This window comes from Limanda limanda, chromosome 1 (genome assembly GCF_963576545.1).
Source record: "Limanda limanda chromosome 1, fLimLim1.1, whole genome shotgun sequence".
Classification (NCBI taxonomy): Eukaryota; Metazoa; Chordata; class Actinopteri; order Pleuronectiformes; family Pleuronectidae; genus Limanda; species Limanda limanda.
Window position 1 is genome coordinate 2,424,709 of NC_083636.1, and position 141,174 is coordinate 2,565,882.

The 141,174-nt window shown below is 43.4% G+C and overlaps 5 protein-coding genes across 6 annotated transcripts in view; 3 read left to right on the forward strand and 2 right to left on the reverse strand.

Moving 5' to 3' along the window:
• The window catches only part of LOC133010154 (uncharacterized), a 7,225-nt gene extending 3,213 nt beyond the window's left edge, over positions 1–4,012 (forward strand). Inside the window, exons 4-6 of the mRNA XM_061077618.1 lie at positions 1,334–1,743; positions 1,913–2,100; positions 2,256–4,012. Coding sequence (XP_060933601.1) covers positions 1,334–1,743; positions 1,913–2,100; positions 2,256–2,715 — 1,058 coding nt within the window. The 3' untranslated portion in view covers positions 2,716–4,012. The remainder of the gene's footprint in view (positions 1–1,333; positions 1,744–1,912; positions 2,101–2,255) is intronic.
• A 13,044-nt stretch (positions 4,013–17,056) lies between these two features.
• On the reverse strand, positions 17,057–27,311 carry ccni (cyclin I). Its single transcript, XM_061068947.1, has 10 exons — positions 27,111–27,311; positions 25,383–25,542; positions 21,692–21,826; positions 21,109–21,183; positions 20,725–20,865; positions 20,498–20,626; positions 20,288–20,389; positions 20,029–20,179; positions 18,880–19,097; positions 17,057–18,760 (listed from the first exon to the last, which is right to left on the reverse strand). The coding sequence occupies exons 2-10, from the start codon at positions 25,494–25,496 to the stop codon at positions 18,560–18,562; spliced, it is 1,266 nt and encodes a 421-aa protein (XP_060924930.1). The 5' UTR covers positions 25,497–25,542; positions 27,111–27,311; the 3' UTR covers positions 17,057–18,559.
• A 2,469-nt stretch (positions 27,312–29,780) lies between these two features.
• ccng2 (cyclin G2) lies at positions 29,781–36,525 on the forward strand. The gene is made up of 8 exons (XM_061069674.1): positions 29,781–29,944; positions 31,240–31,394; positions 31,499–31,636; positions 32,016–32,266; positions 33,281–33,359; positions 33,484–33,582; positions 34,880–35,079; positions 36,372–36,525. Exons 2-8 carry the CDS (start codon positions 31,290–31,292, stop codon positions 36,502–36,504), a joined length of 1,005 nt encoding a protein of 334 aa, XP_060925657.1. The 5' UTR covers positions 29,781–29,944; positions 31,240–31,289; the 3' UTR covers positions 36,505–36,525.
• Positions 36,526–37,464: 939 nt separating this feature from the next.
• On the reverse strand, positions 37,465–45,938 carry taf1c (TATA-box binding protein associated factor, RNA polymerase I subunit C). 2 transcript variants are annotated; one of them, XM_061069662.1, is made up of 14 exons: positions 45,510–45,938; positions 44,475–44,586; positions 44,266–44,315; positions 44,037–44,132; positions 43,792–43,856; positions 42,648–42,895; positions 42,414–42,545; positions 42,196–42,313; positions 42,046–42,117; positions 41,820–41,955; positions 41,562–41,690; positions 40,189–40,387; positions 39,938–40,075; positions 37,465–39,838 (listed from the first exon to the last, which is right to left on the reverse strand). In XM_061069662.1, exons 1-14 carry the CDS (start codon positions 45,624–45,626, stop codon positions 38,316–38,318), a joined length of 3,135 nt encoding a protein of 1,044 aa, XP_060925645.1. In that variant the 5' UTR covers positions 45,627–45,938; the 3' UTR covers positions 37,465–38,315. The 2 variants fall into 2 exon arrangements, with proteins under 2 accessions (XP_060925645.1, XP_060925637.1); XM_061069654.1 differs by lacking the exons at positions 44,266–44,315; positions 44,475–44,586; positions 45,510–45,938 and having other exon boundaries at positions 43,792–43,881; positions 44,037–44,103.
• A 1,192-nt stretch (positions 45,939–47,130) lies between these two features.
• LOC133011191 (WD repeat-containing protein 7) lies at positions 47,131–121,550 on the forward strand. Its single transcript, XM_061078898.1, has 30 exons — positions 47,131–47,285; positions 48,788–48,959; positions 49,054–49,160; positions 49,338–49,416; positions 49,787–49,961; positions 50,068–50,144; positions 50,656–50,775; positions 50,889–51,034; positions 51,897–51,999; positions 56,240–56,387; positions 56,916–57,031; positions 57,150–57,282; positions 58,232–58,452; positions 59,983–60,178; positions 62,206–62,420; positions 68,563–68,796; positions 69,611–69,904; positions 70,012–70,208; positions 74,366–74,463; positions 80,724–80,842; positions 81,068–81,191; positions 86,240–86,353; positions 99,009–99,236; positions 105,852–106,038; positions 112,343–112,460; positions 112,541–112,690; positions 112,862–112,944; positions 113,417–113,516; positions 117,761–117,865; positions 119,064–121,550. The coding sequence occupies exons 2-30, from the start codon at positions 48,801–48,803 to the stop codon at positions 119,265–119,267; spliced, it is 4,350 nt and encodes a 1,449-aa protein (XP_060934881.1). The 5' UTR covers positions 47,131–47,285; positions 48,788–48,800; the 3' UTR covers positions 119,268–121,550.
• Positions 121,551–141,174: the final 19,624 nt, after the last annotated feature.

Below are 141,174 nucleotides of genomic sequence, written 5' to 3' on the forward strand. Positions count from 1 at the left end.
ATAGATACATAGATAGATAGATAGATAGATAGATAGATAGATAGATTACTTTATTCATCCCCGAAGGGAAATTAAGTTGTCATAGCAGCCGGTATATTTGAATACAATAAAATACAATACAATAGAATAAAATAAAAAATATTGAGATAGAAAGAATAAAAACAGAAGCACAAGATAAATAGGTAGATAATGTGCAGTGGCAAGATGATGGTAATAGTACTGATGATATGATGGTAATGTTATTGTTAGACAGTATATAAAAATAGTACAGTATATATAGTATATAATATAACATAATATATATTTATATATGATAGTAATTATACCAATATAATAGCAGTATATAGTAATAATGGCAGCAACAGCATATATAATAATAGTAATAGTAATATAATAATAATAATAATAACATGTACACGTGTATAAATATGTGTATATAGACTTATATATACAAAGAATAAACAGAGAGTATGATATAATATATTATATAGTAGAGGTATAAATATAAGTATTTGACTATACAATAGATAATATAATATACTATGAGTGTAAGAATATGTAGACAGAGTGTGCAAAAGACAATATTATTGTATAAAATGATATATAATATCAATATGGTTTATATTAACACATATGATGTGAAGTGAGTGTATATGGAGCGGAGTGTTGTACAGGTCCACAGTGCAGGAGACAGGTTGAGTGCAGTTCTGTGATGGAGGCTCTGACAGAGGGGGAGGAGTTGTACAGTCTTATTGCGCTTATCTGAAAAAGACTTGATGCTTTTCTCTGTTTTATATCATTGTAAATTATTATTATTAATACGTGGGTTTTAGAACTGAGAGGAATTCATCACAGTTAGTCAGACTCATCCATGAGAAACAGACACAGATGAATAGAGAGATGGACCCAGTGAGGCTCGGGACTCCATGAGGATTTGACGTTGAGCCTGTGATTCTTCTGTTGATGACCCTGAGGTGTGATGGGTGTGTTGGAATGTTCGTTATAACAGGTACATTATAAACTAAAGAAGCTTTGTGTTGTGAACCTGTTGCAACATGTGTGGTTCGTGTCCCGACAGATTGTGTGACATCACTGTAAGAACAGCACACAAGTGCAGCTGCTGAGAATCAGAGGAAAGTGAGAGTAGAGAGATTGAACTTTTATTTTGAAGTTCTCTTTAACATCCTTCACACACGGCCTCTGTTTGTCTGTGAGACCATGACGTCCTTTGAAGAGACGTTTCTGCTGTTTTTTGATTTTACGTAACAATCACACGTTCCTGTGAGAAACGTTCTGATGCTCGATGTCCGTAACCCGGCCCCTCCTCCCTCAGGTGATCTCTATGACGACCAGGAGAACGCGGAGTCCAGCGATGGCTCCTCCTTCTCCTCGCCGGTCCGTCAGCGCCCGGCGGTCACCAGGCGGCTCAGCCGTCAGGTGAGGAGCAGGATGTGCTGCAGCCTCGGGGCCGACCTGGACCAGCTCCTCCAGGAGGAGGTGACGGGAGGAGGAGGAGGAGGAAGTGAGGCGGCCCGACTGAACCGCCTCCACCTGATCTCCTCCTCGCTCAGTCTACGTCACAACCTGTCCTCCTCCTCCCTGTCCTCCTGCTCCACGCCGCCGAGGAGCAGCAGCATGGCTGACCTGGTCGAGGGGGAGGAGCGGAGAGGAGGAAGGAGGAGCCTCCCTTCTTCTACCGCTGCCCCCCCCTCCACCGCTCAGCATGAAGGCTCCAGTAAACAGGTGAGAGCACCACCTCAAAACTACTGCACTGTTTTTAGTGGTAATCTGCTCTGGTTGTAAATGTATTGATTCTGTTCATCTCCGTCCTGCTGCTTGTTCCTTGATTTACTCTCCATTTGATAATTGACTGAACCGGTTAACGGAGCCGTTGTTCGATCCCTGTTTTCAGTCGTTGGTTCCTCTGGAGCCCAAAGAGCACGACTGGCTGGTGAAGGGCGCGGCGGGCGCCTGGACCGACATCTACTCGCTGTTCAGAGACGAACCGTCCCTGCTCAACAAGAGAGACTTCATCTCGGGCTTCACGGTGCTGCACTGGATCTCCAAACACGGAGACCACCGCGTCCTCAACACCTTATGGTACGAAGCCAACTGTTGATGATGAGTCTGAGGAAGGTCGGGTTCATGTGGGATTCTGTCAAAGCTTTGTGGTCTGTAATAACTCTGAGCTGCTGATATGGATTAATCCTCTCTGTGACCCGGCTCTGACCTTCTCTCTCCGGCTGTGGTTTCAGGTACGGAGTCCAAAAGGTCGGTTCGATGTTTGACGTCAACGCCAGGTCAACGTGTGGCCACACGCCTCTCCATGTCGCCGCCATCCACGGCAACAAGAACATAATGCGGTTGCTGGTCAGCAAGTTCGATGCAGACGTGAAACTCCGGGACACGGCGGGGAAGAAGCCCTGGCAGTACCTGAGCTGCAACGCACCGCTGGACATCTTCCAGCTGCTGGGCGCGCCGGCTCGAGTCGCCCTGGGCGGAGACGGACCCGGCAGGAAAGCAGACGCCAGCTGGGATCAGCAGCAGCAGCAGCACCGCCGCCGCCGCCATCATCTCTCCACAGCCTCCTCGGGCGAGAGGCCGCTGACCATCGCCGGCACGATCCGGGTGAAGAGGTCGTCTTCCATCGCTGCGTTACTCAAACACAAATCCATGCGACGCTTTCACGGACCCAAATCTAACTTCTTTTTTTAAAGAAAACTTCAACTGGTGGATTATGTTGGGTTTTGTTTGGATAATTCTACAACCTGGTTGATGGACCCACCAGGGAACTGGAGGTTAACGGTTCAGCTGGTCTCACAAATATCAACGGTTTAAACTGTCGGATAGTTTCTGGTTACAGAACTGATTCTAATGTGTCCCCTCGATTCACTTGTGGTTCAGCTCAGTCCAGAGAACTAGATCAAAGGAAGCACCAGAGTCTGGGACTAAACTTTCAGTTCCTCTGATGTGACACAGACGTGTGAAACTCACAGGAAGAAGTGATTTCCCTCCACACAGCGGATCAGTGTTCAGCAGGACGTTTCTAACCAGAGCTCCGGTTTCACTCAGACACTTTGTTCAACAACAAAGACCAAACTCCAGCTCAACGTTTGTTAACTTTATATTCTTCACATTGTTTACAAATTACCCACTGAGGCTTTTTACTTTGAGTTTCTTCCTTTGGTTTGAATCACTTTCTATAAAAATAATATCACAAACACCTTCTCAACAAGATAAAAGTCACACTGCTGTATGTTGTGTTGTGTTGTGTTGTGTTGCGTTGTGTTGTGTTGTGTTGGGGGTTTACAGGTGCTGAGGTGAACTAAAGGGTGATGCTGGTTTTAATTTTTGTACTTTTGTCCTTTCTTTGATAAAGTTGTCATGTAACAAGTCCGACTTGTAAAGATCAGACAAACAGGATATAATGTTGATTTGTTGCCTTTGATCAGAACTAGGCTAACTTTTTCCCCCTGTTTCTACTCTTTGTGCTAAGCTAAGCTAACTCCAGTATTTCCTGGCTGTAGCTTCTGTCACATTTGATCCTCTCATCTCACGTTCTGTAAGAAAAATACATTCCCCCCAATATTTTCTTTCAAAGTGAATGAGTATTTTTTATTGGCTCTTATTGGAGAAAGAGCGAAAAGACGCAGCCTGAGATTAATTTAGTTGTCGGTGTTATTTTGTTTACCTTCTTTACACACAGTCACGTTGTTGTATTATTATTCGCTGTGACTTTTACAGATCACTTTGATAATCAGGATCAAACTTGTTTATGTTTGTTAATGATATTGAAGTTGACCCATGAGGAGGTGAACAGTATTTTCCTCACAGTATTAAATTCACAGATGGTGATTAAATATTCAGTATATATTAAAATTATGTGAATCACATCAAATCTTTTTTATCTGACTATTTTCTATGTTTTGTTGATTTTCATCTGTGGAGGAAGAACTCAAATACTTCATGTAAAAGCACCAATGAATGGACAAATACTGTATGTACTAAAGTAAAATACACTGTTACTTTTCTACTCAAGTAAAATAAAGTAATTACTTGCTTTTGAATATCCTTTAAGTTAAAAAAATTAAATAACGCAACAGTCTATAAAATCTTAAATATTCTGTTTAATTTAAAAAAAGTATTCAGAGTCATAAATCTCTCTTAAAAAGACATGAGGTTTATCTGAGGGTTTCCTCTAAATTTATTTCACGTGTTTAATCACACGCACTTCGCTCTTGCGGAAGGAGGCGGAGTCTAATGTGACCTGCTCACTCTGATTGGATGAATGGACCAATTCCAGTGAAAATATTCATTACTTTATAAAAATATATGAACATTAATGTAAACATTTACCATGTGTACCTGAAAGTACCTGAAAATAATTCTACTTGATCAAGTACTGAAACATAAAAAAAGTACTGAAATACAAAAAGTAATTAATGTACTAAGTTATCAAACAAACACATGAACTCTTCCTCAGCGATGTTTTCTTTGGATCGTTCATCAGACGCTCGGTGACTCCACCTCCAACACGGAAATCAAACCTGTAACAACATGTTCGTCTGAGGAGAAACTCTGCAGCTGCTCGACGTGTTTGTTCAGGACTGTTTGTGTTTGTCCGTAAACTCGTAACCACGACAACCTGTTTGTTGACCCGGAGGCCGAGAGCGTTTGGTTCATTCTTCAGCATTTCAATTTCGAGTGTCAGGGTTCAGAGGAGAATCGACTTTGAAATATTATTACATATATATTATATATAATCAATAAAAAGCATAACTCAAATAAAAATAAAAATTGGAGAATTAGACATCAGGTTCCGAAAAAAAGTTTTTATTACTTCAAAAAATATTTACAACATTTAATTTGTAGTCATATAGGATTTATTGTTAATATCTGTATCATTGCTTACTTATCACTGAACATAAATATAACCAGGCTCTCCATCACCACGCTCAGCATGTCAGGGCCATAGTCTTGCTACAGTAGCTTGGCAGCAGTCAACAGTCTCACAGTAATCATAAAATTACAATAATTAAAATGGGTAAACTGAAACAGTAAGAAATGTGGAAAAATGTCTTACACAATATTTAACTTCTTGTTTGGTGAACATTGTATTAAGAAAAGGAGGTTCCGCTGGTTCTGAGTAAATGATGTTTCCAGGGTGACCTGGTTTTGAAGCGATGGTTCAGTGTGTGTGTGACAGTTAGAAAGAGAGAGCACCTGAGAGGACCAGATGTTTGCCCGCCAAAATAAAATGAGGAGTCTATATGAGCAACCAACAACAAATTGTGAATGATAGTTTCTACTATGAAACAGTGTGACAATACACGTGTCATTCACTAACAGACAAAGCTTCACAAACATCTGAAAGAACCATTAACGTTGGTAAATAACTACATGTACTGTTAATGCACTTTTTGAATGAACACTGGTTAGAAAAGAGTGTCAGGTGCTGATAGTCAAAAGTATGAAATACATCCTTGAGTTTACTAGTAATTCATCATGCACGTGTGCCAGGAACACTGTTGGATAAACAGCTGCGACCTGTCATGCATAGATTCTTCTGCCAATGATGAACGTCATGGGAAGACATCGGATAGAAAGCAGATTGTCGTAGCTGCCAGCAGTTACATCGCAGAAAACATCAGTCATCATCTACAAAAGAGAGAAAGCAAAGAATCACATTGAGACAGATAATTCATTAAAGAGGTTCATTGGTTGGAGTAGTTTAAATAAAGAGAGAATCAATGAGGCAACCAAATATTTAATGGAACAACGAGCATCAGAAATGACTTAAAACCCAGAGCTGTGACCTCAGAAACATTGGGGGGATGGATAATGTGATTATAACCGACAGACTATTTAAAACAACTGCAGTGAATGGGTTTGTTCTCTGATAGCTGCCTCAGTTACATTTCAAAATATGGCAAGTGTTACTGCAGTATGGATCCAAAAGGTACATCTTTACAGATCATGAGATAAATCCTCCGAGCAGATACTTGACATTTGCATCAACAATCTATTCTTCCTCTGACAGGACTAAAAATAGAAAACCAAAAAATTGTCAAACAGAGAAGTTCAGAGAGAAAATGTATCAGGAGATTTCTGAGGGGAAACATGTCAAACTTTAAGTTTTACATCCATCTTGACACAGAGCAAGACCAAGCAGACAGATAGTGTTAAAGGTGCATTTCACATTTATTTAGCCGCTTTACAACCCGAAAGTGACACAGAAACTCAGGAGGACAGTGTGCAGTGGAAAATGGAAATTATTTGAAAAAACATGACAAAAAACATGTTATGATGCGATTGAAATTAAATAGAAAAAGCAGTTTTTCAGCGACACAATGGAAATGATAGAAAAGACTTAAGTTTATAAAATAAGCTAATGCTCACCTTCTTGGTATGCGCCATCTGCCATCACTAGTTGCAGGATTTGGGGATACAGATGCTGGTGCTCAGTTCCCAAAATGCTTAAGACCAAACTGGAGCCCATGTCAATGTTCTCGTCTTCATCTTCAAGGATAGCCTTGAGCACCAAAACAACAAGACATCCATTCAATCAAGTCAGTCTTCTAAAACTCAACTTTGAAGTTGTTTCTCGCTCTGTGGTAAACCTGGGGAGAGGAAGGGAGGGGAGCAAATTGAATTGGATGATTAATCATGCTGAATAACAAATCATCGTAAATTCTCTAAACAATCATCTCACTTGAAGATTCTGTGGGTTTCTCCACACTCCTCTCACCCTCCTTGGTGCCTGTTGGTCTTTTACTGCCCTCTGATGGCCTACAAGTGAAATACACAAACATGTATGAAATTGTTAACAGAGACATGTTACCTTTTATAAGCTGAAACACAATAATCTTGTTCACTTAAATACATTGGGATATTGAGCTTGACTCATATTGGGGTCAGAGAACAATCAATATGTTTTCATTTTGTCGTGAAACAGCAAAGTTCTCAATATGATAAAGATGAAAAGTCACATTTGCTGCTGGGCGTCCTGTTCCCATGCCTGCTGCACACCAGCTGGACGACGTAAGGCCTGTTTCCGTGAGTCCTCGAGAACCACTGAGTCCACGTCTGCTAGATCTGAAAGAATTTTCAGGCCAGTTAGGATTGCATTGTACTAAAATATATATACTTTGAAATGAGGAAGATAGGCTAAATATAAAGTTGAGTAATAACCGTGAGCCTCAGTGAGGTTTGGCGGCAGTGTCACTGTTTCGATTGTACGGGCCACAGACGTTTCCTGATGTGACGACTCTGTTGGAGCAGAACTCTCCTTTTCAAATGCAGGGATCAGAAGCACAGCGGACGGTGTTGGGTCAGAGGTCAACACTTCTTTAGGTGTCATCTCCATCTCAGGTACTGCAGCCTGGTCAGACTTATCTGTGAAGAATAATCAACAGTGAGTGATTTATATCATGACTTTCAAGGAGTCTGAAACAGCCCATGAAAAGTACCACATCCTGATGTAAATAATTTTAAACTGCTGTGTGTCCTCAAGAATTCATGTTGAATGGAACAGTCAAATGAAGAGAAGGGTGATGAAATTATGACAAAACAAAAATATTGACAGATCTAATCATAAAGGGAGAGAACAAATAAACAATAATTTGATTAAAGATTTGAGGTTTACAAGCTTGTTTCTTTTGCACATCTTCCTCTGAGCTTTTCCTCCTTAAGCAAATCCATCTTTATAACTTCACCCGCTGTTTGCTCTGACAGGAATAAAAAGGCCTCACTTTTTTTCTGTGCCGACTGTTCATTTTCAGAGAGATGTTCATGTCACTCAGGAGAAGCCAGCTCACCAATGGTTGTGATGTAGGTCTTCTCTAGAGTTTTTTGGGCTACAGAGAAGACAAGTGGAAGTCCTGCCTCCCACTTCCTCCTTCTACCAGAGGATGGCCTTTCGTCTAGAGACACTGAGGTGTCTGGGAAGAGAAAGGTTGAAAAACTGAGCAAAACCTTTTGCGAATGCATTTTGCATTTGGCAGTTTGACTTCCATGATATAAGTTTCACTGTGGCCAGATAATTTCCACAGCACAAGTATTAACATGTAGGATTACTTGTGCTATAAAGCAGAGCTAAACAAAATTTGAGGCTGTTTCAAATTAATATTTACCTATAAAATTACTTAAAGTTCAGTTCAACCGAAATTTTACTTTATCACAAAATAAAACAAACTCAAATCCGTGCAGTTTCAGTATAAATAATTTTTTCACTGTGACCCTGAAGCCAGTTAATCTTTCCGTACAAGGCCAAAAACATGTTTTGTGAGGCAATCCTGACCTTTGACCACCCAAATCTAATCAGTGTCTAAGCGAACATTTGTGCCAAATTTTAAAAGATTCTCTTGCGGCATTGTAAAGATATCATGTTCATTGTAACAGTTGCCACTATATTACTTTATGTTGTAAAGGTTTTCCAATGTATATTTTGTATTTGTATATAGCCTTATTGTGTCAATAGAGATAAGACTTTTATTTTGACGCCTCCGCTGAGCTGCTTGTTAGAGGCGGAGCTGCTTGTGAGAGTGAGAGACACAGAGAAGCAAGCAGAGGTAGTTACACACATGTCTAAGAGTTCGTAGAAGATCAGAAGATTCCTTTTCATAGCATGCAGCCAACGAGGTATTTTGTCTGTTATTTAATTTAACCTTGATTGTAATTATTGATACTGTGTTTGCTAACTAGCTAACGTTGTATGTTATGTCTTTGTTACCGTGTATAACCTAGTTTTCACGGTTTGATGTGGAGAACAAGACTTCATTTAAAACCTGTAGAGGAAACCATTTGCTGTCTGACTGTGCTTGGGAGGGAGTCACAGTGAAAACTCGGACTGTTCGTCGACGCAAGTGGACGAAGTAGCAAGAAGTCTCAAGCTAGGCGAGCTAATCACAATGTGGTGGCTACGGTGTGTTTCAGGTGGAAATCAAAGGCAGGAGTCGTCGTTCTCAAGTTGAAATTAAGCAAGTTTATTCAGAGGTCACATGTCAGGAAAACGCGGTGTCCAGCAATTGAACATGCATGGGCCTCTAATTCTACGCAGCAGACTGCACAGGAAAAAAGGCACTTAAACAGAGTGCGCACATGGGTTATACGTCGATGTACTGGGCGTGACAGAGGTTCTTCTTGGATTGGTCGAGACTAGATGGAGGCTGCTGTATCTACAAGGGGCAGTGCCTCGTTGGTGGAGCGCAAGGCAGTCCTGCCCTCTTGGCTCGTTGTGTCTCAGCATATCGTGGCCAGATGTTTCCTGTTGTTCATGTGAAGTGGCAGTTAGTGTGTGCGTCAGTTGGTTAACTGACCACACGTTAAAGTGTGTGTGTTACAAAGTGTTGACTGTGCTACAGAGTGTAGTTAATGCTCAAAGGACATGATGTGTATCTGACCACACGTTAAAGTGTGTGTATGTCAATAAATCCCCCTTTCCACACCTGATAGGTGTGGACAACACGGGGAAGGCAAAGGGCAGAAAAGGGCAAGGCAGAAAAACAAACCCAACTAAATCCATGCCCAAAAAACACAACACCACAAATAATAAAATCAAAAAGAAAGCTATACTCAGTAAAACACAAAAAAATAAAAACATCAAAACATAGCTGTGATTAAAAGAATCACAGGCAGCAAAACAAAAAATCTCAAAACAAACCTGATTGTAAACATTCAAAACAAACAAACAAACAATGTCCTACTGACTTTGCCCCAGAAGAGACAGCTCCTGGAACTCTGTTTGATGTCTAATGCAGCTAAGGAAATTATGCTTTAATAAAGAACGAGAAATGAGAACAAGTGACAGATTCATTATTAACACTAAGCAGCAACAGTTATTAAAATCATTTGTATGAAGCATAATATCTAGCTAAAACTGTTCCTATCTTTATTGTTAAGAGTTCAGTCAGACACAGACTATAGTTAAAAGTTTGAAATCCCAACAGGTGCTTGAAACGATCGTGCAGATGAGTCGAAATCACGCACTTTCACACAGTTGAAGACGCACAAACACACTGATTGAGCAATTGTTTGAAAGCAAATCCATAAGAACTTGGGCACTAATAAGAGTGGGCTAAGAAGAGGGCTTTGCTAAAGTTTGCTTAAAGGTTTCTGTGTTTGCTAAAATTTAAGTACTGTTGTGTGAGTGATGAATGCAACTTATTTGCTTATTATACAAGTATAACTGAATCTTGCCATTTACTGTACAGCCAGTTTTAAGAAGCTAAAGGCTTAAAGTTGTAGGCTACATACCTTTTCGTTTTGAATTTTAATATATCAATTTAAAGTGTGTTTTGTTGTTATACTAATTGAAGGCCATTTGGCATTTGATGTTTAAGTTCTCAATAAGTGTTCCAAGGGAACCGAGATTTAATTTATACATCTTCTAAGTGCATTTACTGCTATTGATAATCATAGCTTATAATAATATTTTCAGTTTAAATATTAAAACACTGCAGATACACACATTTAATACAGATTTGAGTAAGCTTTAGTAATTCACCCAGACATTTATTATACTCCAGAGTTCTTTTATCTACAATTTACAAGTAAGCTAGGATAAGCTATTCAAGACCCTTTGATAATGGCAGAGCCTAGTCAGTCTTTAACCCAGGTAAGGGATAATGTTAGGGATAGTAAAAATGAGCTGGCATAAGATCAAGTTAGAGACACTGAAGAGAGGAAGTGCCTCAGCCAAGACGCGGTGAACGGATCCGTAATCTAACAGAGAAAGGCAAAGAAATGCAAGACGAGAAAATTAAACCACTGCAACAAAGATTTAACTACATTTACCAAAAATGGAGAACACACGTTAAATCCGCTATGCAGCCATTATCACAATCATCAGAGCCATTAGCAGAGAGTCTGCTTCATGATATCATTGGCGACACCAGAGGCCTTTGTGCAGACGTTCAGCGTGTTTATGAAGAGCTGCGCGGAGTCACAACACCAGACCATGACATGTGTCGAAGAGTGGATCGGTGTGTAGAGATTTCCAACTACATCGTGTCCAAAGCCTCAAGTCGTCTGAGTGGGAAGACGCCAGAGGGAGGAGAACAAGATTGGCCAGATGCAAGCTCTCTTTGGAACTCAAGCACGAGTGAATCAAGAAGCTGCTCCTCTATTTCAAAGGGCGCCTCAGAGCATTCAAACAGGTCTTCTGTGAAACATCAAGAAGCTGCCGCCGACGCTGCTGCAAGCCAAGCTGTTCTGGAAGTGTTGCAAGAACAAGAAAGAGAACAATTGGAAATACAGCGCCTGGAAGCAGAGGTTAAAAAGAAGAGTTCTGCTCAAGAGGCCGCCGCTCTAAAGCGTTGATTAGAGCAAGAAGCAGAAGAGGTGAAGCGAAGAATAAAGAGAGAAGACGAGGACGCTAAAATGAAAGCTGAACTGGAAGAAGAGCACACAGCTATGCAAAGAACTCTTGAGGAAAGACGGAGAAGAATACAGCATTTGGAGGCCATGAAGGAGCTCAGTGCAGCACGAGCGAGAATGCAGGTGTACAACCAAGAACCAAAAGACATCCCAGGCCATGGGTCGGTTGCAGATAACCAGCTGTGGAGCCCCACAAGACACCTGCCCCTGCCTGTGTTTCCTGCCCCTCAAGCCGTCACAACCTCCACAAGTGAAAGCACAACAGAGCTTGTCAAGGTCCTGGCAGATGCTTTAAGTGCCAACAGAATCCCAGTTCCTGAACCTTCAGTATTCAGTGGCAATCCATTGAAATACAGTGACTGGAAGCTTTCTTTCCAAACTCTGATAGACCAGAAGAATATTCAAGAGAAGGAGAAGATATACTACCTCCGTAGATATGTAAGTGGACAAGCCAAGAGTGCACTGGATGGCTATTTCCTACTTGGGACTGAATCTGCCTATGTGTCTGCATGGGAGATGTTGGAGGAAAGATATGGAAACCCATTTGCAGTTGCAAAGGCATACAGAGACAAAGTCCAAGCTTGGCCCAGGATCGGCACTAAGGAGAGCTTTGAGCTCAGAGAGTTTGTTGATTTTCTCAGAAGTTGCGAGGCCGCAATGGTCCACATCAAAGCATTGGAGATTCTAAACTACTGCAATGAAAACAGAAAAATACTGTTAATGTTACCTGACTGGCTAACTGCAAGATGGAATCGGAAAGTCATAGAAGCTGAAGAGACAAGCAGCAAGTTCCCCTCCTTTAGTCAGTTTGTCAAATTTCTGATTAGAGAGAGAAAATTGCTTGTAAACCAGTTACATCATTGCAGTCACTGAAACAAGGTGAAATTGAAAGGCCAAAACAACAAAGATATCAAAATGTAACACAAAGACACTGACTACAAGCTCCAATGAAGACAGTGTGAAAACCTGCACTTTCTATAAGAAAACTAGGCACACTTTGCTCAAATGCAGGAAGTTTGTGGAAAAGGCCGTCTCAGATAGAGTCAAGTCTGTCCAAGCTGAAAGGCTGTGCTTAGGTTGCCTTAGGCCCGGTCCCCTCTCAGAGAGTTGCAACAAAAGGAGCGTTTGCGACACATGCAACAGGCGCCATCCTACTTGTCTGCATGAAGAGAGACTTTTTTTTTGACTTTTAAGTTAGCTTTTATTTAAATCATTTCATGAAATAAACGTAATAAATAACAATTCGATCATAACATATTTTACACAAGAAAACTACATGTCACACACCCACACAGAATTGAAAAATTAAGAATCAGTGAACCGTCCTCCTCTATTGAACATAAACCTGTCTGATCCCCCACTGAGATGTAAAAGCTTCCAGGTTCCTGGTCAGGCTGTAGAAAGCGTGTTCTATTTTCACGTGAGTTGCTACCAAGCCTTTAAAACACTTCACAACATTTGTCCAGCCTACACCCAACATCAGCTCTGTGTCTGTTTGTAGCTAAAGCTCCGTGTATAATCCTCCACTGGAGGTCACCCACCCGTTTTTCAACAGGATGTTCATACAGGACCCTCCACCTGCCTTCAGGAGTGCAGCCTGCAGCAAATTCCTCAGTCCACCTCGTCTCCTTGACTCCAGCCAGAGAGCGAAGATTCAGCACCTTCACACAGCTGACATAAAGCTGCTTCTTCCCAGAGGAGCTGAAACTACCCAGCACCGGTGTTCTGAAGGAAAGAAGCAGTCCACTCTCCTCTAGCCACCCGTCAGCAGCAGGGCTGACGATCAGAGAGGGAAACAGATACTCACAGTCATCATCCCATTGGTCAGCTTGAGTACGGTTTTCAGCAAACGCTCTCAGTGGCACAGACAGGGACTGCAACACTTCCTCCACAATCCTCTGCAGCACTCTGGAGGACCTGATGTTGGTGACGTCACAGAGTGTTTCCCAGGACGCCTTTGTGAGGTGGCCCAGTTTGATGATGCCCGCCTCAATAAACGTATTCCTTAATGTTGCAGAGGAAGAGGTGTCAGTCCTCAGGAAATTGTTGTAAAAAAGTGGCTCCTCGAACAACCATATCCCTGGTCTGGGGTCCGGAGTCCGCTTGACCTCCAGCGTCTGCCAGGCGTTCACCACTGAGCTGTAAAACGGCGTCAGTCCGGTCAGGTCAGCTTCAGGTGTTGATAGCAGAAATAACTGTTTGTCCAGCCCTAGTCGGCCTGCTTGTCTGAGCAGCAGACGAGCGGGAGCCAACTAGCAGAGACCACAGCAATACAGTATCCTCTGCATCGTCTGCAGACTGAAGGCCGCAGTTTTGGACACAATGTCAATGAGACCTTGACCTTCCTCAGCCAGTGTTGTCCGGACCAGAAGAAAGTCACCAGGCGCCGCTGCACATCCTGAACCAGACCTGGAGGTGGCACCAACACAATAAGTCTGTGCCAAAAAGACGAGGCGACCAAGTTATTCACTATCAGAACTCTCCCCCTGTAGGACAGATAAGGTAGCAACCATTTCCATTTAGACAACTTTGCTTCCACCTTGTCCAGCACCCCCTCCCAGTTCTGCTTCTGGAGTTGTTATTTTCTCTACACTGGTTTCCAGGTAGTTGTAGCATTGATATACCGCTCACTAACTAATAACTACATCTTTGATCTTGTAATCACCAGTAAAACAACAGAGCAAACAAATCACAGGCTGAGATAGTCATGAAACGGGGACCGCTTATGCCAGGTTCAGAGTACAGGACTGTTGTCGCATCACTATGCAGATCACAAAACATTACTTGCTATCTTGTGTTCAGGACTCCTGCAGTCGTTGTGAGTTCATACTATTCCACTGCAGTAAAATCTAAAAAGAAAAGACTCACACAAGAAGTCGTGTGCAATGTTTAGTTACCCAGACTTTTAAATTCCACTTTTGCTCGGTCACTACTTAGTCGGTGTCAGACAGGAGAATGTTGCATCGAGCAGACACTTTCCCTTTATAACTGCAGCATCACCAGACTACGTATTGATAACTAGTGACGTGGGCCAACCACTCAAAAAAGAACCAAACAAGTTTTATGTGGCCGCTGGGTAAGTTATAGAATCAGTATGTGCCTGATCAGGGTGTAACACCAGTGTAACACCAGTGTAACACCAGTGTAACACCAGTGTAACACCAGTGGAACACCAGTGGAACACCAGTGGAACACCAGTGGAACACCAGTGGAACACCAGTGGAACACCAGGCTACAGCGGCCACCCTATTTGAGCATGCAGTATATTCTACAACTAGGCGGCAGAAAAGCTCTGAAACAAACTGTTCACATCTAATTGATAAGATTGAGGTCTTTAACTTCTTATACAGTCTGTTTTAAGGCATTGCCATTATGTACACCAGGCACACAAATTACCATAGACTTAGATGATATAAAAGTGTTTCATTCTCACTGCAATTCACACAGCATTGCGTTGTTTGTGTTAATACTGGAATTAATACTTATTGGAGCTCTTGAATTCTACAGCAGGCCTCAATAGCCCTGCTGTAGAGTGAAGGATGCTGGGAGTTATCTGTGCATGTGATGGAAGAATGCACAGGTGAGGCATTCCATACATCTTTAAAATAGAGTTTTAAATGATGTTTTTATTGCTCAGCGTTTAATTTTGCCTAGTTTTTTTTTTTTTTCCAAATTCCCAAAATTCCCGAGCTAAACTTCCCATTTCTGTCCTTCCCAGGACAGAAATTTACCGGAAACTTTCCGCCCCTTTGCAACCCTAATTGGACGTGAGAGAGCTGTTTTACTGTTGTGTCGAGAAACCACAACACTTGTCTCATATGACACTGCATACTATGTTATTTTCGAAAAAAATTAATAATTTCTGCAGTGTCATAACTACATCTCTGACTTTTATAACAAACCAGACCGTTTCAAAATCGGTTGAAAACCAAGTTATGGTTATTTACCACTACCAACACAATGTTATGGGTGAGCGAGCAACCTCTGGCAAGATGGCCGCCATGTTGTGTATGTCAGTTAAGTGTTTAACTGACGTACACAGGAAAACTAGTCTGGTATCTCACCTGAAGGAAATTACAATTTGCGCCATTCTCCCAGTATTATGATATAATAAAATAACTCTGTGTAAATGTACGTGTGTAAACTTTGAACATGGACGAAACGAACTGAGCTGTGGTAGTGCTCACTCCTTGTGTCGCGTCACCACAACACTTGTGTGCGCAGCGGTGGTGTGGCGTAGCGACGTCACTCTGAAGTCTGTACAAGTTGAAGCGGCGACAACTGAGTTATGGTTAGCAACGCTAGCAGCTAGCTACTAGCTTCAGCTGTCGTACTGGGTCGTGTAACAACGTTAACCGAGGAAGGTGTTGCCCAATGCTCGATGGACAACCGCTGTCTGCGTGACGCAGCGGATTTGTGGCTAGCGCCTAGCATCTGTGACCGGAGAGCATTGATGCCCATTGAAGCTACACTCGCTTTCTTCCTACAGACCAAACAGTCGCCTCCCGGTCACTCCCAGCGACGTCCAGCCAGACCCCGCAAATTTACACTTACCAATTGCAGCAATATAATGTATATAGCCGTCCTCTCCTACAGCCTGCAGCCGTTGAATCTTCCAGGTAGAGTGAAGAGGAGAGTATAGTGGGAGATTCAACGGCTCGCGCTCTTCGCGCCGGCCCCGCCCCCGCTTGCACGCCAGGTATTTTTTTGTTGCGTTGTCGTGAGGACTAGAATAAGTGAATTCACATAAACTTTTAACAACTTTTGACAAATATGCTATTCACATCGAGAAAACAACACATCTGTAAGCTATTTTATTAAGTTGCTTTATTGTGGAAGGTTGATGTGTAGTTCCTGTTATAAGCAAGGTGTTGGTTGGGACTCTTGTTTTGAAGGGGGGTCCTAACGGAAGGAGCGAAGGAAAATAAACGGGTGAGATCTCCCGATTCAATAACCATCTCTCCTGTCATTTTTCGGCTCAGGCCTGACAGTATAAGAGCAAAAAAACATCGGCTACACAGAGTCTTGAATTCAAAAAAGAGGGCGGCTGTGGCCGAGGGGGTAGAGTGGTCGTCCTCCAACTTGAAGGTCGGCGGTTCGATACCCAGTCTGAACCATCTGCATGCCGAAGTGTCCCCCATAGAATAACAAAGTGCTGCAAGTAGATGCACTGTATGAATGTGAATGTGAAACTGTACTGGAAAGCGCTTTGAGTGGTCTTCATCAGACTAGAAAAGCGCTTTATAAATACAAATCCATTTACCATTCAAGACTTTTTAATACTTTTCAAGGGTCTTGATTTTCCCTAAATTTATATATCACCTTTTAATACTTTTCAAGACCCCGCGGATACCCTGATTATAAGAATGAAGTCATCGAGGTTTGTCACAAGTGTCAAAGTACAAGTTTGTGTGTTTTGTTTGAACAAGCTCAGTGTGTGTGTGTTGTTACAGTCAGTAAATCATGAAAAACGTCTTTTGCTTGAAATGCATGAATTATTTTACTAAAAGAAACAAACATCGTTTCTGCTGCTGCTTCATCAGTTATGTAAGTCTGTTATGCCCTTTGACCTCTTCCTCTTTGGTCTTAACCCCCTTGTTTCATCGTGCTGTGTAACTCCGTGACACCACGTTGTGCACGTGAGTGTTTGTGTAGAGACATGAAGACAAAGAGCTCAGAGTTAGTTTACTTGTATGTTTATTGTGTGGTGCGCCGCGGTGCGTTCAGGGACCCGGAGCCGCCTCCGGCCGCCGCTGCAGCAGGAGCAACAGAGCTTTTTACAGGAATACAAATATTAAACAGAACTTCGAGATTAAAACAGAGCAGTTTTTTTTTTTTTTTAAACATCAAAGTGAAGATTGTCACTCGAGTTTGTTTTGTGAATCAGCTCAGACACTAAAACCACATTTCTGTCAGATTAATATTTAAAACACTTTCAATAACTCAAGGCTGTTTCATCACATGAGAATATATTATCTGCAACTTTTCATTTCCTCCGGTTGTTTTAATAAAGAACCCACAGACTTTGACCAGGACCCGGTTCTGTGTACCAGGACGGGGTTTTAACTGGAGCTGTTGTCATAGCAACAAGTATCCATGACGAGGACAACTTGAGAGGATGTTAAAGTGAAATGTTCCAGATCTCTTTGCGTCTGTGTTGAACAGAACAAGGCCCTGACTGCACAACTGTAACGTTTGTTTTTCACTCCCACAAGTGCCAGACGGGTGGAGTTTACAGCAGTATGTCAACAGAAGCTGGGCTGCAAGAGGAAACTCACACAACCTGAGAAACTTTCAGTCAAACTTCACAACAAGCTGAAACCCAACAGACGTGTGCACATCTGCGTCGGAGCAACAATCAAATCGCACTTCATAAAAACAAACCTCTTTCTATCAGGTAGAGAAACAGCAGGTGATCGTCTCAGTAACATTCATACGTTTGAATCAGACTCTATGGAGAAGTTATAAATAGACATGGAAACATGCAGAGTGAGGAAGGGAGACGACTATAAAGACATAAATATGTGAAATAAAGAAGTTTAAAAGTGAACAACAAATAAAAGTTGACGAACATTTCTTCCACAGCAGGACAGAACGGAACGAGAAGTCATTCTAGGTTATTATCTTTTTTTTGGAAGGCAACTTTTTCTATTTATTATTTTTTTAAAACCTTTTGTTTATTCTATTTGTGATCAACAAATATCTGTATTCAGATAAGTAGCAGCAGAAGGTTTTTTTAGTTTTTGGATGTTTAACTTTTTTTGTGCTCTGTTTTCCTGCCGCAGGGGACGAGGACGGCGTCCTCCGGGCGGCTGAACGCCTCGGGGACACGCTGGGGACAGTTACACCAGAACCACCTCCACGGCCGACAGCCACTGTTCCAAAGCTTTAAATAGAACGTTAATATTAGTTTGATGAGAAGCGGTGACTTTAAGTTTCCTCTGGCGGACGGACGTCTCCCTCTGAGGAGGAGCTGCCTCTCCAATGCTTTTTAATGCAAATCAATGAATTGAAAAACATTTTCTCTTTCTTTGAATTGGTCGCCTGTTACTGAGGGAGGAGCTCATCACCGCCGCCACGAGAACAGCCTAAAGGTCACCGCCTTGATACTTTGATCAGAACTTTATTCTGAAAGGGACGTCGGCGTAGAGGTGGTTAGGGTGAGCGGCTTCCTGTTTGGTCTTCAGGAGGCACTGACTGGCTGCAGAGGCGGGCAGGGGGAAGAGCTGCCTTCCTGTCGGGTGGACAGGACACTGCATACGTTCAGACCTCCTCCTCCACCTGTTGGTGTCGCCCCCTCCTGGACGGTGATGGTGGACGTGACGTCTTCGTTGTAGAGACGCTTGATCCCATCGTAGAAGTCGTCCACCTCCATCTCCTCCACCTGAAACACAGGCAGACTCAAACTGTGACGAGGGTCTCAGGCGGCAGCGACTGGTTCTTTTGATTCTGAATTCTTGTAATGATGAATGAGTTGATAACATTGAAAGGTTGGTGCGTCACCTTGCGTTTGGCGGAGGCCTTGCTGCGCAGCATGACCTTCTGCAGGTGGAGGTTTCTGGGTGGGGAGAGCAGAGCCAGGAGGCTGCTGTGGGTGGAGGAGGAGACGCAGCTCAAGGGCGGCGGCCTCCCCCCCTCCCCTCCAGCGGGTGGCTGGGCGGCGGAGGCAGAGACCAGGGCGTGGTCCCTGGAAGACTCAGTGGTGGAGGTGGTGATGGTCCCTGGAGAGGATAAGAGAAATACTTTAAAAACTATTTGTGCCGATTTCTAAACTTTCCAAAAATATATCCTCTGTCCTTGTGGAAACCTGAAGCCTCCATTACCCAGAATCCAACAGGAGTGTGACATAAGGTCCCTTCTTCCAACTCCACACCCCAATGTTCTTCTAACTTGTTTTCTTGTAGGAAGTGCAGTTTCTTAAATATCACACAGCTCCCTCTAGAGGCAAAGACGGCTAACTACAACACTTTGACTTCCCCAACACCCTGACAGACTCTGATGTGTAAAAACTGTGTGAAGCATAGACATATATAAACACTAGATGTCTCGTCTGCGTTGCCGGCCAACGGAGCCGGACGTCACCACATGGCGGCCATCTTGCTAGGGAGCAGCTCGCTCACCCATAACATTGTGTTGGTAGTGGTAATTAACCATAACTTGCTCAATTTTCAACCGATTTTTAAACGGTCTGGTTTGTTATAAACGTCAGAGATGTAGATATGACACTGCATACTTATGAATAATTATGTTATTTTCTAAAAAAAAAAAAAAATGTATGCAGTGTCATAACTACATCTCTGACGTTTATAACAAACCAGACCGTTTCAAAATCGGTTGAAAATTGAGCAAGTTATGGTTATTTACCACTACCAACACAATGTTATGGGTGAGCGAGCTGCTCCCTAGCAAGATGGCCGCCATGTGTGGACGTCCGGCCCCGTCGAACGAGACATCTAGTCTTTATATATGATATCTATGGACTCCACACCCCAATGTTCTTCTAACTTGTTTTCTTGTAGGAAGTGCAGAACATTAGATGTCACACAGCTCCCTCTAGAGGCAAAGGCGGCTAACTACAACACTTTGACTTTCCCCAACACCCTGACAGACTCTGATGTGTAAAAACTGAGTGAAGTTCCTCTTTTAATGTACCCAGAGTGCAGCAGGGGAGGTTAGGCTCCGGGGGGGGTGGGCTCTGCAGGGGCTGGTAGATGTAGACAGTGTTCGGAGGCAGGGAAACTCTCAGTGTGGACAGACTACGTGCCACCAGCTCGCGACTCCTGATCAACTCAGAGCTGGTGATCTGAGAGAGACAGAAACAAGAAAGACATTTATATTTCCATGTACGTGAGTCTTTGCAGTCGTACAGGTGACAACAGGAAGTAGGGGGAGGGGGAGGGGGGGGTGGTACCTGTGCCCTTCTCAGCAGGTCGATGGTTAGCGCCAGCCAATCAGGGCAGCAGGTCTCCAGCTCCAGGGTGATGAGGGCCAAGGCCAGCATGGATCCTCTGATCTACAGGGACATTGAGGGACAGACCTGGTCATTGAGCCGGCAGGTGAAAAGCCCACAGAGGAGCTGAGGGTTCTGAGTGTGTGTGTGTGTGTGTGTGTGTGTGTGTACCTGGACGAGTGTGTGGTTGGCCAGACAGTGGTAGAGTCGCTGTGTGAGCAGGGCGAGGTGCTGAGAGCGGTTCAGTCCCAACACCGAGTCCAAGAACCCAGAGCGACACGACAACACCATCGCGTGGAACTATTGGGGAGGGAGAAAAGAAGACAACATCATGCCAGACTCAGGGACAGAGAGGGTGTGTGTGTGTCTGTGTGTGTGTGTGTGTGTGTCAGACATACTATGTGCAGGAAGTCCAGAGCTGTGGCGGTGTGCAGGTCCCAGTTCAGTTTGTCCAGAACGATCCGCTCCATCCTCAGGATCTCTGCTGGAGAACAGCCACAGCCGCTGGAGGTGACCAGCTCCTTCAGAATGGGCACACACTGACAAACAGACACACACAGACACACACAGACACACACAGTTACCTCACTGGTTATAATGCATCAGAAAAGGTTGATCAGTAACACTCTAAAAGATATCTGATACATTTTCACTGTAGTTTGCTGTATCTCAGTGTGACTGCTTGTTTGCTCAAGTCGTGTGTCATGTGTGTTCGTGTTGTTTGCTCAAGTCGTGTGTCATGTGTGTTTGTGTTGTTTGCTCATGTTGTGTGTCATGTTCACCTCGTCCTCTTCACACGTCTTGGCAGCCAGGAAGAAACAGGCCATGGAGATGCAGCGCAGGTACTTTGGACGAGCCTGAAGAGAAACAATCGATCAATCCACTTGTCGTTGTGTCTTTAACACACAAAGTTCATCCTCACAGGTGTTGTCTCTCCTCTGAATTGTGTCACTGTGAACACACTGGACTCTATTGACCTGTATTAGTGTGTCTGTGTCAATGCCTCAGTTGTTCCATTGACAAACAGGGGGCAGTAATGCTCTGATAAAAGCAGGAGGAGTAAACACTGCAGGTTTCTTTTGAGATGTGTTTACAAATTAAATGGAACGAAACTAAAAAATCAATTGATGGAAAATCTTTGACACGTTTCACAATTCACACGATTGATTCAAGTCATTTAACAAGTGTTCATTAGTCCTTCTGCCTCTGATGAAGCAAAGTAACAAATATACACAAACACTGTGTGTTTTTTGGGGCGTGAAGAGCAGAGTAAATACTTGATGAGTAATAAAAGCAGTTCACACCCTACTGCTCCTGCTCAGTGTAGCAGCTGCAGCCCTGTAGCACCTGGGGGGGTTTGTTTACCTTGATGGGAGCTAGGAAGCGGTCCAGGATGCTAACGGCTAACACCAGGGTCTCTGGGTACAGCCGCAGCCTGCAGTGCAGCTCCGTCAGCCAGCGCACGGCCTCGTCTCGCTGGGCCGGGGACACGTCTGTCTCCTGCAGCCGAGAACACACGGTCAGCATCGTTTCACACAGAGTAATGAGGCGGGAGAAGGTCTATGAATACAAACTATTTAATAAAAGATCATCATCAACAATCTGTTTTCTTTAGACTGGTTTCCACAGGTACTGAGCCGGTCCCGGGGCAAATATTTACCTTCTCAATTAGAGCTAAATCTATTTACAACGTTCCCGACCTCAGGCTCGATCTATAGGAACCCAGCCTCCAGGCGTCTGAACAAGGGAAACTGTTTGTGGACGAAGATGGAACCACAAACAGAGCGGGTTGTGAGTTCTCCCTTTGCACTTTGTCGTGTATTCACTAGAGTAAATGATTTTAGCATGTGTTTAAATATAATGACAGGCCGATATTTATGATGCTTATTTCCAGAGAATCCTCCAGATGTTTGTTCAAGTAGGTCTGTCCTTCTTTGGAAAGACCTTTGACTTTGAGAATGACCTCTGATCAGCAAATGGATGGGGGTAAAGGGAAGGTCCATGACCATTGCATTTTCATCTTTATGTGCAAAACACCTCCTTACTTGGGGTGATGGCCCTGTTGTGTGATGTCATGTTATCTCTAGTTTTGGGGTCCCACCTCCCACCCATAAAACGTCTTGCCCGGCAGGGACAAGTCAGACTTTCACTATTGGCTTGTGATGTCTCCGGGTGTACCATGGTGCCCGTCTGACCTGTGACACTTCTGTGTAATAATTCTGTTTTACTGCAAGTTCTGGGTCTGCGTCTCCTCTCTTCAAACACCGACTTCAACAACACTGCTGCTTGAAAGACACGGCAACTTTAAGACAGCAAAGTTATTTCAAGTCTTGTATCATGTTGTTCTGGATCTTTAGTCAGGATCCTGCTGAGGCTTTCGTGACTGACACAGAAAAGACGAACAGGAAGTCAAACCAGCTCGACTGCTGTGAGACCGAATCACAAAGTATCTCCACCGAAACAATAGCAGGAATTCATTTAGTTCCTCTCAGTTGAAACTATTCACCCGACGACCTTCCAACCCTTCTCAGAGGATTCTTCTACTCAATGAAAAACATCATACAGAATTCACAGGGGAGTTTAGTAATATGTTAGTTACTATAATAATAAGATTATCTTTCTATCTGAGCATCGGTCTGGTCAACATTAGTTATCTGACCTGGGTTCATGTTGAGAGTAAACACAGCTGAGAGCAGCTTTAAATGATCAGTTAACTCAGATCTAGAGCTCATTCCTCCGCTGAGCTCCGCCTCCAACGCACCCTGAGATTAATCCAGCTGCTCCAAACTGCAAACACTCAAATATATTAATTCTGTAATTGTGTTCCACGTTTCATCAAGATCCACAGAAGAAATTAACCTGAGGTAGAAAAACTTAAACCACTAATAAAATGACTGTATAGGGTCCATCCATCTGGCTACAGAGCAGAAACATCTTCAAACACAACTAAAGGTTATAAAATATAAAATAATGAAAATATAAATTATGTAATTCTGTAATTTTTTAATGTGTGGTCATTGGAAATCTAAACTATTTGACATTTCCTGAGAATTTGCCTCTGAGCTGAAGTCAGTGAGTGGAATGTGTAACGCTGGACCACCAGCAGGGGTCAAAGGTCAGAGCACTGCAACATGACACTGTTACGCATCACAGCTCTTAGCATCCAGCTTGTTTCTGCTGCTGGACCAAAAAGACTAAATCCTAAAAGGATGTCCTCCCTCTCCTGTGTCTCGTGTCTTCGTCCACAAACTCCGGCTCCTTTGCAGCGATTGGTCAAGTTCAGACGATGGAAGAAACCGCTGAGTCAACGATTATTACCGTCTCTCTCATGTCTCACCAGCAGGGGAGTGTTCACCCTGTGGCAGTGAAACTGTTTATATGTTCTGAGACCTTCTTGACCTCACACACCAGTTTACACATCTGCCTTCCAACCCGTCCTCAGTGTCTCAGTGACGTCATTTACAGCCTTTTATTGGTCTGTTTATCATCGATGCAGAGTGAGAGACGAGCAGGTTCAAGGACCAGATTGAGGCGAGTTTACTTTTCTTCATATTAAGTCAATTTCAGTTTGATGTCTGAGTTTTCAAACCATGAAATTAACAGAATGTGAAACTCCAGCAGGAGGCGAAGAGAACTGACGTGACCTGTCCGAGGAGAAATGCTTTTCTGAACCTGGTCACCGAGCAAACAGGTTCAGTGAAAAGTAGGTTGATGATACGTTTAACCATTATTCAATTCAGCAATGTGATTAATAACTCACGGCGTATGACAGTGTGGAATTCACAGGTATCTGACACAATGTGAGATGAGCTAATAAAGTGGGTGAGCCCAGCTGAGGGCGTGTGATGACATAAGATCAGTGTCATCACAGACGGACGTGTTGTGCGTCTGTTGTTGTGAGGAAACTCAATGTCTCAGCAGAGTCTGACTCACTGACTCAGTGCGTCTTCGTTCATTTGTAGACAAATAAATCAATTTAAACATCATTTAACAAGACAGATTAACAAGAAACATTAAATATGAATCACTCGACTGCTACCGATGACAGGAAAAATTATAAAAGCAGCAGCTCTCACCCGATTCTAAGGATGTATTATTTATCTGTGAACTTATTATATCATGCTCACAGAATCAGACAAACAGACGATTGTTTCCATGCGACAAAATGTTGCCGTAGTAACAAAACATGTGGAAATTGATAACTGAATGAATAACTGAAGTAGGGGTGCAACGATTAGTCGACGTCGTTGGCAAAAATCAATGACAAAATAGTCGCAGACGAATTTACTCGTCGATGAATCGTTGATGACATCATAGCGCGTGTTTCTCAAAGCGAAAAGTTATCCTATTGCCTGACAAACGTCTTTTTTTAATCACAATTATTTAGTCAGAAGAAGACTGTAGTTTCGTTTGTTGATGTTTTTATTAATGTTATTTTCCCTGTCCTTTTTGTTAACTGGAAAAATGGATACTTGATTTTTTATTTATTTTTAGTATCAGCACTTGGCCTGTTCTTGGTTCACAGTAAAAACGGAAACTTGAATTTAAATTATTTTTTTTAATTAGCACTTTACTTTGCCTGTCCTTGCTTTTAAATGGACAAAAACTTGATTTGTCTCTGCTTTTGTTTCAACAGTACCCTTATATGCAGCAAAGTTTATTAAAAGACATTTTTTTTGAATGAAGTATCGATATTTATTGTCTTTATTTTCAGTCATCACATGCCTCGAACAACCTCAAGCTAACTTTAAAAGCAATTGAGAATTTGTGTCATTCATAATCCGATTAATCATTTCAATAATCGTTGACTAATCGACTATCAGAATAGTTGTTAGTTGCAGCCCTGAACTGAAGGGACTTGAGGTAAACTCATCATGATAAGGTCGTCTCGGACCTTCAACTCCACTGGGAGCTTCCCTGCTGTTAGACTGGTCTTTACAATGTGGACGAGAGGAACCAGGAACAGTGATGGTGGGTTTGTTGTTAAACATGATTTGTTGAGTGGGTCCATGTGCTGCTGGACTAACTGGAGGTGTGTTCAGAGACGGATCCTCACCTGTGAGGCCGGCGTCTTCCACACGTAGTCCTTCCACATCTCGGCTTCCCGAGAGGCCGCCTCTTCCAGGAGAAAAGACAGCCTCACGCGACCCCAGGGCTCAGTGGACCTCATCCTCCCCCCCCCTGGTTGAGCCGACCTCCTCACTGGGAACAGCTACCTGCAAACCACACAGACAGAGAGGGTTCAACAAACAGGGACCGAGCTGGTTTACGTGTAAAAGTTAAAGGATTCTCTTAAATCTTGATGTTTTGTATTTGTATTTGTAGTTTTGGTTCCTTCCCATCAGAGAAATGTTTATATGGTTTGCATTTATATAGCACTTTTCTAGTCTTGATGACCACTCAAAGCGCTTTACAGTACAGTTTTAAATTCACACATTCATACAGTGCATCTATTCGCAGCACATTGTAATTTATGAATAAATAAGAAGTATATAGTGAGTAAATATATACTGGTTTCCTATTTTTTATTGCTCTCCTATGTATGTTGTATTTATTGCGTTTTTATGTTTCTATGTTCATTGTTTGCACCATTAACCAGAGCAAATTCCTTGTATGTGTAAACGTACTTGGCAATAAAATACTTCTGATTCTGATTGTATGGGGGGCAATTCAGGGTTCAGCATCTTGCCCAAGGACACTTTGGCATGCAGATGGGGAAGACTGGGGATCGAACTGCCGACCTTTAGGTTGGAGGACAACTACTCTACCCCTCAGCCACAGCCGCCCCATATATGCTCAGGGCAAAGTAGGAGTTTGCGATATGAGGTTTTAAACTGAGCGTTAACATAATAGACTTGATATTAAGATGGATGATGACAGCTCCTAAGTGAAGTCCACTGTGTGTCTGTGGTGTGGGTCAGAAATCCTGTCTCCTCCAGGTCAGTGGAAGGGACAAGTCAAAACGAACCAGGACCACATGTATTCCTCACAGATGGTTTCTCACAGTTCTTATCACTGTGATGAATGTTCATGTTTATGTTTATCAGTCTGATGATATGGAACTGGGTCAAACTGTCCTGTTCTTCTAACCTGTTAATAATGAATGAAGTTATGAAACCTAAGTCATGTGAGGACAAAGAGTCTGAAGATACTGGAAGTGGAATTAGTCCAGAATGAAACTGTGTTAGACTTTTATCTCAAAGAAGCTAAAACAATAAACTGTTTAGTTGACTGAATTAGATCATGAGCCTTTTAACCTGGTGTGTAGCTTCTATAGCTTCTAATGTAACTGCAACGCAAACTGTCCCCGAGCAGAAACCACCAGGAGATCCTCCTCCGGGGGTTTCTCCTCCTCGGGGGGTTTCTCCTCCTCGGGGGGCTTCTCCTCCTTGGGGGGCTTCTCCTCCTCCAGGGGCTTCTCCTCCTCCAGGGGGCTTCTCCTCCTCCAGGGGCTTCTCCTCCTCCGGGAGCTTCCACCATGTTGAGGAAAGCACCCGGCCTCCCGGAGCAGGTGCATTACCAAGCGTCCCCTTCCTTTATTTCCCCGGGTCAGACTATAACCTGGAGCGGAGCTAGCTCGACAGCCAGCTGCTAACGTAGCGTCGCTAACAACTCGCTAACTCTTGTCTATTTAAAACAAATACACGTTTCGAAGCTCCGTGTCCACCACCGGCGGGTGTCATTGAAACGACCCGGGTTCGTGTCCCCGCGGCCGGCTGAGCTAGCTTCACACCGAGGCCGTTTAAATGCCAGAGTGCGATCCAGGAGTTAGACGGAGCCTCACCTCCCCTGCGAAGCGGAGCAGGCCACTGTTGGATTTCATCTGGTCCTCTCGGGCCAACGGGACGGAGCTTCCCTCGCTTCAGACCTCCATCTTCTCTTCCCTGGTGGAGAAGGTTCCTGTAGAAAAAGATATAAAAATAAAATAACGGAACATAGACAGAGTCTACTTCCGAGGAGGGGACTGAGGGGGAAGAGAGGGGACTGACTCCGCCCAGCTCGGGGCCGAACGGGAGGAGAAAACAAACACACCCTCTGTGGAATATTCCCTTTGGAATCATGAGTTTATCCATCAACTATTTGTTTACAGTGTCAAATATCTATTTATTTGTAGTTTATATTTTATTTAAAATATGTTGTTTCTCTGAGACAAATGTATTTTGTGTTTTACTGGTCTGATGTTTGTATTTAAATATCATTGGCATTTATTTCTATGCTGAAATTGACCTATGAGTGTGTAATAAACACTAAATGATAAAAAATACAGCAGACAAAATAAAGCAGAAGCTCTGTTTGGATTAAATGACACAAACATTTATTGTTTTGCTGTGTTTCTGCCAAATGGGATCCTGTAATACTGAATACCTCAGCAACATGTCTTTATGATGTATGCTATATCATGTATGGTGGGGTGTGCAGGTATGCAATGAAGGTATGAGTGGATATCATTATGTACTCACTTTGTTTTGTAATAGCTGCCTATTTTTGAGACAAATATGTGCAAAGTCTGTTATTAGAGTCAATTCTCCACCATATACTACTTGTTCCTGTATAAAGAAACACGTCTAATTTGCCATGTACCATGCCTAAGAAAAGTTTAATAAAAACTTAAGTTCAAAAAAAAAAATGACACAAACAACAATATCTTAACGAATACAAGTTTTCAGTTGGTTATTTAACATCTGTTGTGTGGACTCAAGAGAGACTGTGCATTGAGTTTGTTCCAGAAAATATCCTAAAACATCCTTCTGACATTATGCACCTTTCATATCTGTTCTCTGTTACTCTGGCTGGGTTTTAAACCAGGCTTTATAATGTGCACGTTGAGGGATGTAAATCTGCATAAAAGTGAAGTCCAAAGCAAACGTTGACGTTATTGTTATTACCACTTACAGCAGTTACTGCCTGGACAGATCATGTTATTACAACAACAGCTGCTAGTGACACTGATATATCATATATTCCTGTTATTACTAATGTTTATTGGGGAAAATAATAATGTGTGTCCCCTGGTTGAGCCGACCTCCTCACTGGGAACAGCTACCTGCACAAGGACAGGGGTTACACTTCAACAAACAGGGAGCGAGCTGGTCTACGTGTAAAAGTTTCTGTAATCAGACAAACGTTTATATGCTCACAGCGAAGTAGGAGTTGGCGATATGAGGATTTAAACTGTGCATTAACATAATAGACTTGATATTAAGATGGATGATGACAGCTCCTAAGTGAAGCCCACTGTGTGTCTGTGGTGTGGGTCACAGATCCCGTCTCCTCCAGGTCAGTGGAAGGGACAAAGGAATAAGTCAAAACAATCCAAGAACACATGTATTCCTCAAAGATGGATTCTGACAGTTCAAACAGTTCTTATCACTGTGATGAATGTTCATGTTTATCAGTCTGATGATATGAAACTTGGTCAAACTGTCCTGTTCTTCTAACCTGTTAATAATGAATGAAGTTATGAAACCTAAGTCATCTGAGGACAAAGAGTCTGAAGATACTGAAAGTGGAATTAGTGGTATATGGTTGATAGATAGACAGACAGATAGATAGATGGATACTTTATTGATCCAGTAGAACAAAAAACAGACAAACACAAGAGCATAGGAATAATAAAAGGTCAAAATAGGTCAAGAACAAATTCACTGCAGTGAGATGAAAGTCTCTCCACCAGAACCAAAACAAAAGCTGTGATCGTAAAGAAGTATTGTGCTAATGGAGATATTGACAATACAAATATAAATATAAGGTGATTGAAAGACACAAGTAACCAAGACAGAGTATTGAAGCCAAATATAAATACAGATTTAAAGATTAATAACTGAAGCTGTACAAAGCTCTGCATTAAACATAACCTGTGAAAATGATGATGCAGCAGATGTAAGTGTATTCGAAACAAATTGCAAATTCAAGAAATATAAAAATAAATATTATAGTTATATTCATAGATTATATGTATTTATTTGACTCTATATGTTTCACAGAGTCCGTGAGAAGTTTGTACAACATTCACATTCTGTTATTTTGACATTTACAAAAGAGTTTTTTGTATTTATTACTAAAAGACTGAAGGCACTACGTAATGCCAATATTGCGTCAGGGCTCTGCGCAGCGATAGGCCAATCAGAGCCTCCCATTTTGGGCGGAATATTTGAACGTAGTAAAGAGCGGCTCGCTGATTGGCTGACGCAGCGGTCAGTCAGTAGGGGGGCGTGTCTCACAGAAGATCGATTCTAACTCAGCTCCTGAGGAATCTGTGGATTTACTGATGATTAACTATCGATAATAACGAAGAATATGTTTCGGAACTTTGCTCAAACTCAAGTGAAACGTTAGAAACAAACGTTTAATGGAAGCGTCACACTCGGGAGGAGGGGACTGCTATTCTGGAAAGCTCGCCTCTGATTGGCTGCGGCCGCGTGACGCAAGGGCTGTGGGCGTGAGCGTTGAGGACATCAACAAAGGAGAGAAAGAGACAGAACAGAGACAGAGAAGGAAGAAGCAAAGGAAGGAAGGAAGGAAAGAAGGAGTCCACAGAAACAAGAGAAACTGAAAGAAGAGAAGCAACAGAACCAGAAGCAGCAGAAACAAGAAATGAGGATTTAAGCTCCGAAGCAGGTAAACACATTTTAATTTAACATTTCACTTCCACTCAGATTCACTGAGAGAATCCGAGACTTTGACAGAAGAGACATGAATGTGATCCATCGACAAAAGGACGTTTATTCATCTTTAATCTTCACTAACAGAAGATTATTATAAAACATATGAACACCAGTTCTCTGGATTTCTTCTGTCAACTCGTCTGGATCGAACCTGAACTGTTTCCTGGTCTCTGTCTCATTAAGAGAAGAATCCTCTCAGCGACCTGAACCTCCCTTTGTGTTATTGTTATTTTCCTGATATTTAAAATGTAAAATCATCTGTTTTATATCGGTTAAAATCAGAAATGTCTCAAACAGACAGTTGTTGTTCTGCCTCGGATCCTCTCGACCCTTTTTAAAAACCCTCGGTTCTGTTTACGACGAGAAACAGAAACCACAACAACAACAACCTCCTTTTATTCGGTTATTCACGTCCATAAACATCCATCATAAACATAACGTGACGGTTTGACATCATAAATGTTGTCGAGCGGTTTATATTCATAAAGCTGTTGAGGAAGCAGAGCCCCTCCCCCCGCGGATCTGATGTTAGCTCGCAGCGGCTAACGCTAGCTTCTCCGTTAGCTCCTCCGTTAGCTTCTTTCCGTTAGCATCCGGGCTAGAAGGCTAAAGATGGAGGTTTCCGGTCGAGCGGAGGTTGTTGTGTTCGGTTCCGGTTGTTTATCAACCGACGGAACCGTGGACAAGCGGGTGTTTGTCTCGGTTCGAGGGCAGAAGGCGTCGACCGACCGGAGGGAATCTGACACCGGAGCCCAGCTGGGGGGGGGGGGGGGCTGGGCTCCGAGCCCTGGAAGAGAAATACAAGAATAACACAAATCACACTGTAACACAACACAGAGAAATGAGCCGTTTAAAAAACACACAACATAACATCAACACGTCAAAAGAAGGTTTAATTTAACCAGAAGAGAGAATCTAAATCCTCTTGAGTCAAATGTTTTTCGTATATGTAAATAAATAATGAATTACAAGTGTGTAAATGAATAAATAACGATTAGTCATTGAAGATCATTTAAGATAAAGCAGGTATAGAAAGTGAATATATTCATATTGAGGTGTAGCAAAGAATTAATGCGAACGTCTACTTTGGTGGAAGAAATTAATTCGGTTAAATATTCAAATTGTTGCATTTTATTAATTTGTTATTTCTTATTTGACCTTTCTACTGATTGATATTGTGTGTTTCACTCCTGAACACTTGCTTTTGTCTTGAGACTGAATCTGTTCTTTCCCTGTTTCCTGCTGTAGTGTGATTACTGTGTGAAAGTCGACTTCACCTCCTGAGCCACAACGGAGACATGGACGCCTACAAGCTGATGAAGGAGCTGCGGGTGAATTACGAGCAGGAGGTTTTTTATCTGCCCAAAGAAACGGGACTGGTCCTCATCGAGTCCTCCACCCGGGTGAGCACGCTGGACTCGCTCCTGATCCACAGCATCATCACTGAAGTCATGAGTGTTGTCCCAGACGAAGCAGGTTTAACATCAACACGTCTTTGTTTCCTCAGGACGACAGTCGGATCTCGGCGAAGTGCAGAGATGTCCAAGTGGAGGACCTGTGGAGTCTCACCAGCTTCTTCGGTTACAGCACGCAGACCTTCGTCCTGGCGGTGAACCTGCTGGACAGATTCCTGGCCTTGATGAGGGTGAGAGATTCGAACACATGATAGCAGCAGACACGGGACACCGCAGCACGCCACGCATTCCGTCCGCCTGTGCAGTTTGTGAATACCTGAAGCCTCAGTTATCATCTGTAGATGCAGATGAATAAGTGTGTCTACTTTGTTTCGGTAATAAAAATATTCAGCTTGAAATTAAACCAGCACTCAAGAGTCCAGGACTTAAACCAGACGTTCCTCACTGGTGCAGCCAGTTCCCCGGGTTCTGAACGGGTTTCCATCTTCCTCCATCACGTTACTGAGTCACAGCTCTTTTGCTTTTGTTGCCAACCTCGTAAAGTGTTCTTTAATAAACTTGGATCAAACCGTGACTAACTCCCCCCCCCCCCCCCCTTCGCCCCCTCAGATCCAGCCGAAGCACCTGTCCTGCGTCAGCCTCAGCTGCCTCCACATGGCGGCCAAGGTGACGGAGGAGGAGTGCGACGTGACGTCCAGCGACGAGCTCATCCGCATCGGGCAGTGCAGGTTCTCCGTGTCCGACCTCTGCCGCATGGAGAAGATCGTCTCCGAGAAGCTCGACTTCAAGTCCAAAGCCATCACTGCCTTAACCTTCCTGCAGCTGTACCATCAGATCGCCCTCTCGCACTCCACGGACAGGTGAGGTCACAGCCAACAGGAAGTGACACGGAAGCCGATGATGGTTTTCAGCATAGATATCATATATAAAGACTAGATTTCTCGTCTGCGTTGCCGGCAAACGGAGACCAACGTCCGCACATGGCGGCCATCTTGCTAGGGGGCATCTCGCTCACCCATAACATTGTGTTGGTAAATAACCATAACTTGCTCAATTTTCAACCGATTTTTAAACGGTTTGGTTTGTTATAAACGCCAGAGATGTAGATATGACACTGCATACTTATGAATAATTATGTTATTTTCTAAAAAAAAAATGAATAATTTATGCAGTGTCATAACTACATCTCTGACGTTTATAACAAACCAGATCGTTTAAAATCGGTTGGAAATTCAGCAAGTTATGGTTATTTACCACTACAACACAATGTTATGGGTGAGCGAGCTGCCCCCTAGCAAGATGGCCGCCATGTGCGGACGTCCGGCTCCGTCGAACGAGACATCTAGTCTTTATATATAAATCTATGGTTTTCAGAACCAACTTCAGGCTTTAAATAAACTCATTTCTATTAAAAACTTCCTGCTGAGACGCTTCATCGATCAAAGTCAACGTTTAGTCCATTAGATTTATTCTTTCACATCAGCTTCAAACCATATTTCTTCGTGAATAAGTCAAGTTTTGAGACATTTCACCGTCCACACAAGTTACCAGAGGTCATGTTTTCCTCTGATCTGATTGGCAGAGCCTCCCCGCCCCCCCCGTTTCTCAGTGGTTCGACCCGGTGTGGCACAGTTTACTTTCAGCTGACTCCATGTCTGACTGAAGTGCACTGATAAGATTTGTTGTCACCTGCTGCCGGCTCTAGAATCTCACACTTACATAACCTCTCGTGTTGTTTTTAATACGCACGACCACGTCAATATTCACTTTTAACTGCTCTTTATCTCAAAACGTGTTGTTTACGAGACGGTGGGAGTTGATTGTGTTTGTGTGACGGACCTGGAGCATGTCTGAACCTGACTCTGTGTGAACAGGAAGGAGACCCTGAGCCTGGAGAAGCTGGAGGCTCAGCTCAAAGCCTGTCTGTGCCGAATCGCCTTCTCCAAAGCAAAGGTAGGAATCCGGAGCTCCGCCTGGATTACAGCGGCTCAGTCGTCTAATGAGTTTCTCGAAAAACGTCGCTGCTTGTTTGATATTTATTATCGTTTTTCTTTCTGTCCATTTTTCTCCCACGCAGCCGTCCGTCTTGGCCCTGTCGCTCCTGAGGCAGCAGATCGCAGCCGTGCAGTCGGAGGACATGTTGGAGATCGCCTCTCACATCCAGAGACACTTGAAGGTGAATGACACACTGAGCTCTATTGAGATTGACCACCTCGTCGATAGCTCTGCAGACTCATTACGATTAACATTAGACTCAATAGCTCCTCTAAAAAAGAAACATGTCAAACAAAGTAAATTAGCTCCGTGGTATAATTCCAAGACAAATGAGTTGAAACAAATATCAAGAAAACTAGAAAGGAAGTGGCGCTCCAGCAACTGTTGAAAATCTCCTTGACTGGAAGAGTAGTGTTTAAGAATATAAAAACATCTGTGTCACTTGTGTCGTCCTGGGAGACGGATCCTCACATGTGTCTCTCTGAGGTTTCTACGTAGTTTTACCTGTTGAAAGGGTTTTTAGTAGTTTGTCCTGACTCTTGCTGAGGGTGAAGGACAGAGGATGTCTCACCATGTTAAAGCCCTGTGAGACAAACTGTGATTTGTGAATATTGGCTATACAAATAACATTTGATTTGACTCCTCTAATCAAATGTGGGGGGGGGGGTGTCTCACCTGTGGACTCACACACCGTCATGGAAAACAAAAACACACCCAGCAGCTCGGAGAAAACTCCCTATAGAGGAAGTGAGAGCCCAGAGGTTGAATTCCCTGGAATGTGACCGGTTTCATTTAAGTCCGATTCAAGCTTCCTCAGATCAGCTGTGAACAGGAAGTCAGAAACTCCACAAACAGGCTGAAGACTTTTACTATTTAACATGAGATTTGTAGCAGTGTGTGTGTGTGTGTGGGGGGGGGGTGTTATTGGCTACTCTGGTTATATAATCTTGTGTCTTGTGACTCAACTCAATTTTTTTCCCCATAAAATCGTCAGTTTACACACTGATCACGTTCCTGCTCTCACCTTCCACATTTTTATAACTTGTTTTTCACCTTTTTTTTTACCTTTGTTTTAGAAAACAAATGAACAGTGTTTTCATTCTGGACTATTTTTGAGATTATTAATATTTTTAGGTCTTTGCTTGTAGCTGCCAAATTGACAATCAGGTCACCAGGATGTTTCTTTTCAAACCCGACGCTTATTTTTTTTAATTGTTCCATTTCGACAAAAACTCCCCTAAAGGCCTGAAATGATTTGGAAGCATGTTTTCTAATCTTCGAGCAGAATCAGTGTTTCCTTATTTATATTTTAACACCACATGAAAACCAATGAGCATATAACATTTAACTGGTTCCTCTTCACTTCCCGACCTGGAAGCAGAACCCAGCTCTCTGTTTACCTGTTCAGTAATCAGGTGATTTAAACGCTCCTGATGTCAGTTCACGATCGGGTCTAAACGGGTTTTGTCTGGTTTCAGATTGCCGACGGCGAGCTGCGGCTGTGGAGCGAGCGCGTGGCTCAGTGTCTGTCGGACTACGCCTCGCCCGAGTGCAGCAAGCCCAACCACAGGAAGCTGCAGTGGATCGTGTCGCGGCGGACCGCCCAGAACCTGCACGCCACCCGCAGCGCGCCCGAGCTGCCCACCATCCCCGAGGGGGGGTGGGACGAGAGCGAGAGGTGAGCGCTTCAAACGCACCAGAGAGAGATGTCTGACATTAGATGATCTGCTACTTTAAGCCTCAATAATCATAAATGGGCTCAAATATCACATTTGGTCTCATGTACGTTCAGGACTTCATCACGTCAACTTTCAATGATACTTCCGTTTCCATTTAAAATTAGTTTTAAAACATGAAACAAGACGATCGACCATGATCCTAAACATCTGAACAAATTGAACTTGTTGAAACCTTGATAATTAGGAAAGTAGCTCAATCTTTCACATCAGATTCAGTGAGTTGCAGAGAAATTGATCCTCGAGTTATAGAATCGTTCAGTTTAAATACTCAAAATCACATTGAACCTGGTTCTGTGTTTCAAACTTGAACAGTCACTGGTTGCATCATGTGACGCCTCAGACCAGGAAGCACTGACCACAACTCTGACATCAGAGGGTTCGAATTCAAAAGAAAACTGACACACACACACACACTGACTGTTTCTATAGCAACACAACACTGATGAACACAGTTTAAAAACTCTTCTCAGTTTTCCAGTTAAACAGAAACTGAGAGAAACTGGTTCAGATCAAAATGTGTCATTTACTTCAATACATTTTTAATACTTTTCTTCGAAAGACTCAAGTCACAGACAGATCAAATTAGTTTTCCAGGTGTGTGTGTTTGTGTAGCAACACTCCCCTGAAGCAACCAGTTGTGCAGCAACACACAAGCTTCTGTTGTGTTGTAACAGCTGTGACACACACACCCAGGTTTCTGTTGTGTTGTAACAGCTGTGACACACACACCCGCTCCCAGCTGTGTGTTATGAGATGTGCGAGTCGCTCTGACACAGACGTTTCCATGACGTCCAGATTCCTACGTAACTCTGAGCTTCAGGAGAATTCTCTCTGGAGTCAGTCAAAGCAAACATGGAGACTCCTCCCAGTGGAGGCTCCTCCCAGTGGAGGCTCCTCCCAGTGGAGACTCCTCCCAGTGGAACCAGTGAGAACTCTTTGTTCAAACCAGACGCTCCTCAGACCTGGAGTCTGATGACGTCACGCACCACACCTGAGACGATCTGTCCACAGTCGCTCGTCACCCGAGTCCCGCCCCTCATGAGTCACAACCTGAGATCAGCTGGGGAGCGTCTGACTTTACACCCGCCCCCCCCCCGGCTCCTCTCCTGTAGGGTGTCCGTGCTCTGAGGCTCATGATGAACCATCTCTGAGGTCATCGAGTGTTCAGCTGAATGTGAGTCTGTGTTGTAACAGCGTCTCTTTGTCTCTTTGTGTCTTTGTGTCTCTGCAGCGAGGACTCGTGTGAGGACGTGATGAGTTCAGGTGAGGAGTCTCTCAGCAGCTCGCTGGGCAGCGACGCCGAGGGGCCGTACTTCCCTCTGCACTACCGCCAGCAGAAAGACCGGGACCACCGCCTCGCCTGAAGCCGCCCGTGCCGAACCCCCCCCCCCGCCCCGTCAGACCTCCTTTAATTTATTGCTGATTAAGCTGCGTTGCTGGAGGAGACGAGTGGAGCCGAGTGCTCTGGATCCTTCTGGTAGATTTGGTAGATTTGAGTTAGTGAGTAAGTGTTGGTGCATGTTGAGACGTCACATTCCAGGACGAACGGGTGAAGTTTGGCGGATGAACGCCGGCGGCTCGATACCCGGTGCTGAGCTCGGTCACCGGGTCACAGACACACGTCTCCTCGTTGGGAAAAATGATTTGCCAAAACATGTGTTGTTTATTTCCTAGAATGTTTCTGACTGTTAATTAATCGAAGACTGTTTTTATTAAGGGTAAAGAGAAGTTTCGTTCAGAGCAGTCGCGCGGTTTCGTTTCATCCTCGTTAGCGTCACGTTCTCGTCTGTCGGAACGAAACTGGAGCGTTTGTTATTCCTCTGATCGTTTGTCACAAGTTTAATTTGCACAGTTTTTCTTTTTAAATCTCATTTCAAGTGTTAAATGGTAAAACTGGAGTTTGCGCTTGAGGAGAAACTGAAGCGTGAGCGACGTTCAGCTTCAGACTCGGAGCCTTGCGGTCCCCACAGGGTGTTCAGACTGTGTGTGTGTGTGTGTGTGTTGACGTGTGTGTATGTGTGATATTTAAAGTTGCCAATTTTAGGATGTAGCTAAAAAAAAAAGGTGTTTGATTCTTTTCTGAAAGAATGTTGAATGAAAAGATGTAACGCTGACCACGTGTCCAAAAATTCTAAAAAATGTAAAAAAATGTTAATACAAAAAGATGTAAAACTGTAAATGATGTACAAAAAAAATGTTAATAGTTGTGTAGATATTGAGTTATTTATTCTTTTTGTCACCTGTACTGAAAAACAAAAATCTTATAAAAATGTTATTTTTAATCTTTTTTGTCACGTCCATTTTCTTCCATCAAAAACTCTCAGATTAGAAATAAAGCATCAAAATTATGGATTTAATGTTACAGAAGCTGGTTTTTACAGTTTTCACATGATCCTGTCGACGTCCAATGAGAACCAGAGTCCACCAGATAATTGTCTTTGTTTTTATTGAGAAATTCAGTTCTTGTTTGTATAGAAAAGATAAAGTAAAGATGTTTTATAAAAATAATTTGGCCACTAGATGACCTTTCATTTACCAAAATTAAAAAACCCTCAAGATTTCAGTCCAACAGCTTCGACTAAACAAACACTCAGAGTGAAACTAACACGATGGAGGATGTAGAAATTCCTAAACTACAAACAACAGATTCTCTTTAGCTCGAAGACGCCAAACTGGTCTGACACCGACCAGCAGCTCTGACCTCCGTTCAACCAGCAGATCAGTCACATGATCGTTTCAAGATAAACAAGCAGATAATGTTGTGTAGAGTTTTTCAAATAATTTAAAATACAAACAGTTTAATGAGTATTTCAATGTAATAACAGAAATAGAGCTGAAGCTGGAATGAAGAAGCAAAATACCAGAGCACAAGCAGGAGCTGTTTTTAGGGTTTTGAGTCAGAGAATAAAGAAATGATGTGAAATCAATAAGTTCTGCTGCGGAATCGAGGAAAAAAAATACTAATTATATCTCACACACACAATCACCTAAGCAAACAAAAGCCATGAGCAGAAATCAAATAAATTCCACTCACTCCTCAAGCTCCGCCTCCTTCAGCCTCAGGTCTTCTTCAGGGATCCAGAGTTAATCCAGAGTAAAAACCAGTGTAGATCCAAAACAAAATCAAACCCCCAGAAACCGTCTTTTTCATTTCAAAAGGAAAAATCCAAATCCATCAGAATCCCATTCGTGACTTCTTCTTCTTCTTCTGAGACGCCTGCGACGCCTGGGACGGCCCCGGTCGAGCCTGGGAGCCCTGGGACAGCGACTGGGAGAAACCCGACCAGACAAAGTCCTCGGCCCGCGGCGTCCTCCGAGGGGACGGCACGCCGCTCTCCTCCTTCAGGACGCTCCTCACCGTGGGAGTGAAGTAAAGATCGTCCTCTGCTGGACGGCTGCTCCTCTTCAGACTGGCCGCTGTGACCTCGGGTTTCTGCGACAGCGAGCGGAGGGAGGAGCTGCTGGGGGTCCGCTGGTCACCTGCTTTCTGTTTGGCAGGTGTGGTGGTCGGCGTGGGAACTGGGGTTGAGGTGGGCGTGGCTCCCGGCTGCTCAGGCTGGCCGAGTGGCATCATCCAGAGCTCGGACTTGGACAGTGGCGTCATCCCTTCGCTGTCTGACCACGCCCCCTGGCTCGCCGCAGAGGACCACCCACACGAGTCGGAGAAGCCTCCCAGGTCCTGGTAGCTGACGGAGGAGCAGAAGCTCCCCGACAGCTCCAGGCGTTGGCCGGACGCTCGCTTCGCCGCCTTCTCCCTCCTCCTCTTCCTCCTCAGAGCCTTCACCTTCTCCTCCTTGTTCAGCCCCAGCTTGTCCTCCCACCACGCCCGCCACGCCTCCTCCCCCTCCCACGACAGCGTGAGGCGCTGGCTGAGCTCGTCTCCCCAGGCGTCCGTGTCCACCACGTCGGGCAGCGGCACCGGGTCCGGAGCGGCGAGGGAGGCGGACACGGTGGAGTGAAGCAGCAGCGAGCGCGTGGACATGCACGCTCTCAGATCTCGCCTCAGGCTCTGCACAAGCTCCTCCTCCGAAGGATCTCCCGCCTCGCCGTCCACGGGCGGGTGGAGGAGACGCTCGGTGCTGTTTGTGAAAAGTAGCGAATGGGGGTGTGGCCTCTTTCCACAACTCTTCTTCATCAGTTTCTGGAGCCAGCGTTTCCATGTGACCAGGACTTCCTGGCTGAGCTTCACGTCCGGCGTCTTCTCAGGCGGAATCGAGCCGGCGAGCGCTTCAGCCGCGTGTGTCTCTGCTCCGCCCACCTCGCCCACGGAATGCGGATCAGGATCAGGATCTGGATCAGGATCAGGATCTGGATCAGGATCAGGATCATCGTTAACAATCACGTTGAGCCGCAGCTGCTTCGCCCATCGCCTGCTCCCTCCCCTCGGTGAATCCTCCGAGTCAGACAGCTGCTCCCTCTCTGGTGTTTCAGCCACGAACCTCGGCGCCGCCTGGGTCGGTCCGATCATCTCGCCATCGCTCGACGTGTCCGTCACGACCAGCTGTGAGTCCTGGGACAGATGTTCTGCTGGTTTCCTCTCCGGTGGAGTTGGTGTCTCTTCCTCTCGAGGTCGCGGTGGAGACGAGTCAGCGTCGGGACGATCCGGCTCCAGGATCTGGTAGAAGACGTCTCCGGCCTCGGTGAGCTGAACCACACAGATACACTCCTCTCCTGCTTTCTTCTGGACACAAGTCAGACCTGACGACACACAAAACAACACACAAAACAACGTGATTCCCATCGTACGTTCAGGACTTTAACTGAATGCCCCCGGCGTGTCTCCTGGTCCTCACGCACCTGCAGCGGGCGAGGACAGCCTGTTGGAGGCGGTCTCCAGGCGGTGAGGGATCTGGATGGGGAGGAGCTTCAGACTCTCTCTGGGTCTGTGCAGAGCCTGAGGAGGACCGCGACTGCAACACGCCTCGACTCGACCGCCTGAGCAAACCGCCACGAGCAGAACGTTAGAACCAGAAGTTTAATACAGAACTGGAACGTTCAGGAGACTTCAGTTTGTATGGTGCTCGTAACGCCGCCCCCTGTGGACCGACCTGAGTACTGCAGCATGGTGATTTCCTGGGAGCTGTAGGAGCCCAACACGACCTTGGTGGTTCTATCCCCGCCCACTACTGAACCGGAGGAGGCGGAGCCAGGGAGGACGTGACAGAACAAGGGCGCGGACTCCATCATGTGATCCCACTTGAGCATGGGCACGCCGGGGAAGCGCTCGTCCACGACGTAGGCCGAGTACTGACGGGCGGAGAGGAAACAGAACAGGAGTTTCAATGATGGACAAAATGATACGAGAGGCCAGACGCCTTATTTTGTTTAAATGGAAACAAGTTACTCCACCTTCACACAATAGCTGGCTTAGGGAGGTCGACACACATATCAAACTTGAGAAGGTTAGATTCTCTCTGGCGGGTTCTGATACCGCTTTTAACAAAACCTGGCAGCCTTTCTTAGAGTACTTAAACAGAACTACTATTCACCCAGAAAGTGACTAGATGCCCCCCGCCCCCCTCAACTTCGTACTATTTACTACTCTCTATTATCTCAACAACAAATTTTTTTTTTTTTGTTTAATTCTTTTATAATGTAAAGTATGTAATGGTTTAATTATGCAGTATGTGAACGAAAAAACTAATAAAAAGATGTGTAAAAAAAAAAAAATGAGTGTTAAACCTTTTTTTCGAAGCCTTAATTTTCCTATCATCGTCATTACACACATTGGCCACTAGATGTCACACTTTTACCACCACTTTCACAAGGACACAGGGGTCAACTTATCAAACGCCTCCTGGAGGCTGACGCTGGACGACACCTGCAGCTCTGCAGTGAGAAGAAGAAACGATCAAACCAGGGACAAGTGAGACTTTCATCAAATAAAAAGTAAGTAAGAGGCCTCGAGCAAATGTGAAGAATAAATGAGTGTGTTATTTTACTTTTTTCTTGTCAGTGGGTGGGAAGGGTCAAGGGTCAATTGTGGTTCATAGAAGCCGTTCTGGCTCAGTTTAAGCACATTGTTGTTATCATCATACATCGTGTAGGACATCCTACCGCTATTTTCTACCTCTAAGAATTTTTGTATACACTGTATGTGTGAATTATTGCTGTATGTGAACGAAAAAACTAATAAAAAGATGTGTAAAAAGAAAAAAATGATACGAGATCAGGTGTCGGTGGCGTTTGTCGTCATCTGACAAGAAATGAGACTTGTCGAGCTAAAGTAGACACTCACTCAACTGAAGACTGATTATTATTCATGCTCAACTGAAATCGAGTTCATCTTAGTAGATACGTTTCCTCAGGCTCATCCTCACAGATCTAGACCCTTTAGGATCCATTAGAACTTAAATAAAGCTCTGTGTCATATCTATGAGTTTGTATAATGTGTAAATAGTTTACTTGAGCCTTCGTGTACCTGAGTGGTGATGAGGTGGTGGAAGCAGTGGGCGTCTCCCAGATACCTGGACAGGATGAGTCTCTCTCCGCTCCGACACTCCGAGGTGTTGCTGATGCGAAACAGGGTGTGGCTTCTGGCGGGACTCGACTGGAAGGAGGGAAGAGGAGAGGGACAAAGGTCAGGAAGGGAAGAGGGAGTGAGAACAAGGAGGGAGGAGGAGATGGAAGGAACCAGGAGGAAATAAAGCAGCCTCCGTGTTTTACCACATCCTCTCACCCTGATGTCTGTGAGCTCCACCCCCGTCCTGTCTGCGTACAGCATCACCCTGGGATGGGCGGAGAACTCGCACCATCGCCACGACGACTTGGCGTTGAAGAAGAGGTTGGTTTCCTCCTCCCGAACCTTCAGCATCCTGGTGGGACGGAGCATCATGTTAATGTCTGTTTGACTTTGAGCAGATTAAACCTCAAACGGTCGGAAGCATCTGTTGAACCTCTCTCACCCTTTGCCCACCGCCCACAGGTTCACCGCTCCGCTCTCACTCGCCACCAGGACTTCCCCTAGAACATGAGGACTGACGCCACACAGCGAGGACAAGGTTATTCTAGCGCCCGTGCCTCAAATGAAACGCTCCTCTCTGGCGATCACTGACCTGGCGTTGACGCAGGTCGCGACCTCTGCGGTGTTGACGACCTGAAGAAGACGAGGATCGGTTCCTTCGCTGAACCTCCAGACGCCGCACAGGTGGTCCGACCGCACGGCAACACAACCTGCAACACACACACGGGATGAGACCTCTGCAGCTCGGAGGGAAACTGTGACGACAAAATGAATTCTTCTTAATGTCTCAAATAATTGATTCTTTCTCACAGTTGTTGAAGAGCGATGCGGAGCTGATCTGCCGGATCGGAGCCTTCAGATGGAACCGGAACGGGTCGCCTACGCTGGGCGTCAGAACAGAGGAGCCTCCTCGGTGGTGCTGCAGCTCCACATTGTGGAAGTCTGAGGTACTGCGTTAAGAACCAGACCCACTTTGCTCCACGACATAAGAACATCAGAAGACTCACATCGTCAAGAACCTGCTTCGGTCTGATTTCAGGATACTGAGCTGGTTCTGGCCCTGGTCTCCTGGGTAGAGGAGGCAGCCGCGCCGGGAGCTGCTCTCCTCAGAGAAGGGGACGAAGGCCAGAGCGCCCCCTGTTGCCCCTTCGGAGAAGAACATGCGTTCTCTCTGCTCCGTCAGCTCCTCGTACAGCAGAGAACCGAGAAGCTCCGGAGGAACCGAATGCACCGCGTCCGACAGCAGCGCCCCGAGCCCGCTCAGCGGCCGGGAGCGGTACGTCCGGTGACATCTGAGGAACAGATGCAACATGACAGAAAAAATATAGATAAAAAAAAACAACATGAGCTTTATATCTGATTTAGGGTTGCAAAGGGGCGGAAAGTTTCCGGAAAGTTTCCATGGGAAGTTAAGCTCGGGAATTTTGAAAAAAAAGAAGAAACTACGCAAATTAAACGCTGAGCAATAAAAACATCATTCAAAACTCTATTTTAAAGATGTATGGAACGTTGAGTTTCAACCCTCCACTGTGCATTCTTCCATCACATGCACAGATAACTCCCAGCATGCTTCACTCTACAGCAGGGCTACTGAGGCCTGCTGTAGAGTGCAGGACTAGTCAGGTAAGTTTCCATGATATTACTGGGAAAATATATTAGCATGCTGATTGAGGATTGTTCATCTGTTCATCTAGACTATTTCCATTCATTAATCCATCAATTGTAAAATATGTTTACAGACGATTCCAATAGTTTGGCTAACTATTTATATCTCTGGCATTGCATTAGTGTTTTTTTACAAACTTTTTTCTCATCTTATTCTACAGAACAATGCCACGTGCACTCTCTCATGTGTGGAGACATTTCACCTCATCCAATGTAGAAGGAAAGGCTGTGTACATTTGCAAATACTGTGCAAAGACCTATGTTAAGAATGACACAACGATGCAGAAGCATATAGTCAAGTGCCCAAAGTTTCCTCAGGGCTCAAATCAGCCTATGACACAACAAAATGTTTATATTTATGTCTGTATATGACAAGGTAAATACAGTTAGTATAAATTACCCACAACATTTCCAGTTTATTCCCGTTAATTCCCATGGAAAGTTTCCAACTTTGAATATTCCCGGAATTTTGCAACCCTACTCTGATTCCAAAACCACTTTCACACTGATCAGGTTCACTCACATTTTAACGTTCAGCGAACTGAGAACATTCTTCACCATCCACATGTTCACAGAGTTCTGATCGCTCTGCAAAACAACCACCGCTCAGATTCTGACAACATGAAATATCAAATCAGTGTCTCCAGCTCAGGTTCATTCAAAACCTTTGTTTATTAATATCAGTTTAATATATTAGTTTAATCTATCAGCTTTACATTAATAACTGCTTGTTCAATAACGGCTATAAAACGCTAACCTGAGACTCACCTTTGTCTTTCTGTTTTGAAAGTTGAAGTTTTCGCTCAGGATTTCTCCCATGCACCCGAAGGCGTCCTGAGAGTGATCCATGAAGAAGTTCTGCATCTAAATACAAAACATAATCAAACTTTAACACACAACACATAAGAAGAAAGTATAAAGAAAAGATTTGAGGCTGCAGCTGAATTCAGAACGAGTCTAATGTCTTATCACACGGAGGATGAACCGTTGAACTCACATGTTCTCTAAAGTCCTGTGGATCCGGAGGCTTTGAATGCGACTCGAACGCTGGAGAAATGAAATACTGTTAATATAATCAATTCAAACAAACAATAAAGACAGATTTAAAGATGTATTCACAGGATTAATGCTGCTTCACTGCTCTTGATCTCAAGTGGACCGGGAACAGTTTGAAGCCTGAGGAATAAGTCTGTGTTAGAGACTCACTTCTTTTAGGAGACAGGAGGGGAACCGGTACCGGCTCGGTGTGACGCCACGCTTCCCCTCGGACCCGGTGTCCCGGTGTGAAGGTCCAGTTGGAGACGGGACCGGATCCGCCCTGGAAGACAACAACACAACGAGAGAGTGTGTGAATTCAGACAAGGAACAAGTGACATGTTGAAACAGCAAAAATCATCTCAGAGCAAGACCAACGTGGGTTAGTCACATGACTTCTGGTGATGAACGTGTGAGAGTGTGTGTATAAATTGTAACATAATAACAGAATCGTCTTATAATAATAAATAATAAAGATACTGAACAAATTCAAACCATCAGACAGAATAAACCCGTGGTGAGTAATCTAGTGTCAGGGTTCATACACATTTTGACCAATGGATTTCCATGACTTTTCCATGACTTTAAATCAAATTTCCATGACAGAACATTTTGTTAAAATCTCGGTGTATCCGCGAAAAAGTGACAAAATGTAGTTTTCAAACTAACAATGAGAATTCCAAGGCATACAGTAAACCTTAAATGACACAAACCCAAGTAAGCCTGCCTATATTTTGAGTGTATTTCTTTGAAAGCATATGAATTATTTAAAACTCAGCGTAAATGAACTAGGGATGGGCATTCGATTAAATTGTCTTAATCGATCGTCTATTAATTATGCCCATCCCTAAAATGAACGACAAGAAAATATGAATATATCAAATTGCCAGGACTTTTCCAAAACTTTTGGGAGATTCTTTTTTTTTCCATGACTTTTCCAGGCCTGGAAAAACACATTTTAAAATTCCATGACTTTTCCAGGTTTTCCATGACCGTACGAACCCTGTAGTGTATTCATCTCCACGTGGTTGCTGTGGATACTGACACAGGATAAATCCACTGGTTTATTTACTGAGCAGCTTTGAGACGTTTGATCGGATGAATTCAAACTGGTTTCTCTATCTGACACTTGATCCGGATCCTGGATCGGTCCCCCTGGTTGACCCTGTCTCTCCCCCGGCAGTGGGAGCCTCTCAGCGGACTCACCTCGGCTCTCACCCGGTCGTAGCAGCCCCAGGTCCCGGCGCAGTGCTCCGGGAGACTGTCCGGAGGTCCGCTGTTATAGAAGGAGGGGAACAGCTGCTGGGGGAACCGCTGGTCCATGCTGCTGGTTAGTGAAACTAGTGAAACTAGTTAAACCAACCAGCAGGTTAACTAGTGGTCCACGTGTCGCTGTCAGTGTCTGGAAACGCGTCTGCACATGTTGTTCTCCGGCTAGGCTAACACGTTAGCTCCGCTGTTAGCTAGCACTCGATAAACCGGCGGTTCTTCCTCCGATCATCGTGACACGGACCCGGAAGCTGCGACTACACACGGAACACAGCCACCGACACACGGCGACTCTCAACAACACACAAGTGACGAGAAAACAACACAACTCCTCAACGCATCCAGGAACACGTGTAGCGACGCCATCAGGAAGCCGGAGTCAAGCGGGAGAGCAAGCACATCCGGCAACAACAAACTCAACTTCCGGTCAGATTTACATTTTTAGTTATTTTGATTTGAGCAATTTGAGAGATTACATCACAAGTAAAGTAACAACTGATGTAATTAAAAAATAGAATATGATAGAATCGCTGGGTTTGTACCTGTTTGCATTTGGAAAACATAATTTTAACTTTAATAATTTTCTAATTTTCAACACTCCGCTCCATATACACTTACTTCACATCATACATGATATGTGTTAATATAAACCATACTGATATTATATATCATTTTATACATTAATATTGTCTTTTGCACACTCTGTCTACATATTCTTACACTCATAGTATATTATATTATCTATTGTATAGTCAAATACTTATATTTATACCTCTACTATATATCATATATTATATCATACTCTCTGTATATTCTTTGTATATATAAGTCTATATACACATATTTATACATGTGTACATGTTATAATTATTATTATTATATTACTATTATTATTATATATACTGTTGCTGCCATTATTACTATATACTGCTATTATATTGGTATAATTACTATCATATATAAATATATATTATGTTATATTATATACTATATATACTGTACTATTTTTATATACTGTCTAACAATAACATTACCATCATATCATCAGTACTATTACCATCATCTTGCCACTGCACCTTATCTACCTATTTATCTTGTGTTTCTGTTTTTTATTCTTTCTACCTCAATTTTTTTTATTTTATTCTATTGTATTGTATTTTATTGTATTCAAATATACCGGCTGCTATGACGACTTAATTTCCTTCGGGGATGAATAAAGTAATTTATCTATCTATCTATCTATCTATCTATCTATCTATCTATCTATCTATCTATCTATCTATCTATCTATCTATCTATCTATCTATCTATCTATCTATCTATCTATCTATCTATCTATCTATCTATTTTAACTTTAATAATTTTCTACTGTTGTTGGTCTTTCTACTTTCTTGTCTCTCACTGTATAAACACTGATGTCCTCTTTGATACGAGATATATGTCTTAAGGTTTGTATTTCTAACAAGTGTTTTCAATAAGTAAATAAAATAAATAAATGACTTCCCTATTTTATTGTGAAGGCGTCCGAGCGGATGCAGAGGTCGCTTGTCACGTGATCGGACTGTGATCGGCTTGTTTTCGGATCAGCTGCTGAAAACCAGCTGAAAACCAGAAGAACCGGAGGAAAACACGCGTTTCACTTCATCTCTGGAGGAACAGTTCTTCATCAGCGGCTCCCACAGAGGGACATGTTCCAGTAGGACCTTTATTCTGGTGAGTTTCCTCCCGTTTCATCCCGTTAGCCGCCATGCTAACCCCGGAAGTCGCGACATTGCAGCTGCAGAGGAACGTCAAACATGTCCTGTCACATCTGATTCATCTTTATTATTAAATATCGTGAGTCAGGATTGTTGCTGGGGTTTGATCAGGTTGTGGGTTTTGCTCATGTGTGTGTGTTTCCGGTTGTGGTTGATGTTAGCATCTCCATCTTCAAGGTGAATCAGTGAACTGTGGCAGAGGATGTGTTGGTGTGATGATGAGTGACTGGGATCTGATCTGTGAGAGGTTCGATGCTGCGGTGGTTGTGTGTTTGTTGGTCCGCAGCAGCGACACAACACAACACATGTGTGTTTGTTTATCTGAAGAGATCCGCAGCGAAATGACTGTAAACGAGCCAGATTCAGCTCAACAGGCTCATCTCCCTCTGTGGCCCCTGGACAGTTTATTAAATGATTTATCTACAGTTTAAATAGTTCCCCAGTGTAATCAGATGACACTATATTGTAATATATAAACCACAATATCATGATTTGTTTTATTTTCATCCTTCCTTCCATTATCTGTCCTTTATGAGTCATGGGGGCGATGAAGCTGAAACAAACATACATTTATAGAATTGTTGAGTTTCATTGTTAAGATAGATAGATAGATAGATAGATAGATAGATAGATAGATAGATAGATAGATAGATGGATGGATAGATAGATAGATAGATAGATAGATAGATAGATAGATAGATAGATAGATAGATAGATAGATAGATAGATAGATAGATAGATAGATAGATAGATAGATTACTTTATTCATCCCCGAAGGGAAATTAAGTGGTCATAGCAGCCGGTATATTTGAATACAATAAAATACAATACAATAGAATAAAATAAAAAAATATTGAGGTATAAAGAATAAAAACAGAAACACAAGATAAATAGGTAGATAAGGTGCAGTGGCAAGATGATGGTAATAGTACTGATGATATGATGGTAATGTTATTGTTACACAGTATATAAAAATAGTACAGTATATATAGTATATAATATAACATAATATATATTTATATATGATAGTAATTATACCAATATAATAGCAGTATATAGTAATAATGGCAGCAACAGTATATATAATAATAGTAAATATAATAATAATAATAACAATAACATGTACACATGTATAAATATGTGTATATACAAGAATATACAGAGTATGATATGATATATAGTAGAGGTATAAATATAAGTATTTGACTATACAATAGATAATATAATATACTATGAGTGTAAGAATATGTAGACAGAGTGTGCAAAAGACAATATTATTGTATAAAATGATATATAATATCAATATGGTTTATATTAACACATATGATGTGAAGTGAGTGAATATGGAGCGAAGTGTTGTACAGGTTCACAGTGCAAGGAGACAGGTAACCACTGACCACTTTCCTTTAACTCTCTCTCTCTCTCTCTCTCTCTCTCTCTCTCTCTCTCTTTATCCAGACGCATCACAATCATGTCGGGGAACAGCCTGGTTCTACCCATCGTGCTCTGGGGCCGCACGGCGCCCACCCACTGCATCAGCAGCCTGCTGGTGATGGACGACTTCAGCACCATCATCACCGGCTGCCATGACGGACAGATCTGCCTGTGGGACATGACTCCTGAGCTGGAGGTGAAGTGTGATGAACATGAAGCTGTTTGTGTGTTTGTCATCAATTTGAGACGGTATCTCATCTTCTTATTAAACATCATTTTGTCCTCCACAGATTTGTCCCCGAGCCATGTTGTTTGGACACACGGCTTCCATCACCTGTCTCGCTAAAGCCAGCACGTGCAGTGACAAGCAGTATATTGTCAGTGCATCAGAGAATGGGTGAGTACATGTTACACACACACACACACACACACACACACACACACACACACACACACACACACACACACACACACACACACACACACAAACTTACAAACACGTTGAATGTTACAAGTTCAACTTTCGACCATTCTTTGCTTAATTATATCTAAAGTCACTTTACTCATGTTTCAGGGAGATGTGTTTATGGGATGTGAACGATGGACGCTGCATTGAGTTCACTAAGCTGGCCTGCGCTCACACTGGTATACAAGTAAGACTCACACACTCACACACACACACACACACACACACACACACACACACACATCCTGTAAGTTCTAAAATGAGTTACGAATCAGAAACAGAAAATAGTAGGGATGGAGAACTGCACTGAATTCCACTGTTTCTTTTCTTTTTAATTTCTTTATCTAATGACTTCTACTTTACATGATGAAGCTTCAGTCAGTGATGATAAACACATCAAGCAGATTTTTAAAATTAAAAATATAACAGGAAATGACAGTGACGGCTAGAAGATTCAAATATGTTTTAGTTGATCACAATATTGTCTCTTTTCTGGTCTTGTTGTCGTCCCTCCTCACCTGGTTGTGTGTCCCTCTTTGTCCTCCGTGCTTCTTCAGTTCTATCAGTTCACCATCAACACTCAAAGGGAGGGACGTCTGCTCTGCAACGGCCATTACCCAGAAATCCTTGTGGTGGACGCCACCAGCCTGGAGGTCCTGTACTCGCTGGTGTCTAAGATCTCCCCCGACTGGATCAGCTCCATGAGCATCATCCGATCTCACCGCACACAAGGTGAGAGACCCGGGCGGGGGGGTGGAGCTGTTACCTGTTGCCGGGCAGACGTGTGTTTGATCGGTGATACGAGTCTGAGGTTAATCTGCTGTCTCTGTCTCTGTAGAGGACACCGTGGTGGCCGTGTCCGTCACTGGGATCCTGAAGGTCTGGATCATCACAGCTGAGGTCAGCAGGATGCAGGTACAGAGTCGGACGTCTGTGGAAACAGGAAAAACTCTGTGTTCACATGAAGTATTAAAATCTTATTGAGCAGATAACGATCGGGTGGAGTTGAAATATACAGAAATATATGTATATCTAGGAGATGTTCACCAGTAAACACAGGAAGCAGTCGTCTCCTCAGTCCTCACGTTGTTCAACACATCTGTGGATGAAGAAGAGAACAATCAAACACAATTAAACACCTTCACTAGATTCCTCCTAATCCTCCTCCAGCATCTTCCTCTTCTTCTTCATCAGCTTTGATCTGTCTTTCTATCTTTCTTTTGGACCTTTGCAAAGGAGAGGAGAATGTTTTCTATTACATTACACAAAAGTCAATAGACCTGTGTAAATGGACAAATTCATAAAATCCCCAAAACAAAACCTCTATCAGCGGATCTCTCAGTACTCAGTTGTTTCCCCCACAGTCTCAGCTTTCGATGTGTGTATCAGCTCAGACTCTATAGCTCGTGTGTGTGTGTGTGTTCAGGACCTGGACCCGGTGTTTGAAGAAGAATCGAAACCCATCTACTGTCAGGGCTGTCAGAGCATTTCCTTCTGCACCTTCACGCAGAGCAGCCTGCTGGTCGTCTGCTCCAAGTACTGGAGGGTAAGAGATCAGAGCCACGACCGGACCCGACCCCGGCCTGACCCGACCTGACCTGACCCGACCTGACCTGAGCTGAGCTGATGGTTTCATCCATAACTCCGTGTTTGTCTCAGGTGTTCGATGCCGTTGACTACTCGCTGCTCTGCTCGGTGCCCAGTGACACGGACCAGGCCTGGACCGGAGGAGAATTCATCGCTGCAGACAAAGTCATCATCTGGACGGAAGACGGCTGCAGCTTCATTTACAAGCTTCCTGCCAGGTGAACCTCACGCCTCGGAACCGTCTCCTCTGGGTCTCGTGTCCCTGCTCGGTATCTCCTGACGTCTTCCACTAGGGATGGGGGAAAAAATCGATTCAGTTACTAATCGCGATTCTTGTGAATGACGATTTTAAATCGCCATGCTGCCTCCAAAATCGATTTTTTTAAACAAATTCATTGGTTTATACGGGGGGGGGGGGATATATGAGGGGAGCAACATCACCTCAGAGCATGTTGACCAGCTCTTGTTTTTGCACAAGAATCTAAACATACCCAAGCACTAGCATTGCATCGCCTACATGCAAACAACAATAGCCTACTTTTTGTTTATTTCAAAGTTTATATTTTAAGTTAACTTTTATTCATTCTATTTAATTTACCTTTTATTTATAGTTTAAAAGTAGCCTAAGTGGCTTACATTTCTTAATCTGTCAGTTTGTGTGCAGTTGACAGGGGCTTTACAATAATAGGGCACATTTTTATTTATTTTCTCTACTAGCTGCCCGGCAGTCGTTAAGTTAATGTTAATATTTGAAATAAAACTTGTAAAGCTCTAAGTGAATTTGACTGTGTTGTACTTGAAGATATGATTCAACATTTTTCCATGGTCCAGTATTTAAAAAGAAAAATAACCAAAAGAAATCCCAGAAAATCGTAATATCGAATCGCAATACATATCGTATCACCACCTAAGTATCGTGATCGTATCGTATCGGGAGGTCCCTGCCGATTCCCGTCCCTGTTTTCTACAGAGGACGTCCACAGATCCACCGTCATGTTCATGTCACAAGAGCTTTACAGGCAGAGATTGAAGCCTTTCATGGGTTTGTGCGCTGAGTTTGTGTGTTTGTGTGTTTCCCAGTTGTCTGCCTGCGAGCGAACACTTCCGCAGTGATGTTGGTAAAACTAAAGAAGGCTCCATCCCTCCTCTGGTCTACAGCATCGCCAGCCGCTCAGACAAACAGGTCAGTGGTTCCCCCCCCGACGCTTTACAGCACAGATAAGAGACGGGAAACTGAAACTGTCATCGCAGGGTTAGCTGATACTGAAACTGGAAAAAGGAACTGGTGGTGAACGGGTTTTTACCACATTGCAATGACCAGCAGAAATGTTATAAACAAAGGTTTTGTAATTTTTGTGTCGGAGAATTTCAAATGCAACAGTAACAGTCTCTTAGTAAAGCGGATTAAAGACTTGAACACTCACAGCAACAACACACATATATATTCATTTATTATCGGTGCACGTTTTCAGTTTTATCTGCTCTTTTTCTAAATAATCTATTTCCAGGTAAACACACAGAAGCAAAGTCTGGAGAAGTCAAGTAGTTCTGACATCTTTGAAAACATGGATCAGCTCAGAGTCGCACACTCGTAGCTGTTGTGTGAACCTGGGACTAAACAATACTTTACTGTTTACTTTCTGTTTTAATTTACAGGCAGATAGAAAAACACACAAAACGCGAAAACATGTAATTTTACACACAAAGAAAAAGTCGACCACAACTAGTTGGTTCATAACAGCAGAAAAATGCAGGAAAGTCCCGGAGCTGATCCGAATGAACCCGTCAGGATTCTAGCTGAGATTCTCTGCAGTGAACATTGTGTTCAGGGAGATGTGTGTAGTTGTGTAGTTCTGTGTCGGCTTTGTATTTGTGTTTCGTCTGCGCTGATCCGTTATGATCAGGACTCGCTTCAGACACATGGATTCAAACCTGGTGACGATTTAAAGCTCACGTGTCGGAGAAGTTGTCGGTCGACATCAGAGCTGGTTTCACTTTGGATGTGTGAACAAAGATCTGCTTTTCAAAATGGTGACAGGAGCTTTCACACCTCGGCCACTTCTCTGTTATTCTTCTGAAGCCCAGCTTTCCAGGGAGAGAAGCTCTTATTCAAACACTACTCGCTTCATTCATTTCTGTCTGTCTCTTTATTTCTTCACCTGTGAAACCTCCTGTCTCTGTCTGTTGGGATTAAACACATCTCTCCTTTGAGGCCCTTATTTCAATATCAGGTTTGATTTAATTCTAAAAATAAAGCCTCCAACCTTCAGATCTTTACGGCTCCTATTGACTAAAACTAATCTGTAGCTTCTTATTCTCGAAGGTTTGGGTTTAATCCATGTGTGTGAACCTGACCCCTGATGTTTTGTGTCTATTTATAATTTCGGTCCCTCAGTATCTTGTCCTGTGTGTATTTTTAATTTATTGTCTTGTAGGTATTACTTTGTCATCTGTGCCCTTTTCTTTATTTTTGTTCCTTTTGTATTATCCTCCCTCGACCTCCTCGCTCCTCTCAGAAGGAAGGAGGAGAAGGAGGTGAGGAGGAGGAGGAGGTGGTGGAGGTGATGTGCCTCCCGGCCAGCGGGTGCAACCTGGAGCTCTACACCCCAGAGCCGCTATACCGTCACCGGCCTATAGAGGCGCCAGTAAGCCCCAGAAAATGCATTCTGAAAAACAACGAGTGGAAGAAAAAGGTTTTCACGTTCGCGGCTGAGCTGCTGATCACAGTTATTACAACTTTACTGTCACATGCTTAGAATATGATCTTTAAAAAATCAGGTTTATTAATTCCAGACTGAAGCCAATTTGTGTCTGAAAGAAATAACAAAACCAAACCAAGTGAAATGGTTTCAGATTGATTTACTGGAGCATTTATACCACAACACTGGTTTAACATGTTTAACCAGTTAAATACAAAATGTTTATTGTTTATAAAATTGATGATCCAGCATTTGAATGTGTCTTATACTGACGTGATATTTATAAAATCTAAACGCATATCATAGATAATGAGAATTTAATTAGTCAATTAATTAAATCAGTTTAATCTGAACTGTGACTTTGCAGCTCAGCCAGAAAGTGACGAGTAGACGAGAGGAGCAAACTGTGAGAACAGAAGTGAAAACCCTGACGTCCGCTCAGTGGCTCATCCTCACTCTGCACCTGGAGCATTGAACACAAATGAATGAGTCCGAACGGCTGGAAGCAGAAGAACTCAAGCTGAGAATCAGTGTTTACACATGAAATCATAAACCAGATTTATTAGCCGATGTCTGGATGTTTTACATTTGAAAATGAAATTAAGTCTTATCTATGAATTGGAGGAATTGGACCTCCTGCTTTTTACTTCTATATATTTCTAGTCAACAATAAACAAATGTCCAATGATAAAATCAGTTATCAGCAGGTTAGTTAACATCTTAAACTAACTACTTTTTACTAGTAAAAATGTGAACCTTGTTTCTGTTTGTCTCGACTTTTATCTGCTGGTGAACGTCCAGAATCGTTTAAATTAGAACGATTATTTAAAAACGACTGAACTGATTAATGTTTTTTTGTGAAGGAGGGGACAGGACCTAAGGAAGAACCCTTTGAATTTTGGAGCGGATCAGCGTTAACAATCGGATCCAGAATCTTTTTTCTTAGTTTTCTTTAATATGACGAGAGGTAGCGTTGGATCTACTGTCTCTAAACGACTCTGTGACCAATAGATCAAAAGGAAAAGCCCCACGACTCTCTACAGATTCTTAATGCAGGAGAGTTGATTAGAGGTAATAACCTAATATCCTGTTCAGGTGTGTGAGGAGGAGTCTGAGGGAAAGTGTTGGAATGGAAGCGTGAGCCGCTGAGGTGACGACAGTGAAGAGTCTGCTTGGTTTGCTCCGCTCCGTGTTTTCCTTCCTTCCTGCCTGACTGATGGACTGAACTCATTCTGGTTCACCTGGACTCATTCTCTCCTCCCACTAAAACAAAGCTCCTCCTCCAAAAGCACCATCACCCTCCTCATCTGCCTTCATACTGATGAAGATGCATGAAAGTCCCCGAGCTGCGTCTCAACCACAACAACGACCCGCTGAGATATTTTAGATTATCTTCACATTTTCATATTAATTGTTCACTACTTATAACACTGACACATTCTGAAGTGTTTGAACTGTAGCACTGGATTCTGATAGGAGAAGAGGACGTGGTGTTTCTGTGTGTGAGGTTTTCTTTGTGTTTGCTTCATCCTTGTTTGTATTCCAGGCGGGTGGGGTTAGTCTTTCTGAACCATCAGCAGTTAGTCAGCGCTCACATCTCCTGACGTGTGACATTCCCATGAACAGTTTATAGAACTCAGAAATAACCAGTTCTTTATTTGAGAAGTGTAAATAAGAGAAAAGCTGATTTTTATCATATTTAAATAAGATATGTTTGTAACTTTATGATCAGTTTTAACTTATTTTTTCGTGGCCGACAAAGCAAATACACATTTAGGTTTCCTCTTGTTATGAGCATCTCTCCCAGTGACTGGGAACCGCCCACAGTTTGACTGGTCTCTGCTTCTCTCCTCCCATCTCCTCCATCGACCTCTGATCATGTTTGACTTTCTTTAAATGTTGAAATGTAAATCATACGTTTATGAACCCAGCATGTTCGACTCGTAAGTATCAAGACAAAATAAAATCAGCCCAGGTTTTGGTGATTGTTGACAAAACTGTCCTCATATTTCACAGTACCCCCCCGCCCCTGCCCCCCCGGTGAGTTTCCCGTCAGGCTCTCATTGATCCAGAGTCATAGATCTGACGGAACCGTCTATGGCTCTTGATTCCGTCCATGATTTCCTTCAGTGGACGGACGTTTCACCTCAGCTCAGGGAAACTCACCTGTTAGTGTAGACGTCACCTGATCTGAAGGGACACGTGGTGAGAGTCATGTGACTGATGATGTCATGAAGGAAGCCACTGAAGCTTTAAGGATTCACAGATTCAAGTGAAGCATTAAAATAAAGATAATAAATGTGTTATTCTCTGTGTTAGTCACTGGTGGTTCAGCTTCAGTCCCACGACTCTCATCCCGTCTGTTCCTCTTGACGTCAGTAGACCTGATGTTTGACCTCCACTTGTCTCAGAGGAGCCGGAGGTCCAGAGGAGTCTGAGATGTTTGGTCCTGTTTCCTACAGTTTGCTGTGTGTTGTTGTTTGTGATTTTTTGTTAAGACGCCCAGAGAACAGAACCAAACACTTCAGCTCCTCATGGACCTCAGACGTAAAATAACTACCTGGCAGCAAAAACGTCCAAAATATCCACTAGTTGTTTCCTTCCCATCTACTTAGTTAAATACGTGTTTTGAGGATTTAAACCGTTCTAGTTCCTAAAGAGAGAGAGAGAGAGAGAGAGAACTCTGGTGTTCAGTTGTTGACGTCCGTATTTGTCGTCCTGCAGCTTTTAATCTGTCCTCCCGTGACCCGGTTCTTCTTCGGCCGGCGGGAGCCGTTCCACAAGCTGCTGATCCAGGGCGACTCGGCCGGGAGACTTTCCATGTGGAGCATCCCGGAGACCTCGCCGCTGCAGCCGCTGTCCACCGCTGCTGGTGAGGACGCCGTGACATCACAGAGCTGAACAAAACACTCTGCTGAACAATAACGTTTATGAGTTTTTGTTGGAAGTAGGATGAGAAACTAAGGCCGTAAGAATAGGTGGTAAAAGTGTGACATCTAGTGGCCAATGTGTGTAATGACGATGATAGGAAAATTAAGGCTTCGAAAAAAAGGTTTAACACTCATTTTTTTTTTTTTACACATCTTTTTATTAGTTTTTTCGTTCACATACAGCAATAATTCACACATACAGTGTATACAAAAATTCTTAGAGGTAGAAAATAGTGGTAGGATGTCCTACAGCTACACAATGTATGATGATAACAACAATGTGCTTAAACTGAGCCAGAACGGCTTCTATGAACCACAATTAACCCTTGACCCTTCCCACCCACTGACAAGAAAAAAGTAAAATAACACACTCATTCATACTTCACATTTGCTCGACTGCTCTTACTTACTTTTTATTTGATGAAAGTCTCACTTGTCCCTGGTTTGATCGTTTCTTCTTCTCACTGCAGAGCTGCAGGTGTCGTCCAGCGTCAGCCTCCAGGAGGCGTTTGATAAGTTGACCCCTGTGTCTGCCGGGATCATCGACCAGCTCAGTGTCCTGCCCGGCAAAGAGGAACCCATCAAGGTTAATTCATGATTTCATCGATTCAGTACTAGAAAAACCTTAACCCATTTTATGACAGTTGGTACTTTAAACCTTTTTGTGTAATTGTTGCTCTCTTGCTCTGTGTTTGTGTCCCCAGGTGACGGCGAGCGTCTACATCCCGTCCCAGGGCCGGATGGTCTGCGGCAGAGAAGACGGCAGCATCGTCCTGGTTCCGGCCACTCAGACGGCCATCGTCCAGCTGCTGCAGGGGGAGCACATGCTCCGCAGAGGTGAGGAGAGGGAGGGACGTCCTGGGAGAATAAGCTGTATTATCAACCGCTAGATTTTAGTTGTCACAAGTAGGGTTGCAAAATTCCTGGAATATTCAAAGTTGGAATCTTTCCATGGCAATATACAGGAATTAACGGGAATAAACGGGAATTAACGGGAATAAACTGGAAATGTTGTGGGTAATTTATACTAACTGTATTTACCTTGTCATATACAGACATAAATATAAACATCTTGTTTTGTCATAGGCTGATTTGAGCCCTGAGGAAACTTTGGGCACTTGACTATATGCTTCTGCATCGTTGTGTCATTCTTAACATAGGTCTTTGCACAGTATTTGCAAATGTACACAGCCTTTCCTTCTACATTGGATGAGGTGAAATGTCTCCACACATGAGAGAGTGCACGTGGCATTGTTCTGTAGAATAAGATGAGAAAAAAGTTTGTAAAAAAAACACTAATGCAATGCCAGAGATATAAATAGTTAGCCAAACAATTGGAATCGTCTGTAAACATATTTTACAATTGATGGATAAATGAATGGAAATAGTCTAGATGAACAGATGAACAATCCTCAATAAGCATGCTGATATATTTTCCCCAGTAATATCATGGAAACTTACCTGACTAGTCCTGCACTCTACAGCAGGCCTCAATAGCCCTGCTGTAGAGTGAAGCATGCTGGGAGTTATCTGTGCATGTGATGGAAGAATGCTCAGTGGAGGGTTGAAATTCAACGTTCCATACATCTTTAAAATAGAGTTTTGAATGATGTTTTTATTGCTCAGTGTTTAATTTGCGTATTTTTTATTTTTTTCAAAATTCCCAGCTAAACTTCCCATGAAAAGTTTCCGGAAATTTACCGGAAACTTTCCTCCCCTTTGCAACCCTAGTCACAAAACATGTTGTTTCAGTGTCTCGTGTCCACTCTGTCCATCCGTCCCTCAGGCTGGCCCCCCCATCGCACCCTGCGAGGTCACCGGAACAAGGTGACGTGCGTCCTGTATCCGTACCAGATCTCCCCCCGCTACGACCAGCGCTCCCTGGTGTCCGGAGGCGTGGACTTCTCCGTCATCGTGTGGGACATCTTCACCGGGGAGATGAAACACATCTTCTGTGTCCACGGGGGGGAAATCACGCAGCTCATCATCCCTCCTGAAAACTGCAGCGTAAGAACGTCTGACACACGTCCCTGTTCGTCTCTGAGACATGTTTCCTGTTCCAACTGTCTCTCAGCACGAGGGACACGAGGGACATGTCCTCATTCTGTCTTTATACTGAGTCTCCTCCTCGGGTTCGTCTGTGGAATCTACTGAAAAAACTGGGTTTAGTTGCTGACATTAGATCGAAATGTGGCTAGAAATACCTTTAAAATGGTGTTGAGGTCAAATGTGGAGCACACACACACACACACACACACACACACAGACAGAAACACACACAGACAAAAACACACACACACTCACACAGTGTCTTACATATTGTTGGAGTAGGACTACGTCATAGACTGTGGTGATTGACAGCTGAGACTGACTCCTGACGCCGTTTCCTCCTTGTTTCCTCTCTCCTCGTTTCCTCTCTCCTTGTTTCCTCTCTCCTTGTTTCCTCTCTGCTCGTTTCCTCTCTGCTCGTTTCCTTTCTGCTCGTTTCCTCTCTGCTCGTTTCCTCTCTGCTCGTTTCCTCTCTGCTCGTTTCCTCTCTGCTCGTTTCCTCTCTCCTCGTTTCCTCTCTGCTCGTTTCCTCTCTGCTCGTTTCCTCTCTGCTCGTTTCCTCGCTGCTTGTTTCCTCTCTGCTCGTTTCCTCTCTCCTTGTTTCCTCTCTGCTCGTTTCCTTTCTGCTCGTTTCCTCTCTGCTCGTTTCCTCTCTGCTCGTTTCCTCTCTGCTCGTTTCCTCTCTGCTCGTTTCCTCTCTCCTCGTTTCCTCTCTGCTCGTTTCCTCTCTGCTCGTTTCCTCTCTGCTCGTTTCCTCGCTGCTTGTTTCCTCTCTGCTCGTTTCCTCTCTCCTTGTTTCCTCTCTGCTTGTTTCCTCTCTGCTCGTTTCCTCTCTGCTCGTTTCCTCTCTGCTCGTTTCCTCTTGTTTCCTCTCTGCTCGTTTCCTCTCTCATTGTTTCCTCTCTGCTCGTTTCCTCTTGTTTCCTCTCTGCTCGTTTCCTCTCTGCTCGTTTCCTCTTGTTTCCTCTCTGCTCGTTTCCTCTCTGCTCGTTTCCTCTCTCCTCATTTCCTCTCTGCTCGTTTCCTTTCTGCTCGTTTCCTCTTGTTTCCTCACTGCTCGTTTCCTCTCTCCTCGTTTCCTCTCTGATCGTTTCCTCTCTCCTTGTTTCCTCTCTGCTTGTTTCCTTTCTGCTTGTTTCCTCTCTGCTCGTTTCCTGAGTGCTCGTTTCCTTTCTGCTCGTTTCCTCTCTCCTTGTTTCGTCTCTGCTCGTTTCCTTTCTCCTCGTTTCCTCTCTGCTTGTTTCCTCTCTCCTTGTTTCCTCTCTGCTCGTTTCCTCTTGTGTCCTCTCTGCTCGTTTCCTCTCTGCTTGTTTCCTTTCTGCTCGCTTCCTTTCTGCTCGTTTCCTCTTGTTTCCTCTCTGCTTGTTTCCTCTCTTCTTGTTTCCTCTCTGCTCGTTTCCTCTCTGCTCGTTTCCTCTCTCCTCATTTCCTCTCTCCTCGTTTCCTTGACGATCGTGACGCTCTGTTTGCTCTGTGTTTCCTCCGCAGACCCGCGTGCAGCACTGCGTCTGCTCGGTGGCGAGCGACCACTCGGTGGGGCTGCTGAGCCTCCGGGAGAGGAAGTGCATCATGCTGGCGTCGCGGCACCTCTTCCCCATCCAGGTCATCAAGTGGCGCCCGGCGGACGACTACCTGGTGGTGGGCTGCTCCGACGGCTCCGTGTACGTCTGGCAGATGGACACAGGTGAGGACCGGCTGCTGCACCTGTCACTGCTGACAGACATGAGCAGGACCTCCACTAGAGGGCAGTGCAGAGCCAAGAGTGTTGGTGACTGGAGGTCGAGGTTTTAATAACCTTTGTTTCTTTAACGTGTTCTATCGGTTGAGTTGAAGCTGACACTCTAATCTAAAGTCTCTCTTTAACAACTTCTGGCATTGTTCACATTTCATCCTCGTTATGTTTTGTTTCACCTGAACTATTAGCTCCTCCCCCCTCACGTGGTACTGCACTGTTCGGTTTGAGCTACCAGAACAAAGGCTCCGCCCATTTCCTTACACGTACCTAACGTTGAACATAAATAAGCCTTTAGAGGGTTTTTTTATTTTAACACAGATACAAGATTCATATCGATGGTCTCATCTCGCTCTTTCGCCCCCCACCCCCACCCCTACCCCCCCGATCAGTTTAAATCAAGACACAGTAATCAGCCGGCAACATGTATGTGGCGCAGCATCAAGGTAACATTAAGTTGAATGATGACTAGCCACTGGAAAGAAGACTGTGTGTGTGTGTGCTTGTCTGTGTGTGTGTGTCTGTGTGTGTGTGTGTGTGTGTGTGCGTGTGCGTCTGTGTGTGTTTGTGTGTGTGCGTGTGTGCACGACCTGAATGAGTGCTGGGAGATTGCAGGGTGACTAAGTGTGAAATTAAGGAAGGTGTGTGTGAAGTCAGGCGTTAGACATGTAATAGGCTCAGAGTCCCTCACACACACACACACAGACACACACACACACACAGACACACACACAGTAACACAGACACACAGGTATAATGGTGCCACTTCTCCTCTCACTCAATACCAGAGCCAATACTGATGTCAGCTCTGTCTGCAGCTAATGATGTCTCTCTAAACCTTTCTGTGGCTTTTCTCTGAAGAATTGTTGCAGCGCCGAGACTCTGTCTGTGACCTGAATCATATTCCAGAGATAATAGATGATGAGACAAAGTGTGGAGGGAGATGGTCTGAGAGGGAGAGAGAGAGAGAGAGAGGGAGCGATTGCCAGATTGATATAAATAGAAGGAGAGAGCAGGGATGAGAAAGATTGATAGACACAGGAATGGAGAGGGAGTGAGACGAGAGGCACAGAGAGATGGAGGCGGAGATAACGTGTGTCTGCTTCTCTTCCGACGACACACGGACACATTCCACATTCCACAGAAACCAGAGGAGGACGAGTCCAGCTGCTCCTGACCTGGAAGCAGAGAAACCATGTTACCAGAAGGATAATGGAAACACTGGTTTATTAAAAACAATCATTGTTGCATTCACATCAAATATATTATTTATTTGTTGCACATTTCATTGTGTTTATATTGTTTCTTTATTTTTTTACCTTTTCCTGATATTTCTATCAGATCGTTGTATTATTTTTTTGTAGAAATTCACCAAAAGTGTAAAAGAAAATGTTAAAAAACGTGAAAAAGAAATTCTGCTCGTTTAAATGAATCTTCTTCCCCTGCTCGACCTTTCTGGAAGTTTCCAGACAATGGGTTGTGTAGTTTTTGTGCGATGCTGCTAATGGACAGAAAAACGTACACAGCGGAGGAAATGAGTTGAGACATCGTGTGTCAAGCTTATTTTTACTTTTTCCTGATATTTCTATCAGATCTTTGTATTATTTTTTTGAGAAATTCACCAAAAGTGTAAAAGAAAAAAAGTTCTGCTCGTTTAAATGACTCCAATCTGATCTGGATTGGATCTGAATCTGCTCCAAAAAAGTCAACGAGTTCCATGTCTGCTCGACCTTTGTTTCCAGACAATGGGTTGTGTAGTTTTTGTGTAATGCTGCTAATGGACAGAAAAACGTACACAAAGGAAGGAATGAGATGAGACATCGTGTGTCAAGCTAATTTGAGCCTGAAGGTGGCGCTAGGAAAGATCGTGAAGTAACGTGAATATCTGAGGCTCATTTATCTTAACAAAAGGATCCTCTGCGTGCAGTTGTTGTTGTTGTGTCTCGCCCTTTGTGTGACGCTGGTCTTTGTGTCTCCAGGAGCCCTGGACCGGTGTGTGATGGGCATCACGGCGGTGGAGATCCTGAACGCCTGTGACGAGCTGGCGCCGGCCACCGTGGACGCTCTGAGCCACTCGGCGGTGAACCTGAAGCAGGCCATGACTCGCCGCAGCCTGGCAGCGCTGAAGAACATGGCCACGCACAAGCTGCAGACGCTCGCCACCAACCTGCTGGCGGCCGACAACGCCGACAAGGTACACAAACACACACACACACACACGGTCCTGAGAGAACCACAAACACACACAGTTGGTCAGAGAGCTGGCCGGAGTCACAGTCCAATTAAAACGCTGCTGGAGACAAACCAAAGGTCAACAATACTGTGAGCGTGTGTGTCTGTGTTTGTGTGTGTGTGTGTCAGAATGTTTGTGTGTGTGTGTGTGTGTGTGTGTGTGGGAGATAAACAGACCGCTGGTGTCTCCCAGGGATGCATGAACTATCTTAAATGTCAGAAACAGTGCAGTGTGTCTCTCCTCCGAGCTCGACTTTCCCAGCTCAGATTTAAAGAGATGATGGAAGTGCTGCAGAACGTGATGACATCATTCACACCTGGTGTCGAAGCTCCGAGAGCGGCAGGTGTGAACGCACCTCAGAACACCTGTTCCCTCAAAGTCGACTCGTAGAAGCAGAAACTTGAAGCTTTAACGCTGTTCAACCCAAATTTCTCTTCCTCAGAAAAGTAGCTGTAGTTTTGCCTATTTTTTTTTTTTTTTTTAACAATATTTTTTATTGAAGTTTCAAGTGCATATCAAACTTTATGACGAATTTACAAACATTTTCATTTATATCCCCTCGAACAGCCCCTCATTCACACAGACAAAGAAAAAGAAATAAATAAAATGGACAATGACAACAGACATCAAACTAATGGAGTAAAAAAAAGAAAAGCAGGATCATTTCACAACCTGTTATTCAGTCAGTTTTATCCGTTTCATTGGTCAAAAATTACATAAATAATTCCCAAATACAAGCAAACTCCTCCTGTTTACCTTTAACAATGTATATCAATCTCTCCAGTCCAAGACAAGTCATCGACTCCTTCTTCCATATTGCCAGTGATGGTGGTTCCACATTTTTCCAATATAGTGCAATCACTCTCCTTGCATGGAGAAGTCCAAAGCCAACCATCTTCGATTGCTTCGTTAGTCTTGTCATATTTTATAAATCCTGAAGAAATTCAGATTTCACATGTTTGTGCGAATCTAACGACGGATTAATCGACTCTCTGTCCTGTAAGGAGTTGTTTTCATTAATTCTGCAGCCGTTTGAAGCTATTTAGCCTTTTCACAGCTTCACTCTGAGATTATAAAATCTATTCGTCATCACAGAAAGATCTGGAATCTCCTCGTCTTTCAAATCAGAATTAGGTTTTTTTGGCCAAGTAAGTTTACACAAACAAGGAATTTGACATCGTGAAGTGGCTCTCAATGTGCTTGCACAGAATACACAACACAAAACAAAACAATACAAACACAAACAGTACGATGGTCTAGGAAAAAGAAAGGATAGTTGACATTTGTTTATTTGTTTATTCAGAAGGATCCCCATTAGCTCCGCCCTAAGACAGAGCTACTTTTAGTGGGGTCCACATTTAAAACATACGTTACAGATATCAAACATTTAAAACACACGTTACATTACAAATATCAAAAGTTAAAATACATAAAAATAATGATCATACAATTTTACATTACAGATATCAAAAATTAATTTAGTGGTTATGCAATTTTACCTTTGTCATGATAATCATCATCATCAAAAAAAAACACTGATATATCCAATTCCATAGAAGCGAAAACTGCAAACTATGTAAGAGAATACTACACATTTATGTACAGTACATCACCATCTAGTGTCACAAGTCTGCTGTACCCAAGTGTTTCATTATTTGCTTTTTCAAATCAAAATCTGTTTATTGAAGGATTTTCAATATATATAAGTGCAGTGCTGAATGGACGTTACAGAGACAGGAGGTAAACATGAGTACAACAATCAACACCAATGTGTCCAGACTAGGGTTGCAAAATTCCGGGAATTTTCAAAGTTGGAAACTTTCCAAGGGAATTAACGGGAATATACGGGAATTAACGGGAATTAACGGGAATAAACTGGAAATGTTGTGGGTAATTTATACTAACTGTATTTACCTTGTCATATACAGACATAAATATAAACATTTTTTTTGTCATAGGCTGATTTGAGCCCTGAGGAAACTTTGGGCACTTGACTATATGCTTCTGCATCGTTGTGTCATTCTTAACATAGGTCTTTGCACAGTATTTGCAAATGTACACAGCCTTTCCTTCTACATTGGATGAGGTGAAATGTCTCCACACATGAGAGAGTGCACGTGGCATTGTTCTGTAGAATAAGATGAGAAAAAAGTTTGTAAAAAAACACTAATGCAATGCCAGAGATATAAATAGTTAGCCAAACAATTGGAATCGTCTGTAAACATATTTTACAATTGATGGATAAATGAATGGAAATAGTCTAGATGGTCAGATGAACAATCCTCAATCAGCATGCTAATATATTTTCCCAGTAATATCATGGAAACTTACCTGACTAGTCCTGCACTCTACAGCAGGCCTCAATAGCCCTGCTGTAGAGTGAAGCATGCTGGGAGTTATCTGTGCATGTGATGGAAGAATGCATGTTTTGAATGATGTTTTTATTGGTCAGCGTTTATTTTGCATAGTTTTGTTTTTTTCAAAATTCCCGAGCTTAATATTCCCGTGGAAAGTTTCCGGAAAGTTTCCGGAAATTTACCGGAAACTTTCCGCCCCTTTACAACCCTAGTCCAGACAGACATGGATTGGGCAATATAACTTCAGGAACAAACAAAAAAAACACACAAGGTAACAACAGAAAAAGAAAAACAGAAAAAACAAAACAAATGCAACGTTATACAGAAAAGAAAGAAAATATATCAAATAAAATCTTCATTATTTGCTTTTTGAACAAACATTTACGTGTCACGTTTATAATTTCTGTCTCCTACGTGTCCGTCTCCTCTTCTTCACCCGGAGACATTTGTGTTCTTCCAGTTTCACGTCCGTCACGTGTTAGAAACCTCATCAACATGACTTTTCCTGCTGTTTTCTAACATTGACTCTATCTTAGATTTGCGTATCTCACAGTCCGAAGCTCCAGAACAAGTAGAAGTTTAAACTCCAGATATATATTTCCTATGAGGCGTCTTGTCTCCGACGGGATGATGTGATGCGTAGTGACGGAGTAAACCCCGCCCACCTGCTTCCTCCCTGCACGGAAAACAAACACCATGAATAATTTAGGTTGTGAGCAGTGTTCAGTTCAGCTGGTACAGTTTGACTTTTACGGTTTCGCACTGAGTCGTTTTTCCTCTTCTTCTTCTCGTCTTTTCCTGGTTCTGTCGTTTTTCTCCTTCCTTCCTCCAGAATAACCTTTGTGTTGTTTCTCTGCTGCCTCTGTGTTTTAGATTTACTGTAGGTGTCCCCCAGGCTTTTCCATAACTGCCCATAATCACAGTTCTTTTCTGAAAAGGCCAACACACACACACACACACACACACACACACACACACACACACACCTGCAATCTGTCCCCCCCCCGCTCCATCAGAAATACATCACGGCTGTTCCTGTTTCACCAGCTCGGAGTCGCTTCTCCTCATATCTCCTCAAATTATGGGTCAAAACCACCACTTTCCCCTGTGTGGGGGTGTGTCTGTGTGTGTGTATGTCTGTGTGTGTCTGTGTGTGTGTATGTCTGTGTGTGTGCACGCTCCCCCACTGGGAGTAATGACAGATAATGACCATGAAATGTCAAACTATCAACCTGAGCATTACACCCAGCCAGCTGTAAGTCATTGTGTGTGTGTGTGTGTGTGTGTGTGTGTTAACAGCTGATGTTTGTGTATGTTTGTGAGGATGTTGTCGTGTGATTTCGAGTTTGTCTAGTTCCAGTTTTGCTGAAGAAGCTGATGTGTGAATGTTTTGCCGTGAAGATTTTCATCTGAAACTATTGGTTGATGAATAAAAAAATTACTTTACTGTAACTCTGATAATTAATTGATTAGTTTTCAGCAATTTATTCATCTAAAACATTTTTTCGGACAGTTTCTCAGAAACAGATATTTTAAGATTACATTTTTTTAACTGAAAAATAAGGATAAACCAATAATATTGGTTTGCTCACTTAAAAGTTATATAGTTCCCGATTTAGAAGAAAGTCTGTGTCATTTTAAAGATGTAAATTTGTTCTTGTTGTTAATAAATCAGATCCTTCAGCTTCTGGACAGATAATTACAGTTTGATCATTTTCCCAAATAGTAATTGCTTCTTTCTTTTGAATGATTTCAGTCTCAAAAACTGGATGAAGATGTTGACGTAGCGACATTTTTCTACATGTATGTGTTTATTTGTGTGTGTGTGTGTGTCTCCGTGTGTGTGTGTCTCCGTGTGTGTGTGCAGGTGCAAGTGTTGGTTTACAGCGTTGTATGCCAGAAGCGCCCTGCAGGACAATGACCTTTAGACCTACTGCCCAGGAGCTATAGGACACTGTGTGTGTCTGTGTGTGTATGTGTGTGTGTGTGTCTCTCTATGTGTGTGTGTGTGAGATAAGAAATGGACCTGTCAGTTCTTTAGAAATATAACACACATAAAACAAGACTATGACTTTGCCTGAATTTTACTCCTTTTCGCTTTTTCGTTCACTAAAGAAATTTAAATATTAGTTGATCAAAACCATCTGATGTGGGTCTGTGTGTGTGTGTGTGTGTGTGTCTGTCTGTGTGTGTGTGTCCGTGCGTGTGTTCACTCAGCCTCAGAGAACATTTAATATCCACTCAGTCACGAGCCATTAAAGCTTCAGTGTGTGTTTATCACTTTCAGTGTGTGGATGTAATGTGCCTGTTTCCCTTTAGATGGCAGTGTTGATCCACCTTAACTACACACACCTACACACACACACACACACACACACACACACACACACACACCCACACACACACACACACACACACCTCACACGGATGAGGCACAAATGTATTTTACTCAGTTAAAAGATTTCTGACACATTCCAACTATTATTGTTATATAGATGAAGTATTATTATGTAATTTAATAATGATAATAATAATGATATAGTGCAGACACTAATAATCATGGTAAAATATTTATCATAAAATATCACATGTACATAATGAATAAACATTAATAACTGCATATTAACACTGCGGAGGGTGTGTGAGTTTATTTACACACATTTACAAATGTGCACACACACACACACACACACACACATACACACACAAACACACAGTACTGAAAAAGAAGATCAGCAGCACAGCTTTGACAGGAAAGTATTCCCTGAAGACTCGTGTGTGTGTGTGTGTGTGTGTGTGTGTGTGTGTGTGTGTGTGTGTGTGTGTGTGTGTGTGTGTGTGTGTGTGTGTGTGTGTGTGTGTGTGTGTGTGTGTGTGTGTGTGTGTGTGTGTGTGTGTGTGTGTGTGTGTGTGTGTGTGTGTGTGTGTGTGTGTGTGTGTGTGTGTGTTCCAGCTGCAGGTGTATTGTGTCTCTCTGTCCCTCACGAGTCTCTGTGGCTAATTATTGTTCAATATCTGTCACAGTCACATCCAGTTCAATTCAGAAAGCTTTATTGACACGAAAGGATAAAACCTGTCTTTTATGAAACCAGAAATATTAACAGAAACATGACAAGTGTGTCTCGAGTTAGAATTCACGACAGAACGTCTTCAGTGAAGTGGGACTAAAATAAGTTAATATAAATATGATCATATGTAAAGTAGAAGCTGATTTAACATTGAGAAAATAGAGCGAATGGAAACAGAACAAACAAACGTTCTGTGTTTCTCCTGCAGAAGAAAAGAGACGTGACACGGATTTCCTCTCGTCTTTTCCTCCTTTATTTCCTCACTTCATTCTTAATCATCACCTCCTCCTCCTCCTCCTCCTCCTCCTCCTCCTCCATCAGGGTCGGACTCTAACAGCATCACACTCGTCTGATTACATTCATCAGGTCATTAACATGTAAACAAACAGCTCCGCACACACGTCTCCGCTGATTCAATTAAAATTGAGCGGTGTGGTAGTATTGGTGGTAAATACAGCTGTGTGTGTTAGTGTGTGTGTGTGTGTGTGTGTAAGTTGTGTATCTCATTCATTTATAAGGAGTTCTGATGCTGGATTCCTCTTTTTGTTAGTGGATTAAAAATCTGCCGATATGAGTCTGGATTTGTGTCTGACTTCATGAATCTTGTTGTTTCTCCTTCTTCTTCTGGTCTCACATATTAAACATTCATCCCTGTTTCTCTCTCTCTCTCTCGTTCAGGGCAACCTGCCCAAGTACTCCCACAATGCCCTGGTGGTGCAGGCGATGAAGACCAACCTGACGGACCCGGACATGCACGTGCTGTTCTTCGACGTGGAGGCAGTGATCATCCAGCTGCTGACGGAGGAAGCCCAGCGCCCGAGCCCCATGCTGGTGTCTCCGGAGACGCTGCAGAAGAGCCAGGCCGGCGCCGACAAGGGGGGGTCGTTCCTCGCCAACAAGATCTTCAAACAGGTCGGAGAACACACCCACTGGTTTCACACTGGATGAGGACGATTACTTTATTCTCCATTATCTCATCCTCTTGGTCTTTTCATATTTAATGTCAGTATTTTTTTTTTTTAAATTTATTTAATTTAATTTAATTTATTTTATTTTTCCAAATATTTTCAGAACATTAGAACATGCAGAGCATACAGAAAACTCTACATTAAACATTACTGAGATTTACATAACAAAATAAAAAAATTAAAAAAATTTAATTAATAAAAAAATAAAAAAATAAAAAAATAAATTAAATAATTCCCCCCACCCCAAGAGAAAACAAACAAACAAAAAAAAAGTTGGTGCATAGGACGACACATCACAGAGAAATTCCGCAATGACACAATTAATAATGTAGTTCAGAGCTCCAAATAGTTACAGTCCTCTGGTACCGTTGGTGGTGTATCCATGTACTCCAAATAAGGCTGCCAGATTTTCAAAAATAACTTGTATTTCTTTCTGAGATTATATGTAATCTTTTCAAGAGGAATACAACTGTTCATTTCCACAGATCATCTTTCTATGAGAGTCGGGGAATTAGTCTTCCAAGTCATTGCTATACATTTCCTGGCCACACATAAAGCAATTTCTGGAAGTTTAATTTGGAGCTTCGTTAAAGACCCGTTGAAAGTTGTGAAGTTTCCCAGTAAACATAGCTCAGGACCCAATGGAAAGGTAACTCCTGTGATCTGAGTTAATACATTACAAAAGTCATACCAAAAGGATCTCACCTTTGTGCTTAATGTCAGTATTTTAATGAATAATCTCGTCCTGTCCAAACCAGGTGAAGGAGACGATGAAGGAGACCATCAAGGAGCACCTGCTGGACGAAGACGAGGAGGAGGAGGAGGAGATGAGGCGGCGTGAGGAGAAGTCCAAGTCTCTGAGTCTGCTGGAGTACAACCTGACCATGGACACGGCCAAGCTCTTCATGTCCTGCCTTCACGCCTGGGGCCTGAACGAGCAGCTGGACGGGATCTGTCTGGAGCGGCTGGGCATGCTCCGCCCACACTGCCCCATCTCCTTCGGCCTGATCTCCAGAGGAGGTCACATGTCCCTCATGCTGCCCACCTTCAAGGTACCGAGACAAACACATACAAATAAGACGACCTGAGGTCTGTCTGGACAGCTCTGATCACCAGGTCTTCATCGTTGGTGTCATAGTCGTCTTCCTTTGTTTCCCAGGAGTCTTTGCTGTACCAGTTGTCCCTGGCGACGGGACGGAAGCTGACTCTGTCGGACATCGTGGGGAAGGGGACGTACGGCGTCTCGCGGGCCGTCACCACGCAGCACCTCCTGTCCATCATCTCTCTGGCCAACACGCTGATGAGCATGACCAACGCCACCTTCGTCGGGGAGCACATGAAGAAAGCACCGGCCAGGTAACACACACACACACACACACACACACACGCACAAACACACACACACACACTCAAAATCAAAACACAACTGTTGGAAAGTAGAAAACTGTTTCCTACATTAACTGTAAATAAAGATGGATGACGTTACAGCTCCTTTAAAGTGAAGCCAAAGCGACTTGATCGCCCCCTGGCGTCTGGCTGCAGACCATGAACCCCCACCTCCTCCATGTTAGTGGTAGACGTTAAATAAATGTTTGTCCAGGTTTCTTTCATTTCGGGTCGTTCTTATCTCACTGATGTTTACTCATGTTTCTGATCAGTTTGGTTTTATTTAGTTATTTAAAGATATGGAAACAGGCTGAGACGTCATGATTGACAGCTGAGGCTGACTCCTGATTGGCCGAGCATGACCTTAATACCACAGTACAGACAGGGCCTAAAGTGATGTCATCGGGACAAGATGTCAGCAGGAGTCATCTTTATTTACAGTCTTGTTTCAGAACTTTGGGCTGAATCAAAGTGTGTGAAAACATGGAATCCATCTTGTAACTAGTGCACGTCAACAATGAGTGAAACCAGTTCATAAAACCTGAGAACAAAAACAAACTCCAGTATCTGGACGTGTCTGATCACACGTGTTCCACATGTTAGTGGATGTTTTCATCCAGAAGATCAGAATTCACAGAGAAACACCTGATCCATCATCAGTGATTCAACTGAAAAACAAAATAATAACACAGGCATCCTGGAGCAGAGACTGAATTCAAACCACGGACACACACACACACACACACGCACACGCACACGCACACGCACACGCACACGCACACACACACACACACAGCCACACACACACACACACACCCTGATTGTTTAGTCCGTCTGAGCTCTCATTGTGCTGTGAAAGATTTACCACGGAGGTCGAGGTCCTGCAGCTGAAGCACCAACTCATCATTTCAACATTTCATCAGCGCTGCTCAGAGGAACCCTGCAGCGTCCGAGAGACTCGCCTGCTCTCAGTCCGTTTCTCAGCTTCTCCTCCTCCTCGTTCATCATCTTTATTAAATAAACATTTACTGGATCTGTGGTTTCTGCACAGGTCTCATTGTTCTCAAGCATTTTACACCTTAAAACCTTCAAGTGTGTCTCGAACAGACGATGTTTTTTAGAATTTCAGTTCATCATCAGAGTCTTGTTTTACATCGGTGATAAATAAGATCGGTGTTGTTGGTCGGACGTCGCAAAAAAGTTCGTACTGATTCCGATCAAACCTGAGATGAACCAATCACAGCCCTTCTGCTGAAAGGGGGCGGGTGTTATGACTGACATTTTTGTTTACAACCAAGATGGCGGCTGCTGAGAATCTTTTATCTTGACATTTAAAACTGGACTGAAGAATTACATTTTATTAACATCATCTCAAGGCCGTTTGCTTTGTGAGGTTGATACTCTACAAACCGATATAAAAAGTGTCTGAATCATTTCGTAGAATAAACAATGAAATTCAGCTGATGTTCATTATTTTTATTTATGGTTCATTAAGAGTCATATAGTCCATTAAACATTGGGGGCGTGGATACAGTGTGAATGACAGCTAGCATCGTCCAATGGCTGCAGGTGTAGGTGGGCGTGTGCAGTGTCCTTGAACTCTGAGGCTCCACCCCCTCCTCCTCCTAATATGGTTCCTTCTGGTTTCTGAAAACCAAGATGGCGCTGATTAGGAAGTCAAACTGAAGCTCACAGACCAACGGGTGATGTCAGGTGTGTTTTCTGACCATCGCTGCTTTCAACCACAAAGATAAGTGACCAGTTGGTTGGTTGGTGAAACTGGTTCCTGAGTTCAACCAGTGGAACCACCAGTGTCTCCTCTGAGTCATTGATTAACATCCAGGAGGAAAGAATGAAGCTCTGTGATTAAAACATGGTCGTCTGGACTCATCAGAAACAAAGAGCTTCGGCAGGAGAACAGAAAAACAAGCAGAAGTTCTCAAAGCTGCTTTTTACTTTGTTGGAAACAAAGAACTTCTCCTGAGCGTCGTGTCCACATCAGAGCGTCTGAAGCTGAAGCTGAAGACGCTTCTATTAAACTCAAACACACAGATCTGCTCTCCGCTCGTCTCCGCCTCACAACCCGAACCAGCCACGCTCAATATTTGAAGGTGTTTGGGTTTTTGGCTTTTTCATGTTCCCGCTCTTACATTTATGACAGTGGAAGAAGCTTCATCCCACAGAAACCACAACAGAACCTCCACTGACTCCAAACAGGCTCAGGTCTGCAGAGACGACCTGAGGACACGTCCGGACGATCTCAGGCCTAAACTGTGATTTGACTTCTGGTTTAAACTCTTTAATTTATTGTTTCTTCCTCGGCCGTAGAATCACAGTTTGCATTTACTGTCCCTGCTGCGTCTTCCTGCAGCGAAGGTGTTTTGGATTAACCATCGGACGGGGGGGACACTTCTAATCTACACCAGCCCATATGGATTAATTTCCACTGTCAGCGCACCACAGTTCCCAGTTTATCTTGCAAATAGAAAAAGTAATTTTGTTTTGCTGCTTTTTTCCATTTGAACTCAGAATTTCCAATCGCACCTGAGCTACATTTTAAGTGCAAAAATTTCAAAGTAAGATTTTCTTCAGGTTTGAATTGAGTCAAGTTTGACTAAAATGGAAGAGTTGAGATTTTATTTAGATAATAACCCACAAACCCAGTCGCACACATTACACATGCAGATAGAAAAGCAGATAACGTGTTGAGCTGCATCGACGGAATTCTGTCACTCTGACCTCCTGTGTTCATGTGAATTATCGTCCGTAACAGACTTTATCAGAGGGTTAAGATTTACTTTTCCTAATTTACACTTTCTAAAATTAAGAAATGATCTTTAAAATGTATCTATTCATTAGAGCCCGAACACAAACAGTCTGAGGACTCATATTATTTCATAAGCAGTGGAAACACAAAAAGAGGAAACTTTGAGAAGACTTGACTTTCAACAATCGATTGAGGAAGAGGAGGAGAAGGAGGAGGACGAGGAGGAGGAGGAGGAGGAGGAGGAGGAGGAGGAGGAAGATGAGGAGGAGTAGGAGGAGGAAGAGGAGGAGGAGGAGGAGCTTGTAGATGGAAAACTTGTCAATTCATACAGTCTGTGTTTTAATACAATTCTCTTATTTCTTATTTATGAATTTTTCCTGTAAATAGTGAAACTGTGTGTGTGTGTGTGTGTGTGTGTGTGTGTGTGTGTGTGTGTGTGTGTGTGTGTGTGTGTGTGTGTGTGTGTGTGTGTGTGTGTGTGTGTGTGTGTGTGTGTGTGTGTGTGTGTGTGTGTGTGTGTGTGTGTGTGTGTGTGTGTGTCATTTAGTTTCTTTGTGTGTGTGTTACAGTGAAAGGCTGTGAGAGCAGGTGTGTGTGAGAGATTGTGTGTGTGTGTGTGGGGGGGGGCGCACATGCAGGTGCTCCTCTGAATGGATCTAACTGCCTCATCTGTGAAGAATGTGTGATCACATTATCATTTTAAAAACAAAAGCGTATATTGTGTATTTCTATATAGAGGATCGAGTTCATCAAACAGTTTGTGTCATCGCTTTTCAAAATGTCCCTGCTGTAGGGATTTTGGTATTTTAAATTTTTTTGGTAGTGATGTGGTGATGTGTTGCCAGGCAACCGTCATCGATCACTGCATTGATTGTTGTATTGGAAGTGTTTGTGTGTCTCTGAAAGTTTAGACGCCTCCAGTCTGTTCAGGCTCCGGACTGAGTCCTCCTCCCAGAACTCAATAGACTGGAGCCTGAGAACGAAAGAGACACACACTCACAGACACACACTCACAGACACACACACACACAGACAGACACGCACACACTCAGACACACACTGAAATTCAATATGTTAGTTTCAGGAAACTGAAATAAAAAAATGTTATTTGGGAGAAGTCCTGGACGTATGTATCATTGAGTGTGTTTCTTTGTATTGTCTCTGTGTGTGTGTGTGTGTGTGTGTGTCTGTGTCTGTGTGTGTGTGTGTGTGTGTGTGTGTGTGTGTGTGTGTGTGTGTGTGTGTGTGTGTGTGTGTGTGTGTGTGTGTGTGTGTGTGTGTGTGTGTCTGTGTGTGTCCTGGCCCTCCTTTCTCCTCCCTCCTTAATATTTCATGCCTCCTCTTTGTGATCCTCCTCCAGGCCTCCTCGACCAGGAGGAACCCCGGAGTCTCCTCGCAGGACGCCGGCCGCCCCCCCCCAGCCCTCCTGCCCGGCGCTACAGGCCCAGATCAAACAAGGTAACTACAAAAGGAGGGGCGCTCACTTCACACACCCCCAGGGCCCTGTGGGGAGGAGGCAGGGGGGGGGGGGTTTGATAATGCAGCCCACTGGCGATCAAACCCGCAGAGAGTTACACAAAAAAAGCCAAAATATCACAGGAGGAGGAAGCTGCTGCTGCTGGGAACTGGATTTGGGGATAAAACCAACGACCGCTGCTCCACGTCGGGTTTCTACGTTCGTTTTATTCAGGAGAGACTGAATATTAGATTTGTCAAGTTAGGAAAAAGCACTTTCACATTTTCATACTGGGAAAATCGTTTTACTCTGAGTCTCTTGGTGGTTAAATGTAATCCAGAGGCTTCATCCACTGATGGTTAGAACGATAAGTGAAAGTTCTTCTGTCCTGATGTTAGGACACCAGTCTGCAAAGAGTAACTGATCAGTAATCGATTACTAAATTCATCCTCAACTATCTTGATCATCGATTTATCAATTTTAGTTTTTTGTTAATTTCCTCCTGTCCTGTAACAACGGTGAAGATCAAGAAAATTATCAACAGATTATTTAATAATGGAAATAATCGTTACTTGTGTGTAATGATTAACAACCTGTAATTGTCCTATAGAGAAGCGAAGCCAAACAGATTCAGTTCAATCACCTCAGCATCAAACGGCGAGTTTTAAGGATCTGAAAGTTGTGATTGGAGCTTTAGTCGAGATGTTGTGGTTCCATCATGAACCAGAGAGGAGAAGAGAAGAGGATGAAACAGTTTGAGGAAAGAGAGAGAAACAGAATTCCACTCAGTAAAGGTGATAAAGGAAGTTTGGTCTTTTACTGCAGTCGTCACCATCTGCCTCACACGCGTACATGTGCCATGGGTGGCACCCTCGGGTGTTTGGGTGTGGAGGTTGGGTGGGGGGGTGGGGGGCCTCGGTGCTATTGTCACGCCTTAATGGAGCCAAGCGTGACAAGCGTGTGCACTTATTGATGCCACACGCCTATTCACCGCCATTCAGAGGGAACGCTCGGCCGTGACCTCTGCTCAGCCAGCTACTTCAACTGTGTGTGTGTGTGTGTGCGTGTGTGTGTGTGTGTGCACTTGTGTGTGCGTGTGTGTGTGTTAAGGAGAGTGCTGTTAACCCTGCTCACTGTTTCTTTTCACATGGAAATAAATGAGGAGGCCCCTCTAATATACTGCAGCGTTAGAGGTGCATGAAGAGAGCAGGGTGATTTTAAAACAACTACAAACATCTTAGAGATATTATAGAGATATAGATATTATTTTTCTCAGGTTTGGTTCTTTGTCTGCACATCGTCAGACAATAAAAAACATTTTTCCAACACATTTCCCCAAACCCTCAAGTTGACTGGAATTACAGTTTATTGTCTTATTGTTAGTTTTGTTAATTTCTATCAGTAATAACATCACTGGCCTCACCAAGTTAAGAGTTTTGATCTGAGACGTAACTGCAGCCGACTGTTTGTGGAGAATAATGATGTGATTCATGAACCTGATCAGATATTGTTCTATATTTCTGTCATGTTGGTGTTACAGCTCTTAAATACTGTTCAAGTCCACGTTCAAGTTTTAAACATGTCAGTGACTCTGAGCTTTTTGAAATCTTAAATATTTATAAATATTTATTTAAAATCCTCAGTTTCGATATAAATACTAAAGCTCATCTGATAAAATTCTATGATTAACAACAACATAAAAATCCTTAATTTCCAGAGGAAACTAACCCTAGTTAAAGTATTTAAATGTAAAACATGACACAATTTAAAGTTAAATCTAATTTCCTCAAACACATTTTAATTTGAAATGTTTTTCCCTGCACCAACGCTACAGCGAACTGCCTTCGACTCTCTCTCTCTCTCTCTCTCTCTCTCTCTCTCTCTCTCTCTCTCTCTCTCTCTCTCTCTCTCTCTCTCTCTCTCTCTCTCTCTCTCCTCTTCTCTCTGTTTCTTTCTTTCTCGTCCTTTTTACTCAGTCGATTACTGCATGGCTTCAGCCTGCCGCCCGTTCTCTGGAAAGTAAACCTTGCACTCTCTCTCTCTCTCTCTCCATCTCTCTCCCTCTCTTCTCTCTCTCTCCCTCTCTCTCTCTCTCTCTCTCTCTCTCTCTGTGCACATCTGTCTGTCCTTCTCTCTGTGTTTCATGTTTTCTTTGTGGAAGCTGAACAGTTTTATCAAGTGTGTGTAAATGACTCCTGTTGCATTATCAGTAAAGTAATAAACCGTCTATATAAAGGTTTCAGGTTTCTGGCTGAATCATCAAATCTATCTTTTAATGACTAATTTGTTTTAACCGAAATAGAATGAATTCTGCTGATATTAATGAATCTGTTGATCATTTCCCACTGAAAACAAGATGATGGAGTTTTCGTGCCAGAGTCTGAAACCTTTGTGTCATGATCCAGGATTTGATCTTTTCATCCCCGAACTAACTTCTGATTTCTCGTCTCTTCACCAAGTGGTTGCTGGGAAATAAAGTGTCACTGTCTTAGTTTGTTTTATTTTGACATATTTGTGCCTTTTATGAACTTTTCAAGCTTCATACGTCGCCTTGATCTGCAGAGGAAGTCTTCAGATCTTATTTTACCGGCTATTATTGTGCAAGTTCATTTGTCTTTTTAGTTTTTGCATCATCTGGTTTGTTTTTGCTTCTGTCTTGTTTCCCTCAGAAACCAGTTTGTATTTAAAATGTCTGAACTGGGTCAAGTTATGAACTGAGCGCATCTAAGAATAGATATAAGTTAGCATATCAGATCCTCTGAGTCCCGATCATTTGTATGAAGTAAATCATTTGTAATATTAAAATGCAGTATCAGATTTCCTTATTAAGATCTTCATATTAGCAGCTTCAGCTAACTGCTATGATCATTTTAATGTTGTATACATATGTGTTAAAGTCAAAGGTCTTAGGGTTTATTAAATAGATAAGAGACTTTTTGATTAGTTATTAAGATTACATTATGGGGTCAGGGTCAGTGTTAGTTGAGGGAAATCTGAGAGATAATTGTTGGAGTCCGATTTATAATAGGAAAGCAAAGATTTTTATTCTTTCACTTCTTGTTTCATGTTTTCTTTGTGTTTTTCGTTTCCTGCTCTTATTTGTTTTGAGCACGTTTCCTTCTCCCCTGCTTCCTGACTGCTCGTTCATCTTCTCGTTTTTATATTTATATCTTTCTAACCCGTTCTTTCCTTCTTGACTATTTCTCTCCTCTTCCTTTTCAAGCTGCTGTAGCTGCCGCAGCCAACACTGCTCGGGCTCCGGGGGCCCCTGGGGCCCCTCCCCATGGGGCCCCTGGCTCCCTACGCCCCGGCCCTGACTCTCATAACATCCCCTCAGTCAACGAAGGTACAGCCCGAGCTGACGGGTACCACTTAGGGAACGTCCTGCAGCCATTCTCTCTTTTCCTCTGTCACTTATTTTCTTATCTCGCGCTTCCTAGCAGCCTTTCTTCTGTCTTCCTGTCTCTTCTCTCTTTCCACCATATATGTTTTATTTTTCATTGTCCATTCCTATTCCTCTGTCTTCTCTAGACTTCCCTCTCTCTTTATGTCATCACCATTCTTCACCTCCTCTCTCTTGGTTCCATCAGTTATTCATCTTCCCGGGTTTTTCTCCCCCTTCTCCCTCCTCGGGTCTCGTCCCCTCATCTCTCTCCTCTTGCATCAGTCTTGTTTTCCCCTGCAGCCAGTGTTAGGTTTTCATCTCCGGTGTCTCGCTCCAGTTTTAGCAGTGTCTTTGTCCTTGTTTTGGTCGACAGCGCCGTCTCCTGTGTTTATCTGTCTGTCTGCCGTCGCTGAGTTCAGTCCACTCTCAACCACATCGGTCACAGAGGTTCATCGTTCTGGGTTCGACAATCTGAACGTCAAGTGGTTTTGATTTGCAAATTAATCATAACTTAACAAACAAACAGTCGTCCCTTGTCATCTATTCACTTCTCAATTGACAATCGTTTAAATTAAAAACCCAGAACGAGCTTTCAAGTGCAGCAGAATTTGGGAGCTCAGCGTGATGTCATCTGCAAAGAAGTGGACTAACATTTGGAACTGATGCATTTGAGAGTGTGTTGACCTCAGTTCTGCTCTTTGTCCTTTTCAGTTGTTGGCAGTGATGCACAGTCCTGCCCTGTTTTTGTCTTTGTCTCCGTCCGTCTCCGTCTGTCCTGACGCTCACTGTTTGCATGCTTGCTATTTTCCACCTGATGGAAACGAGGGAATGTGTCGCACACTCTAAACAATTTAAATGGAACAAATACAAAAAACCCAACTTAAAAGTTAGAAACTAAACTAAATGAAAACATTTAACAACTTTTAGTGTAGATCAACTTAAAGGCCACAATCACAAGTTATATTTGAAGAATTTCTTTGATCCAACTCAAAACCTAATGCTTTTTTATTCCTTTTAAACAGCTATTACAGTTCTTTTCAACAGGGTGTGGACTTTAACCTTGGAGGCTTGTTAACCCGTCTACCCACACAATGTTTTTACCTCTGGTTCAGAGGGAAATCAAGTTCCTGCTGGAAGTTCATAACCTTTAGTTTCCAGTTTTCAGAGGCAAAATAATGTTTTACATGGTTTTCTCACAGAAAATGTCAAGCATGCTCACAGAGGCTGGTTCCTTCTCAGTAGGAATGGTTTAGTAAAAGGAATCTGTGCAGCTTGAGTAGCAGCCGTAGTTGTAACATGCAGTGAAGCCTCTGTCACTAACTGTTTAACTGGGTTAGCATCAGGTTTATCACGTGGTGAACACAGATTTCCAGATGTGTCGCTCTCAGGATCTTACATTTGCGTATCATCAGTTTTATCTCAAATGCTTCACAAGTTCTTTGAGGTTTCTGCAACACAGTGATGCACATTTTTGAAACTAGAGGTTGACGGATGTGTGATCTTCAAAGTATTCACACAATAAGTCTGTCGGCCTCTCCTCGGTTCTCCTGAATGTTTGTAACACTCCTCTTACAGTGTGAGTTTCCTCTGTATCTGTATATGTCGATGGCGGAGGTAAGTTTACCTGAAGTCTGGTAAAGAAATTTGTTTGGAATTTCTTTCCTGATTAAAACTCATTCAGTGTCCATCACACGAGAGCATTTCACACGCATCCTCTCTGGAAACCATATATTCCACCAATATATGTGAATAAGGCGCCTGGTTTATGTTGAGAATCGACAAATGAACGTTTCAGTCCATTTTTCTGTCAGACGTGTAAAAGCCGGTGTATATTTCTCTGGTGTTTTGGTGTAAAATGTAAATATATGCCGTTACTCGTGGCTCGGACTGATGCAGCGGGATTTGAGCCCCTGTTGAAGCGATACCAAGACATTTTGAATGTTAGATATACAACTGAGAATAAGAGTTAGATACGTAAAGCAGGTTACTGTTAATTCCACTGAAAACCCATAAAGGTTTTCTCATGTTTTCCAGTAGAGTCGTCCTCACAGTTCAATCAAACACATTTATATTCATGATGCCGAGGTATCGTTAAGAGGCTGTTGATCTGTCGTTTACCTGTGAAACACCACCAGGCTCTGGTTAGCACGAACAACACTTTGCTCTAACCAAGACTGTGAATAACTGTTGATTCCCATCATGTGTTTAACTGTTGTTAGTGTGACTTGTTTTCTTCCTGTGGAGGATTGTATTAGTACAGTAACAGTGTGTGTGTGTGTGTGTGAGAGAGGTTGTGAGAAGCCCACTGTTGTCACATGGAAGCATTTTATTCTTTTACAGATTTAATGAGATAAAGAGACGGACGTAATGATTTATTTGTTGATATTAAATAGTTCATGGCTCTTATTTGCTTTCTCACAGAGAGAATCAGTCTCACGTCTGCAGGAGGATAAATTCATGTTTCAACCGGAGTTTATGACCTTTACTGCAGTCGGCCACCAGGGGGCGATCACAATACTTTGGCTTCACTTTTGGGAGCTGACATGTCGTCCATCTTTATTTAGAGTCCACGCTAATAACCAAGTAGATTTTCTTAGTCCTCAGAGGATTGATTGTTAACAAACGTTAATTTTCACTCGTGCCTCCACAACTTTTCACTTTGGTTTTTAGTTTTCACTTTGACATCAGAGACAGAACATTAGCTGTTAAAGATAAAGTACCAGCGTGTCGGTTCTAACATGTGACAGCAGTGAGGTTTGTGTCTGAGAGTGAGAGAAGCTTCATATGTTATTTATCCTCCGACTATCCTACAGTCTTTTCTGACACGTGTGTGTTGTGTGTGTGTGTTTGTGTGTGTCTGTGTGTGTGCTCGCTCAGGGTGGAGTCAGCTGGCAGCCATGCACTGTGTGATGCTCCCTGACCTCCTCGGCCTGGACAAGTTCAGACCTCCTCTGCTGGAGATGCTGGCGAGGAGATGGCAGGACCGTTGTCTGGAGGTAACACCGACGCCTTTCAGTCTCACTCTGTGGTGTAAACAGACTTTTATAAACTATAATTCTGTGCTGTTTGTTTATAATGATAATTATCAATGATATTTAGTTTATCTTTGCCTAGAATTAACTGTTGATGTGAAGATTATGGATAATTAGAACATGACTCAGCTTCCGCTCGTCTTTATAAACCTTTTCTCCATCATGACTTCACCCTCTCTGTGGTCTTAGGTACGAGAAGCAGCACAAGCTCTCCTATTGGCTGAGTTGAGGAGGATCGGCCAATCAGGACGCAAGGACACCATCGACCTGTGGGCGCCGTACCTCCCTCAGTACGTGGACACCGTCAGCTCCCGTAAGTCCCTCCCTCTTTCCCCCGACCAGCCAATCAGTCATCGTGGTTGTGTTCTTTTAATACGGCTCAACCTCTTCACAGTGATGGAAGAAAGATTTCAGTTATTTCTGCAGGTTGACAACAACATGAGCTCTGGTTGTGGCCACGTTCAAGGACAAGAGCATGAAAACCTAATTAGTGTGTTTCTGGTCCGAACGTCTGTTCTACTCTCAGGAACTTTCACTTGGACTGATTAGATTCTGGTGGTCAAAGGTCATAAAACCAGTTTTTTGGCCACAAAATAAAAGAATAAAAACAAACTTAATACCTGAGCAGACATGAGACGCTTTCAGACACAAATATGAACAAAACAAAAAGAGAACAAATATTTCCCGTTGGAAAAGTGTCTTCACACACGTAGACGAAGATGTGAAGAGAGTTTGTGGTGATGTAAACATGATCACATGACCTCTGCAGCAGAGTTAATACATCACTTCCTGTCTCTGTCTGCTCCACCTGAGGAATGAGGATCTGATGCTGTGTTGATCAGCTGTGAAACACAAACTCTGGAGACGATTCTCTGGATTTTTACCCGGAGGTCGTGTCTGAAAGTAGCTTATCTGCCTCTAGCTCCGTATACTCCCTCGTGTCTCTCTCTCTCTTTCTCCCTCTCTCTCTCTCTCTCTATCGCTCTGTCTATAGTTAGACCTGCTGATGGGAAGAAAGGTGAATCTCCACCTTCTTTTACTAGAAATGGCCTTCTAAAATGCTGTGTGTGTGTCTGTGTGTGTGTGTGCGCTCGTGAGTCGTGATTGCTGAGGATGCTGGGGGTTTCTCAGGGGAACAGTTGCCATGGAAACGGGCACCAGTCAGTGTTGTGTTACCACAGCAGTACCGCAGGCAGGGGAGGTGGTGGGAGTGATGGACCGGTGACCTCAGGGGACGAGGAAGGATGGAGGGGGGAGGGAACCGAGAGAGAGAGAGGGAGATAGAGCGAGGTTAAAGGGTCATTGAATTTGATCTGTGTGCTGCGCAGCAGGACTGGAACAGACGGTAAGATGACTCCTGCTGCTCCTGGAAATCCTGGAGCATCACGGCAGAGTCAGGGAATGTGTTGAATCCTCCAGAGGAGTCCTCTGAACCCGAACCTCGGCTCAGATCCGTCGGTTCTTAAATGCCACATGTGTCATCCTCACATAGTTTGATCTCAGAGTCCAAACCGTCTCCCTCATGTGAACCAGGGTGTGTCAACCTCTTCTGTGACCCGCTGTGTTTGTCCCAAAATGCTCCGAGCAGCTTTTCTTGTGGGTTTATATGATGGCCACAGAGAAAGATAGATGGATAGAGTACTTTATTCACACAAACACAAAGAATCCTCTCTTCAACCATATTATCTTTGGTTCTTGCACAATGCACAAGTCTTTAGTATTAAAGTCAGAATGTGTGAATGTATTCGTGCATTTTTAGCTTTTAAACGGCTCCTCTCTCCAATAGCTGAACGATAATGAAGAGCAATGATAAGATAATGAGAATTTTTGCCGACTTGAGGTGTTTTTCCAATTATTCCGACGTGAACTCCCAGTTATTGATAGAAATTCATGCGTTGTTTTCTCAGCAGTTACAGGAAACAGGAAGTCCAGTCTGCACTCACACAGGAAACAGTCTGAATAAAAGAGAGGAGGAAACCAATATAATTCATGAAGAGTAAATGTAGAAAATAAAAATCCTGCTGTTATAATTTACTCCATCATATACTCTACAGAATACTGTGCTGTACATCTCACACACTGTTGTCACTCACATGGGAGGATCAGTGTAACATAACGAGTTACTTCACTACAAAGCTATCATCAAACAGGCACTCTGTCAGCCTCTTGAGACACACACACACACACACAGACACACACACACAAAGACACACACACACGCACAGCTCCTCCTCAGCAACAGAGTGGTTACACCTGTATTTATCCATTAGCTTTTAGTGCCGAGGAAATGTCACCGAGTCAGTGACGGAGTCCCACTGTCGCAGCATGAGGCAGATTGGACAATACACACACACAGACACACACCACACACACAGACACACACAGCAGTAGCCATGGCTGACCTTTCAGCCTCCTGCAAGTGTTTAGAAAGCGTTAACACAAAGGAAACAGGAATGTTAACCTGCACTCAGAGAGAGAGAGAGAGAGAGAGAGAGAGAGAGAAACAAAGCCGACCAGAGAGTCATTAAAAACAGACGTAAACTCCGGGTCCAGAAAGTGAAGCAACTGGCTGAAACCTGTCTTCTGTGTAGTGACCAGCAGGGGGCGACTCCACTGGTAGTTTCTATAGAAGTCTATCTTCTATAGAAGTCTATAGAAACTGACTCTACTTCTCAATTTATAGCATCAGTCAAACATTGAGGAGTTTATGTCTCAATCTCTTGTTTCAAATCTTCTTCAATACAACTAATGTTCATTTCGTAAGATAAGATCATTTAGACACAGTATTGAGAGCTAGCATCGTCCAATGGGTGCAGGTGGCAGGTGTAGGTGGGCGTGTCCTCCAGTTCTCTGTGGCTCGTCGTGCAGATGGCGGCCGAGCGACCTGCGAATAACAAAACACGAGCGTGAAGCTTTAATCTCTGAGGTGGAAGACGTCCTGAGCCGCGGGGGGGGGGAGGAGGAGGCGTGGGGCTGGGCAGCGAAACGAGTGTACCTGGGGGGTCTCCACACACACACACACACACACACACACACACACACACACACACTTAACACACACTTGATTAAACAACGTCCGCAGCATTGTTCCCCGTCACACGTGCATGAACTCACAGATCTCAGGGTGAAGCAGCTGTTTCTTTGATCACTTCCCTCTCTCTCTCCCCTCTGCTCTCAGTTCACTGTCTCTCTCGATCGCCCGATACCGGGGTTCTTTTCTCCTCGTCGAGCTCCTGCTGTTAAACATGGGCCTGCTCCTCCTCTCTCCTCCTTTCAGATTTACTTCCTCTCATCTTCTCCTCCTCTCTCCTACTCTTCCACCCGAACATTTCTTTATTTCATTTATCCCTCCATCACCTCTCTGCTACCTCTTCTGTTCTGATTTACTTCACATCCTCTCATCTTCTCCTCCTCCTCCACCTCTCCTCCACCTTTCCCCTCTTCTACTTTTCCTCAATTGCCCAACTTCACCACTTCTTCCTTCTTTATACTTTGCTCTTCTTTTTTCCTGCTTCCTTCCTTCTTCCCCCTTTTCTTTCCTCTCTTGTTTCCTCTCCTCACCCTCTTTCTTTATACTCTTTAATTTCTCCACTCTGTCCTTTTTCCTCTCCTCTTCCCCGACTTTATTTATTTTTCCTTTTCCCTCGGGATGGAGATAAAGTTGCATTAAATAGAGATTTTGTTTTAAAAATCTATAAATTAGAAACAATGCATTTAATAAACATAATTGCAATAGAAATACACATAAAACCTATGGAATAAAATAAACATTTATTTCAAAAATATAAATTATCAAATATTTTCACAATTAATGCATGAATTAATAATGCAGATGCGGAATAATACAACAAATAAAATAAATAGGTCTTAATATTGAAAAAGGGAATTGAAAAGAACAATATAAGGAAAGAGAAGAGGAGGAGAACGAGTGCGTTAAAGAACAGGAAGTGTGTGTTTTAAAAGGAGGAGTGGAGGCAGCAACAGAAGAGGAGAATGGGAGGAGGAGGTCCTGGAGGTTAACAAGGCATGCTGGGAGCTATGTGTCATGGCTGACATGACAAGCTTGACCTTGGAGCAGGGCAGAGTGTCTCCTCCCTCCCTGTTCTCCCCCCCCGCCTCCCGTCATCCGCCCCTCCTCCACCTCCTCCACCTCCCTCTCCTCTTTTTCTCCCTCATCTCCTCCATCTCGCTCTCCTTCTCATCCCCTTGGCCAGGACAGCTGAGTTATAGAGTGTGTGTGTGTGTGTGTGTGTGTGTGTGTGGAATGAGAACATGGACACCAGAATTACCCAGCAGCCATTGCACAGATGTTTACATCCAGACTCTGTAACGTCACTTCTTCCTGAACGAACGCTTTGATTCAGCTTCTCAACAACATCATCCAGCGTTTCCCACAAATCTCGTTCAATAACTGGGGGCAGGAGGCGGAGTTTATACTGCAGCCAGCCACCAGGGGGCAATTGAGATGATTTGGCTTCACTTTCATGGAGCCGTCATGTCGTCCATCTTTATTTACAGTCAGTAAAAAGCTCAGTGAAGCTGGTGAACTGCAGCTGAACTGAGAGGAGGCGGAGAAACTTCATCGTTTGTTTTCAACCAATCACAGAGAAGCATCCGTTACTCCAGTTTAATTAAGTTTTATCACTTTAACATTTGAGACAGACGATCGGCAACCGAGCTACATGTGTGTGTGTGTGTGTGTGTGTGTGTGTGTCTGTGTGTGTGTGTGTTTGTGTTAAAGCAGGTTAATTGGAACATGGAGCACAATGGTAACCAGGATTAATCAATGTAATTACATGTAGTGTAATTACAGACTTGTTTTCACTGAACTCATGAGCTCATGTTTGTTTTTATTGTGTGTTTGCTTGTTGATATGTTTATTTTACTAAATTAAATAAACGGAAATAAGCCCCGCCCCACTGCCTTTCACTCCTCGAGCAGGCGTTTGTTTGGTTGCACAGGGAAACTGTCTCCCACAAACTGTGTGTTTGTGTTTGTGCGTGTTTGTGTAATGTGTGTGTGTGTGTGCAATTCATTAATTAGGCTGTTTTCTCAGAGATTAGCTCGGCATCAGCTCCGTTTCCTTTAGCCGCTTCATTCATTAGCGCTGCATCATTCATTAGCCCTGAACGCTAATGAAAAGCCACTCTTAATTGGCAATGGAGAGATAAAGGCTAAATGAAAACACTAAATATAGTGTGTGTGTTTGTGTGTGTGTGTGTGCGTGTGTTTGTGTTCATTCTCCAGATAACGAGGACGCCCAATAAACCTTAATTAGCTGCTTCACCAGGACAGTTTGATTATAAACACACACAGGCTCATATTTGATATTAACCATAATGTCTCTCTCTCTCTCTTCAGCTGGATCGACCACGGAGCCCTCCTCTCCGGCCCCGCCCCCTCCTGAGCCTCAGCCAGTAGAAACCATGGCTCCCGAGGAACAAATGGACGTCACCGATGATGACATCACAGCAGGTAGGAACACGAGGGCAGCGTCCGGGCGTCGACTCTTTGAAATGTTCGAGTCGATGCCCCACAGTTGGGTTAAAGGTGTCGAGCAGCTAGCGTGACACGCCCCCTAACAAAGACGGGTAGCGTGATTGGAGGTCGATATATCCGACACTTCCTGGAAGCAGTTGACCAATCAGAGCAGACTGGGCTTTATCAGGAGGGGGGAGGGGGGTCTTAAAGAGACAGGATCTAAAACCAAGCGTTTGAGACAGAGGCTGAACAGAGGAGCAGCAGCGATGGACAGTGATGAGTTTCCTTTAAACCTTTTCAACTCATAACACTCATTGAAGTGATGAACCTGAATATGAGAACATCATAGATTCTTCTCCTCAGTGATCTGTGGAGCCGCATCTGGTTTCATACAAGAAACATTAAAAACTCATTTATCATTCATGTGCTGCTGAATTCAGGTGTTGTGCTCTGGTGACTGTGTGTGTGTGTGTGTGTGTGTGTGTGTGTGTGTGTGTGTGTGTGTGTGTGTGTGTGTGTGAGTGTGTGTGTGTGTGTGTGTGTGTGTGTGTGTGTGCGTGCGTGTGTGTGTGTGTGAGATCATGTGCAGTGTCACTGTACTGTGAGCTGTTGGTGTTAAAAGCAGTAAAGTGTTTTCTCAAACACACGATAAAGTGAGAAATGATTCTCCTCAGGAAACCTTGACACCTGCAGCACAGGTAGAAAACACACACACACACACACACTCACACACAGACACACACTTTTCTGGTCCATTTGTCTTTTGTCACATTTGCCTGGATGTTTAACTGCGACAGACGGATCCGTCTCCTGCAGCTTCTCCACAGGTCGACACTCACACAAAGGGAAAAAGTCCCGGTGAACATTTGTGCTCATTTAAATTTGCAGTTTTATTGATTTGTGGTAAATTTTTCAATTATCCGCAGCTTTTACTCCTGTAACCTCGTCTTCATCATCTAATTTAACTTCATAAATCCAGACATCACAGGAACGTCAAATCGGAGTTGACTCATTTCTCTGAAGGTGAATTAACATCATCTCAAAAACAGGATATTTTCTGAAAGCGCTCGGAGACTCTGTGACTTCGTCCTGTTTCAGTTTCTCCTCTTCCTCCCTCCATCCTCCTCTCAGTCAATAACACAGACGTGAGTGACGATTTATCATTTCTCACTGCTCATTTTTCTCCTATTGACAGCTGTGTGTTGTTTTTTTTCCTCTTTCAGTCTCTGCAGTATTAAATCTGTTAGTTGAGGACACACACACACACAAACACACACACACACACACACACACACACACACACATCAAACACACACGTCGGCTGTGGAGGAAATATCACGAGTTTGAGAACTTTTACTGCTCCTGCTGTTTGTTTTCCTTCCTTCCTTCCTTCCTTCCTTCCTTCCTTCCTTCCTTCCTTCCTTCCTTCCTTCCTTCCTTCCTTCCTTCCTTCCTTCCTTCCTTCCTTCCTTGTTTCCTCAGGTCACAGAACTACACTCACATGTAGTTTGTGATCATACGAGAGTCGGACTGATGCTAGAGAGTGAAAATGGGGAGAGAAGAGGAAAAGGTAAAAAATGAAGAGTGGAGAAAAAGAGAGATGAGAAGAGTGAACAATAGAAAAGAGATGACGACAGCCACAGAATCACTGGACTGCAGACTGTTACCACGGCGATAGACTCATCATCTCAGTCCACTTACTCACTCACTCACTCACTCACTCAGTGTGTGTGTCTGTGTGTGTGTGTGTGTGTGTGTGTTGCAGGATGCTGTGGATCCTAATGACATCCCTTGACACTGCTAGGGACACAGTTTCTATTGTGTGACATTTTGAATGAAAATATTTAGGTATTTTTTAATTATTAATATTCTCTATTGATCAAGTATTGGAACTAAATCTGTTGCAAGATTCTTTTAATAATCGATTAATGATTCAGCTCATTGATGTGTTATAACGATCAAACATTCTCCGGTTACAGTTTCTTAAATGAAACCGTCGTCTGCTTTTTAAATTCATCTGAAATCTTCACGGTTATTCGTCGTTTGAATTTTTCTCGTGTCTGGATATGAAATCATAAACTTCAGTGTCTGTGTGGAACAGTAATTTAGCTCCACACTAGAGGGAAGACTGTCTCCACCGAGAGAGAGAGAGAGAGGAGCTCATCTCTGCCTGTGATGGAGGGCGAGAGACCCCAGGGAGGTCAAAGGTCCCTCGCTGGACACAGCTCCACCCCCCTACACACAGACACACACTCACACACACACACACACATTCACACACACACACACACACCCTTTGTCATCCTCAGGATTCAGGAAAATCGCAAAGTAAAGGAAATCTGTAGTCTCTGTTCACTGTAAAACATTTTTTAATTTACAGATGATTTATCTTTTCAAACACAATAGACATGATGGTAATTATTTGATGGTCATAAATGAAATAATCAGCAGAGGGATGTCTCTCCCCGTCTCTCCCTCCTCCTCCCTCTCTGCCCGTTGCGAGGCGTCCACAGCAGCAGATAAAGGTCGGAGGTCAGAGGCCAGGCTGACCCTCACCTCTCGGTGTCATTAGCCCGGCTGTGATTCGGTTAGCTGAAACGCTAGCCTCCACGGTTAATCTAATATCGGAGCCTGGAGGTCGTTTGGGTCAGATCACGTTTCTCCTCGGAACAGATTGAACTTATGGAAAGATAAATGTTCTGAGCCACGACTCTGTGAGCTCTGATTGTTTCTGATGATTGTGTCTCTGCTCTTTCACTCGGCCGGGGCCCAGCTGCTGTATGAAGATATTATTATATTACAGGCAGACGAGTGAAGTTATTGTCTAAATGTTGTAAATGTACAGGAATGTTTTTATGGTTTGTCACAGACGCACTGATATCAGGTAATGTTCAATGAGAGCCGATGAAGAGGTATTGGGGTTAAAAGTCGGTCGATGAATCAATCAAATTTCATTTTATCTATAAATCTTCTGTTATTAAACCTGCACCAAAGTGAGGAAAACTTAAAAACTTAAAACAGCAGAAAAACACTGAAATGCAAAAGACGTCTCGTGTAATATCACAAAATAACAGAATATTCATGAGAAAAGACAGCGTCCTACTTAAATAGAGAGACATAACAAGGTTAAAGCATTTATGTAAAAAGACATTGTCAAGTATGAGTCTCTCACAAACATGTGAGCATCAGCATTTGTTTTCTGTTATAAAAAAAACGTTATTATAAAAATCTATATAATAAAGTTTATGGTCAAATGTAAAAATATTAGGGTTTGATAACGACATCTTAAGAATCATTGGCAATTTTTATTATACATAAAATCTGCCGATGTTTTACTCCCTAATATCGGCTTAGGCCTCAAGAAATCTATATCCAGCCATTTGTTTTGAGTTGCTGGTGCCAGAGCGACACCTAGTGGCAGCGAATATTATCGAGGATTTTCCGCACAGTCTTAAATAGTCCAAAAACAAATACTATGTTAAAATATATCGTACGTTAGGTCTGAAACACATCGTAGTAGGTTTTAAAACATTCATTTAAAAATCCCTCTGCACGTTAGCATTTAGCTTTGTGATTTGCCGTCCTACTTGGTCTCTGTGTTCTCGTTGTTTCTCAGCGATACAGAAATCTTAACGCTGTAGAAAACAAACTAATAGAAACAAGACCAGCTGATAACTGAGTTTTATTCCTGCTGGAGCCAGTGCGACACCTAGTGGCAGTCAGTATTATGAATATTATATAATGTGTAACGTATCTTCGTGGTGTTTCCTTGTGGAGTCTCGGGCCTGTGGGCAGATCCAGATGTTCATCCTGGTCCCATCGATCAGGATGAAGCTCAGTTTTCACCTCAGAGACTCGGATCCTCGTCTCAGCAGCGACTCACTGGAACTCTCTTATCGGCTTAAATGGAAACGAGATAATGGGACAAAGCCAGAGAGAGAATCAGCAGATGAAGTCTGAGTCACATTAATGTTTGTGTGTCCCTCACAGTCACTGGGTTTATAGATATTATTTATATCTTTCTTTTCTCCCTGTGTGATGAGAGGATCGCTTCCTTTTCCCTCTCTCTCTCTCTCTCTCTGGGTTCTTTTCATCTGGAGGAGCTGGAATCTAATTCTGTCAGACGTCTTTGATTCTTCTGTGAGCTTTAATCAAAGTGATTCCTTCTTTATGAGGAGGCTCCAGCGCTGTCTCTGCATTAGGGAAATAACCTCCAGAGCCGTTTCTCACACCGAGCCGTGAACGTGACAGCAGCAGTGACGACAAACCCTGTGTATTAAAAACCTGTCGCATCGCAAATTAAACTGCAAAACAAACACATCACTGATATAATGGAAGATAAAATAAGACCTCAGGCTTTTCATAGATCACCAGTCGCTGCTTCCAGCTCTGAACTGAATTATAAACTGGAACAGAGTTAATGGGACGGAGCACAAGTCGCTCTGCAGAGCTCCCGGTAGAAACTGGGTTTTCCTGATTTAAAAATATAACAGAAATCCAGCAACTTTTTATATTCAGATGAGACGATCTACTTCCTGTTTACATCACATGACCAGAGTACGTGAATGGTCCCTTAACGCGTGTTTTCAGGTGTGTTAGTGTGGACGCAGGTTGTTTATTCTTTTTTTTTTAACTTCTTTTTATTTCCTTTTATCGAATACAGTCATACAGTACATCGTTTTTAACATGAAATTAGGGATCACGGGTTCAAGTCTTAGGTTACTGGAGTTAACTGTCCATGTGTGTCTCGGGTCCAAGCCATCATGATCCAGATATATCAGAATCAAGTTACTGATTAACATTGTCCACAGACACAATACATCTCACATAACATTACATCAAGACAATATTCTGAAATTTTCCCATTGTTCATCAGAAAATTGTTATTTTCATCTCTAGTTACCATTTTTCTTTAATATCCAAATTATTCTCCTTTAGTTCTTCCTGCAATATCCTGTATAAATGTGATATGGACTTTGCTTTCACTGTTCCTTGAATTGCCAATATGAAGAAGTGTTCCATTTTGGATGGTGGTGAGCAGAGCTTTTCCCATTCTTGATGTTTATGTAAACAATGTCTTATTTGTAAATATCTGTAGAAGTCTTGGGTTGGTAACTCATATTTCTCTTTAAGCTGTTCAAATGACTTCAGTACAACTCCCTCGAACAACTGGTCCACTTCTACTATACCCATCTCCCTCCATCTTTCAAAACACCTGACGCAGGTTGTTTCTGATACGGAGCTCAAACACACTGGATGCTGATGGTTTGAGTTTTAAAACGTATCAGTGTGGATGTAGCCTGGAATAAAATTAATTTAGTTATGTGAGCACGTTTTAACTTCTAATAAACATAAATCAAACCAATCAGAAATGGCGCAGCTCGAATCTGCCTAGTTTTTTTTCTTTTCTCATATATGTTTATTAGTTTTCCAACAGGTAATACAACACAAAACAAAACAAAAACAAGACAAACATTTGGCTCACACACATATTCAAATCCATACAGGCAAAAAACAGAATAGTAAAACAGAAAAGTAAAATAAAAGTATACAGAAATAAAAGTAAATCGATTAAATGGTAAAACAGAGCATTCTGAGCTATGATACAAACCCTCTGGTGAGAATGGTGGAAACATTCAGACCAACATATGACAGAAAGGGTTCCCATGTTTTACGAAAGGCATCATCATTGCTGTGAAGTTTACACGTCAAATGGTCCAACACAACATATTCAAATACAACCCTTTGCCACTGAGCGTTAGATGGAGCTTTATCTGTGATCCAATTCAAAAGAATACACTTTCTAGCACAAAAAGCAAGTGTCTGATAAAGTCTTCTTTTAAATTTGTCAGTGAGAATCTGCCTAGTTTGAAAAAGAAGAACCTGTTTGATTTGACCGGTTCGTGTCTCTGAGCGACTCCAGCGTCCTGATGGAGACAAACAGCAGGTTCCCTCTCGTCTCCCCCCCCCCCCGACGAACTTATATCCAGTTTGTTTGTGGCCGCCGCCCCTCTGCCCCCCCCAGCCGTCTCCCGTACAGTCTAATTGAAGCTCTGTGTTCCCAGCGAGCGCAGATAGCTCCTGTGTCTTAAGACGTGAAATACACTTAACCTTCAGCTGGAGTCCGGCCCCCCCGAAGGGCGGCGGCACAACCGGGACTCAAATCTTTTTTCTCTATCAACTTAATTGTGTTTTCAATTATTTCCCCCCAGATTTACTGTCTCTTGACATTTGCTGTAAGGACGGTGTTTACCCCCCCCCCACCCACCAGCAGCCCTTTGTTTTACTCGGTTGTCTTTCCCTCCGTCCACAGACGTAGAGATACATTTATCTTCCTCTTTTTTTTACCGTACTGCTGAAGTCTTTTCTCTCTCTCTCTGTGGTTCACCGTCTCCTGCTCCCTCCATCGTTCTCACATCAGTTTCCTGCTGCTATCGATCCCCCCCCCCCCCGCTCCCTGGTGATCAGGTTTTACCAGTCTCCCATTGATTACCAATGGAGGCAGCGCTGAGGTGCATGATGGGAAGCTGGCGAGGTTGCACGCACAACAGGGGAGAGATGGGAATGTTGTCGGTTTGATTTCTTGTGTAGTTTCTTCTGATCTGTTTGTGTTGTCTCATTAATATGTGAAGAGTTTATTCATCTCTGCAGAGCTTTGTCTCGTTATGATCTTGTTTCATCAGGACAAAGTTATATAATATTATGTTGTGGTTGGTTTTCACGAACTCTGACGTCCTGTTGTAACAAATACACCAAACTTCCTTTAGAATTGTTGTTGTTTTAATTCAATTTAAGATTTTTCGTTGAATATCGAAAGTTAGATGTGTATAATTGTAGTTGTATTAGTGGTAAAGTAGATTATGAGTATACGCTGATATTCAGGATATTCAGTAGATACAGAGTCTGGGATTTTAAACTTCAGATCTGACATTGATCCGGCCGAGATGAAGAGACACTGTCACTAGACTTCAGTATCAATAAAGTTTCAATACAGTCGCTATAGAAACTATGAATTAAAGGAGGTCTTTACTTTTACTTTGCTTTGTTGGAATTGTGACTAAATTAAATACTGAAGATAATTAAACTGTTTTTATTATCTGGACGACAGCAGCTTGTTTTCAACGAGAAGATAATTGGTCCAGAGCTGACCCCAATCTGTGTGTGTGTGTGTGTGTGTGTGTGTGTGTGTGTGTGTGTGTGTGTGTGTGTGTGTGTGTGTGTGTGTGTGTGTGTGTGTGTGTGTGTGTGTGTGTGTGTGTGTGTGTGTGTGTGTGTGTGTGTGTGTGTGTGTGTGTGTGTGTGTGCACTTATTGATCACTCCTCTTCAAACAAAGAAATCAGCTCTGCTCCTCTTTCTTTCTTTCTCCCTCTGTTTCTCTTTCAGTGTTTTTCCTCTTTCCAGTGATCCTCCTCTCTCCACCTCCTTTGTCCACCTTCTCTTTCCCTTCATCCCATCATCTTTCTATTCCTTTTTCTCTTTTCCTCCCTCTCTCCATCATTCCTCTAATTTGCATTTCCCTCCTTCCCTCCTGCTGTCTCTCCCCCCCCACTCCATCTTACCTTTGTCCATTTCACAAATTTTTCCGTCATCCATCCGAATACACTTCACTTTTCTTTTTCTTTCTCTTATCATCTCTTCTTCTTATCTCATCCAAACCTTCATTTTATTAATTCCTTAATTTGATTCTTTCTTTGTCTTCGTCCTCAGCATTTTGTCACTGAAATGTCTTTAAATTTAATTCCACTGATGCAGCAAAGCTAAACAAATTTCCCATTTATCGTTCCAGGTTTGACTTGAACCGATAAACATTTCAGTAGAAACAGAAAACTTCCCTCAGTCGAGTTTCTTCCTCCGCCGTGACCGAACAGATCCTTAAATTCAGTCGAGCTGCTCCAGATACGAGTCGTCTTCATTTGTCTGATTTATTCTCTGAGAAATCAAACAACGTCCTGTCTCACAATTTTAAAGCAAGAGATGAATAAGTCCTTCAAAGTTTTGTAGAAATCTCTTCAGTAGTTTTCTAGGAAACCACCTCCTGCTCCTGAGTTCATTTCACTTTCTCTCAAAGGTGAACCTGCTCCTCCTGCTTTAGGACTTTGGGACGTCTCTCTGAGAAGTTCATAATCTTACAGTGATTGCTCGGACCCCACAAGTTGCTGCATTACACCATCCGGCCCTTTTCTAATAGATTCCTTCCCTTATGGATAATGTCATTTCAGCCAGAAAGGCTTTTTATCCCAATCCATTTCTGGTTTTATGAAGATTTAGCCGAGCAGCGGCGAGCGCGGAGGGGAGCTCGTCCATCCCCCTCTTTAGTTTATTGGGTTATGTTTGGGAGCAGGTTGGCCAACAAATAGGATTTAGATACAATGTTATTACAATAGATCTGCCAGTCGTGAAGGAAGCCGATCGATAGGCTTCAAAAATCAATCAGTCCTGTCCACACGCCGAGCGGCAGCAGGTACACGGACAGGAAGTGATGCTACCTGCCGCCGCCGCGCCGCAGAGGAACTCACAGCGGGCGAGCGGTGAAGGTTCAGAGATTCAGAAGGTGAAGCACACGACCTGGGCAGCTTTTTGATTTACCAATTACCTGGAATTATTATTATTATTATAATAATAACAGTTCCCCACTCTTATCTGGTGCCTCTACAAAGTCTGGAATCTCCACTGGAGCCAATAGAAGCGTATTTTTTTTAATTTAAAAAGTCTCTTCAGAAGTCGAATAGTTTCAATCTGGAATGAGGTCCAAAAATCTTTAAAGTTGCGCTCATTTGTTTCATTGACAGAGTTTTCGAGTCTGGTCTCATGTACAGCTGACTTCTCCTGCAGTGACTGTAACTGCTAGTTGACTTTGCCATAGTATTTTATTGATGAATTGTTTTATACCTTATATTACTGTGTATATATATATGCATATTTATTTCATTCCTATTTATTCAATGTATTAATTTTTAATGTATCAACTTTTTTATTGTACCCTCGGCACAATTGGAAATGAGGGTCTTATCCCTCAATGTGTCTTCCGAGGCTTAAATAAATATTCAATCAATCAATCAATCAATCAATGCAGAAGTATTAAGAATTCATAATTTAAATGAAATGATAAAGATTATCACACAAAACAAGTTATTTGTACAGCTTGGACATATGGAATCAAACCTTTCTGCAGCTGCTCTCCTTCAGATTTTACTGTTTTCATTCCATAGACTGTAAATAAAGATGGACGACTTAACGGCTCCCAAAAGTGAAGCCAAAGGGTCTTTATCCCCCCCTGGTGGCTGGCTGCAGTATAGGTCATAAACCCCATCAGCATCAGCATCATGGCTGAAAACTGAGGCTGACTCAAGATGGCGGCGCCCAAATCCATTTACTTACAGTAGCGATATGTCGTCCATGTTTATTTACAATCTATGATTTATACTTTAAAGCTGCCACTGGTTTTTTCCCAGTTTGAATATAAGAAGCAGAGACCAGTGACAGAGCGAACCAATCAGGTGTCAGAAGGTGTGACAGACTTGCTCCATCACTGGTTATTGATTCCAAGTCGCTCTAACCAATCACCACATCGATCATAACCGTGTCGAGGTTTTACACCCCCCCCCCGTCTCCTCAGATGTTTTTAAAAACAATGTCCTGATATCGTCTCTGAAACCTCGTGAGTCTGAATCCGTCCGTCTCTCTCGTCCTTGTTACTTTCTCTGCGTAGATCTCAACTTTTTGCTCATTCTTCCTGGGAGTCTTTCTCTAATGCTGTTATCTACTGGCCCAGTCTGGCCCGAGGTATGGATGCCGTCTGTAATCCATTTATCAGAGCCGGCCGCTGGGCCTTCTTCCAAATGACAGCTGGCCTTTAGCAATCTCATTATAAAGCGCACCAGGATATAGTATGGAAATATGGAGGAGGGAGGATGGGCTGAGCTCCGAGGAGAAAACACACCGACCAAATATGAGGATTTTTTAAATTTTCTTCAAAGTCCTTTTTACTATTGTACGTAAAATATAATTCTTAGAAATTACTCATTATTCTTTAATCATCTATGTTGGTTTTTATGTGTCACTGCACTGTCATCAGCTGTCAATCAAACCTTGTGGATGAAGTCAAACCGTCTTGATCGCCCCCTAGTGGCTGGCTGCAGGATAGGTCATAAACCCTCCCTCCTCCATGTTATCAGATGGGACATGAACCAAAATACACAAAACAGAGTACGCATTAAATATTATCATTGTCGTTTCAGCTCGTTCTTATCTCACTGATGTTTGTTCAAGTGTTTCTCATCAGTTTGGTTTTTATTAGTGATTTGATGATATAAAAACAGGGGGAGAGGTTATGATTGACAGCTGACTCCTGATTGGCTCCGATCTTTTTTAACAGACTTTCAGTTTGTTCAGTTTGATCCGTTCTGAAGAAGAAAAACCTCCAAGACTGATTTTTAAATTCTCTTCATTCTGAAAACTATGTTCATTTATTTCCATAAATACGTTAAAACTAATAATAATGAGAAATATTCTGTCGGGGTGCGGCTCCTGTTCACGACTTTATGAAAACAGATCTTCAGCTTTAAACATCTTTGTTTCTCTTTTCTTCCTCTGAGCTGCGACGCTTTGTTTTCATGAATCATCGACATCATCAACAATCATGTGACATTAATTTATACAACTTTTGTCAAGAGAAAACTCCATCATGAATATTAGCAGAAACACCCCCACTCTATTTATCACCCCTTCCCTGTGTGTGTGTCCGTGTGTGTGTCTCCGTGTGTGTGTGTCCGTGTGTGTGTCTCCATGTGTGTGTGTGTGTGTGTGTGTGTGTGTGTGTGTACCCGGTGCTTGTTCCTCTGCCATACAAATCCATAACAATGCTGTGCTCGCTCATGCAGAGAGAGAGAAAATAAGAAATAAAATCAGAGGGTGGACGCAGTGGGAACGAGTGTGTGTGTGTGTGTGTGTGTGGGGGGGGGGATCCAGGTATTTGTGTTGTGTTGTGGGGACCTAACCTCCACACACACACACACACAGTCACATTATGGAGACTTGTCTTCCTCATGAGGACAAAAACAAGTCCTCACAATAAAAATCCTTAAATTATAAAGTGAGACCATGTTTTAGGTTAAGATTAGATTTAAGTTAAGGGTAAGAAGAGTAGTAGTTAAGGTTAGAGTAATGATGCCAGTCAATATAATGTCCCCTTAAGTGATGGAGACGAGTGTGTGTGTGTGCGTGTGTGTGGTTGTTACATACACACTTATACACAAACAGTTTTTATGTGGGTCTTTTGATCCAAGGTGAGTAAGGAGCTCTCATCTCCCACTGTGATTACACACACACACACACACACACACACACACACACACACACACACACACACACACACACACACACACACACACACACACACACACACACACACACACACACACACACACACACACACACACACACACACACACACACACACACACACACACACGCACACGCACGCACGCACGCACACACTCTTACACACTGTATTCCCCTCTTCCCCACTGTGTGGACCCTGTTACACACACCCACACACAAAAGAGGTTATTTTGAGGTTGTCGTCATGAACACAATGGAGGGACACGCACACAACGCACGTGTCCAAAATCCTTCCAGAGGTCCCGTGTGTGTGTGTGTCTCTCTGTGTGTCTGTGTGTGTGCACTGTGACTAAAGGCTTTCAGCTGGACAATAAGACGTGTGCCTGCGTGCGTGTGTGTGTGTGTGTGTGTGTGTGTGTGTGTGTGTGTGTGTGTGTGTGTGAGTAATGGTTAATACCAGGACAATGGAAGTGTGCCTGTTCAGTTGTTATCAGCTCACTGGAGACTCACAGGCCTGCTGGGTTTTTTTATCCCGTTTTTTTGTTAACCACCTTTCAGCTTGAAAAGAGCGAAAGAGAAAGAAAATGAAAAGGAGTAAGAGAAAGATCCCACCCACTCTTTCTTTCACTCTACAACACGTCTGAAAGAAGAAGGAAACACACAGATGTAGAGAATCTGTCCGAACTGAACTGGTTCTGTTAATTGGTTCAGTCGCTTAAACGTCTGATTCACGTCTCTCAAGTTTCTATTTTCAGTTTATTACATTTTATTTTTATCTGCCTGACGTTGGATGGAACTGGACATATCTTCAGTGATGCTTTAAATATAAAAATAAAATAATGAAGCTTGTTATATGTTATACACTTAACTATAGTGTATTTATTTTCACTTCTAGTCCATAGGCAGTTGTCTCATATCATGTTTCTTTTAACACTGATATACATTTATATATTTGAAATGTATTATTTTGTGTAATCATCAGAAGAGGTTTGTGGCTGTTTGGTTTTTGCAGATGCTGTTTGCTCCTGAAGAAAAACAATTTAATAAAATGTTGATGTTATTTGAAACAAATTTTCAAAACGCATCAGTTTCCTCCGCCTGTCCATCGCTGCTGCTCCTCTTTTCAGCCTCTGTCTCAAACACTTGGTTTTTAGCTCCTGTCTCTTTAAGTTTTACATTGTTGAGTTTTTAACAATTTACTTAAATATTGAACTAGACAATGAAATAAATAAATAGGAAACAAACTAATGGAATAAATACGTAGTTAACAAAGTTGCTAGAGTGAAAGTCTCTCTCTGTCTCCACCAGGTTGTCTCTCCAACCTTCCACCGAACGCCAAGAAGATCTCCAACTCGTATGAGGAGCGCCGTAAGCAGGCCACCGCCATCGTGCTGCTCGGGGTCATCGGGGCCGAGTTCGGCGCCGAGATCGAGCCTCCGAAGGGCGCCATGCGGGCTCGGACCGGCGGACAGGCGCCCGAGGGCTTCGGCCTGACCAGCGGAGGATCCTCCAACTACTCGCTGGCCAGACACACTTGTAAGTACAGAAAACACACACAATGCACAACACACACACAACATTTTTTATCTTAGAATTTGACCGAAGTCCAGACGACACGGGGTGAATCTTCTGAGGATGTTCAGTCTTTAGTTTGTTCTGTACTTTACCGACTGTGAGATTTCAGAGATGTGGCGTTAAGAAGGCGGCGGCGTGCTCTTTCCACGGCGAGTGAAGTCGCTGGTTGTGGGACAGACAACAGCAGCAGGAGTGGCGCTGATATTGTTATTGATTTTCCTCCTTTGGTGCCCCTTTTATTTTTCTGTAATCTTGTTTCGCCTTTTAATTTTTTCCCTGCACCGGTTGCCTCTGTGCTGTATCGCCATTTCTGCCCGACACAGAAAGACCTTCTGCTCCACCTCTGGTTTCTAACCGTGGACTTCAGCGCCCTCTGATCATCCTCCTCTCGTTGGAGGGATTGACTCAGATTTGGACGTTTAAGCTCTTCAGCAAATAAAGCCTAACCACGCCGGTGACCTCTGACCCCTCGAGCAGCCTCACTCAGGCCTCGGGTTTATCAGCAAATATTTAGAAGATGACGTTCTCATCGGCCTGAGCTGCTCTGAACCAGGATGTGGATGTTTGATGAGCTCACACGTCCTAACGTCCCTGCAGCCTGTGTCTCCGTCCTGCAGCCTGTGTCTCCGTCTCATCCAGACTCACTGAGACGCTCAGGGTCTCGTGTTGTGGTTTTTCCAAACTCTGAGCTACACGACCGACAAAGTAGAAACTTCAGTGCTGGATTAGAGGTGAGGGGAGAGATGGAATTGATTTTCATCCACCAAGCTTGACACCTTAAGGAGCTTGGCACTGACACACACACACACACACACACACACAGACAGACACACACACAGTAGAGTCCGGCCTGTGCCACACTCCGCCCGCAGCGCTGGACCTTGGTGGGCATCAAACCTGCACTAAGCAGAGCTGCTCTTCCGTCCCGCTGCTCCTGAGCTCTGATTGGCTGCCTCTGGGGGCGTCCGCCCAGCGACAGCGCCTGTACCCTCACTGATAGGCCGTGGAGCATGATGCTGCTTAGTTGGACCGGTACACAGCTGCTGGCTCACCTGTGGACACACAAACACACAAACACACAGACACACAAACCTCTGGCCTGGGTCATCAGAAGAAAACAAACTCCAGATTGAATTGATCCCTTTGAGCTGCGCCTGTTTAAAACCTTTGAATTATTTAGACATTGTGATTCTGGCAGAACTCTGGAACCCAACCTATTCTTACTTTATTTATTTGACAGAATATGGAGAAAATCTTGGAATGAGTTAAGATCCTGATTTGATAAACACAGCACATGGCAGTTAGTTGTTAGATGTGTTCTAAGTTGTTACTAAAGTTGTGTTCATCAAACTCTCAGAAAGACACAAACCTGTAAATTGCTTGAGCTCCCTTCATGAGTTGGTTTGTGAAATCTGATCATTCTCATCTCATCAATCCAGAGCTTTAAACTGATCTGTAAATTATTTCCCATCATATTGTGTTGAGTGATGTCATGAAGAAATCCCTCTCGAAATCATTCTTTGTTCAAACATGAATTTAATGTGCATTTCTTCATCTTACAGGACAATAGACACAATCTGAAGCTTGTTTAGGCCTAAAAATCACTCAGATCTTATGGTTGAAATGACATCATCCCTGTGAAACACCTTTTATTTCAATATAAAAACCAGCACATTCCGGGTTCACTCGCCTCTCTGGTGCTTTTCATTCCCTTTCAGGTTGGAAACTTTAGGATTTTGAGGCTTTAACAGCATCACCTCACTTCCCACAGCCTGAAAGCAGCTGAGCTCCCGGTCCCTCACAGAAATATTGTATTTCTGGTTTGATCAAGCGAGCGCTGCTGTTGTTGTCGTCAGTCTTCACTAATTGAAGTGAAGGGTTTGCTCCTGTGACCGACCTCATTGAGTTAGTGAACCTTTTAAAGGTTTTATTACTTAAGCTCAAACAGACAATTACAGATGGCTGTAAAAGGCCTGTGGTGGTGGTGGAGGACATTCTTTATGTCGTCTGCTCTTTGTCTCTCTCGCTTGTTTCGGCCGTTTTCATTTCTCCCCCTTCCTCCATTTTCCCTCCTTCTCATCTTTTTTTCGCTCCGTTCTTTTGTCTGCTCTCGTACAGTTTGTTGTTTTTCTCTCCCTCCTTCTTCTCAATCTACCCCCTCTCCTCTCGCTATTATGAAATTGAAAGATGGATCGGTGTTGTTGGCATACAGCGCAGCGTGTGATGAATGAGAGCTGTCCACCCGGAGAGAGGGGAGGGTACAGTAGTCTATACAGCCAAGTATAGATTGATGTTTTCATATCGCGAGCAGGGAAATGTAGGGGAGATGGAGGGGGAGATTGAGCCTAAGGATGGAGGGAATGGAAGAAGGACAGGTGATGACAGAGGGAGGGGAGGATGTGGACGGACAGGATGGAACTCTACATCAGGAGGAAACCGTCCTGGGACAGTCAATGCAAAAGACCTCAAGTTCCTTCGAGGCCCTTTTACCCAACGCTGGCATTTTAACACATTGAAGAGAGCTGATCGGAAATTAAGATTTATTTTGTTTCATTGAAGCTTCAAGAAGGAGTCGATGAAAACAACACAACACACTCTGCTGTAGTGTAAAGTGGAAACAACACAACACCACACTGGATTGAGTAGTTCCTGGTGAACATGAAGGATGTGAGTTCACAGGAAGTTTCTGCTTCACTGAGGAGATGAAAACATCAGATCTGTGAAGTGGAGACTCTAATTTTACTTAAACTAACAAACCAAACAAACATGATCACCATATTTCAGTCACGTTTTCCTCATTGTTTTTAATTGGCTCCATCAGTTTATTATTTTGTGCATATTAATCAGTAGTTCAGCGAAATGCAAATCAATTATAATTTTCTTTTCCTGGTAATTTGCTCAGAATACTAAACTTGGGAAGGAAACTTGGCTCCAGTCATATCAATACTTTGTAAGCTTTCAATTGGTTTGATATATACATTTTCAGCCACATTTGTTGATTTACAATTAACGATTAGTTGTATATACTTGTCGTGACAGTAGCCTAATCCTGGGACGACCATTGATTGGCTGAATAAACTTGAATGCTAAATACCATGTGACATATTTGAGTGCTACTTACATCTTGTTGAATGTGTTTGAGAGGTTGTTAGCTCGGTGACGTAGCAACGCCCCCCCACATGTTGATGCTAGTTAGCCAAAATCATGCTACCTAACCAGAACCAGAGGTAGCGTAACTAGCCAGCGTGCTACGTGCTAGCTGCCAGGTTGTGGTTGACAGGAATTCTTAATGCATATTGTGATTGATAACCAAAAACCGCTTTTTTTACCCTTATATAAGAAGTAGTGATATATATATATTATTATATGTTATAGTTAGGTTTCCACTCACCCACTCAGGCTCTTCTCCTCCCTCTTCTTTTAAACGTGGTTCCCTCTCTCTCTCTCTCTCTCTCTCCGGTCTGATCCGGCTCTCGTCCACTAACCAAGTCCCAGATATTGATTTACCTTCAACTTTCATTTAAGCTCCGAGAAAGAGAGCGAGAGAACGAGGGGGAAGGAAAGGAAGGAGCAAGGGAAAGTAGCCAGCCTGTTTAGCGGTCGACCCGGCTCGCTAAAAAATTAGACGTCACAGATCTGTCACCATTTCACACCCTCACCTCCCTCCTCCCCCCCCCCCCTTCCTCCCCCAGCCTTAATCACCCTGCGTGTGTTAATGTGACATGTTTACTGCTCTAACTAACAGCTCATTACAGGCGACTGATGCTTCGTCGATAGCGATCGCTTCGTTTGGCTCCGTCCGGCCTTTAAACAAAGATGTCCGCCGTGAGAAATGGACCGCAGTCCGGGGCCGCGCTCACTTCCTGCTTCGAAAACCAAGAGGGGAGGGGCCGTAAATTTGAATCTCGATCCAGCCAATTACAGGGCTGATTGTTAACGGACATTTTTTAATTGTCCAGAAGAAATTATTACGTGGCCTTTTTTACGATTACGCCCCAATCAAGTTCATTACACAAACACACACACACATACATGCACACACCTGCCCACACACAGTCACTGATGAACTTTGACCTCCTGTGTTGGTTTAATTTTGACTCGTGACCTTTGTCCCTCATTCATATTTATTAGTCATTTAAAACAGCAAATACAGAAATTAAAGCTGAAACCAAAAACAACAGTGTGAAAAAAAATTGTGTTTAAAGGGTCAAGGTTGTTGAGGTTAAAGTAAAAATGACTTAAAATCATAGGACTGTATATGATATTATAAATGATAAACCTATGAATCCTCATGGCAATTGTTGTATCAACAAATGTAAATTTTGTCATTAAACCAACAGATTTAGTAATTCTCTGTAAAGATGATGAATATTATATAAATGTTATAATGAAAAGGTTGAAAAAATCAAGCACTTATTGTTCTGTTCTCTCTAATAATTAATTGAAATCTCAGTATATTTGATGGTTAACACGACTCGTGACGTGTAATTGATTTCTGTGTGGTCGTGATGATTTGTAATAATCATTAGCTGAAGGTCAAAGTTCATTAAAGCCCACAGCTGATATTTATAGTCCAGCGTTTCGTGTTTATCGACGCACGGAACAAAAACATGATTGATTTCACCTCTCGCTGCTGTTTGTTTACCTGGTGTTGATCACAGGCCGGGGGTCAGAGTTCATCCCCCTGTCACTGAGTCGCTCACAACACGCTAACAACACGCCTCATCTGCATGTTCCTCTCTCTCTGACAGCAGCACGGGCTCCTCTGCACTTTCTGTCTTTCTGTTTAAATCCAGTTACGTGTCTGTCGCTGCTCGTACATATAACGACAAAGTGAAGCCGCTGATACAGTTAACCTCCACCGATATGTCTCATAGGCCGGTGTGCACACGTAAACCAATCAGGAAGCGGGTTTGCCATTTAAGGCGGGCTGATGATAAAATGCCAGAAGATCCCGATGATGAGATTACGTGTGTGTGTCTGGAGGCTGGAGCAGCTTCAGAGCCACCACAGGATCATAAAGACTGAGAGTAAAGGATCCGTATTATATTATATCAGATTTATATTATGACTGTTTAACATTTAGATGTAAAGGGAAAAATACAGTGAAGGGAATCGATCTGTGAGTGGATCCAGACAGTAAAACACAAGAGCCTCCAGATGCTGATGTAGAAACAACATAACAATATAATGAAATCATATATTTTTTTTAAAGTAAATGTCTGATCCTCCTGTGAGAAGCATCTTCTCTGTTCACATGTTGAAATCCAGATTTTCTCATATTATCACATCTGCTTCTCTGACGTTATCTCTGAGCAGCACTTTGTGAGGAATCTGCTAAAAGCTCCGGCTGCTGTGGGTGAGACTGGCAGAGACACACAGGCCTGCTGGGAGGAGGGGGGGGCATGAGTGTGTGTGTGTGTTTGTGTGTGTATGTGTGTGTGTGTGCTGGGACGATGGGGGATGTTATTGAGGGATGGGGGGATATCTTCTGGAGTCTTAATGGTCAGTCTGTCCCCACAGAGACTGGCTCAAATGTCAGGTCAGCTCTGAAGTGACCTCCCTCCCGCTGCCTCTCCATATCCTGTGTGGGTCTGTGTGTGTGTGTGTGTGTGTGTGTGTGAGTGTTTGTGTGTGTGTTACCTCATTTTTATCGGACCCTCATATTAAACATTAGGAGTTATTATTTTTCTATATGAGCTGATACGATTTCTTGATGGAAAATGTCTTTATTTCTTTGATAGCCATGTTGCTGCCGTCGGGGGGGTGGACTGATGATGTCATCAACGTTTAACCATGATCTGGTGTTGGTTTTTTGATATTTCTTTCATAAGAGCTTGACGGTCACGTGTCGGGTCGTTGGGTCAAGACTCTGGTTGTGTTGGGAATACAGATGTGAACTAATTGACAAATAGATGATTAGACATTGAACAGGTTTGTGTCTCAAGTGTGAATTATTGTGCACACATCAAATATTAATGTCATATTTTCCTCCATGTTATTCACTCCTGTGAATATATATGTGTGTGTGTGTGAGTGTTTGTGTGTGTGTTACATCATTTTTATCGGAGCCTCAATTTAAACATTAGATTTATTATTTTTCTATATGAGCTGATACAATTTCTTGATAGAAAATGTCTTTATTTCTTTAATAGCCATGTTGCTGCCGTGGGGTGTATTCTCTACAAAGTTGTGTTGAGCTGATGATGTCATCGACGTTTAACCAGGATCTGGTTTTGGTTCTTTCATATTTCTGCCATAAGAGCTTGACGGTCACGTGTGGGGTCGTTGGGTCAAGACTCTGGTTGTGTTGGGAATACAGATGTGAACTAATTGACAAATAGATAATTAGACATTGAACAAGTTTAACGTCATGAAACTGGTTCTGTGTCTCAAGTGTGAATTATTGTGCAAACATCAAATATTAATGTCATATTTTCCTCCGTGTTATTCACTCCTGCACAAAACTAACGAAACCAGAACTATCAGAATCCAATAACTGTGCCGTAGTGTCGGAACCAGCACCAGACTCACCCCCCCACAGTGCTCTGATCCCACTGGTTGTTCTGGTTGCAGGTAAAGCTCTGACCTTCCTGCTGCTGCAGCCCCCCAGCCCCAAGCTGCCCCCCCACAGCACCATCCGCCGCACCGCCATCGACCTGATTGGCCGAGGCTTCACCGTGTGGGAGCCGTACATGGACGTGTCCGCCGTGCTCATGGGACTCCTGGAGCTGTGTGCCGACGCAGAGAAGCAGCTGGCCAAGTGAGTGTGTGCCCCCCCCACCACCCCCATTACACACACACACACGTCACATGTTGCTCTGATTGACACAATTACATTTTCCATCTCATATTCTGAACCAGATCTTTGAAATGAATTCTGTGTCGGTAAAATAACACATGAGAGGATCAGAGAGAATAAATGTGACGAATCAGATTCTTGTCTGTGGAAGTAAAACAGAAAAATCTGCTCTGAGGTCGAACCTCAGCTTTAATGAGATGTTTTAACTTTTAGTATTTTTGCCAATAGAACATTCACTGAACTTTGAATAAACAGGTGAGCAGATCTTTAGTCTTTATTTGTTAAGGCTCGATTCCTGTCAGTTTCACAGTTTCAGTGAAAAAGCTGCAACCAGAATCACCACAGACCGACAGTCCACACAGACCGGATCAGAACTGACACTGAAACCAGTTTGGTTCAGAACAGACACTGAAACCGGTTCGGTTCAGAACAGACACTGAAACCGGTTCGGTTCAGAACAGACACTGAAACCGGTTCGGTTCAGAACAGACACTGAAACCGGTTCGGTTCAGAACAGACACTGAAACCAGTTAGGTTCAGAACAGACACTGAAACCAGTGAGAACAGAACTGGTGTAAAGATCTTTTTGTTAAATACACACTGAACATATTTCTGCTCAACAACTGAACTGATTGGTTGGATATTTAATGTTTGTGTTCGTTTGCTTGATTGTTCAATCCTCCCTCTCAGATTCCAGAGTACACACACAGACACACACACACACACACACACTCTGCAGAAACACTTAGGCCGACACACTGAGTTATGGAAGCCGGGCTGTAATCTGATTGCAGGACATTATGATGATGTAACAATGTCTGCGTTGCTCTGACATGTGAGTCCTGTGTCTGTGTTCATGTGTGTTGGTCTGTGTTCATGTGTGTTGGTCTGTGTTCATGTGTGTTGGTCTGTGTTCATGTGTGTTGGTCTGTGTTGGTCTGTGTTGGTCTGTGTTCATGTGTGTTGGTCTGTGTTCATGTGTGTTGGTCTGTGTTCATGTGTGTTGGTCTGTGTTCATGTGTGTTGGTCTGTGTTCATGTGTGTTGGTCTGTGTTCATGTGTGTTGGTCTGTGTTCATGTGTGTTGGTGTGTTCATGTGTGTTGGTCTGTGTTCATGTGTGTTGGTCTGTGTTCATGTGTGTTGGTCTGTGTTCATGTGTGTTGGGTTGTGTTCACGTGTGTCGGTCTGTGTTCATGTGTGTTGGGTTGTGTTCACGTGTGTTGGTCTGCGTTCATGTGTGTTGGTCTGTGTTCGCGTGTGTTGGTCTGTGTTCATGTGTGTTGGTGTGTGTTCATGTGTGTTGGTCTGTGTTCGTGTGTGTTGGTCTGTGTTCGTGTGTGTTTGGTCTGTGTTCGTGTGTGTTTGGTCTGTGTTCGTGTGTGTTGGTCTGTGTTCATCTGTGTTGGTCTGTGTTCACGTGTGTTGGTCTGTGTTCATGTGTGTTGGTCTGTGTTCATGTGTGTTGGTCTGCGTTCATGTGTGTTGGTCTGTGTTCATGTGTGTTGGTCTGTGTTCATGTGTGTTGGTGTGTGTTCATGTGTGTTGGTCTGTGTTCATGTGTGTTGGTCTGTGTTCATGTGTGTTGGTCTGTGTTCATGTGTGTTGGTCTGTGTTCACGTGTGTTGGTCTGTGTTCACGTGTGTTGGTCTGTGTTCATGTGTGTTGGTCTGTGTTCATGTGTGTTGGTCTGCGTTCATGTGTGTTGGTCTGCGTTCATGTGTGTTGGTCTGTGTTCATGTGTGTTGGTCTGTGTTCATGTGTGTTGGTCTGTGTTCGTGTGTGTTGGTCTGTGTTCGTGTGTGTTGGTCTGTGTTCGTGTGTGTTGGTCTGTGTTCGTGTGTGTTGGTCTGTGTTCGTGTGTGTTGGTCTGTGTTCGCGTGTGTTGGTCGGTGTTCATGTGTGTTGGTGTGTGTTCATGTGTGTTGGTGTGTGTTCACGTGTGTTGGTCGGTGTTCACGTGTGTTGGTGTGTGTTCATGTGTGTTGGTGTGTGTTCATGTGTGTTGGTGTGTGTTCATGTGTGTTGGTCTGTGTTCATGTGTGTTGGTGTGTGTTCATGTGTGTTGGGTTGTGTTCATGTGTGGAACGCACCTGAACTCTGGATATTACCCATGATCCTCTGCTTCTTGAACCTGAATTCTTCATATTTCAGAAGTTTGCAGCTGAATATTGGAGCTGAATTCTGGTTTATGACCAAACTGACCCGGTCACCGTCGACCTCGGGAAAGCAAAGTTTACATTTATTCAATATAATAAGTTGATTTACATCCGTCAGTGTAACTGTTGATCCAGTTTGAACCGGTTTAACGGCAGCAGACTCACTTTCACTTCCTGGACCCGGGGGTCAAAGGTCACGGCTGCTTTTATACAATCACAGTGAGGTCGTGGTTAAGGTGAAGCAGCATTTTACACAAGTGGAGGTCACAGGTCACGCAGAGGAGAGGGTCATTCACTGGAGTCTTTTCATGTATGACACAAAGGAGTGTGTGCGTCTGTGTGTGTGTGTGTGTGTGTGTGTTTGTGTGCATGCGTGTGTGTGTTGCTGCTGAAATCTAACTGGCCAATATGAGTTGATCCTATTAAGGTTGAAACTGAAGCTGGGGCAGCCTGGTTAAATGAGTATAGATATGTCTGCTGCCTGTGTGTGTCTGTGTGTGTGTGTGTGTCTATGTGTGAGTCTGTGTGTGTGTGTTTGGTTGTAGAACTGAAAACAACACAATAGTAGCAGATAGTAGCCCTTTTTTTGTTGAAAAGAAAGTGAAAAGAACTTGAACAGATGCATAGATAATAAAGTAACATTTATTTTTTGTTCTAATTTCTTTAACTATGATATTTGTTAATTTTTTCATTTGCTCATCTGTAGGAGCTCAAATCAAAATGGATGATAACTAACACACACACACACACACAAGAAAGTAAAATGTGACAGCACACAGAGATGATATTGGAAGCACCACATTTTGTTATTGTTTAATAAGCATGAACACATTACACTCTCATGCACATCAGTGTTTTACAGACAGACAGAACACACACACACACACACACACACACACACACACACACACACACACACACACACACAAACAGCACTGAACAAACCAGTGACTGTAAACAGGCAGCGCTGGTTTCTGTGCAGCAGCGACTCTTCATCACGTGACGTTACTCACGCCTCCCTCACAGACAGAAATCAATACCTCCAATCCTGAGTGAGTGTGTGAGTCTGTGTGTGTGTGTGTGTGTGTGTCTGTGAGTCTGTGTGAGTGTGTGTGTTTGTGTGAGTGTGTGTGTGTGAGTGTGAGTGTTGGTATTGACTGGATAATGTCAGCGTGATATTGGCTGTGAATGCAGTCATGTTGCCAGGTTCACACACTTAACCCTACTTGTGTGTCTGTGTGTGTCTGTGTTTGTGTGTGTGTGTGTGTGTGTGTGTGTGTTTTGTCAGCTACGCATCAGTCAATCTCAACTCACAAACTATTTTGGTTTTGTTACTTTAATACACGTATTATTATTTTTTTCACTAGCACTTTGTGTGCGTCTCTGTGTGTGTGTGTTTATTTTGTGTTGCCCTACAGACAGAATGTGCTGCATTTAAAGACCGAATCATTAGATAATATAAAGTTTATAGAAAATTCAATGATGATAATTGATAATTGATTATTTACTCTGTCTTCACGTAACAACATCGAACGTTTCCAGACTGAATGAAGGCTTCAGTCTGAACTCTGCTATAAACACAATGTGCTGTTTGTTAAACTGTAATCAATGTTTAATGTATAGATCATAGATTATAGATCATTTATTAACCTGGACTGGAGTTTATGTTTATGACTTAATGTGATCTAATCCAAGAGCTACGACCATGAAGTCTTCATTTATGACTGTAATATTAACTCTTAGGCCGTATGTTCTAAAAAAAAATTGAATAAGACTAGGGTTGCAAAGGGGTGGAAAGTTTCCGGGAAATTTCCAGAAATTTTCCATGGGACGTTTAGCTCGGGAATTTTGGGAATTTTGAAAAAAAAAAAAAAATACTCAAATTAAACGCTGAGCAATAAAAACATCATTCAAAACTCTTTTCTACAGAGAAATGCCACGTGCACTATCTCATGTGTGGAGACATTTCACCTCATCCAATGTAGAAGGAAAGGCTGTGTACATTTGCAAATACTGTGCAAAGACCTATGTTAAGAATGACACAACGATGCAGAAGCATATAGTCAAGTGCCCAAAGTTTCCTCAGGGCTCAAATCAGCCTATGACACAACAAAATGTTTATATTTATGTCTGTATATGACAAGGTAAATACAGTTAGTATAAATTACCCACAACATTTCCAGTTCATTCCCGTTTATTCCCGTTAATTCCCGTTACTTCCCATGGAAAGTTTCCAACTTTGAATATTCTCGGAATTTTGCAACCCTAAATAAGACACATATTCTTATTTATTTTAATTAATAAAACTGCTTTTAGACCAGCGCTGAGGTCCAGGTAGTTTCAGGACCTGTGGTTTTACTGGAACCGGGAGAATAAAAATATCCAGAAAATTGGGTCCTGATATTTTCTGTAGTTCTTGCCTGAAAACGGTGTGTGTGTGTGTGTGTCTGTGTGTGTCTGTGAGTGTGAGACTCTAATGATAATCCAGATTATTTCATTACATTCTAAATGTTGCCCATTAACCTCGGTGCTTCCCAGCACAATTAGCTCCCTGCTCTCCTGCTGCCTTATATCAACACGCTGACTGTTTCCAATTACAGCCGCCTCTCCAAATGAAATTAAACATTTCAATATTGCTGATATATTGCCAATATATTACCAGTATTAATTACAACAATCTGTAGCTGTGATCTGTAATCAGAGGAGATGAATCGTGCAGCTCGGCTGGCCGGCCGCTCGCCCATCACTCCCCCCCCACTCCCTCCCTCTCCCCAGAGTCATTTGTTAACAAGGTGGCCTTGCTCGGCCGCTCTCTTTCTCTCTCTCCTCCTCACACACACACACACACACACACACACACACACACACACAGACACACACACTCTCAGAGGGGTGTGGGGCCAGCTGTTAGGGTGTGTGTGTCTAATTCTTGTTGCATTGTGGGAGTCCATTATGCTGTCGTCTGGTGAATGGCTCCCATTGACTCGGCCTTGACATTATAAGCTGCTCGCTAATCTCTTCACTCCATATATTAGTAAGGCTCCATCTCTCTCTCTCTCTCCATCTCTCTCTCTCTCCCTCTCTCTCTCTCTCTCTCTCTCTCTCTCCATCTCTCTCTCTCCATCTCTCTCTATCCGCCCAGCTTCTCACTTGTATCTAATTTACTTTCTCTCGCTCAGAAATTATTTATTTAGGCATCGTTTTTTTTTCTACATTTGCTCTTTTGTTAAATATCTGTTTCTATATTTTTCTTATGATTCCATCGCAAGAAAATGTGCATTGCAGCGATTAATGCATGTGTATTTAGATAGATAGATAAATAGATAGATAGATAGATAGATAGATAGATAGATAGATAGATAGATAGATAGATAGATAGATAGATAGATAGATAGATAGATAGATAGATAGATAGATAGATAGATAGATAGATAGATAGATAGATTACTTTATTCATCCCCGAAGGGAAATTAAGTCGTCATAGCAGCCGGTATATTTGAATACAATAAAAAACAATACAATAGAATATAATAAAAAAATATTGAGGTAGAAAGAATAAAAACAGAAACACAAGATAAATAGGTAGATAAGGTGCAGTGGCAAGATGATGGTAATAGTACTGATGATATGATGGTAATGTTATTGTTAGACAGTATATAAGAATAGTAGAGTATATATAGTATATAATATAACATAATATATATTTATATATGATAGTAATTATACCAATATAATAGCAGTATATAGTAATAATGGCAGCAACAGTATATATAAAACGTCATTTATATAAATGTGATTCTATTCTTGTCAAAAGTCAAACTCTCTCTACATGTGCAGTTAAATGTTGAAAGAATATAAATTGAATCATGTGTTGTGTCGATATTATTATAATATTTCCTGTAGAAATATTACTTGTTTATGAAATATGTTCTGTAATCGGCCCTTTGAAGTTACTGAGTCGTTTTTAAAGATGTGTCTCTTCTGGATCTTTACATTCTACAGAACTCTGTGTTTGTTCATCTCACAACTTCAAGAAGTGTTTAATAAATCCGTTGCTTGTGTATTTTGGGATTTATAAATATCAATGTTCTCATTTCTCTCTCCACAGCATCACGATGGGTTTGCCTCTCAACCCGCCGGCGGACTCCGCTCGCTCGTCTCGCCACGCCCTCTCTCTCATCGCCACGGCCCGGCCGCCGGCCTTCATCACCACCATCGCACGAGAGGTGAGACTTCACACAGACAGCGAACGTGTCGTCGTAATTATTTCCATGTTATATTAATATTAATTGTTTGTGTTGCTCAGGTGCATCGGTACAACGCGGCCCAGGCGAACTCGCAGTCGCAGCAGAACGTTCACACCACCACTCTGACCCGAGCCAAGACCGAGATCCTGAGAGTCATCGACATCCTGATCGAGAAGATGCCGGGCGACGTGGTGGATCTGCTGGTGGAGGTGAACAACACAACGTGAACAACACAACATGAGCAACACAACATGAACAACACAACATGAACAACACAACATGAACAACACAACATGAACAACACAACAACATCTCACCACACGTCACCCATCAGATCATCAGAAGAAGAAGAAGATCTAATGTCTCCTCCTCTTCCTCAGGTGATGGACATCATCATGTACTGCATCGAAGGTTCTCTGGTGAAGAAGAAAGGTCTACAGGAGTGTTTCCCTGCCATATGCAAGTAAGTGGGTGTTAACAACCCCCCCCACCCCCCCACGCACGTCCTTACAAGGTCAGTGGGGCGGTGGCTTGGAGAGGAGTTAAGGCAAGTTGACCCCAGGCTGATGTAAGAGGTCAGAGGTCAACTGACCGGGGGACAGATATCAGCCTGAGGGCGACTCAATCTGTTTGTGAATGTGTGAATATATTATGGTTGTGTGTGTTTGTGTGTGTGTCCTTCCGTCACTTCCTGGCAACAAATATAGAAAGTAATGCAGGTGTATAGAGGATGGAGAGTAAATACAGGGTCCAAACATGATCGCCCCCTGGTGGCTGGCTGCAGTAAACCCTTCGTCCAAGCTGATAGGAGGAAGTGGAGACGTGTCGTCCATCTTTAGAACCAGTCCAGAGTATGAAGTGTTTAAACCGTGTTGACAGGAAGTGGCTGAAATCTGTCTTTGCTGATTTGCTGGTTCTCTCCCCCCCCCCCCCAGGTTCTACATGGTGGGTTACTGCGACCGCAGCCACCGCATCGCTGTCGGAGCACGCCAGGGCTCGGTGGCGCTCTACGACGTTCGGACGGGAAAATGTCAGGTTCGTCCAAAACGCTGCTCTCCTCCTCTGCTCTGTTCAATCACGTCCTTCTTTCCCTCCTCACACGTTCCATCCATCATCCATCCATCTCTTCATCCATCTCTTTATCCATCCATCCATCCATCTCTTTATCCATCCATCCATCTCTTCATCCATCTCTTTATCCATCCATTCATCCATATCCTTGACTTTGTCCTACATCTTTCTTGCATTGTTGTAAAGTGTCACATGGTCCTTTAATGATGATAATTATTATTATTAACTTTCTTCTGTGGGAGGAGAAAAGAGAGGGAACGATGGGCGAGCAGGAGCCGGGGGGGGGGGGTGAACCGATTGAAGGAAGGAGGAGTTTAGTTGATGTCTCTTCTTTTCTTTCCCTCAATCGTTGAGTGACGATGAAGTGATGAGTCTCTTAATCACGCTTCTGTCTTTGCACACTTTTACGTTTGATTGTGTGTGTGTGTGTGTGATTGTGCAGTGTGTGTGTGTGTGTGTGTTGGTAATTTGCTGTGTATTGATTTGCAGTAACCCGAGCAGTCTAGTCTAGTGGGGGGGGGGGGGGCCTGTTCAGCCAACATCTCGTGTGTTTACGTTTGTGTTCACGACATAAAGACAGGAGACGCTTTCCCTTTGTGTTTTATTTGAAGTAATTAACATTTAATAGATGAAGCCTTTGTGGGAAATGTGTGTATGTCTGTGTGTGTGTGTCTGTGTGTGTTTGTGTGTCTGTGTGTGTGTTTCCTCACTAATGGAAGCTAAAGCTTTATTCTGCTTATAGGAATGTGTATCTCTCAGGCTTCATTATCTCTGATTCTTCTTATTGATTCTGGAGTTTATTGGTTATATAATGTTTTCATGTCCCGAAAGTGAAGACAAATCATCTCGATCGCCCCTGGTGGCTGACTGCAGTACAGGTCTTAAACTCCGCCTCCTCCACGTTAGCAGATGGGACATAAGTTTTAACACATTTGTGGAATTTGTCAAACCACTTCAGGAAGTTTGGGATAAAAAACAACAAGCTTTTCTTATTACAGTGGTTCCAGTACTTTATATTTCCATGAGATCACTGGTTCCAGTTCACAGAAAAACAAAAAGAGTCATAAATGGTTTGATTTGTGAAATCCGAGAAAAGAGGAGGAGGGAAAAGAGTGAAGGAGGAAAGAAAGAAGAGAAGAGCTGCAGGAGGGATGAAGGGTTGACATGAGCAAAATGGAGATGAAGTGATAACTGAGGAAGGAAGTGAAGAAAGAATCAGAAGGAGGTGAAGGAAAAGATGACGTGAGAGTTTTTACTCACAATCTCAGTGTGTGTGCGTGTGCGTGTGTGTGTGTGTGTGTGTGTGTGTGTGTGTGTGTGTGTGTGTGTGTGTGTGTGTGTGTGTGTGTGTGTGTGTGTGTGTGTGTGTGTGTGTGTGTGTGTGTGTGTGTGTGTGTGTGTGTGTGTGTGTGTGTGTGTGTGTGTCCATCTAACCGTAGCTAGCTTGTCCCTGCATGACCATCTGCCACAGCTTTGATCAGCCTCCGTGAACAGTCCTTTGTCAGCTGCATTACTCAGTGTGTGGGGTTGTGTGTGTGTGTGTGTGTGGTTGTGTGTGTGTGTGTGTGTGTGAGGTTGTGTGTGTGTGTGTGTGTCCAGCTGCTTGCTCGGCTTCTTTAACAGACTCCACTAATTGAACACAAAGAAACAATCTGAATGATCTTTCTCTCCGTCTGCATCTGTTTCTTTCTGGATCCGGAGGAGAAGTCGGGAGCTGGAGGCGGAGCTTCACACCTCCCACACCCCCGATCCTCTACATCCCATAATGAGCCGAGCCAGTGGCACACTCTGACTCACGCGATAGGAGAACTGATATGGATTCGGACCATTATAAAACTCGAGCGTCTCTTAGAGGAACAGGAACCAGCTGACTCCCAGGCTGTGATGTCACTCGTTTACTGACGGAGCTCCTTCATCTCCGTCTTCTCTTGTGGGCGTGTCCTCGTGGACGTAGCTCGGAGACGTTGGACGCACCTGAGACGGCGTCAAGTGTTAACCAATCACGTTAGATGATTAAAAAAATGTAAATCAATACCTATTGGCTGTAAATAACAGTGGGAGTGTCTGTAACAGCCAATCACAGAGCAGCCTCAGCTCCTCGTGGTTGACAAAACTTTCAGAAACCCATATTCACTTCCATGTGGGCGGAGCCAAGCAACAGGAAGTGGATTTATTTAAAGAGAAATTAACCAAATACACTTTTTTAACAGTTTCGTGCTCGAAGTTGTGTTCTTTCAACCGGGAGCAACGAGGAAAATATTATTATGAGGTGGAGCTTAAGAGCTGTCAATCATGGGGGATGGAAACAAAATGGGATGAGCCTTCTGTGACGCACACACACACACACACACACACACACACACACACACACACACACACACACACACACAGTCCCCAGGCGTCAGGTGTAGTGAAGTACAGAGTGCTGCTGTAAATGGTTTCAGTTTGCTTCACTGCTCTCTGATAGGCTGATTGATTTGGTATTCAGTCCACCGTGACACACACACACACACACACACACACACCGTGACACACACACACACACACACACACACACACACCGTGACACACACACACACACACACACACTCATCATAATATATATGAAATCATCAATATTTGATCACATTAAATTGTTCCACTCGTCTTTGTGTTGAATCTTTCCGACCTGCGCTCTGATTGGACGAGAGCGTATCGTTCATTTATCCAGATTTTGTTTTTAATTTTAAATCTTTCTTTTCAGTTGTTGCTTCTCATTTCATTTCTCAGCCTCATGGAAGTTTTGTGCTGATTTAACATTAAAAGTTTCCACTTCATAAACGCACTGAAACATTGAATTAGTCCCGCCCACAGAGCAGCAGCAGGAGCTCTGATTGGCCAGTGGCTGTTGGTCAGAGTGTTTTTTTGTGTTTGAAGGTTTTAACAATAACCACAGAGAGAAAAATAAATTATAAAAATGTTTATTTGGGTATATTTTAAGTTTTAGATGAATTTGGACATTCAGGTTCTTCAGTTGTGGAGATTTTCGAAAAATAGAAAATTGTTTTTGGTTTGATGAATATTTGCCGACACAGTTTTCTCCTCTTCACTCTGAGCACTGGTGATGTTAATGGGATCAGGAGAAACCACTGGAGGAGAACTGGTGACCGGGGGGGGGGGGGGGGGGGGCTGAACACTGGAAGGTGAAAGAAATCAAAATGAAGGGATTCATTAGGAGAGAGGTGGAGGAAAGAGGTGAAGGAGCCGGAGAGATTATTTATTTTTTCTGCTGGAATCTAATCGTGTTTCCAGCAAAAGAAAGAACGAATTAAAAAGATGAGATTTTTATTTCATTGCATTATTAGTTTTTTCTGCTTTAATCGCTGCAGACGGTTATTATTTCGGGGTCTGAGCGCCTGAGGCGACGCGTGGTAATCTCATCTGGAGGTGAGAGTTTGTAAAGCCAGTCGCACGCGGGCGGGGGGGGGGTATCTGGGTGGGGGTGGGGGGCGGTGGTTATTGCCTCACACACACCGTGCATCTGGTGGGACGGTTTATTGCGTTACACGTGGCGCGCGTCGCTTGATTCTGTCCCCAGAGTTCTGCCGGCGCATGGCAGCATATGTTGGAGCAGAAGCTGAACCCCCCCCCCCAACCCCCCCCCGATGGAGTTAACTCCACCAAACCAAACACTTTCTGTCCGGGCGCCGCGGCAAAACGAGTCTTTTTCTGAGGCGACTTTATAACATTTTCTCCGAGGAGGAAAGTTTGTTCTTCATCAGAGAAACATGTGAACCTGAACCTGATGACATCCATATAAAGAAACAGTTGTAGTATTATTGATTCTATAGACTATGCAGCTAATATTTATTCACAGGATATAGGTAAAATATAGTCATAAGATAAAGAACAAAACATAGATATCTCAACACTGCACACGAGATAAACACAGGATCCATTTAAAGATGTTTTATCCATATTTGATTTTCTTTTCCAGGGACAGATTCTTAATAACTGTTCCCATGTGTTTTATATGATTTATCGTGAATGAACATGTTTACGTCACATCAGACTTTGTGATCAGGAAACTTCAGTCGTCTTCTTCCTCATCAGTTCATCTTCTCTGTGTTCTTCTCTGTGTTTGACCTAAAACCAGATTGTTGTTACAAATACAAAGAAATATTAATAATAATAATAATGATGATTGTTTTGTCTCTTTCTCTCTGTAGAACATCCATGGTCATAAGGGTCCGATCACCTCGGTGTCATTCGCCCCTGACGGCCGTTACCTAGCAACCTACTCTAACGCCGACAGCCACATCTCCTTCTGGCAGGTGAATGACACACAAACACACAAACACAAACACACAAACACACAAACACACAAACACAAACACACAGATATTCATCTCTCACTTAATGGTCAAGACTTAATTTCTCTGTCAGAAATAGTATTTTAAAAAGTGAATCTCTTTATAGCAGCCAAGTTTGTCATAAAAATGACAAACTTCTTCTCATTTGACCTATTTAATTATTCAAATTTTCCTATAGATTTCTAATTTTTTATTTATGAATTCATCTATAAAACCTGAAGTGTAACTCAGAGGAATGTGAGCAGAGACAGTCGACACAGACAGACATGTTCGTCTTGTCTTCTTCCCAGAACTGTTATTTTGAAGGAAAGGTCTTTACGACCTCTGACACGACTGTCTGCCGACACACACACACACACACACACACACACACACACACACACACACACACACACACACACACACACACACACACACACACACACACACACTAATGGCATTACTGTAAGCATAAACCGCTGCTGCTGCGCCGGCAGGACGGCTGCTGTGGTAATGAGCTGGCAGACGCTGTGTCGGTGTATGTGTGTGAGGGGGGGGGCCCCGCGTCGTCTCAGGAAACGATAGAGTTTCTACTGGCTGTGTTTTTCCTACACACACACGCACGCACACACGCACACACACACACACACACACACACACACTCTCTGGCTGTGTCCAGTTTCAGGCTCAGACTTCCCAGCGACCGAAATTCACATTTTAAAAGAGACAAGTTAATCTTCAGGTTGATAAAGTTGATTAGTGTTAATTGTAAAATGTTTAAATGATCTGATGTTAGAAATACGTCAAATACTCAGCTCCTTACTTTCCGCTGCCGCTAGCCACTAGCCGCTAGCTGCTAGCCGCTAGCCACTAGCCGCTAGTCGCTAGCCACTAGCTGCTAGCCACCAGTCGCTAGCCACTACCTGCTAGCCGCTAGCTGCTAGCCACTACCTGCTAGTCACTCAGAGTCCGAACTCCTGACGAGGTTTTTCAGAGTCTTCGTTTCCTTCGAGGATTCATCAGTTCGTCACTAAAAGCAGATTCCCAGTAGATTTTTGTATAATCAAACCAAACCTAAAGGTCGAGGTGTGAGGTCATCCCCTCCTGGAAGGTGATGACCTCTTGACCCGGTGCAGGTGCTGGTTCCTGACCAGTGGTCTCATGTTGTGTTGCTCCCCAGATGAACACCAGTCTGCTGGGCAGCATCGGGATGCTGAACTCGGCTCCTCAGCTCCGCTGCATCAAGACCTACCAGGTTCCTCCGGTGCAGCCGGCGTCCCCGGGCTCCCAGAACCACCTGAAGCTGGCCCGCCTCATCTGGACCTCCAACCGCAACGTGATCCTGATGGCCCACGACGGGAAGGAGCACCGCTTCATGGTCTGAGCTCCGGCCTCGGGTTCGACTCCTTTTACCTTAGTTTCCTTTTCTGAGGCAGAATCAGAAACGATTCTCTCGTGGTCGATATCATTTTAAACCCAAAATGTTAAGAGTGTAAAATGAAGCTGAGGAAGTTTTCACATCAAAGTTCATCAGTCGAGGAACGAAGCTGCTTCAGGACTTTTTCTTCCCATTAAATTATTTTCCTGAGTGAACTCACTCATGTATTTAAAGTTCCTGAGTGAAGCCACGTTTACATTTTAAACTGCATCATGTGTTTGGAGTCGTTTGCATCTTCTCGTCATTCTGTTCCAAACGTTTTGACTCGCAGCCTTTTGGCTTCTCATCGAAATTAAATTTAAAGTTCATGAAGAGAATCTTATTTTTAAATATCTGAACTTCAGGTATTCGTGGATTTATTGAGCAGAAACATGCTCTGGAACATTTAGAACATGGATTGAGAATTAATTTATTTTCTTTTTCTGCAGTAGTATTATAAGATACACAAAAACAGCAAAGACATGACACGTCTGTTCCTGCTCTTTCCTCTTGTGTTCTTCAGTCTCACTGTTTTCATTCTGTATCTGTCCGACCACATTTTGGTCCAAAATCTTTTCCCCTCACGTTATTTCTCGTAATGTTAAAACGTTCCTGAAGCTTTTTAAATTTGAAGGAAACAGCAGCTGATTTTTTTATTTGCCTCATTTTATCCCCGGCTTCACTTTTCTTTTTTCTTTGTGGCCGAAGTGAAAACTGCTCCTGGCTTCACAGCTGGTTTTTCCCTCTGACCTTGAAGAGGCCACCTCCAGATATGATAGTGTACATATACATTAAATATATATATATCATCAGAGCTGCTGTGTAATGTAGGCTGGTGTTAATCTTGTACAGTGAGCGTGAATCCAGTTGTGTGTATTTATTGTTGCTAACGTGACGTCTGCCTGGCGCTGAACTCCGATGACTTCTCATCTCAGTTCATCTGAAACGTTTCCAGTTGTTTTAACTTGTAAAATGAGATTTAACTTAACGATTAAAGTCTTTTCACGATATAAAGAATTCCTCGACAGATAGAAAAGCAGGAGAAAATTCAGTAATTAAAGAAAACCAACTCTTCTCTAATTAACAGCCGTGGGTTCGACCAGGCTTGATGCATCTCTTTAGCTTGGAGCTAACACACTCATTACTTCTTATGAGGAATGCTAACCGCTACATCAGCGTTATGTATAAAGAGAAACTTTCTTTAGGCTGCGTCTGTAAAACCAGGACGTTGTGTTATCAGGACACATTTTTAATTTAACGTCTGATTGTGTAACTGTTGTAAATGTCCCAGAGCAGCTTCTTGCTTTTAAACATTTTATCCCTCAGAGTTTAATGCAGAGATATAGGAGAATATAATAGGATCTGTATAAAGTTATTTACTGCTCCCGTGTGTTGGACGCACTTCACGTCACCTCAGTTTCATTAGTGCCGTCAGAAAGCTTCTCACACGTCACACACCTGGAAACTGTAGCGTGTCAAAGCTTTTCACAACTTCCTCCTCTCCTTAGAAAACACACACACACAGAGACAGACACAGACACACACACGTCAAGTCCTCTTTGAGCTCTTGATTCCACGTTTTCTCCACCGCTCTTAACGGTTTGGGGAGAATCTGTTTTAGGCGGCGTCTCTGGGGAGTAAAGGTGAGAAGAGTAGAGCTGAGGAAGAGCTGGAGAGTAAATAACAAGTGAGGAAGATCAGCTCGTTCAGCCAGAAAAACAAGTTTCTCTCCGCTGAAGGAAGTGAAGTGAAAAGTCTCCGAAGCTTCATGAGAAACCTGATGTTACCGGACACGTCTGTAAACCTGCAGCTTTCTGAATCTTCACATAAAAAACAGATCATAACAGAAGAATAATTCTCACAGATTATTTCTATAGTTTCCTTTCTTTCTCCTCTTGTTTTATTGTGAATCAGCTTCTTTTCCTCACGTGTGAAAATCAAATCATTTCCTTCAGCTTCCGACTCGTCAGCTGATTATTCACTTGAAAAAAACAGTTTATTTCTCGATTTCACACTAAATGTTTCAGAATTGTTCTAATTTTTTTTTTGATGTGATTAAATATTTATTGTTCCGGAGTAAAAGTAGTGTAGATATTTGTGTGCGTGTTGGTCTGTGTGTGTGTGTGTGTGTGTGTGTTGCATGTATACAGGCTCTCCTCAGTGTAACAGTGCAGCTTGAATCTATTGTGCATCATATTAACAACATGTGTTGCTGTTGTTGACTTTGTGTCCATTAAAGATGAAAACGTGTGTTTGATTCTCCGTCTTCTTTTCTTTAACCTCGACTGAGGCTCGGGGGGTAAAGCGGGTGGTCCACTAACCGGAGGGTCGGCGGTTTGATCCCCGAGCATCATTTCCTGTCTGATCTTCTGAATCCTGAATGAAAACTGTAGATTCTGTCGGGATCCAAACCGAGTGACATGAACTTTCTCCTGTTATTTAAATTCTCTTCTTCTCTGAACATCACGATGAGTTTGATCCTTTGATCTCGACTCAGATCAAAGGATCAATGTCTCACTTCTCTTTCATCTCACGTCCTCGTTCGGTTTAAAGACATAAAAGTAAAGTGTGTTGATTATAACTTGAGGTGAGAGATGATTAAAGTTATTAACTCAGTAATTCACTTTTAACTTCAGTATGAAAATATATCAAGAGTGAAACAAATTAATCAAAAAGATTCTCAAACTTTTCTGTTTCAATTAAACCAAAATATCTTGAATTCAAACGTGAATATTAAAGATCATTAGAGTCTGTGTGAAACAAGGATTCACTCATTAGTTTAAATTTAAAAACTTATTTTCTCTGAATCTTTATCTTTATTTCTTCTTCTTCCTCTTTATTTGATGTCTTTTGGCCTCGATTGTTTCTTCTTCTGTGGTTTTTGTCGTCGCCTGGATTCGTCCTTCAGGTTAAGAATAAATAAAAGTCTAAAACGCAGCAGGAGGTTCAGACTCGATTTTATTATTGATCTCTCTCTCTCTCCCGCTCTCTCCCTCTCCTCCCTCTCTCTCTTCCTCCTCTAAGACGTCAATTTTTCTTTCTTTCTTTCCCACAAATTCATGTTTTGCCTCTGAGCTCGTTCACGTCCGTCTAAGTTTAGTCAAACAGTTTTTTAAGTGTTTTTTCCAGCTTTTATTTTGAAACTAATCAAACTGTCCTACTTTCCTTTCCTCCCACACCTTTATTCAAAAATCCCTCTGGAGTTAAACTGTTTTGTTTTTTGTTGCCCTGGTGAAAGTTTTGTCGAGATCAGAAAGTCGTGTTGTTCCAGTTTGTGTATTTATCCATTATTGATGTTCCCAAAAGTTCCTGCATCTCGGCTGCGAGCGTTTTCTTTTCCTCAAGATAAAAAGATTATCAACAGATCTAAGCGTGTTGAGAATCGATGAATCTCACAGTCGGATGAGAGAAAGTTTTCAGGGGAAAATACACAGAAAAGATTTGATCAGGAAAATGTTTTGAAGCAGGTGAAGCTTCCAACTTTTTAAATATAATAAATAAAATAAAGACTCAACATGAAGCTTCACACGTTAGAGATCAAGGGAGGGTTTAGAGACTTTGATGAATCATTATAATTGAATTAACTTTATTGCACTGACCCAGTTAAACTGTGTCACACTGATATTTGTTCAGGTTTTCATGTTCCTGACAAGTTTGGTTTTGATTCAATCATTTGATGATATAAAAAACTGAAACGTGATGATTGACAGCTGACAAAATGTTCATTTGTGAGATATTGAGATTCTCACTTTTAAATAATTTACCTTTAAATTGATTTTATTCTAACTCTAAATGCAAAATAGGAAAAGAGACTAAAATACAAGTTGGTCCACAAATTAAATGTTGAATTAAGAAGCTGAAACAATCTGTTCCTCTGTTGTTGTTCCTAATATATTTAATATGTTTGGAAGGTTTATTTAAAACTTGTGAGTTAAACACAGGAAACATTTTTGCTGCCCCAAAAATAATAATAATAATAATTATAATAATAATAATAATAATAATACTTTTTACTTTTAATACTTTAATACTTTTTTTTTCATGGCACCTTTCCCAGACACCCGAGAGCTCCCTACAATAAATCATCAATAAATATAAGAATAATATAAGTAAAATCACAAACCCCTTCAATACAATGTTAACAATAAGTTATATATGAAATTATATAAATTAATTAATGACCTGTGCAGCTATATTCCCATGTAACAGATAATACGTTTCTGCTGATATTTAGTATAATAATGTTTGTATGGTTTAAGTTCAGTAAAGATAGAAAATGTATTGCATCTTCTATAAGTTGACGTCTGAGGTTTCCTTACAAAACAAACTGTTTTTTAAAATATATTATATTACTCACAAGTTTTCAAAAAGCTCTTTGTTAAATAAACTTTCCTCTTGTCAGAGGCTGAAGAACCGAATCCTCATTATTCAACACAAAGCTTCAGCTCCTGTTCTCAAAGTCGTTCATCACAAAAACACTCAAATTCATCATTGATCCAAACTCATTTTATCTTTATTCATTTAAGATGCAAACGAATTAACACGTGAACTCGAGTCCAATATTTAAATTTGTCAGATTTAACCACAGAGGCTCGTTTTCATCAGGTCGGTGGAAAATAATCATACAAGTAAAAACAGACAGGAGCTCTTCTTCACATGATGAGTGTTTTACTGCAGGAGGAGTTTTTTGTGTCCAGGCCAGAAGTGGAGGTGACCCACATCCGAATACTTTGTGTACTGGTACTTTCTCTACGTGGTGTTTTACTGTCCTCTCTGGGGTTTCGTGTATTCTGAGCGTTGAGCTTCAAAAGGAAAACGCAGTAATGTGGACGGAGACAAACGCTGAACCTCCTCGTCTTTATCTGTACAAACTGTTTTAAATCGTCCACTTATCTCTTCTCCTCTTCTTCTCTTCTCGTCTCCACATCAGAGGCGTCAACCTGCTAAGTTCCTTTAATCCTCAGAAAGTATCCGTGCATATTTAAACGTGGGACAGAGTCGACGCTTTAAACACAATACGAAGGAAAGTCGATGTTAAGTGCCCAGAGAAGTGGAGATCAAAAAGAGACAATGTGTGTTTAGCTCCAACAAGATGGGAGGTGAAGGGAGGGAGGAGGGGAGGATGGGAGGAGAGGGAGGGGGGGGGGAGGAGATGAGGAGAGGAGGTGAGGAGGAGAGGAGGTGAAGAGGTGAGGAGGTGAGGAGAGAGGAGGGAGGAGAGGAGGAAGGAGAGGAGGTGAGAGCGAGGAGAGAAGGAAGGAGATGAGGAGGAGGAAGGAGAGGAGGTGAGGAGGGAGGAGAGGAGGGAGGAGAGGAGAGAAGGAAGAAGATGAGGAGGAGAGGGGGAGAGAGGAGGGAGGAGAGGAGGGAGGAGAGGAGGTGAGGAGGTGAGGAGGTGAGGAGGTGAGGAGAGGAGGTGAGGAGGTAGGAGAGGAGGTGAGGACGGAGGAGAGGAGGGAGGAGAGGAAGGAGAAAGGAGAGAAGGAAGGATGTGAGGAAGGAGAGATGAGAGGGGGAGGAGGGAGGGAAGGAGAGAAGGAAGGAGATGAGGAGGAGGGAGGAGAGGAGGTGAGGAAGTAGGAGGGGAGAGAGGAGGGAGGATAGGAGAGAAGGAAGGAGGGAGAAAGGAGAGAAGGAAGGAGAGAGGAGGAGGGAGGTGAGGAGGTGAGGAGGTTAGGAGGTAGGAGAGGAGGTGAGGAGAGGAGGTGAGGAGGAGAGGAGGTGAGGAGGTGAGGAGGTGAGGAGGTGAGGAGGCTAGGAGGTAGGAGAGGAGGTGAGGAGAGGAGGTGAGGAGGTGAGGAGGTGAGGAGGTTAGGAGGTAGGAGAGGAGGTGAGGAGAGGAGGTGAGGAGGAGAGGAGGAGAGGAGGTGAGGAGGTTAGGAGGTAGGAGAGGAGGTGAGGTGAGGAGAGGAGGTGAGGAGGGAGTGCAGGTTTCGATCAGTTAAGAGCAGAGCGGCTGGAGAGAGAGAGTATCGACGTGGAGTCAGAGAACCTCGCCCACCCCCCCCTAACCCCCCCTCGCCTCCCTCAGGTGGGCATTAAGATCCAGCCGAGCGATGGAGGGATGGAGGGATGGAGCGATGGAGGGAGAGAGGGAGGGAGAGAAACCCCTGAGAGCTCAGCCAGGCTTTGATTCACCGGGGTTTCTCACATCAACCTGCAGGAGTCTTGGGCCCTGACCCCCCCTCCACCCCCCCAGGCTCCAGGAGGGGCCTCCGCCTCCATAATCCACAACGCCGTCAAAAATTAATCGCCGCCGCTTTACTTTTCAATTATCAATTCAGAGCGGGGGGGTGGGGGGGGGTGGGTGAGGAGATCGTTTAATACACTCAGAGAAGTGATGAGATCTCATCGGACTCGTTAGCAGAATGATGCCGAGGAAAAATTAAACTCCATGACTCCTTCTCTATTCTCTCCTCCCTATCTCCTTCCTCATCTCCTCCTCATCTCCTCCCTCCATTCTCTCCTCCCTATCTCCTTCCTCATCTCCTTCCTTCTCTCCTCTCCTCCCCCCTTTCTCTCCTTTCCTCTCTCCTCCTCATCTCCTTCCTCATCTCCTTCCTCCTTTCTCTCCTCTCCTCTCTCCTCCTCATCTCCTTCCTCATCTCCTCTCTCCTCCTCATCTCCCTTCTTCTCTCCTCTCTCCTCCTTATCTCCTTCCTTCTCTCTGCTCCTTCCTCTCCTCTCACCTCCTCTCCTTTCTCCTTCTCTCCTTTATCCCCCCTCGCCTTCTCTCCTTCCTTCTCTCCTCTCCTCTCACCTCCTCATCTCCTCCCTCCTTTCTCTCCTCTCCTCCCTCCTCTCTCCTTCCTTCTCTCCTTTCCTCCCTCTCCTCTCACCTCCTCTTCTCTCCTCCCTTCTCTCCTCTCCTCTCTCCTTCCTTCTCTCCTCTCACCTCCTCTTCTTTCTCCTTCTCTCCTCTCCTCCCTCCTCGCCTTCCTTCTCTCCTCTCCTCTCTCCAGGGTTTATAATCATAGAAAGACGTGTTTTAAAGACGATGAAACTGAAATTACAATTTGATGACAAAATAAAAAGAGAAATACTAGAGCAGAAACTCAACTCTACTTCTAACCTGTACTGTGACCAGCCACCAGGGGGCGTTCAGGACATTTTTGATCCAGATCCAGAACTCCTGGTCCTGGTCTGGATCTGAGGAACCGTTCACACCTGAAGTTCAGGTTCACACTGACCTGAAGAGTCTGAAGCTTTAAGACAAACCAGGTGTGAACCAGTCCTTCGTTGCCGTGGTTACAGAAGAAGACACGTGGAGGAAGTACCGGAAACAAAGATCGTCGTCGTCATCGATTCACCGCGACTTCCTGATTTGCTCCCGTTATAATCACCGTGGCCACTAGAGGGCGTCTGAGAATCAAATGTAAAAATTGATCGTAATAATCTGCAGGTTTCATCACCGGAGACGATCTCGATTTTAAATCTACGTTAAGAAGAACTGACGAGATCTGAGAAACTGATTGTTTAAAACGATTTTCTTTGATTTTAATATATAACAGAATAAAAAAATTTAAATAAATCAATAAATCAGTCGCTGAGCTGGAAGAAATATTCTGATGCTTTAAAGTAGTTTAATGTAAAAAAAAACACTAATTACATTTAAAATATCGTCTTTAAATATAAAATCTGAGTGTGTGAAGTGTACAGTGAATCTTCTTCTTCTACTTCTTCTTCTTCTTCTTCCACTTCCTCTTCCTCTTCCTCTTCCTCTTCCTCTTCTTCTTCTTCTTCTTCCTATTCTTCCTCTTCCTCTCCTTCTCAGGGATTCCTCTGTTTTCTCCTCACTTTTTCCCTCTTCTCGTTTCTCTCTACTCGTTCTCACTTTTTGCAGCGGACCCTGATGAACTCTTCTCTTCTTCTTCTACTTGTTCCTCTTCCTCTTCCTCTTCCTCTTCCTCTTCCTCTTCCTCTTCCTCTTCCTCTTCCTCTTCTTCTTCCTCTTCCTCTCCTTCTCAGGGATTCCTCTGTTTTCTCCTCACTTATTCCCTCTTCTCGTTTCTCTCTGCTCGTTCTCACTTTTTGCAGCGGACCCTGATGAACTCTTCTCTTCTTCCTCCAGATCCTCAAAGAAGAAACTTTCTAATGTAACATATCGATCAAAAATTACTTATGCAGCTAATTTCTTCCTGGTTCTGCTCTTTGCTCCTTTCATCATGTGATTAAAGCTTCTCTCCATCCAGGGTTTTACAAACCTCCTGATGAGGAGACTCCGCCTCCTTCTGGGATTTAAAGAAGTTTGTTCGTTAAAGAACAAGAAGAAGAAATGTTCTGCTTCAGCTGCACTTAAAATAAGGATGTCTTCAGGTTTTCAGGATATTTTAAAAGGGATTTTCATTATAATGAAATTAATTAGGAAGCTTGTAGTAGTTTTATGCTTAATTTTTGAATATTTTAAATTGAAAAATCACATTAAAGCATAAAATTAACATATTGTGTTTCCTTAAATTATCTCTGGAATTAATTAGAGTCCAATTTCAGGGTTTTCCCCCCATAATAATGTTTCATCTTGTGTGTGTGTGTGTGTGTGTGTGTGTATGTGTGTGTGTGTGTGTGTGTGTGTGTGTGTGTGTGTGTGTGTGTGTGTGATTCTAAGCTCATCTGCCTCGGAGTCAAACGCACGCCGTTGTCTATTTAGTTGATCCCGCCTCCACACGTGTCCTCTGACCCTCAGGGACTTTGACCTCTGACCCCTGCTCTACTCATCACAGTGTCACTACATCCATCTGTGTGTGTGTGTGTGTGTGTGTGTGTGTGTGTGTGTGTGTGTGTGTGTGTGTGGGTGTGGGAGGAGTTCCTGGAAACCCATCTGTCCCTTTTAGGAAACACATCTGCACTTCTATCCTTGTGAGGACCCTCAGTGACATCAGATCCTCTAGTATCAGTGTTTCTGTTCTGAACCCACATCGTCCCGTCGGTGGCGTTTCCTGCTCAGCTTTGCTCTCATTGGCTGCTGCAGGTTTGTGCTCTCGTCCAATCGCTGAGCCTTTCACGCTTCAAGTCTCCGTGATGTTTACGATTAGAATCTGTAAAGTCTGTGAATCGGTTCAGATCATCGATGCCTGATCGTCAGAACTCGACCAAAACCAAACAGTTAAAGAAAGTTATCACTGAGAGTTTTGAATATGACCCGAAATAGAAAATAACAGAGTTCACAGGATAAAACCCTGAAGAAGAAACCCCCGGGTACAGGTCACGACTCTTTCTTCTGTCCCTCGAGTGTTTCTCTTCACGTCTGTGTTTTGAATCCAGATTTTTTTCTCCCTGCTGCTTCGCTCACTGATCTTTATCTGTACAAACTGTTTTAAATCGTCCACTTATCTCTTCTCCTCTTCTTCTCTTCACGTCTCCACATCAGAGGCGTCAACCTGCTAAGTTCCTTTAATCCTCAGAAAGTATCCGTGCATATTTAAACGTGGGACAGAGTCGACGCTTTAAACACAATACGAAGGAAAGTCGATGTTAAGTGCCGAGAGAAGTGGAGATCAAAAAGAGACAATGTGTGTTTAGCTCCGACAAGATGGGAGGTGAAGGGAGGGAGGAGGGAGGAGGGGAGGAGGAAGGAGATGAGGAGAGAAGGAAGGATGTGAGGAGGAGAGAGGAGAGGGGGAGGAGGGGAAAGAGGAGGGAGGAGAGGAGAGAAGGAAGGATTTGAGGATAGGAGGGAGAAAGGATAGAAGGAAGGAGATGAGGAAGTAGGTGAGGAGAGGAGGTGAGGAGGTAGGAAGGGAGAGAGGAGGGAGGATAGGAGAGAAGGAAGGATGTGAGGAAGGAGGGAGAAAGGAGAGAAGGAAGGAGGTGAGGAAGTAGGTGAGGAGAGGAGGTGAGGAGGTAGGAAGGGAGAGAGGAGGGAGGATAGGAGAGAAGGAAGGATGTGAGGAGAGGAGGGAGAAAGGAGAGAAGGAAGGAGGTGAGGAAGTAGGTGAGGAGAGGAGGGAGAAAGGAGATGAGCAGGAGAGGGGGGTAGGAGGAGAGGATAGGAGAGAAGGAAGGAGGTGAGCAGGAGAGAGGAGGGAGAAAGGAGAGAAGGAAGGAGGTGAGGAGAGGAGGGGAGAAGGGAGGAGAGGAGAGAAGGAAGGATGTGAGAGGAGGGAGAAAAGAGAGAAAGAAGGAGATGAGGAGGAAAGAGGAGAGGGGGAGGAGGGGAGAGAAGGAAGGATGTGAGGAGGAAAGAGGAGAGGGGGAGGAGAGGAGAGAAGGAAATAGGAGATAAGGAGGTGAGAATGGAGGGAGAAATGAGGGAGGAGAGGATGGAGGATGCAGTAAAAGACAGGAAGAAGAGGGAGGAGATAGGGAGGTGAGGACTGGGGGCCAGGATGGAGGGAGAGATGAAGGAGTGGATGGAGGAGAGGAGTGAAAGGAGGAGAGAAAGGAGGAGAAAGGATGAGGAGTCATGGATCAGAGCGGTTGTGATTCTGCTGACTTCTCTTGATTCTTTAAAGATGAAATCTGTTCTTTCTCCTCTGAGGAAACAAACCTGATATTTACTCTTTGTGTGATTTGTGTGAAACTTGTGTTTCTGTTTCACGTCAGAAACACAAAATCAATACGTTCCCGTGTTTCTCGTGTGAAACAGGCGTCGCTGCAGTAACCTGCTTCTCCACCGGAGGCCACGCCATTGATCATCTTTTCAAACTGCTCGATGATTAATATTTGATACGAGCGTCGATACGAGCGTCCGTGAGGAGGAGGAGGAGGAGGAGGAGGAGGAGGAGGAGGAGGAGGAGGAGGAGGAGGAGGAGGAGGAGGAGGAGGAGGAGGAGGAGGAGGAGGAGGAGGAGGAGGAGTGAACCCGGGGAGGACAGCAGCGTCTCACGGAGGATATCGACGGACAGGTTACCAGCAGCTGATGGGAGATGATTTGGTTTCGTGGCTGAAGATGATTCATGATCACAGGTCAGGTGATTGACAGCTGCTCGTCTGAGGCCTGAGGAGGAAACTGCTCTGAGATGCTCCTCATCTCCCTCTCTCCCTTCTCTCATCTCTCCTCCTCATCTCCCTCTTTCCCTTCTCTCATCTCTCCTCCTCATCTTCTTCCTCCCTCCTTTCCCTTCTCTCCTCTCCCATCCTTTGAGATGCTCCAGGGTTTATGATCATAGAAATACAGGTTCTAAAGATGATGAACATTTGATCATTTCCTTCTCTCCTCATCTCCTTCCTTCTCTCCTCTCCTCCCTCTCCTCTCACCTCCTCTCCTTTCTCCTTCTCTCCTCTTTCCCTCCTCTCCTCTCTCCTCCTCATCTCCCTTCTTCTCTCCTCTCATTTCTCCTCTCTCCTTCCTTCTCTCCTCTCCTCCCTCCCTCTCCTCTCACCTCCTCTCCTTTCTCCTTCTCTCCTTTCTCCCCCCTCGCCTTATCTCCTTCCTTCTCTCCTCTCCTCTCTCCTCCTCATCTCCCTTCTTCTCTCCTCTCCTCCCTCCTCTCTCCTTCATTCTCTCCTCTCCTCTCTCCTCCTCATCTCCCTTCTTCTCTCCTCTCCTCTCTCCTCCTCATCTCCCTTCTTCTCTCCTCTTTCCCTCCTCTCCTCTCTCCTCTTCATCTCCCTTCTTCTCTCCTCTCCTCCCTCCTTCCTTCTCTCCTCTCCTCTCTCCTCCTCATCTCCCTTCTTCTCTCCTCTCCTCCCTCCTCTCTCCTCCTTATCTCTTTCCTTCTCTCCTCTCTCCTCCTCATCTCCCTTCTTCTCTCCTCTCCTCCCTCCTCTCTCCTTCCTTCTCTCCTCTCCTCCCTCTCCTCTCACCTCCTCTCCTTTCACCTCCTCTCCTTTCTCCCTCCTCGCCTTCTCTCCTTCCTTCTCTCCTCCTTCCTTCTCTCCTTCTTTCCTCTCCTCTCCCATCCTTTGAGATGTTCCAGGGTTTATAATCATAGAAAGACGGGTTTTTAAAGATGATGAACATTTGATGCCAAAATAAAAAAAGAAATACTCGAGCAGAACCTCAACTCTACTTCCAACCTATACTGTGACCAGCCACCAGGGGGCGATCAGGACATTTTGGCTTCAGTTAAAGGAGCTGTCTTGTCGTCCATCTTTATTTTCAGTGAAAGAAAAGTAAAGAACGAGGTTTTCATGATGGAAGAGAAGTTTTCACTTCAGCTATGTGGAGCTTCTCCTCTTCTTCAAACCTTCCAGCTCACACTTCCTGTTGGTTTGGTCACATGATGTAAATATGATTTCAAGAATTCAAGATTTCAACAACAACAACAACAACAAAACAACAATATGAGAAACTTTGAGAAACTCGATGCTGCAGATTTCCACTTTACCTCAAACTCTCCGAGACGTCGTCCAGCGAGCGGCAGGAAAAGGTGCGAATCATTTCCACTCTGCTAAATGGGAAATGTCAATTCTGTGATGACACCACTTCTGAGACACACTCGACTGTAATTTCACCTCCGAGCGAAACAACAAACAATAACAAATAACCAGCCGTCCGAGCGGGGGGGCGGGGGTCACGTGACCGAGGAGCAAATGGCCTCAGCACCAGATTCCTCAGGTTCCATTACCGACGGAGGCCGAGCAGGATGTGACCGGCCGGAGCATCGACTGGTTACAGCTGCAGATTGGTGAGAGCTGACAGATCGATGCCTGGACGCTCAGAGAGAGAGAGAGGGAGGGAGAGAGAGAGAGAGAGAGAGAGAGAGAGAGAGAGAGAGAGAGAGAGAGAGAGAGAGAGAGAGAGAGGTATTCTCTCACTTTTCTGCCGTTCTGTTTTCTGATGTGGAGGGATTTTGTGTTGCTTAAAACTTTGTTAAAGAGGAAACATGAAGAGAAGAAGATGGAAAATGTGTGATGATGCAGTTTGTACCAAATCTAACTTTTAATTTAACTAACGCCGACGTTCATGCTCCTAATTATTAATAAGCTAAAGAAAGTTGAAGCCAATGATGTCATCGGAGAATCAAATGTGTTAACTCCACTCCAGCATCATTCAACTTGTTAACGTTTCCCTGTTCATCGTAGCCTTTAAATAAAGATGGACGACGCAGGAACCATAGACATATATAAAGACTAGATGACTCGTTCGACGGAGCCGGACGTCACCACATGGCGGCCATCTTGCTAGGGGGCAGCTCGCTCACCCATAACATTGTGTTGGTAGTGGTAAATAACCATAACTTGCTCAATTTTCCATCGATTTTGAAACAGTCTGGTTTGTTATAAACAAACTTATGAATAATTATGTTATTTTCTAAAAAAAATTTAATAATTTATGCAGTGTCATAACTACATCTCTGACGTTTATAACAAACCAGATCGTTTCAAAATCGGTGGAAAATTGAGTAAGTTATGGTTATTTACCACTACCAACACAATGTTATGGGTGAGCGAGCTGCCCCCTAGCAAGATGGCCGCCATGTGGTGACGTCCGGCTCCGTTGGCCAGCAACGCAGACGAGACATCTAGCCTTTATATATGTCTATGATCGTAGGATGGAACCATGTGATCGATGTTCTGCTGAAACTCTCTCATCCAATCGTGAGTCAAAGCATCACCAGGTGACGTTAACACCATTACACTTATCTTATCTTATCTTATACTTATCTTATCTGATCTTATCTGATCTTATCTTATCTTATCTTAGCTCAGAAACTACGTTCGAACACAATGAAAGCCGATGAATTATCAGTTACATGTTCGTTTGAGGTCGACCACCTTCAAAATAAAAGGCCTCCTCTGAGTGGCTCCTTCAGAGTAAAGTTGAGCAGGAAGGCAGATGTGATGCTTGTTTTATTCACAACTTGTTGATTCTAACATTCAACAATCTGTGTTATATAAAGAGCCTTTTAGTCACAAGAGCAAGTGTGTGTTTGTGTGTGTTTGTGTGTGTGTGTGAGAGAAAAGAGAGTGTGTGTGAGTTTGCATACGTGTGTGACCTTGACACTGACAGAGCTTTAGCCTGAGGCCTGTCCTTTAGCTAGGGGGAACACACACATACACACACTAACACAAACACACACACACACACACACACACACACACACACACACACACACACACACACACACACACACACACACACACACACACACACACACACACACACACACACACACACACACACTCACTCACAGACAAACACTCTCTGTCACATAAACACATTAACACTCGCACACATTCAGGCAACAAATGGAACACATGCACACACAAATAAACACACGCACACATGAGGACACAGTAAGTATGCACATATATTGTCAGTTACACACACACACACACACACACACACACACACACACACACAGTGCCCAGTGTAGCCAGCAGGGCTGTGGCTCATTAATATTGCATTGATTGGACAGAGAGGAGCAGTGAACTGGAAGAACCGTGAGTGTGAGTGTGTGTGTGTGTGTGTGTCTGTGTGTGTGTGTGTGTGTGTGTGTGCGTGTGTGTGTGTATCTTTGTGAGGACCAGTTTGAGCCTACCACCTACTTCGTGCCCCCCCCTAAAGACTGAAAAAACTAAATCTGGAGAATCCAGGGTTTGAGCTGCGAGTCCGTCTCTGACAAACGTGTCCCGTGTGCTAACATGGAGGAGGAGGGTTCCTACTGCAGCCTGCCACCAGGGGGCGACTGAGATGCTTCGGTTTCACTTTTTGTGAAACAGGGAGAGGAAAAAGAGCGAATAGAGGAAAAGGAAGTAAAGGAAAACAACATAAGAGAAGGAAGGATTGAGGAAGGAAAGGGAGGATGGACGGAGGAAGTTAGGTTTTGAAGAAAGGGAGGAGGGACAGAGGGAGGTGAGAGGAAGTGGAGGACAATAAGTGCAGGAAGAAAAGAAAGTAGAGATGGATGAGGGAGAAGAGAAAGGAAGACAATAAGAGTAGAGAGGGAGGAAATTAGAGAGAGATAGAAGAATGATGGATGGGTCAGAGGGATGAAAGGAATTACAGAACAGAAAGGAGAGGAGGAGAACAGGAAGTGTTGAGCGGGATGGGAAGGAGGGATGGATAAAGGGAAGGAGGGATGGAGGTGGAGAGAGGGAGGATGAAAGGGGGAGGGAAGAGAGGGATGGAGGGAGGAAGGAGGGAGGAGAAGGAGGTGATAAGACAATTAAAACAGTCGACGGGCACTTTGGATTCCCCCGACTGCATCTCATCATCACACACACACACACACACACACAGACACACACACACACACACACACACACACAGAGTTTTACAGGTGAAGTGATACACACTCGAGGCTCTTTGGTTGCCACGAGAAACACTTCCTTGTTTGCCCTAACGCCCTCACTTCCTGTCCGCTGAGACGTTTAAAGTGTGTTTGTGTGTGTGTGTGTGTCTGTGTGTGTGTGTGTGTGTGTGTGTGTGCGTGTGTGTGTGTGTGTGTGTGTCTGTGTGTGAGTAGTTTTTATGTTGCATGGCTAATTTTGACAGCATGGGAATGAGAGAGTAAGTAATGGTCCCACAAGACGTGTATGTGTCTGTGTGTTAGTGTGTGTTTGTGTGTTAGTGTGTGTCTGTGTGTGTGTGTGTCTTTGTGTGTTTGTGTGTGTGTGTCCAGAGAGTTCCATCCATTAGTGATAATGGGGAAACAGAGCTGCTATTAGCTGTTAATGGACAAACACACCACCACATTGTCGGCTTTCTCTCGCACATGTCTACACACACAGACACACAGACACACACACACACACACACACACACACACACAGACACACACACACACACACACACACACACACACAGAGACAAACACACACACAGAACAATGTAAGAGCTTATTCAAGTCAGTGGGAAATAAGTTTTGTGTTTGATCCTCAGACCTGGACCAGTGTGTCTCTGTTGCCATGGTTACTGGATCTTCGGTCCACCTGAAACTTACCTGAACAAAAAAAACATAATCAGATATTTTAGCAGATCTCAGATTAATCACCGAAGCGCAATGAATTGTGGGAAATGTTGGACACATTCTTCTGCTGCATTTGGAGAAGCGTTCAAACGGGGGGGCGGGGTCTAATCACTCTGCTGTGGCGTGATTGGTCGACGAAAGTGAAGTGAAGAATGAGACAGAGACAAAGAAAGTGATCAGGATTTATCATCAACTTTATTTCATAATCATCAACTGTTCTCTGGTTCTTATTAATCCTGCAAACACAAACACAAAAACACACAAACACACAAACACACAAACACACAAACAGACAAACACACAAACACACACACAAACACACAAACAAACACAAACACGCAAATAAACAAACACACAAACAAACAAACACACAAACACACAAACAGACAAACACACAAACACACAATCAAACAAACACACAAACACACAAACACACACACACACAAACAAACAAACACACACACACACAAACACACAAACAAACAAACATACAAACACACACACAAACTAACAAACACACACACAAACACACAAACAAACAAACAAACAAACAAACAAACACACAAACACACACACAAACACACACACAAACACACAAACAGACAAACACACACACAAACACACACACAAACACACAAACACACACACAAACACACAAACAAACAAACATACAAACACACACACAAACTAACAAACACACACAAAAACACACAAACAAACAAACAAACAAACAAACACACAAACACACACACAAACACACAAACACACACACAAACACACAAACAGACAAACACACAAACACACAAACACACAATCAAACAAACACACAAACACACAAACACACACACAAACACACAAACAAACAAACACACACACACAAACAAACACACAAACACACAAACACACACACAAACACACAAACAAACAAACATACAAACACACACACAAACACACAAACACACACACAAACACACAAACAAACAAACAAACAAACACACAAACACACACAAAAACACACAAACACACACACAAACAAACAAACACACACACACACACACAAACACACAAACACACACACAAACACACAAACACACAAACAAACAAACACACAAACAAACAAACATACAAACACACACACAAACACACAAACAAAGAGGTGAAAACTAAACCTCGTCATCGAACGTGATGAAGTGAAGGAGAGAAACATGAAAGTGTTTTTGTGAAAGAGGGATGAAGGAAGCAGATTGAGGAAGTAAAGGGAAAGTCTCCTCCCTCCTTTTCCTTCTCTCTCATCTCTCGCTCCTGATCTTTAAATTCTTCGTTTTCTCCCTCTCTCCTTTATTTCATCCCCATTCTTCTCCTCCGCTTCATCCTTTTTTTTCCTCCTATTTTCTATTCCTCACTATCTCCTCCTCTTTTCTCATCTCGCATTCCTTCGTTATTTCTTCCCAATTTTTCTCTCCTCTTCTTCTCGTCTTCTCATCCTTTCTTCTCTCGCTCTCCTTGACACCTTTTTCACTTTCTCTCAGCTTCTAATTTTCCTCTTTTTCTCCCTCGTCTTCATGGTTTTTCTGTCCTCTCTCCTCTCCTCCCGCCTCTCCTCCTCTCCTCCCTCCTCTCCTCCTCTCCCCTCTCCTCCTCTCCTCCCTCTCCTTCCTCTCCTCCTCTCCTCCTCTCCCCCTCTCCTCCTCTCCTTCCTCCCTCCTCTCCCCCTCCTTGACACCTTTCTCACTTTTTCTCAGCTTCTAATTTTCCTCTTTATCTCCCTCCTCTTCATGGTTTTTCTGTCCTCCTCTCCTCCTTCCTCTCCTCCTCCTTCCTCTCCTCCTCTCCTCCTCTCCCCCTCTCCTCCTCTCCTCCTCTCCTTCCTCCCTCCTCTCCCCCTCCTTGACACCTTTCTCATTTTTTCTCAGCTTCTAATTTCCCTCTTTATCTCCCTCCTCTTCATAGTTTTTCTGTCCTCCTCTCCTCCCCTCCTCCCCTCCTCCTCTCCTCCTCTCCTCCTCTCCTCCTCTCCTTCCTCTCCCCCTCTCCTGATCTCCTCCTCTCCTCCCTCCTCTCCTTCTCCCTCTCCTCCTTCCTCTCCTCCCTCTCCTCCTCTCCTCCTGTCCTCCTCTCCTTCCTCTCCTCCTCTCCTGATCTCCTCCTCTCCTCCCTCTCCTCCTCTCCTCCTCTCCTCCTCTCCTCCTCTCCTCCTCTCCTCCTCTCCTCCCTCCCTCTCCTCCCTCCTCCTCTCCTCCCTCTCCTCCCTCCTCTCCTCTCTCCTCTCCTCCCTCCTCCTCTCCTCCTCTCCTCCTCTCCTCTCCTCTCCTCTCCTCTCCTCTCCTCTCTCCTCCTCTCCTTCTCCCTCTTCTCTCCTCCTCTCCTCCCTCCCTCTCCTCCTCTCCTCCCTCCTCTCCTCCCTCCTCTCCTCCTCTCCTCCTCCCTCGTTCACATTAAGGTCAGGATGGTGCTAAGTGTCTATCAGTGCTGATGAGGCTCTGGAGACTCCTTTGTTCTCAATGAGGGTGAAAATTCAAAACAGCCACAACCCCAACACCCCCCCCCCCCCCCACACACACACACACCTCCCTCCCCTCATCCCTCCATCCTTCATCCTGTCGACCAATCAATCGCTCTCGCTCCCTAACAACTCTATTGATCAGATGCACTAACAACAGCTTTCATTTATTAATTATGAGAGAAAGTCTTCCTGGGATCCCTCTCTCTGTCTCTCTCTCTCTCTCTCTCTCCCTCTCTCTCTCTCTCTCTCCCTCTCTCCTTCCTCCATGTCGTCTCCCCCTTCTTATCTTTTCCTTGTTGGTTCCTTTTCTCCTCTCCCTTTTCTACCCATTGTTGTTTCCCTTCCCTCATCTTCTCCTCTTCCTGGTCTCTTCCTTGTCTCTTCATCCTGCTCGCCTCCAACCTTCTGATGGTCTCCCCTTCCTCTTCTCCTCCTCCTCCTCCTTATCTCCTCCTCCTTTTCTCTCCCTCCTTCTCTCTCCATCCTTGTTTTTTCTTCCTTTTCTCCTCCTGCTCATCTTCTCCACGGTTCCTCCTTCCCAACCTTCTCTCATCCTCTCTTCTTCTTGCATTCTCCTCACTGTCCCCTTCTACTCATCTCCCTGTCCTCCTGGTCTTCTCCTCCTTTCCTTGCCGTCTTCTCCTCCTCCTCCTCCTCCTCTTCTCCTCCAGTTGTGTTTACAGACTCTTCATTGATTGGACGACTGAGCGCTGACAGACTGACAAAGAGGCTTTTTATTAACGTCCTCCGTGCGCCTGCCAGAGAAGAAGAAGAAGAAGAACAAATCACTTCATGAACCAAACGTTTCCCTGAAGAGATGTTTTCATTACGAGAGTAAAAACTCTGATTAGAGACAAAACCTCGACTCGTGAAGAGAAGAAGAAAACGAGTTAGACCACAGAGTTCATGTTCACACCTCAGACTTCAGCTCATTTCAACTCTTCATCCAAACGTCTGGTTCCTCTCATGGTTGTTGCTCGTTTCCAACTCGACACAAACATGAATCATTTTAACTTTTCCTCTCAACCGACCTGTCGCTGATTCGATGATATAAAACCAGGCTGATGATAGACAGCTGAGACTGACTCATTATTGATCAAGATCGTGTTTCAGAATCATCATCTGTTGTCCGTCTCATTTTCAGGTTTTGAACTTTCAGTTTCACAAACCTCAGATCTGAACCTGATATTTGACACATTTAGTTTGATCCTCGTTGTAACTTTGGTTCAAACGACAGAAGCTGAACTTGAGGAGATTTATCAAAGATTCAAAAAGATCCAGATTTGATCAAACTACTGAACCGTAGCCAGACGAGTCACTTAGAGAGAGAGTGAAAGAAAAATCATTTAAAGAGTCAAGATAGTGGATTTAGTGTTAATTTACTCTTTAAAACAGTGTGTGTGTGTGTGTGTGTGTGTGTGTGTGTTTCATAATTGGTTGTTACTTGTTACTGATCGTTTATCCTCCTTCAGGATACATGCTCTCTCTCTCTCTCTCTCTCGCTCTCTCTCTCTCTCTCTCTCTCTCTCTCTCTCTCCCTCTCTCTCTCTCTCTCTCCGTGTCCCCCCCTGTCCTCTGCCTCACCCGGCCCTCGGGGGTGCTGTCACACAATTGGTCAGTGACATGACAACCAATTAAGGACTAATTAATCAAGCTCCAGTTGATAGGTAATATCCTGAGCCACTCGGGGTGAAGCCGTGAGAGAGTGTGTGTGTGTGTGTGTGTGTGTGTGTCTGAGAGAGAGAGAGAGAGAGAGAGAGAGAGAGAGAGAGAGAGAGAGAGAGAGAGAATGAGAGAGAGAGAGGGAAAATGAGGTAAATTAGAGCCAAATGATTCTCAAAGAATTCAACAATAATGTCAAAAAACATCCACAATGTTAAAGAGATGAAAGATTCCTGGCTGCACTATAACTCATAGACCCGCCTCCTCCATGTTAGCAGATGGGACATGGACCAAACTAAACTATTAAAAAACACATTAAATGAATGTTTTTCTGTCATTTCCGGTTCTTATCTCACTGATGTTGGATGATGTTTCTGATCAGTTTGGTTTTAATCAGTTATTTGACGATATATAAAAACTGAGACGTCATGATTGAAAGCTGAGACTCACTCAGGATTATTATATTATTATTATATATGGGCGGGACTTTGATACCAAATATGAAATACTTGTCCGATTATGATGATGTCACTTCTTCTTATTATTATAATCATTATTGTTGTTGTTGTTTTAATCGTGTACTATAGTTTGATTTAGTATAAATACACAAGTGAGTGTTTGAGCAGCAGAACAAACACATGTAGCCGTAAACAGCTCGTCTGTCGGCTCTCTAAAAATAAATGTGATCACTGTGGGGGGGCCCGGACCCTCAGGCCGACTGAATGGAGTATTGATGAGGGCGCACACACACACACAGACACACATACACATGCACCACACTCACACACGCACACACAGACGCACACACACAAATAAAAGCAGAGTGTTAGAGCCACTGGCTTGAGGCCACAGTAGATGTTTTTTTTGCCCATTGCTACATGCACCACACACACACACACACACACACACACACATACACACACACACACACACACACACACACACACACACACACACACACACACACACACACACACACAGGTTATTGCAGGTTCTTGTTTTTGTTTCTCTCTTCATCCTCGACCTGATTTGACTTGAACAGACAAACCTGGTTTAGTGTTTTAAACTCTGACCATCGATGATCTGGTTTGTTCGGGTTTATGTTGTTCTAGATATTATTAATAGTTTATATATTACATAATGTTATTTTCAATAGTCCTGGAGTCTTTCTCCTGTTCACATCAGGGAAGCAGGTACGATCCCTGTGTTTCATTTATTGATGACAGGTCAGATTTCCTTGACTCGTGATGTGGTTGTTGTGTGTTTGTGGTCAGTTTCAGTCATTGTCATGTTTGTGAGACTTTAAAATGCAAAGTGGAAGCAGCTTGTTGACATGCAGGGAAGGTATTCGTGATTTATTTGTATTTATACTTATAATATATAAATAAAGCTAATGACAAACGGTAATATATCAAACCTCAATTACATGTCTTTATCATAAGGATTTGTTAACAACATAATCGGAAATTGTTTACTCCCTAATATCCGTATCGGCCCCAAAACAACGAGCAAAATGACGAGTAGCAGTGTCACTCAGAGATTTACTGACTTAACTCACATATGACTGATTCTGTTCTCACACACACACACACACACACACACACACACACACACACACACACACACACACTCACACACACACACACACACTCACTCACTTTAACATGGCCTCTGGTCTGTTCTCTCCTCGCAGGCCAATCAATAGACAACATGTTGAGCTCTATACAGCCGGAGCTACTATGGATCCAAGGCCTAATTGCATGGCAGCAAAGTCAGTGAGTGTTTGTGTGTGTTTGTGTGTGTGTGTGTGTGTGTGTGTGAGAGAGAGAAAGAGAAAAGAGAGAGAGAGAAA

Bases quoted from the DNA above. Each gene is read 5' to 3' on its own strand.
- taf1c (XM_061069662.1), bottom strand. From the start codon at position 45,626: ATGGACCAGCGGTTCCCCCAGCAGCTGTTCCCCTCCTTCTATAACAGC. The intron at 43,857-44,036 runs GTGAGTCTCAGG...GTTGTTTTGCAG, and splicing joins TTCAAAACAGAAAGACAAAG to AGCGATCAGAACTCTGTGAA. The intron at 40,076-40,188 runs GTCGGTCCACAG...CGGTTTGCTCAG, and splicing joins CACCATGCTGCAGTACTCAG to GCGGTCGAGTCGAGGCGTGT.
- LOC133011191 (XM_061078898.1), top strand. From the start codon at position 48,801: ATGTCGGGGAACAGCCTGGTTCTACCCATCGTGCTCTGGGGCCGCACG. The intron at 51,035-51,896 runs GTGAACCTCACG...TGTGTTTCCCAG, and splicing joins ATTTACAAGCTTCCTGCCAG to TTGTCTGCCTGCGAGCGAAC. The intron at 60,179-62,205 runs GTGAGGACCGGC...TTGTGTCTCCAG, and splicing joins CGTCTGGCAGATGGACACAG to GAGCCCTGGACCGGTGTGTG.
- ccng2 (XM_061069674.1), top strand. From the start codon at position 31,290: ATGGACGCCTACAAGCTGATGAAGGAGCTGCGGGTGAATTACGAGCAG. The intron at 31,395-31,498 runs GTGAGCACGCTG...TTGTTTCCTCAG, and splicing joins TCATCGAGTCCTCCACCCGG to GACGACAGTCGGATCTCGGC. The intron at 31,637-32,015 runs GTGAGAGATTCG...TCGCCCCCTCAG, and splicing joins GATTCCTGGCCTTGATGAGG to ATCCAGCCGAAGCACCTGTC.
- ccni (XM_061068947.1), bottom strand. From the start codon at position 25,496: ATGAGGTCCACTGAGCCCTGGGGTCGCGTGAGGCTGTCTTTTCTCCTG. The intron at 20,627-20,724 runs GTATGTCTGACA...CCTCCCCAATAG, and splicing joins CTCTGGACTTCCTGCACATA to TTCCACGCGATGGTGTTGTC. The intron at 20,390-20,497 runs GTACACACACAC...ATGTCCCTGTAG, and splicing joins CCAACCACACACTCGTCCAG to ATCAGAGGATCCATGCTGGC.